This window comes from Vulpes vulpes, chromosome 14 (assembly GCF_048418805.1).
Source record: "Vulpes vulpes isolate BD-2025 chromosome 14, VulVul3, whole genome shotgun sequence".
Classification (NCBI taxonomy): Eukaryota; Metazoa; Chordata; class Mammalia; order Carnivora; family Canidae; genus Vulpes; species Vulpes vulpes.
Window position 1 is genome coordinate 25428272 of NC_132793.1, and position 124938 is coordinate 25553209.

General features: G+C 46.0%; 2 protein-coding genes and 1 pseudogene across 6 annotated transcripts; 1 reads left to right on the top strand and 2 right to left on the bottom strand.

The window, feature by feature from the left end:
- Window positions 1-11069: 11069 nt before the first annotated feature.
- On the bottom strand, window positions 11070-73447 carry EFCAB8 (EF-hand calcium binding domain 8). The gene is made up of 26 exons (XM_072735154.1): window positions 73397-73447; window positions 71079-71295; window positions 63227-63345; window positions 61724-61827; window positions 59277-59412; window positions 56041-56146; window positions 55735-55819; window positions 54674-54798; window positions 52173-52246; window positions 49633-49763; window positions 44782-44849; window positions 44279-44430; window positions 42793-42930; window positions 42213-42326; window positions 40833-41060; window positions 39976-40046; window positions 38826-39030; window positions 37784-38017; window positions 36493-36627; window positions 28342-28563; window positions 27670-27807; window positions 20796-20964; window positions 14406-14538; window positions 13013-13217; window positions 12829-12927; window positions 11070-11715 (listed from the first exon to the last, which is right to left on the bottom strand). Exons 1-26 carry the CDS (start codon window positions 73445-73447, stop codon window positions 11308-11310), a joined length of 3867 nt encoding a protein of 1288 aa, XP_072591255.1. The 3' UTR covers window positions 11070-11307.
- Window positions 73448-85210: 11763 nt separating this feature from the next.
- Window positions 85211-118453, bottom strand: MAPRE1 (microtubule associated protein RP/EB family member 1). Of its 5 annotated transcripts, none has more exons than XM_072736116.1 (7): window positions 118252-118453; window positions 113443-113566; window positions 101270-101415; window positions 98445-98652; window positions 94561-94682; window positions 88727-88879; window positions 85211-86947 (listed from the first exon to the last, which is right to left on the bottom strand). In XM_072736116.1, the coding sequence occupies exons 2-7, from the start codon at window positions 113561-113563 to the stop codon at window positions 86891-86893; spliced, it is 807 nt and encodes a 268-aa protein (XP_072592217.1). In that variant the 5' UTR covers window positions 113564-113566; window positions 118252-118453; the 3' UTR covers window positions 85211-86890. The 5 variants fall into 5 exon arrangements, with proteins under 5 accessions (XP_072592217.1, XP_072592218.1, XP_025865679.2 ...); XM_072736117.1 differs by lacking the exon at window positions 118252-118453 and adding an exon at window positions 117987-118056; XM_026009894.2 differs by lacking the exon at window positions 118252-118453 and adding an exon at window positions 117933-118056.
- LOC112928252 (copper transport protein ATOX1 pseudogene) lies at window positions 101521-101728 on the top strand (annotated as a pseudogene).
- Window positions 118454-124938: the final 6485 nt, after the last annotated feature.

Below are 124938 nucleotides of genomic sequence, written 5' to 3' on the forward strand. Positions count from 1 at the left end.
GCATCACCCTCCTGGACAGAACTGGGCCAGAGCAGGAGGTGGAAGTGGATGCCCCACGGAAGGACTTTTGAACAGTCCAACTCTGAAGGACTTAGCCCCCTGTCCCAGGAGGTGTGCAAGCCCAGGTGAGGTGGGTATACTCAGGAGCCCAGAACTCTGTGGATTCTCAAACCTGGTTTTAGATGGCTCCTTCCTCCTCCTTCCTGAAGGACCCTCAGCCCTGGACTGTCAAGTGCCACCCACTGGGATGTTGATGTTTCTTATTTGAATCACCAAGAGTGGCTGCCTCACTCTCCAGTTGAGGTTCAAAGAGATTTAGCCACTGGCCCATGGTGCCCTAACCAGCAGAACCAGGAAGGCACCCAGCAGGGCTATAGGAGTGGGGAGCCAGGTGTACAGGTTGGTCTGGCCTGGGTGCAAATCTTGCTCTGGCTTCTGTGTTGGGTGTCCTTGGCAAGTCACTTTCCCTCTCTGAGCCTCTATTTTCTTCTCTAAAATGGGGGAACAACCACCTACCTCTCAGAGTTCAGTGGGGTTTGCAGTGCACCAGGCCTCAAGACAAACACCAGGGATGTGAGTGAGATGCCTCCCTTCCCCACCCTTCACTCCCCAAAACAGGTACAACCCACCTCCAGCTCCTGCATACCCCCCACTCCCCTCCCGTCCGCACCTTCCCTTCTCCTAGTAGCCTCCTCCCTGGCTCTGCTCTAAACAGACCAGATCCAGCTCCAAACCCCTCCTACTTGGAGTGACCTCCTTTTCCTGATCTTTGGGGCCTTGCCTGCCCAGCTGACCTCCTCTCCCGGCCTGCCCCTCCCCCTCCCACTCACTCCGCATGAGCTGTGCCCCTGCCTGAAACTCTCTTCCCTGAAAGCCCACCCAGCTGGATCCTGGGGCCTGGAGGCTGCTGCTCAGCTGCTCCGAGAGGCCTTCCCTGATCACGCGTCCAAATGAACTCTACATCACCTCCACCTCACACTGTCTTTCCCACCCCTTGCTTTATTGGCTTCTACATTATTTGATCATTTTTACTGTTCTCCCTTGTTTGCTGCATCGGGGGGGGGGGGGGGGGGGGGTCCTGCTGGTCCTCTCCCCTCTGTGTCCCTGAGCTCAGCACAAAGCCTTGACGCAGTAGGTGCTCCAGAAGCAAAGCCTGGAGGAGTGAACCCTACACCACCCAGATTCTGGGAATCAGGGAGCAACCAGGACATTTACTTATAACAGGGCACTGATGTCTCATGGGCAGGGTTGGCACCTCCTGGCCGCCCCCAGGTCTCAAAGGCGCATCCTTGAGGGTCTTCACCAAGTCTAGGGGGAGGGTCAAGCCAGTAGCATTCCCTGCAGAACAGGGCACTCACTGCAAACGGACAAGGTCAGGAGAGTGAGAGGCCGGGGGTCCAGCCGTGTCCCTCTGGGGGCCTCAGTCCCCACACCTGCAGATGGGCATGCCTCTCCCTGCCCTTTGGCCTCCTCTGGTTGATGAGAGGTAGGCAGGGCCTTTGGAGACACAAAGTGCTACCATTTCTCACTCAGGAGGACCCAGGCACAGCAGACCAGGGCCCCAGGACAACCAGGGCCCCAGGACAGCTCCACGCAAGCAGGCCAGGAGTCGGGGGGTGCCCATGCCAAGGGGGCTCATTTGGATAATCTTCCGGGTGACACCACCAGCTCCATACCCAGGACATGGGCCAGAAGGATCCCTGGCATCAGGCAGCCTGCAAAGGTGGGGTGTTGGTGCTGGTGGAACCAGGCTCTTGACAATGCCCTGCCCAGCTCTTGACAATGAGTGGCTACCACTGTGACACGCCAAGCCTGTCACCTGCCTTAGCTCCCTCTCCAGGAGGTGGATACTTCTGCTTTTCTTCCCTTGACAGCTGAGGCCACTGAGGTCCATAGAAAGGCAGTAAGTTTCCCATGTCACACAGCAACTCAGGATTTGGACCTTGGTCATGCAGGCCCCAAAGCCTGTGTTCTTAAGCCACAGAAGGACCCAAAGCCAGCCACCCCCACCAAAACTTTGTGAGTGGCATCAGGATGGGATCCTGCATTCCTGAAGTGTTGATACCCTGCAGTGGATCCCCATTCTCAGCAGGTTTGGAAGGACACATGGCTCCTCCTAAGTCCCAGTTGCCTGGGACTCAGGCAGTGAGGGGGCAGGCAAGAGGCAGGTCTGGAAACGGACATGTCCCTGGTGACCATGAGTTTGTGCCCATAAACCGTACACATGACTTGGAGAACCAGGTCCTGCAGGAGAGGGCAGGGCCAGGCAGAGAGGCTCCACCGTGATGCCCCCACCCCCCAGGGCCCCTCCAGCCCCAGCCCCTGTGGGATTGCCTGTGATCTTCTGGGAAGTGCAGCTCCCTGTGCCTGCTCCGTGCTGCTCTCAGTACCTCACACCTCAGTGGGGAAGAGCCCAGCAGTACCTTTCCTAAGGGCCACTGAGGCAAGGATGGGGAGGGAAGGAGCAGGAGACAGGGTGCCCTGTGCAGCCCTCGCCACCTGGTGTCTGAGCAGTGGGAATGGCAAGCACTAGCACTCAGCAGTGGCTTCCCAAGGGCACATATCTTCACCATCAACCAGCTCTCCTCCTGTAGGATCCACCTCAGCAGCAAAGTCCCACAGTGGACATAAAGGGCACCGAGGGCCACCCACTGCCACCTTCAAGTTCTGTGAGAATCTAGAGGCTCTGTTGCCAGGCCATGTCCTCCGCCCTCCAGGGATTCAACCACCAAACATTTATCCCCATTTTATAAAGATGGAAAATGGAGGCTCTGAGAGGTTCAGACACTTGTCCAGAGTCACACCCAGAGTCTACAGGAATGGGTAGAGAAGCTAAGATCTGAACCCAAGTTGGGCCAGCTCTACAGCCCACATTCTGTGGAACACCAACTCAATCCTGAGACCCCACCTCCCTCTCCCTCGCCCTCAGCACCTCTAATGTGTTTGAGAGCCAGACAAAACTTATATAACCCCTCATAGTCTGTTTTCATCTGAAAAATAGGGAGCATAAAAACATCCATGAAAGTGTTCGAGAATGTGTTCGAGAGCCAGACAAAACTTATATAACCCCTCATAGTCTGTTTTCATCTGAAAAATAGGGAGCATAAAAACATCCATGAAAGTAGTGTGCTCAGTCAAGAATAACAGATGGGTTTTTCTCCCCTAATGATGTCCCTTCTTGGGATTCTCTCACACCTGGAACTACCTCTCCCACCATCACCTCACCCTCTAGACTCCCACAAACCTTTCACCTCTTCCCAACCCCTCAGGCAGGGGCCCAGTACCCACTTACCAAGGCAGAGAACATCCTGAAGATACTATTGGGGACAAGCTGATGTCACTGTCTTCAGGGCTCAGGGTCTCCTGGTGCAAACCCACATCCTGCCCTTTCCCAGGTGGGAGACAGGGTGCCCAGCTGCGATGACTCCTGGCTCTGGCTAGTAAGGCCATCTGACTTGTGGGCCCTACTGCAGCAATTCCTTGGGGCAAGTCTGTGAGCTCTCCTCTTGCTAACTTAGTAGGGTTTTTTTTATATTGAATGTTTCCCTTTTTTACTTAAATAAATTTATTTTTAAGGGAACTATAGCTGCCTACTATGAATGGAAAATTAGAATTCTCCAGAGACAAAACAACTGAAAAGTTAATAAACATTCCCAAAATGTAATCAAACTGTAGCTGGATGCTAAAGACCCTGACCTGCTTGCTTTCATTCTCTCCCTCCCTTGTTCACTCCCCCTTCCTCCCCTGCTCCCTCCCTCCCTCCATCTCTCCTTTAAAGGTAAGTAGTGAACATCAGAACTATTTTTAAGTATTGTCAGCACCAAACATAAACTATCTTTTCAATTTCATGAAAAGGATTAAAGGAAAATTGAAAATCAATAACTCTAACTCTTTTGATCAAGGGGAAAAAAGAAAATACAAATTACCAATATAAGAATTTCAATATTTAAATTTAAATCTTACACACATGAAAAGGAAAATAAGGGAATATCACGAACAATTTTATGATAATAAATTCAATAACTTAGATGAAATGGACAAATTTCAAGAGTATAAATGACCAAAACTGATTTAAGAAGAAATAGAAATTTTAAATGGTCATTTATCGAAGAAATTAAATTTCAAGTCCAAATGTTTTCACCGGTGAAATGTATCAAACATTTAAGGAAGAAATACCAATTCTAACAACATCCATTCATGATGAAAAACCCTCAACAAAGTAGGCTTAGAGGGAACATACCTCAACATAATAAAGGCCTTATATGAAAAACCCACAGCTAACATCATACTCAACGGTGAAAAACTGAGATCAGGAATGAGACAAGGATATCCACTCTCACCACTTTTATTCAACAGAGTACTGGAAGTCCCAGCCATGGCCATTAGACAAGAAAAAGAAATAAAGGGCATTCAAATTGGTAAGGAAGAAGTACAACTTTCACTATTTGCAGATGACATGATACCATATATAGAAAACTCTAAAGACCACCAAAAAACTACTAGAACTGATAAATGAATTCAGTAAAGTTATAGGATTCAAAATCAATGTACAGAAATCCACTGCATTTCTATACACTAATAATGAAGCAGCAGAAAGAGAAATTAAGAAAATAATCCCATTTACAATTGCACCAAAAACAATAAAATATCTAGGAATAAATAACTGAAGAGATGAAAGACCTGTACTCTGAAAACTATAAAATATTGATGAAAGATATTCGAGATGCAAAGAAATGGAAAGATACTCCATGGTCATGCTTTCAAAGAACAAAAATTGTTAAAATGTCCACACTACCTAAAGCAATCTTTAGATTTAATGCAATCCCTATCAATATACCAACAGCATTTTTCACAGAACTAGAACAAACAATCCTACAATTTGTATAGAACCACAAAAGACCCCGAATAGCCAAAACAATCTTGAAAAAGAAAAGCAAAACCAGAGATATCACAATTCCAGACTTCAAGTTGTGTTACAAAACTGTCATAATCAAAACAGTGTCACGTAAAAATAGACACATAGGTCAATGGAACAGAATAGAAAACTCAGAAATAAAGTCACGGTTATATGGTCAATCAGTCTTTGACAAAGGAGGCAAGTATATGCAATGAGAAAAAGTCTCTTCAATAAATGGTGTTGGGAAAACTGGACAGCTACATGCAAAAGATTGAAACTGGACGACCACTTTGTTTCACCAAAAACAAAAATAAACTCAAAATGGATTAAACAACCTAAATACAAGACGTGAAACTATAAAAATCCCGGAAGAGAGCACAGACAGTAATTTCTCTGATATTGGCTGTAGCAACATCTTTCTAGATATGTCTCCTGAGGCAAGGGAAACAGAGCAAAAATAAACTTTTTAAAAAAGATAATTTTTTTTAAAATGCAGTATCTATATAAATGAAATATTATTCAGCCAGAAAAAGAAGGAAATCTTGCCATTTGCACAACATAGATGGATGCAGAGAGTATAATGCTAAGTGAAATAAGTCAGCCAAGAAAGACAAATACCTTTTGATATCACTCATATGTGAAATTTAAGGAAACAAAGGCAAGCAAAGGGGAAAAAAAAGGAGATAGATAGACAAACCAAGAAACAAGCTCTTAACTCTAGAGAACAAATTGATGGTCACCAGAGTGGGGGGAGTGGGGGGCAGGTGAAGGGGATTAAGGGGGCACTTATCATGATGAGCACTGAGAAATGTATAGATGTGTAGAATCACTATATTATATACCTGCAACTAATAGAACACTATGTTATTATACTGGAATTAAAATAAAAACCTTTATAAGAAAAGACATACCAATTCTATGCAAATCTTTTAAATGAGAAAATTAAAAAGCAAAATATGTGTTCTAACTGTACATAGATGGTTCAAGGTCCTCCCTTTGAGAAACCGGAATCTAACCCAAGCCCCACGTGGTAAACTGAAGCGAAGAGAGGCACAGAGCATGTCTGAGGACACCCAGCATGTCTGGCAAACCTGGACATGAAGCCAGACCTCCTTGGGCCCTTTCTTCCTATGATTCTACCACGGGGATAAAGATTTAAGAAGTCCGGCAACTGACCGTGCAAGGCGCTGACAGCCAAACCCTGTCTGGGCCTCAAAACTAACTGGTTGCACCGGAGGCAATGACCCAGGCCCCTGCGTACCCCAGACCTGTGACATCGGAGTAACTGTACCCCACGTTGGGTATGTGAGCTTTCCATTCCAGCCTGAGGGTGGAGATCAGGGCAGGGAGCCAGAGTGTCACTGGACAAGTCAAATTCCTCTCTGAGCCTCAGTTTCCTAATCCATAAAATGGAGCAGTCACTTTTGCCTGGCATGCGCTGTTCTGAGGCTCAGACCAGACTGCGGCCCTGAGGCCGTGTGAGGAGGTACAGTGTTCTCAACAAACGTCAGAGGGGCGTTGGCAGGTGTCCCCCATGTCGATTTCCTCCCCTCGTGGGTCCAGCTCTGGCATGGGTCCAGTGCCACGTCCCTGTTTATTCTCCCTATCTTGATGGAATTCTTTCCAAAAAGGATGTGGCTCCTCCGCCAGCCACGTAGAGGAGCTGGTAAGTCCATCGGCCCTGAGTCGGGGACCATCTTCCGCCCAGGCACCCGATGCTGCTTTCACTGGGCAGGGGCCGTGGGGTCACTGCACCCCTCTCCCCTGGCCTCCAGCGTGGGCCTGTCCTAACAGCGACAGCAACAATAGCTCACCAGTCCTGGGCATCAAGTACCTCCAGAGACACTTGAGATAAAGTACTGATGAAAAACATGAGCTCTGTAAAAAGAAAAGGGAAAGGGGCGCCTGGAGGGCTCAGTCAGTTAAGCATCTGCCTTCGGCCTCAGGTCATGATCCCAGGGTCCTGGGATCGAGCCCCAGGTCAGGCTCCCTGCTCATCAGGGGAGCCTGCTTCTCCCTCTCCCTCTGTCCTTCCCTCCTGCTCGTGCTCCTTTGCTTGCTCTTTCTCTCTCTCAAATAAATAAAATCTTTAAAAATTTAAAAAAGAGAAAGAGAAGAGGAAAAACAAAGACAAAAAAACAGGCTCTGCAGCCAGGCTTCTTCCCAGGTTCAAAACCCAACCCCGCCATTAACCAGCAAGACACTTCTCTGTGTCTCTCTGGGCCTTGGTTTCCTTATCTAGCAGATTGGGTTAATATCAGCAGCCAGTTGTTTGAATTGTGGTGAGGATTAAAAGTAAACAGAACTGTCTTTTGAACAGTGCCTGGCACATGCTAAGTGCTCAATAAATGTCAGTCATTCCTGTTAAGGCGGAGGTGAGACGGAGGGCTGCTTAGGAATATAGCTACTTCCTGGCTGTGTGACCTTAGCCAGTTACTCAACTCCTCTGAGTCCCATCACCACAAGGATCATACGTGGTCATGCCTGGGGCAAAATAACTACTCAATAAAAAGTGGTTACTCTTCCAGGCCAGGCCCAGTGATCATCTCATTGAATTCCCTCGACAGAGGCACATTGTATCCCGCGCCAGCGGGGCTGAGTTCCAGCATCGTAGTGGTGATGTGCTCACTAAACTAGCGGGACTCAGAGCCCTGCTGCCCTTCCGCTAAGGGAAATGACTCATGGGACAGCGTCTCCAGCGACCAAGACTTCCCGTGACCCCACTCCCTACCAGCCCCGCACCCCAAGGTATGTGCCACAGCCTACAGGTGAGGAGGACAGACAAAATGCTCTCTCAGAGAAAGTGAGTGACTTGCTCGCCCAGCATGCTGGAAAGTTTGAACAGCGTGTCCAGGCAGCGGGACACTCCCTTTCCTGACTCTTGACCTTGCCTGCCACATGAGGTGGGGGTCTCCTGTCACAAGGAATCTTTCTACCACTTTTCTGTCTCCAGTGTTCAAGGGACAGCCCCCTCCCAAGTGCGGCACCCCCGAATCCTGAGCATTTTGGCCAGGAAGGGGCAGGAACACCTGAAATCCCCAATTGGAAACCTAGCTCTGATGTTTCCTGGCTGGGTGACCCTGGGCAACTCAGCCTCCTGTGTGAGCCTCTGTTTTCTCGTCTGTAAAATGGGGATAAATGCCCTGCTGCATAGGGACTTTGTAAGAACATGTAAAACATCTGGCAAATTGGAAAGTTTTTTAGCCCCGTTGTCACTTCTGCTCACCCGGCTGCAAGAACTAGACCCTGGCTCAGGGCTGTGACGGGATCTCATTCCACCAGGGGGCGCTCCATCCCCAGCAGGCGTGTCCTCACCGCCTTGTCCCTAAGGGTGGTGCCAACAGCTTTCCAAGGGGAAATAATCGTGCAATTTTGACACACATCCCCATCACTGAAACCTTTTTAAAACTGTTTAATACAATTTTTTAATTTTGTCTGAGAATGGAGGAAATATGATAGTTTTTAAAAGCTCCTGAAGAGGGGCACGTGGGCGGCTCAGTGGTTGAGCATCTGTCTTTGGCCCAGGACATGGTCCCAGGGTCCCAGGATCCAGTACCACATTGGCCTTCCTGCAGGGAGCCTGCTTCTCCCTCTGCTGTGTCTGCCTCTCTCTGTCTCTCATGAATAAATAAATAAAATCTTTAAAATAATAATAAAAATAAAAGCTCTTGAAGTAAAAAGGGGAAAAATAGGTTTTGAAGGAAAAGCAACCCCAAGCAGCCCAGAGCTCCTCTCCGGCCCACCTCAGACCTCCCACCGCCATCTCCCGGCTGTCGGGGTCCGCTGCCCTCTGCACCAGGCGTGGGAACTGGGAGCAAGATAGACATGGCCCTGCCCAGGGCGGGGGGCACAGTAGTAAATAGACACACAAAGAAATACTGCAGGGAGAATAGAGCAGGGCAGGGGTAGAGAGGGCCGGGGTATCAGGCACTGAAGGGATATATGAGGGGCGCCTGAAGGCAAGGTCTTTTGATCCAACAGAAGCCCTTCTCGGGCAGAGAAGACAGCAAACACAAAGGTCCTGGCTGGCTCTGGGCTAAAGGCCCCCTTGTCCAGGAAGCCACTTCAGATTGCTTCTCCTGGTCCACACTGCATCTGCACACTGTCCCATGAGCTCCACCTGCCTCCCCCTGGATGCCCGATGCTTGTGCTCAGTAAGATACGCTGTGGGATAAACCAGCGAGGAGATGCACTCACACTACGAGGAGCAGCCTGTGTCCCCAGTAGGCGAAGGCTGCGTGTTCCTCATTCTCACGTTCCCAGTGGCCAGGGCGGTGCCTGGCACGCAGTGGGCGCTCAGCAAGTGTTGAACAAGCGTGAAATAGGGAAGAGATGACAGAAACAAGGTCAGTGATGGCTCTTCTCTGAGAACAAGGCTGTCACCACTTCCCCGCCCCCGTGCCCTTGTGCCTCATCTCCTGGGGGGGGGGGGGGACATCCACCCTCAGTCTGCCGGGGGGGGGGGGGGGGGGGGGGGGCATGACTCCTCAGCCTCTTTCTGTGCCCTCCTGCTCCCGTCATCCTGCAGAAGGCGAACCAGGGAGGGGCTGGACGCAGCGATCACTGGGGGGGCCATGGGGAACAGCAGCAAGGGTCACTTGCCCATCACGTGAGGAAGGCTGCATTCAAAGCTCGGACGCCGAGGTCATGGGCTGTGTGGGTGTGAGAGTATGAGGAGTGAATGAGTGTGAGGGACTCGAGGGCGTGAGTGCATGTGTATGTGAGGTCAGCACATGTGTGTGCAAAGACAGGAAACCATCTAGAGGAAAATACACCAAACTGATCTCTGGGAGATGGAATCCAGATGGTTTTTATTGGCTTTTATGCTTTTCAGTATTTTCTTGATTTTTCTGTACTCGGCCTGTGCTACTTTTAGAATCAGAAGAGAGCTAAATATAAGTTGTTGTTTTTTTTTTTTTTTTAAGGCCATTGATGCAGAAGGCAGATAGCAGGCAGAGAAGAGACTGGGGTGGCTGTGCTGGCGCCTGGGCCTGGGGATGCTGTGGGGCTCAGGCAAGCCCAAGTGACCAGGAGACAGGACCCCAGGCCACCAACCCAGCTTACCCACTCACCAACTCTGTGTGACACTGACCTCCAGTTCCCCAGCTGGGTTCTAAGCTCCTTCTGACCTTGATGCTCCAGGATAATCAGTCCCATACCCCATCTAGGGCTCTGGCCAGGAGGGGCCAGTGTGAGCAGTAGGAGAGACAAAGGGTGGCTCACATCACCGTGGCGGTGCCTTCTGGGCCTGGGATTCTGCGCCAGGGGTGCCTGCCAGTCAGAGGGGCCGCCCGCAGGCTCCCCCGGCAGAGACAGATCCCCATGGTTAGCTGCTGCTGGAGTAGGAGGTAGGACTCAGACTTTCTTGGGTACCTACCATGCGCCTAAACCAAAATGTGTGGGCAGAGGCAGGAAAATGTTGCTGTAACGGGGCCAGGTCCTCGAGGGGAAGGGAGGCCTCACACAGAGTCAGAAGGAAGCTTCCCGAGGTTGACCTGTCCTGACCCCCAGTGTCCAGCCAGATGGCCCCGAATGCAGAATCTCAGGTCCTAAAGGGGACCTGAATCTCCCTCCAGGCAAGGGCTCCACAGAGGCCTTTAAGAAAATCCCCTGAGCCCTGGTAATTGCAACATCCCATCCCCACCCCTCTCTCTCCACCTCTGGGCCACTGCTTTTACCACTGCCCTCGTCATCCTGAGTTCTACACCCAAGACACTGCCCAGAGCAGCACAAAGTGGAAGGATCAAGAGGCTTTGGCTCTGGAGAACCCAGGTCCAGAGTGCCAGTGGCAGGGCCAAGCCAAAGTGCCCTCCACCATGGTTCTGAGCCTCCCTTGCATGAGGGGCAGAACAGTCTGTAAATTCTGGATTTCCTCTATTAAGTGCCTGATGGCAGAGGAGGACAGGCACACAGCAGGGCAGGAGACACACAGCCGCTACCAGCTCAGATGGCTGCTGGGCCTCACTCCAGCCATGAGGCTGAACCAAGTTTCAGAAGCAAACAGCTCATCCCAGCAGCACCACGCACCAGCCACATCCACATCACCAAGGAACCTTCGAGGCCCTGGGCCTGTGCTTCACTGCCAGACAGCTGCACCAGGTGTCCTGGGGGAGGGGACTCTCCCCTGCATCCAGCCGGGGCCCCATTGAGGGGAACATGGCTCAATCTCAGACACAGCCTGGTATCTAAGGGGGCAAGCGACACAAAACCCAACCTCCTGGCCTATGGGACTCAGATATCAGCAAATATTTATTTTCTTCTCTGGGGCTCTGGTGAAGAAGGAGGTCCATAGGAGAAAGGCTATGGGTCTATGCCTGTGGGTCTGGCAGCATTTGTAATAAGCCAGGGACAGACAGGACCCCCGTGGGCCTGGGCATGGTGCTGTAGGACTGGAGAGAGGCCAGGCCACCTCAGAACCTGACGCGGTGGCTCTTCTTCATGGAGGATGAAACGGCGGCCTTCAGAGGTCTTGAGAGCAGTTTGATAGATGAGGCAACAGGCATGGGGGGTGCCGACCTCTGCGTGACATACCTGGATGGCTGGGACAGGAGGGAGGGGGAGGGCTGGAGGTACGGGGAGGTGGACAAGGTGGACTCCAGGAACCTGGAGCCTGAGGCTTTCGGGGTGAGGGTGTCGCTGGGGGAGACAGAAGCAGTAGATGAGTTGGTCTCTTCGGGATTCAGGTCCTTTTGGCTATTGTGGGTCACCAGGTAGATGTGCTGGCCGTGATGCCCTAGGATATTGTGCACCAGGAAGTCAGGTGTGTGGGTGGGTGACAGCTGGTTGAAGTGCAGGCTTTGGTAGATCTGAGGTGAAATCTGCGGGGAATAGAGCAGGGGAGTTCAGGGGTTCACCCAGGACCAAGAGCAGGCTCACAGAAGGAGGAGCCCTGGGGTCTTCCTGTATAAAAGAAGTCTCCAGGGATCCCTGGGTGGCGCAGCGGTTTGGCGCCTGCCTTTGGCCCAGGGCGCGATCCTGGAGACCCGGGATCGAATCCCACGTCGGGCTCCCGGTGCATGGAGCCTGCTTATCCCTCTGCCTGTGTCTCTGCCTCTGTCTCTCTCTCTGTGACTATCATAAATAAATAAAAAAAAAACTAAAAAAAAAAAAAAAAAAAGAAGTCTCCAGAGTACCATGGTTTTCACCGATAACCACAGCCCACTGGAGCTGCAAGCCAGGCCTGGCATCTAGCCCCTCTCCAACAACACTTTGTGGTCAGCATGGGACTGCCCCTATCTCAGAGTGAGGTCTCAAGCTGGACCCGAGGGGGGGCCCCCATATCTCCCAGGAACTCACCAGGCTGCATTTTGAGGCCCATTTCTAAGAGGCGGGAGTGCTCCCATCCTTGGACAGAGGGGTGCTCTCACTTCAAGTGCTCTCCGCAGAGGGAGAAAGCTCTCATAAATGGCCCCTATGGCAGATGCCTCTGCAAGAGGCCAGAGTCTGCCCAAGCGAGAGGCAGGATTGGGCTCAAAGCTGTTCTGCACAATCCCCGGCTCCCTTTTTCTTTCCCCAAGCAGAGCCCCCTTCCATTCCCTCCATCTCTTACATGGCACCATGATACCCTGTGTCCACTCTGGAGCAGCCCACAGTATGAAGACAAACAGCCCAAGGAATAGCCGCAGACTCTGGGAAATTCTTTGAAGTCTATCAGAAGCACCAGGCCCACAGAGAACCTCCTCCCATGGCCCAATGAGGTGTGTCCTCAAAGACAAAACCTGTGTCCATGGCCTTAACCACGGCCATGCAAACAAACCAGCCAGACCAGCTTCATCCCAGAACTGCCTGGGGCCCCAGAATTCGGTCAAAGGACTGATGCTCCCTTGACCCCCGCCAGGGGGCCCTGAGGGCACAAGGGTGGCTGTTGATGGGGATGGGCTCCCCAGCCTCCAGCCCCAGCATCTCAGGGAGCAAGCACCACCCTGCCTCACCTGGTGCTTCATCCAGCCATACTGCACATTGGTGGACAGGACTCCGGGACTCCGAGACCGGTCCCTGGGCTTGTATGCTCCTCCCACAATTTTGCTCACCTGCAGGAGTCACAGCAAGCGTGAAGCCTTGGGCAGACAGCTGCGGGCCCCTCTATGCCCCTGGGCCCCCCCCCCACAGCCTCACCTGCTTGCCCTTGGACTCCCACTCGAGCCAGCTGTGCTCAACATCTTCTGAGTAGTGCTCTCCAGCCCATGGGGACGTCTGGGTTATCCTTTGCAGCTTACCCCAAGCCTCAGCCTCCGCGTCTGCCTTCCCATTCAGGAGAGCCATGAGTGCCACCTGCTCCCGCCGCTGGTACACCAGGGCCTCAGCAAGAGCCCGCTCCTCCCTGATGTGAGGGGCTTTCCTTCATAAGATGCCCTTGCACCACAAAATGGGGTGGCCTTCCCATGGAGCCCAAGAGGGTTTCTCCCTTCTGGGCCCAACCCTCTCTCAACTTTATCCCTCCCCTGAGGCCATGACCCACCATTAAACAAGTGTCCAGTGAATGTTAGCAAAGTCCAGATCAAACTGACCCCCAACAAGTCCTATGACCTTTCCTACCTCCCTCTGCTCTTCCCCATGGAGGCCTGACACCCCATCTTGATCTTACCTGGGCCTCCCCTTGTGGAATATTTTTTTCCCTTGTGGAATATTTAAACATCCTCTCCCTCCCAGGGAACCCCTGTCCCTGCCTCATTTGTGAACCCCACACAGGACTGTAAAGATGTATGCCTTGACAAGAGTGGAGCCACAAGGACCGTAGGTGCCCAGAAAACTCCTACTTGCATATCAAAACCCAACTCCAAAATCTCTTCTCCTATGAAGTTTTTTTTCACTTGATCCACCCAAAGAGGTGACTGTCCTTTAAGCCTTTCCTGCTTTTAATGGTCCCATCAGTTGTCACATAAAATGGCAGCCACGAGTTCACACATCCATCTCCGCAAGAGGGCCGTAAGTTCTGTGTCTGCATGCTTTGAATCTCTATAACCTAGCACAGAGTCTGGCAGTCAGCAGGACCTCAATAAAATTTTTTTTGGAATGACCTCAAATTATCTGAGACTTGGTCAGGAATAAGAGTGGAATGTGGGCAGAGAGGAACTTGTAGAGGAAAGAGGTAGTGAGCAGCCTGACTTCCCCATGAATCAGGAAAATGGACAAGCATCTGTTCGGGACCAGGACCCTGGGCACTCTCCTACCAGGGACCTCTAGCCACATAGAATGGCCTCCACAGGGAAGCCAGCCCTGGCTAATCTGAACCTGGCTCTGGGGCAGGGGATCATCTAAGGGTTTGCATTTGTATATTTTCTGCTGGTTTGTACCACTCAAACTTCCAGCTGAACTGGGCTCCACTAGGCCACCACTGCCACCTGTACAGTCAAGTTTCCTGCAGGTCCCAAGCCTCTGGCCTTCTGAAGGCCCTCCCCGAAGATGCCCAGCACTACCCAACCCAGATGAGGCTTCCCAGGACCTAGAGAGGCTTGCAACATCCCCCCTCCTTGAGCCAGCAAAGACCAGGTAGGCTGTGATAACTCACTGCAGCTCTGGACGGAAGGCCTTCTGGGCAGCATCTATAGAGTCAGCCTCCTCCTCTGAGCTTTTTCTCAGTGCAAGATCACCAACCATCTGAATATCCTGCAACCTTTTCCAAACACTCACGCCAAACGTCCCTGTGATTTAACCAGATCCAGCTCAGTAACAAGAACCAGTCTACCTCCCCTCCTCTGAACCTTCTGCCCTGTACCCTCCACCCTCAAGAGTCAGCTAACAACCCTTTACCCTTGGCCTGCACCTCATGATGCTTACCACATGCCAGGCATTATGCTGACTACTCTACAAATACCTGAAAGAACCAGACACTAGCTCTAGAAAAATGCTTGGAGCTCAGGCCAATGAATCCTGCCCCACATGTAGGCTGAGATGGAAAGAGAGCTGTGGTGATGACTAAGAGATCCTCAGGTGGGCTTATATAGCTCATGTATAAAGTAGCAATGACACAAAATGATCAGGTGTCCATCAGCTGTGAGGTTGGGGTGGCACTGGGGAGGAACGGGGCTGGAAGAGAAAGCAGGTAGGGTGAGTAGAGAAACATGAGTCCTGCTTTGGGGCAGGGCAGAGCAAGGAGTAGGCCATTCTCCTGATGCAGAATTTTTTTTAAAATTAAAAGATATATATATAGTAAAAAAAAAAAATCCCATTTTAAAAAGTAATTGGAGAGCTGTAGAAGCGAAAAAGGAGAAGATGAACTGAAATTACAGAAAGAAAAGATTCCTTCTTAGAAGAACTAAAATTGAGAGCTGCTTCCTTCTCTGGGAGCATTCTCTGACTCTGGGCACAGGCTGGGTGAGCATCAGGCTCTGCTTAGGCAGAGAGAAGCTACTGGAAGAAAAAGAAACCATAAGAGCTTCTGACAGCCATTCTGGCTGGCAGGATGGATCAAGCTAGTGGAGTTCCACATGCATAGCTGTGTTTTCCACAGGACATTTGCTAAGCCCTGGGAGAGCTGAGGGCCTGGAAGTTGAGCTAGACAGATAGAACGAGATTGTTGGGAGACAAAGAGGAAGAAGCCTTTAAAAAAAAAAAAAAAAGATTATTTATTTATTTATTTATTTATTTATTTATTTATTTATTTATTCATGAGAGACACAGAGAGAGAGAGAGACAGCCAGAGACACAGGCAGAGGGAGAAGCAGGCTCCATGCAGGGAGCCCAACGTGGGACTCAATCCCAGGACTCCAGGGTCACGCCCTGGGCGGAAGGCAGGTGCTAAACGGCTGAGCCACCTAGGGATCCCCCAAGGAAGAAGCCTTTCACAGACTTTGCCCTTGAGACAGATTTCACAATGGAAGACAGGAGCAAGCTGAGTCTCTCTACCTAATGCTTCAGTCTAGACTGAAGCAACCCAGTTCAGCTCTTGACTGCAATGAGATGAACAGCCCTATACACAGGAATGAGCACATAAACTGGAAGAAAATCAGACCAATTTTAGTCTCTGTAGTTCTTTTATACAAACTCTAGACAAGTCTTGGGTTTAGTTTTGGATTTGGTTTTAGTTTTGGTTTTGGTTTTGGTTGCGGGGGTTGTTTTTGTTTTGGGGGGGTTTGGAGGGGTGGATCTTTTATTTTAAAATTTTTAAAGATTTTATTTATTTGACAGAGAGAGAGAGAACACAAGCAGATGGAGCAGCAGGTAAAGGGAGAGGGAGAAGCAGACTCCTCACTGAGCAAGGAGCCCAACACAGGGCTCCAACCCAGGACCCTGGAATCATGACCTGAGCTGAAGGCAGACACTTAATTAACAGAGCCACCAGGCACCCCAGAGTGGATCTTTTTATGCATATGATATGTAAAAAGACAGGAAAATATAACCAATAATAAAAGGAAGAAATAAGCATTAGAATCAGACTATAGATAATTCTGACATTGGAAATGGTAGATAAATCTTAAAATAACTATTGTAAATAGTTTAATAAAATAAAGGAAAATATGAACAAAATGAAGGAAAAGAAGGAGAATTTCAACAATGAATTGGGTTCTATAGGAAAGAACCAAATGGGTAGTTGAGAACTAAAAAAAAAAAAAATACAAAATTAAGAATTAACTAAATGGATTTAATAGCCAGCTGCATAGAGAAGAAAACAAGATTAATGAATTGGAAGGCAGGTCAGCAGAAAATATCCAAACTGGAATGAAGAAATTGAAAAAAAAAATAACATGGAGAGAATAGAATAGAGAGATATAGGGGACAGAGTCAAATGATCTAACATACATGTAATTGGAACCTCACAATGGGAGGAGAGAGAGAATGAGCAAAAGCACTACTGAATAGATAATGTTTGACAACTTTTCAAAACTGATGAAAAATACCAACCCGCAGGTTAAAAAAGATCAGTGAACTCTAAGCAGGATGAACACAAATAAAGCCACACTAAGGCACATCATAGCCTAACTGCTGAAAACCAAAAGCAGTCAGAGAAAAAAGAAAAATTAAGTATCAACTTATGGGGTGTGTGGTGGCTCAGCTGGCTAAACCATAGACTCTTGATTTCAACTCAGGTCATGATCTCAGGAGATCAAGCACCGTGACGGGCTCTGCACTCAGAATGGAGTCTGCTTGAGATTCTCCTCTCTCCTCTCTCCCTCTGCCCCCCAACCCCACTCACACTCTCTCTTTAAAAAAAAAAAAAAGTATCATCTTACAATTGACTTTTCAAGAGAAAACACAGAAGTCAGAGATGATGTGAAAATCTTTTTTTTTTAAATACTGAAGGAAAATAAGCCTCAAGCTGATAATTCTATGCTCAATAAAATAATCTTAACATTATAGGGCAAAATAAAGATGTTTTCAGGTAAATAAAAGCTTAAAGAATTAATCACTATAAGGGATGCCTGGGTGGCTTAGTCAGTTAAGCAATTGACTTTTTTAAAAAAGATTTTATTTATTTATTTAAGAGAGAGAATGTGAGCAAGGGAAGGAGCAGAGGGGGAGGGGGAAGGACAAGCAGACTCTGCATGAGCACTGAGCCCCACATGGGGCTTGGTACCAGGACCCTGAGATAATAATCTGAGCCAAAACCAGGAGTTGATCACTCAATCAGCTGAGTCACCCAGGCACCTCAAGTGTCCAGCTCTTGATTTTGGCTCAAGTCATGATCTCAGGGTCATGGGATTGAGTCTCACATCGGGCTCCACACTCAGCAGGGAGTTTGCTCAAGATTCTCTCTCTACCTCTACCCTTATTCTCTCTCTCTTTCAAAATAAATATTTTTTTAAAGAATTAATCACTAGGGATCCCTGGGTGGCGCAGCGGTTTGGCGCCTGTCTTTGGCCCAGGGCGCGATCCTGGAAACCCGGGATCGAATCCCACGTCGGGCTCCCGGTGCATGGAGCCTGCTTCTCCCTCTGCCTGTGTCTCTGCCTCTCTCTCTCTCTCTCTCTCTCTCTCTCTCTCTCTCTCTCTCTGTGACTATCATAAATAAATAAAAAAAAAAAAAAAAGAATTAATCACTAGCAGACCCACTCTATAAGAAAAAATAAAGGAAGTTCTTCAGACTGAAGGAAAATGATTGCAGATAGAACCCTAGTATTTCAGGCAGCCTGGGTGGCTCGGTGGTTTAGTGCTGCCTTTGGTCCAGGGTGTGATCCTGGGGACCTGAGATCAAGTCCGACATCAGGCTCCCTGCATGGAGCCTGCTATTCCCTCTACCTGTGTCTCTGCACCTCTCTCTCTCTCTGTGTCTCTCATGAATAAATGAATAAAATCTTAAAAAAAAGAACCCTAGTATTTCAGGAAGGAATGAAGAGCATCAGAAAAATGGTAAATATGGGTAAATACAAAAAAGAAACAGGCTGCTTACAGTAACATTAACAAAAATGACTTGTGGGAATACATAACACATGTAGAAGTAAAATATATCCTAGCAATAGCATAAACAGTGGGAAGAAGAAAGTAAGATTCTTGCACAAGCATCAGATAAGGAGTGCATAGTACAATCTCTAGGATAACCACTAAAGAATAATATCAAAACATACAGTTAAAAAGCAAATAGAGGAATTAAACAAGATAATTGTTGTAAATATTTGACTAATCCAAAAGAAGGCAGAAAAGGAGGAATAAAGGAACAAAGAACAGAAAACAAATATCAAGATGACAGACTTCAACTGTATAAGTAATTTCATTAATATTTGAATGGACTAAATATCCAATTAAAAGGCAAAGATTGTCAAGATGGAAAAAATAAGACTCAATACAATGTCGTTCAAAAGAGGCACATTTAAATATAAGGATGGAGATAGGTTGAAAAGTCATGTTGGCAAAGGGTACAAACTTTCAATTATAAGATGAATTAAGTTCTGGGGAATCTAATGTACAGCATGGTGACTACAGTTAACAATACTATATTTCATACTTGAAATTTGCTGAGAGAGTAGATATTAAGCATTCTCACCACCAAAAAACAAACAAACCAGTGACTTACGTAAGGTGATAGACATATTAATTATCTTGATTGTGGTAATCATTTCACAATGTACACATATACCAAATCATCATGTCATATACTTAAAATGTCAGTGTACATGGTCTTTTTTTCTGTTTCTATTACTTTTTTTTTTAATTTTTTTTTAATTTTTTTTTTATTTATTTATGATAGTCACAGAGAGAGAGAGAGGGAGAGAAGCAGAGACATAGGCAGAGGGAGAAGCAGGCTCCATGCACCAGGAGCCCAACGTGGGATTCGATCCCAGGTCTCCAGGATCGTGCCCTGGGCCAAAGGCAGGCGCCAAACCGCTGCGCCACCCAGGGTTCCCTCTATTACTATGTCTTCATAGTCACTACTCTTTTCTTCTGTAGTATCTAATCTATTAATCCTATCTAGTGTATTTTTATCTCAGATATTATTGTTTTTAATTTCTAATTTATTTGGGTCTTTTTACATATATTCAGTTCTCTCTTTAACATGCTACATTTTCTTCTACCTTTTGTAACATATTATGAAATATAATCATAATATTTATATACATTATAGATTATATCTATTTCTACTATATTATATATAATTTATAATATTACAAATGTACTTATACACAGTATATAATATTGTATATAATTATATGTGTATGGTATATATAGAGTATATACTAATATATTATGTTGTAAATTATACCTCAGGGATTACTATTCTTTGCTGCCTAGTATCTGTTGTCTGGAAACTGTTACATATATTTTGTTAGTGCTTTTAGTTGTCTTAAGTGGGAACATAGGGGCACCTGGGTGGCTTAGTGGTTGAGCATCTGCCTTTGGCTCAAGTCGTGATCCCCGGGGCCCTGGATCAAGTCCCACATCGGACTCCCCACAGGGAGCCTGCTTCTCCCTCTTCCTATGTCTCTGCCTCTCTGTGTCTCTCATGAATAAATAAAATCTTTTTAAAAAATGGGAATGTAAATCCAGTCCTCGTTACTCTGTCATGTTTGGAACCAAAAGAAATGATAGGCAATAGAAACAGACCCAGAAGTGAACCAGATGTTAGAAATATCAAAATTTTAAAATAACTTTGATCAAAATGTTCAAGAACATAAAGTATAAAATGAGGAATTTCATCATAGAATAGGAATAAATTAAAAACGAGGAATTTCATCATAGAACAGGACTAATTTAAAAATAGTCAATAAGTTTTTGAAGAGCTGAAAATGCAAGGAAACCTAAGTGAAAATTCAGAAAGGAATAAGCCTTTGAGACAAGAGACCAAGGCTGCTTTCAACCCTGACAGAATAATGAGAGGAGTATGAACCCTCCATGAAGAGGAGAAACCAGATGAGTCCTTCATGAACTTTTAACCGCCTTATATGACATGACAGATTATAATACAGGATGTTCCAGCCACAGGGCAAGTCTGCAGCTACCCACCAATCCTTCCGTCAGGTCTCCACAGGGTACATGGTAGCAGTACAATGAAGGCTGCTGGCCGGCGGATTGCCAAGATAGGCCATGCAAGTACTAAGTGTAAGAACACATAAGATGCTTTTTATATGATGGCTATATGGGTATATGATTACTTTCTGAAAACTCACCAAGCTGAACCCTTTCGGTTTGTGTGCTTTTCTTTATGTATGTTATAACTCAACAAGCAAGTTTATTTTTGAAAAGAAAAAATGAGTGTGCCTCCCCAGATATAGGATTTGCAAAAATATACACAGGCAAATGATTTTGGGTGCGTGAGTGGGTGGAGAGACAGTTGATGGATAAATGGACAGACTACTGAATGGACAATTGGAAAGACTCACATCCTGTGATTCTATTTGAGCAAAGAAAGTAGCTGTGGCCTGAAACCCTACCCCACAGGATATAATGTTTATGCCAGCTTATGTTCTAACAGGGACAGGGCCATGATGGGCCATGTGGCATGGCTGAGCTTCAGCAGGACCCATACCAATGGTGTCACCGGAGAGTTTCCAAGCCTTGACGTCACAGTCGTGGCCAGCACTGATAATCAGCTGGAAGCTATCCACATACAGGATGTCTGCCACACTATCCAAATGGCCCTTCCAGGCATTCAGAAGCTTGGGGGGAACCAGGGAAATGGTCTGGCCAGCCACAACCTACAGGGGACAGCACAGGAGAACTACTTACACCAAGACACAGGTTCATCAGAGGGCACCCAGGACTGGAGGCAGCAGAGTCTTCTGGAAGGTTCTAGTTCTAGACATGTTCCCACATTAACTTAAGTAAGTCCTGGCACTTCTCTGGCACTCACTGGCTCCTTTGGTATAATCATTTTTTAAAAAGCATTTGTTTATTGCTATGTTGTTTACCAACTGCATCTATACAGATTATTCCATTTGAACATCATAACAACCTTACGGGATGTGTATGAGTCTCACCATTTCACAGACGAGAAAAGTGAGCCCAAAGCCACATAGCTAGAAAGTGGTGAGGCTAGGACAAGAACCAGGTCTTCTTCTAAAGTTATTCAGCTGGGCACTGGGAATAGAACAGGGTGAGCAAGGGAGTGATAGATCACATTACACTATGAAAGGATGAACTCAACTGGAAAATGAATAAAAATAACCAGGACTATTTTAAATAAAACAGTATTGAAGGGAGTTGTATTTTACCATACTCAAGTATGTTAAGAAACAATATAACAACTTTAAACAGAGCAATGGGAGATAATAGAAAAAAAGCTTGGAAACCAACAGACATTTATATAAAAAACATTGGTATGTAAGAGTGGCAGGAAAACCTGTGGTAATAGAGAGATGACTCATAAACAGTGCTGGAATATCTGATAAACTATCAAGAGAAACTTAAATCATTGTTGTGTTTCTTAAAAATAAAGAAACACTAGGGCGCCTGGCTGGCTCATTTGGCAGAACATGTGACTCTTGATTTCAGGGTCTGGAGTTCGAGCCCCATGTTGGGCATGGAGCCTCCTTTTATTAATTTTATTTATTTATTTATTTATTTATTTATTTATTTATTTATTTATTTATTTATTTATATATTGGAGTTCAATTTGCCAACATATACCATAACACCCAGTGGTCATCCCATCAAGTGCCCCCCTCAGTGCCCGTCACCCAGTCACCCACACCCCCTGCCCACCTCCCTTTCCACCACCCCTTGTTCATTTCCCAGAGTTAGGAGCCTCTCATGTTCTGTCTCCCTCTCTGATATTTCCCACTCATTTTCTCTCCTTTCCCCTTTATTCCCTTTCACTATTTTTTATATTCCCCAAATGAATGAGACCATATAATTTTTGTCCTTCTCTGATTGACTTATTTCATTCAGCATAATACCCTCCAGTATAAAAAAAAAATTTTACTTAAAAAAAACAACTAAAGAAACACTAAAAGGGTCAAAGAATTCTTTTTAACGAAATGTAAAACATCTAAAAGAAAATGTGAATGAACATTTAGCTTACCCCTTAATAAGAAAGTGAGAGAAATGGGAAATACCACAATGGGAAGAAAAATTGACACAAAATAAAGTTGCAATTTCAAAATAGTCATAAATAAAATTAAAAGGCAAATGACCTGTTGGGGGGCAATATCGGCAATACATATGATAATTTAAGTTAATATTTTAAATATGTTTTAAAGTGATCATACATTACTTACAAAAGATAGTTATGACAAAAGAAAAATAGGCAGAGGACATGAAGAGATCATTCACAAAACTATACATGGCCAATAAAATAAGATGTCAACATCACTAATAATCAAAGATATCTTCATTAAAATCAAAGGAAATAATTTGCATCTAAAAATCAGCCAAAAGTTTTTTTTCACTTCAAATCTTTATTTATTTAATGCCTTCTATAAGCAAGGCATTCTATCAACCCCAGGAACCCCCACTCAGATGAATACTGCTAATAATAAATATTTTATCCTGGCAAGGATAAAGCAAAATATTAGAAGTGCAAAACTCTATAAGCTTCCTGGAGTGCAGTTTTGCAGTACACATTAAAGGCCTTGGAAAGATTTATGTTGTTTTACATACTATTTCCATGAGACAAGTTACCAGACATGCAGATAAAGAACTATAAACAACAACAACAAAAAGATTTGTAGGGGGAAAAAGTGCTCTATCATTTTTACAGCTTTTAAACACAGCTTTATTGCAATATAAGTCACATACAATTTACCCACTTACAGTGCTCACTTCAGTGGTTTTTTAGTATATTCATAGAGTTTGCAACCACCACCATGATCAATTTTACACGATTTCATCACCCCACAGTTGGTGTAAATGGTATCAGACAATATGCGGTCTTTTGTGACTGGCTTCTTTCACTTAGCATGTTTTCAAGGTATATCATGTTGTAGCCTGTATCAGTACTTCATTACTTTATTCCATTCATCCATTGTGAACATGTGGTAGTTTTCACTTCTTGGCTATTCCAATGAATGCTGCTATAAGCATCTGTATATAAGATTTTGTGTGGACATATCTTCATTTCTCTTGGTTGTATGTTTAGAGGTGAAATTGCTGGGTCATGCGGTAACTCTATGTTTAACTTTAACTGTTAAACTGTTTTCCAAAGCAGCTGTAGCACCGTGTCCTTACCAGAAATTTACGAGAGTTCCAATTTACCCACATCTTAGCCAACATTTATTATCTACAAACACTCTAATGAGTTCACACTCATGGGATCTCATTATGGTTTTGATATGAATTTCCCTAATGGCTAGTGATGTTCAGCATCTTTTCATATACTTATTGGGATTTGCATATCTTCTTGAAGAAATGTCTATGTAGATCCTTTGCCCATTTTTTTAAAAAGATTTATTTATTTATTCATTCAGAGAGAGCGAGAAAGAGGCAGAGACACAGGCAGAGGGAGAAGCAGGCCCCATGCAGGAAGCCCGATGCGGGACTCGATCCTGGGTCTCCAGGATCACACCTCAGGCTGCAGGCGGCACTAAACCGCTGCGCCACCAGGGCTGCCCCTTTTGCCCATTTTTAATTGGGTAATTTGTCTTTTTATGGTCGATGTGTAAGAATTCTTTGAATAGGGATCCCTGGGTGGCGCAGCGGTTTGGCGCCTGCCTTTGGCCCAGGGCGCGATCCTGGAGACCCGGGATCGAATCCCACATCGGGCTCCCGGTGCATGGGGCCTGCTTCTCCCTCTGCCTGTGTCTCTGCCTCTCTCTCTCTGTGACTATCATAAATAAAAATTAAAAAAAAAAAAAATTCTTTGAATAGTCTGGATACTAGTCCCCTATCATACATATGATTTGCAAATGTTTTCTCCCATTCTATATGTCTTCTTTTCCCTTTCTTAATGGAATCTTTTGCAGGCTTAAGGTTTTTAAATTTGACAAAATTCAATTTATTTGTTCCTTTTGTTGCTTGTGGTTTTGGTGTCATACTTAAGAAATACTGCCTAACTCAGAGTCATGCAAATTTCTCCCTATGCTTTCTTCTAAGAGTTTTATAATTTTAACTCTTCCATTTAGGTCCATGACCACTGAAGTTAATTTTTGTGTATGCTCTAAGATATGTTTTTCTCTGTGTTATATGTTCATTCTTTTGATGTGGATATTCAGTTTTCCCAGCATCATTTGTTTAAAAAGACTATTCTTCCCTTCATTTGATTTGGCACCTTTGTCGAAAATCAATTGACCAGAAATGTGAGTTATTTTTCTACTCCTAATTGTATTTCATTGACCTAACAACAGTGTTTTGAAGTTTTCACAGTACAAGTTTTACATGACTTTTGTAAGTTCATTCCTAAATAATTTTTTTGATGTTATTGTAAGCTGGATGCCTTTTATTTCATTTTCTTGCCAAATTCACCTTCCAGTAAAACGTTAGTAATAGTGGCAAGGGCAGACATCCTTGTCTTGTTCCTGATCTTAGGAGGAAAGAGTTTAATCTTTCATCATTAAGTATGATAGTAGCTGTTTTTTGCAGGTGGAATTTGTCAAGTTGAGGAAGTTTCCTTCTACTCCTTGTTAATTGAATGTTTTTATCAGGAAAGGATGTTGGATTTTGTCAAGTGCTATTTCTGCATCTATCAAGATGATTGTGTCTTTTATTCTTTATTCATGTAATAAAATGTGTTACATTAATTGATTTGGGGTATTAAATCAACCTTGCATTCTTGGGAAGTCTCACTTGGTCAAGATGTGTAATCCTTTTCATATGTTGCTGGATTCAATTTGCTAGTATTTTATTGATGATATTTGCATCTATATTAATAAGAGATGTAGTTTTATTTTTTTGTGATGTCCTTGTCTTGTTAGAGAATCAAGAAAATATTGGCCTCTTGGAAAACTGTGGCAAGACTTCTTAAAGAATTGACATTGATTCCGCTTTAATTACTTGGTAGAATTCACCAATACAACCATCTGTACCTGGGCTTTTCTTTGTGGAAAGTTTTATTACTAATTCAATCTCTTTATTGACAATATTCAAATTTTCAATTTCTTTAGATTCTATTTCCCTTTGAGCACACTCTGGTAGTTCATATCTTTCTAAGAATTAATCCATTTTCTGACAACTTTTTTGCTAATAAAAAATTTTAAACTGTTCTAATGTCTGACAATAAGTTAAATAAACGATTGTACCTCTCTAAAGTGAAATATGACTTAACCATTAGAAAGTCTGATTTTAAGAATGTTTGATAATTCTAGAAGAATTATCTAGAATTAGAATTAGAATTAGAATTAGATTCTAGAATCTAGAATTAACTAGAAGAAATTCTAGTTACATACAATATAATCCAAATATGTTTAAAATATATTCTAACATGGTCAGGAGCACAAGTTCTTGAGTTTACTTGGGTTTACTCCCAGGTCCAGCACTGACAGTCATGTGAACTTACCCAGGTCTTCAGTTTTATCTTCCTTATCTGAAAAGTAACAACTCCCTCACAGAGCTATTATGGAGAGTCAGTGAGAGAATACATGAAAGTACTTATCACAATTCTTGAGACACAGTAAGCAATAAATAAATGACACTTCTTGCTGTTACTAAAATGATTGCATTAATATTACAGATGCCTCATATATTGAACCATGAGTGACTGGTTACCAACAGATTTGAATGCAGTGAAATTTCCTTCTTACTAAAACCAGACCAGTCATAATATCTTTGTGCAGAGATTCAAAAGGCACATAAAACTGTAAGATGGCTTTCAAAACTGCAAACACATACAACCCTTTGACCTAGAAATCTCACTTCCAGGAATTTATCCTTCAGACATATTTTTCACACATATGAAATAACATGCACAACTCACTTTCATTTAAGAACAAAAGATTGAAAACAACCTCAGTTTCCCTTCAAAGGGAATTATATAATTAATATATCCTATGGCTTATTACACAGCTATAGAGAATAGTGTAATCATATGCAAAGATTTCCAAGATACATTATGCAATAAGAAAAGCAAGATGAGTACCGGTGCATATGACCTGCTACCATTACATAAAAATAAGGAGGAAAGGACTTTCTGCACTTCTGTTTGCATAAATAAATACTGGAGAAATAACAAAAAATCAATAGAAGTGAAACAAGAACTGTTTTGGGGGGTCAGGCAGAAGCAAGAGTAAGTGTCCTCACTATAAGCCTTTTTGCATCTCCTGAGTTTTAAAATCTTCATCGATATATAATATACATACAGAAAAATGCCAGAGTAAATTTTTACAAACTGAACACAACTGCATGACCAGACCCAGATTATGCAACAGAGCATCGTCAGTCCACAAAGCCCCCCACCTGACTCCTTCCAACTACTCCATGCCCCACACAAAAATAATCATTTCTAATAGGGTACGTCTGTTTTATCTGTTTTTTGTATTTTATATAGATGGAACTATAAAACTTATGTCTTCTCTTGTGTCTTCTTTCACTTATATTGTTCAAATAATAACCCACTTTGTAATAAGTTGCAAATAATTCATTTCTAATGCTGGATATTGTTCCATACAGTATGTACAGTGCAATTTATTTTTTCAGTTTCCACTGATGGGCATGTGGGTTGTTGCAAATGGTAATTCTATCAAATGTTCTTATTCATTATCTTTCAGAGCAGAGGCTTCTCTTAGGTATAAACCTAAAAGTGGAATTGATGGATCATAGTGTAGACATATATTCAAGTCTAGCAGTTACTGCCCAACAGTTCCCCAAAAGGATTATGCCAATCTACATTCCTGCCAGCAGTGGAAATTCCAGTTGATCTTTGCCAACATTTGGTATTGCCTATGTTTTTAGTCTTAGTCATTCTGGTGGGTGTGTAGTGGTATCACACTGTGGTCTTAATTTGCATTTTCCTGATAACCAAGGAAAAGGTGCTCGACTTCACTCGTTATTAGGGAAATATTAAGTGATTTTTGGACTATGTAAATATATTACCTACTCAACAAAATACATACGTATTTTCATTATTTTTTAAAGGATTTTATTTTTTAAGTAATCTCTACACCTAATGTGAGGCTCAAACTCACCACCCTGAGATCAAGAGTCACATGCTGTACTGACTAAGCCAGCCAGGTATCCCAAATATTTTCTTTATTTTAAAAAGAATTCATGACCTCAGGACCCTCATTGGAAAAATTAAAGCCCACGGAAGGGGTGGCTAGGGATACATGGCTACATGTGTGTGTGTATTCATGTGGGTATATTTGGTGTGTGTATGCTTGTGTTTTACTGGTTAATGGTGACTTCTGGCTAAAAGCTTTTCTACATCAACCAGACTACCTTGAACAGGAAACATGAAAGACTCAGAACCTCAGGGAGAGAACCTTGGCCCCAGCTCAATAGTGTGGCTCCAATTCCCCTGGTAATCTTCCTACCTCCTTCTCCTTCAAGGGGATGTAGTGTGGCAGGTTGATCTGGACCTGCTCAGGAATTAAGAACTGGAACTTGTTTGTCCCTCTGGGTTGAAGTGGTGTCTTGTCGGTGAACGTGCAATAATCCTCGATGTCCCAAATCTAGGCATAAAATGGGGGTTAGTGGCCCAGCACCCCATGACCCCAACACCAACTCACACTGTGGGCCCCTCCCACTCTATTTCTCTTCACTCTGAGGTGTGAACATTCACACCTCTGAAAGACCCAGATGCTCAGGGTCAGAAGGGGCCCTGGGCATCTCCTAGGCCAGACCCCTTTGCGGGCATGAAGAGAGGATATGACAAGACACTCTAGCCTCACGTCTCACCACGACGCACGAAGTCAGCTCCTGAGACACCTAATTGCAGAGATGCACAGCTGGGGGTGAGGGGTTGCAGGAAGAGAACAATTTTGCAGGGGACCCACTGGGAGAGGCTTGTTGGAGGGCCCTTTGGAGCCATGTCCTCATTCATTTCCTGGGCTCACCAGAGCAAAAGAGGACTTCTACTGTCCACTGTTGTATGAATGAAACCAGTACCCAGGGGAGTAGGGACTAGGCTGGCGCCACATGCAGCAAAGATGTGGCCACAGTTTGGCTGGTGCCAGCCCCTCAATCTCAAACCAGTTCTTCCTCACCTTGATGTGTCCTTTACAATCTCCTGTGACAAGGATCAAGTCTTTCTCGTCCGTGGCCATGGCACCCACACCCACATCCCCCTGGTTTTTGAAGTCCACAGGGAACTTCCCCAACAGGCCTCCACTCCCGTGGATGGACCAGGCATAGATGTAGCCATCGATGCAGCTGCTCAGCAGGGCGGCTATGTGTGGCAGGCGAGGCCTGGTCTGCAGGAAGATTATCTGTGGGAAAGAGGCAGGCCCACTCAGCAGTGCTGTGAGCTGGGACTCGCCCTGGCCACTGTCATGTGGTGCCAAGGGCCCTGGGCAGGTCACCACCCCCTCCCAGTCCCGCACTTTCCTAGATGCCCGGTGAGAATGCTGACTATCTATCACTCTTCCTTCCTAGCTGAAACCAAGGAATGCTCTGGTGCACTATGAGCTTCATGAGCACAAGAATTTGTGTCTTTTTTTGTTCATTATTTTATCCTCAGTAACTGTAATGGTGCCTGACATGTAGTACATGATCAGTGAATGTTCATTGAAAAAAGACATACAAGGGGCACCTGGGTGGCTTAGTTGGTTAAGTGGCCTCATGATATTGGCTCAGGTCATGATCTCAGGATCTTGAGATTGAGCTCTGAGTCAGGCTCCATGATCAGCGGGGAATCCACTTGAGGCTCTCCCCTTCTGCCCCATTCCTGCTATGTCAGAAATTACAGTGTGGTTTGGGGTGCCTGGGTGGTGCAGCGGGCTAAGCAACCAATTCTTGGTTTCGGCTCAGGTTGTGATCTCACAGTGTAATAATCTCAATGTTGTAAAATCAAGACCCACTTTGGGCTCTGTGCTCAGCAAGGAGTCTGCTTCAGACTCTCTCTGTTCCTCTCTCCCTGCTTGCTCGTTCTCTCTTAAATAAATAAAGCTTTATAAAAATTACAGTGTGGTGGCTTATGTGTTCCAAAACACTTCACCTACAACAAAAACTCTTGATTATCCCTCTATCATCATACATGTCCAAAACAAAATTAACCTGCTTCCTGTTGGCTCAGGTGCCAGGGCCACAGAACCAGGAGTCTCTAAACCAAAGACAAAGGGCAGGCATTTCCCCACTTTATGCAAGTATACTTGCATGCAGTGCAAAATGTGGATAGCACAGACAGATGAGAAGAAATTAAAATCATCCACAGAATCCCAATACCCAGAAATAATCTCCATGAAGATTTTAATGCATTGTCTATAAAGACTTTTATCACTTTTAAATTATGAAATACACAGAAGGGGAAGTAGGTGAGAGGATAGGGTAACTAGGTGAAGGGCACTAAGGAGGGCACAAGATGAGATGAGCACTGGGTGTTATATGTTGGCAAATTGAATTTAAATAAAAATTTTTAAAAATTATGAAATACACATGCAAGAATAGGCAAAAATACTCATGGAAGAAGAGAGATCCCAGAAACAGATTATAGAAGACTCTAATACTATATAAGAATGATAGACTCTCAAGTCAGTGGAGACAAGAGAAACTATGCAATAAATGGCATTTGAAAAACTGGCTATTAGAAAAAAATTTTTGGATTCATACATCACACCATACACAAAACTACTCAGATGGGACAGAAAGATGACTCAATAGAGACACAATTATAAATGTCCAGGAGAGGGGGTACCTGGGTAGCTCAGTGGATGAGCATCTGCCTTTTGGCTCAGGCATGATCTCAGGACCCTGTGATCAAGTCCCATATCGGGTTCCCCGCAGGGAGCCTGCTTCTCCCTCTGCCTATGTCTGCTTCTCTGTGTCTCTCATGAGTAAATAAATAAAATATTTTTAAAAGTATCCAGGAGAGGGACGCCTGGGTGGCTCAGCGGTTAAGCACCTGCCTTCCGGCTCAGGGCGTGATGCTGGCTGGAGTCCTGGGGATCGAGTCCCACATCGGGCTCCCCGCGTGGAGCCTGCTTCTCCCTCTGCCTATGTCTCTGTTTCTCTGTGTGTGTGTGTCTCTCATGAATAAATAAATAAAATCTTTTTTTTTAAAAAGTATCCAGGAGAAAATATAACAAACTTTTCTGTGATCTTGAGATAAACAATGCCTTTTTCTAGTGTCACAAAGGAAAATAATAAAGAGAGCTAGATAAAAACTAAAACCTCAGTGTGACATCACAAAGGCAGATGAGGTAAAAGTATCTGCAAATATACAACAGGCAAAAAAAAAAAAAAAAAAAAAAATATATATATATATATATATATATATATATATATACACACACACACACGCAGACACACACAACAAGCAAAGGATTCATTTCCAAAGCATTTAAGGAGCTCTAAGAAATTAATGTGAAAAACAACGGACAAAGGATATGAGTGAATGTTTAATTTATTGAAAAAATACAAACGTCTAGGGGCACCTGGGTGGCTCAGTTGGTTAAATGTCCGACTCTTGATTTCAGCTCAGGTCATGATCTCAGGGTCATGGGATCAAGCCCCATGGTGGGCTCTCTGCTCGGCATGGAGTCTGCTTAAAACTCTTGGGACGCCTGGGTGGCTCAGCGGTTGGGCATCTGCCTTCAGCCCAGGGCGTGATCCTGGAGACCCAGGATCAAGTCCCACATCGGGATCCCTGCGTGGAGCCTGTTTCTCCCTCTGTCTGTCTCTGCCTCTGTGTGTGTGTGTGTGTGTGTGTGTGTGTGTGTGTGTCATGAATAAATAAATAAAATCTTTTTTAAAAAACACACTCTCTCTCTCTGCCTCCCCTTCTGCCCCTGCCCCCCACACTCATGCACATGCCCACACTCTCTGGAAGGAAGGAAGGAAGGAAGGAAGGAAGGAAGGAAGGAAGGAAAGAAAGAAAGAAGAAAGAAAGAAAGAAAGAAAGAAAGAAAGAAAGAAAGAAAGAAGAAAGAAAGAAAGAAAGAAAGAAAGAAAGAAAGAAAGAAAGAAAGATGTCTAACAAACATATAGAAAGCTCAGTATTACAAATAAAGAGATATTTTTTAGAAAAATTTCTACCTACCAGACTGGCAGAAATTAAGAAAAGGCTAGTATCCATTACTGACTTAGTGTAAGGACAAAGGTAGATGCACACACTATTGGAGGGAAGGCAGTTCATCACGGCCTTCTTAGAGACCAAATTGGCTTCATCCATCAAAATATTAATTGTGCTCATTTGGTGATCCATCAATCCCACTTCTGGAAAATCTAGCATAACTGCATAGACAAATCTATGAGGATCTCAGTTGCACCATTGTTTATAATAGCAAAAAACTAGGAACAAGTTAAATGTCTATCATTCGGGCATTCATTAAATAAGTCATGGCAAATCCAAAGAAAAGTACTGAAGCCAGGGGTAGGCTGCCAGTGAAGTTCATAAAGCTTAAGGCAAAACTCAAGCTCAAGTTCAAAGCCCTTCCAAGGGAGGGATTAGCAACATGTGATGACTGTTATAATTGTCAGCTATAAGTTTTAGAATTGTCATTTCTTTTCTCATTCTAAATAAATTTTCACCTTTGTATCGAGTTTTTTATTCATAATTTTGTGTTATTTTTCATAAGGTATGCCTACCAAGTTATGTAAGTTTTAGGTTCAAAAAAGCAAAGATTGGCCCTCTGTATAAAGCCATTAATAAGAATGGAGTAGATAGATTTATAAGTACAGAGAGGAAACATTGTCCGCTCTACACTGCTAGGTTTAAAAAAAAAAAAAAGCAAATAGCTGGACTATAGTCTCAAATGTTCTCAATCTTGTTTAAAAATCAAAACCACAGGCAGCCCGGGTGACTCAGAGGTTTAGCGCTGCCTTTGGCCCTGGGGTGTGATCCTGGAGACCAGGGATCGAGTCCCGCGTCGGGCTGCCAGCATGGAGCCTGCTTCTCCCTCTGCCTGTGTCTGTGCCTCTCTATCTCTCTGTGTCTCTCATGAATAAGTAAATAAAATCTTAAAAACACACACACACACACACACACACACACACCTGTGTGTATATATAGCAAATAAGCATATAAAAATAACTCTCAAACAGGCACACTTAATTTTTTATTGTAATCATTATTTATCATTTTTATTTTTATTTTTTTAAAGATTTATTTATTTATGATAGACATAGAGAGAGAGAGAGAGAGGCAGAGACACAGGAGGAGGGAGAAGCAGGCCCACGCCGGGAACCTGATGTGGGACTCGATCCCGGGACTCCAGGATCGCGCCCTAGGCCAAAGGCAGGCGCTAAACCGCTGAGCCACCCAGGGATCCCCTATTTATCATTTTTAAAGATAATTTTGTCATAAGCTGACTCCAGATCATTAAGTATTCTCATAAAATGTGATTCCTCATACCAACACAGGATTCACCAAAATGATGTGCCACCAAGATCTCCCATTTCTGAATTGGGGAAAGTTGAGGCTTCCTTCCCAATCCTTCCTGCACCACCCCTGGGACAGCTTGAATAGGCAGACTGAAGGTACATGATGGCCAGAGACTGCTGCAGGCTCAGAGAGGGCCATGGGTCTGCAGGAGGACATAGTCAGGGCTGTGGCCAGTGTCTGGAGTGGACACAGTAGGATGCCCTGCCCTGGGCAGGACTGAGCAGGATCCGTGGGTTTGGAAGGCAGGTAAGCAACACTATTCTTTTCGTGCTCTGCACGTGGCCCCTGAGACTTTGAAGAGAGTCTCCTGCCCAATTTGGAAAGAGCTTCTGGATTGAGGTTGGTGTTCCAGCCTCACTCATCCCAGGGGTCCCAGACAGCTCTCAATAGCAGGGCAACTAAAGGTCTGCCTGGGACCCCTGCAGAAGAAGCTCAAGCTACACCTGGGCTGGGCTTCATGCCTCTAGGAGGGGTTTGCTACTCCCCACCCATCTCGTCCCTCACTGCAAAGGAGAGGGTCAAGGACTGGGCCTTCATCTACAGACCATAAGAGACACAGCTGCACCTGGATCTATGTCCTTATCTCCCTCCAAGGGCCAGACAGAAATGGTTGCAGGAAGCCTGCCAGGTAAAACTCCCCATTTTACCCCATCCACCTGACTCTCATCCATTAGGGAAAAGCTTGGACCAAGGGGGACCCTCTCCAGGGCACCATCCTGAGACATTCCACTCTGTCTGCCACCCAGTTCCCCAGAGGGAAAGGACTTTGCTGTTTCAGGAACAGTGGAGGTACAAGACAGAGCACTTAGAAGCCAGGAAGCAAGGTCAACATCAGATGTGGACCAGCCTTGCACAGGACATGTGCACACACACAAACCACAGTGCCTGAAATTTCACCAATAGACATTCAGCCCTTTGCATGCAATCTCCAAAGATTCTTGTCAAGGTTCATGACACAAATCATATTACACACAGATTGGGGCACTAGGTGGCTCAGTGGTTGAGCATCTCCCTTTGGCTCAGGGTGTAATCCTGGGGTCCTGGGATCAAGTCCCACATCAGGCTTACCATGGGGAGCCTGCTTCTCCCTCTGCCTATGTCTCTGCCTCTCTCTCTTTCTCTCTCTCTGTGTCTCTCATGAATAAATAAATAAAATCTTTAGAAATATGTATATTACACACAGATCACCAGTCCAGATAAAAAGCCCAAGGAATTCCCAATGGTAGCAGGACAAAGAGTCAAGGACACAGACTTTGAAAACCAACAGATCTGGAATCAGGCCTTGGCTCAGTTATTTTCTGACAATGAGAATCTTGCACAAGTCACTTCACCTCATTGAGCCCCAGTCTCTATCTATAAAATGGGAATAGTAATAATACGTACCCACCAGGGCTGTTTGAGAAAGAAAAATAATTCATGTAAAAGTTTAAGCTCACATCTGGCAGATAGTAAGAGCCCAGTAAATATTAACTGCTGTTGCTATTATTATTAGGCTGGAATATAGCACAACATACCAAAAGCTTTCTAAGAGTGCATTTCTAATCCTGGAGTCTCTGAAATAGACAAGAGATCCAATGTTGCTATAAAGGCAGAGCCTGTAAATCTACCCCTCTAGCAGAAACAGTGGGCCAGCCTGGACAGGTCAGGTATAGCATATACCAAAATGCCATGCAGCTAGTAAAAGAGAGGCCAGGGCTCCACAGATACTACAGGAAGAGATGTCATGAGGTGTCGATGAAAAAGAGCAACCTGCAGAGTAGCGTATAAGTAAGAGGATACTATTTGGCTAAAAAATATTTATAGGAACACATATACTTTCATATATGTATGTACTTGTGTATGCACAGAAAGGCATCTATGAGGATACCACATGCCTTAAAACTAGTTACCCCTGGAGACTGAGGAAGAAGGCAAGTCATTCTTTTATTTTATACACTCTTGTAAGGCTTGAAGTTTTCAGTTTTAATGAAGGACATGTACCATATTCTAATTAGAGAGAGAGAGAGAGAAGTGCTCTTTATTGAACATTTCAAATAAGCTCTCTTCAGTGAGGCCTTTGCACCCGCTGCTCCCTCTGCCTGCTTCACCATCCTTCCAAATAACTAGAGCTTCAAACTCTGCAAATGCCACCTCCTCTGTGAAGCCCTCCCTGACCACCCTATGCAAACAGCCACACCTCTCCATCTCCCTTGCCATCCTCCCTACTCTAGCCTCAGTTTTCTGGATCTCCACTGTATTTACTCACCCATGACCTACCGCTTATTTTACTTGCTGGTTAATTGTCTCACCCCAACTAGAAGTCAGCTCCATGAGGGCACAGGTTTTTGTTTCTTTTATTCCCTGCTGCCACCCCTAGAGCCTGGCATGTGGTAAACACTCAATGAATAACTGTCTGTGCCCTGATGGGACTAGGTCACAGCCAAAGGTCAGACTTTGAGTCATCTACTTTGGTCAGACTCAGAGGCTGAAAGGGATAGGATCTTTTGAGCAATTGTTTCCAGGAATCCATCCTTTCAGTGCACTTACAAAAGTGCACAGAAGCATATGTACAAGGACATTCAATGCAGAGCTGCTCATCAAAGTTAATTGGAATTAACCTACATGTCTATCAAGAGAAGGCTGGCTTAATCGTTTGTGACACATTCAAACTACGGGCACTCTGCAATTATTACAAAGAATAAGACAAGTTAACAAAAGAATAAGATGAATCTAAATTACTGATATGAAAACATCTCCATGTCACATAGTTAAATTTTTAAAAAGTACATGGTAGGACATAACTATAATTTTATACCACTGGTCTAAAAATAAAAAGGATAAAGGCAAACCCAGTTCACCAATCCACTAGAAGTGACTGTGGCTGCTACTATTTTATTGGGTGGGGTGGGGTGAATGAGACATGTTTAGGACCTTTATATTTTGCTTTATACACATTTCTTTTATTTTCTTTTTTTAACCAACGAGTGTTACTACTTTGAAAATTTTTTTTCTTTTAAGGCTTTTTTTTTTTTAAGGTAATCTCTACATCTCATGTGAGACTCGAACTAACAACCCGAGATCAAAAATTGCATGCTCTACCAACTGAGCCAGGCAGGCACCCCAAGGCAGTTTCTAAAAGAGACAGAAGTGCATTCAGAATCTGGAGGACAGACAGTCCAACCACTCACAGCTCTCCACTCCACTACTGCAGGACCCAGCTCTGCAGGGCACTGTTCCCCTATTCCTAGGTCCCCAGTGTCCTAGAGCTGGGAAAGGGGGCAGTCCTGCCACACCCTGACACAACTATGATGTGTATTTTCACTAGGCCCCTGGTAGGGACTTAGGGAACCCAAGTAGTCTCTGAATTACTGTTATCTTTGCGGATCAAAACTAGAAGGGACCTTAGTGATGACTTCATCTAGTGGTGACAACAACACAGTGTGGGGCACCCAGGGTCAGCGAGGGGAAAGGTGCAAGAGGGAGAACAGAGATGACCCAATCCCTACTCACATGCTGTACAAAACACCCTACTAGAGCTCAGAAGGGCATTTTAATAGTGGGTTCTGGCAATGCTGCTTCTCCTACTTCCCAGTCCAGCCCACCAACCAGAAGTGGACTCTTGACAGCCCTCCATGCACACCCGAGGGGCTTCCCCACAACCCCCACCACAGCAGCCCTCAAGCCAGAATCCTGAATGGTACCTTCACCTCCACTACGCCTCTCCAGGTCCTGAGGAGAACCAGGCTGGCCCCCTAGGCTTGTCAGCCCTGCCCTTCCCAGCCCAACCCGACTGTTCATGCCCAGCTCACAGACCAGACCCTGCCTACACGTGGCCCACCTTCTCCACTGATGTGTTGGATTGCAGTAGTATCTTCTTCTGGAATTCCCCTCTTTTCCTTTGAGCGTCTCTGATGATGGACTGTTTGCCATGGGGCATTCTTAACAGCTTGGGGCTTTGTGAACTGACATGTTTCTGGAAAGAAAAATGGGCCTCCCAGATCATCATGGTAGGGGAGTGTCTCCTTACCCTGTGGGGGAACAGAGACCAGAGGCAGATGCTGGAAGTACAGCCAGCCCAGCCCTCCTCAATAGATCCACTGCCCTGCGAAAGGCCCAGCCAAGTATGTAAAGGATTCTGTAGTAAAGACACTCCAGCGCTGGGGAGTCTCCATTTTAAGTAACCAGAAGCTTCCATTCTCAGGGTAGAGACTTGAGTTTGCCTTTAGAGTACACCCCCACCCCAGCCTTGTCCTGGAAGAGACCGCTGGTCAAAGGAGAGGGTTAGGGAGTATATATACCCATTGCTCTAGAAGATGTTAGTGCAGTGGTGCAGCCCCGATACTCCAGAGGTGCTCCGAGCATCCTGTAGTAGTGCAGTGTGAGCGCCTTAGAATAGAACCTGCTGGAGCAGGCGACGTGGGCTCCAGGTCTACTCTGCCTACTCCTGACAAGTGTCATGTGTTAGTGGAAGGGTGTGGGGGGCAGGGGAGGGAACTCTCTTTCAAACCTCAGTTTCCAGGAATGGGAATCAGGCTTCAAGGGCTGAAGCAGTCTGATGGGCTCCCCTGGCTCCACACAAGAGATATTGTACTCACTGCAGAAGCCAAATCCCCCGCTCTATCTCCCTACCCCCTCACAATGGGATCATCAGTCAAGGCTGCCCCAGCGTTAATCCTGGGGCAGAGATGAGAGGTCAGAGGGAAAAGGAAATAGTTTGCCTCTACTTGGGCCTCAGACCCCTGAAGCCTGGTTTCCAGGGAGATGAGGCTCAGCAGCAGAAGTAGGCAGGCCCCAGTGGCTCATCTGTGCCAGGTCACACCTGCTGGGAGACTGAAAATGTAGCCCCAGCAACTAGCCTATGGTTGATTCCAGGTTCTTTGGGTGGTCTGCCCTCCAGGTCTGGCCCCTGAGCTTGTAGATGCTGCAGTCTGGTACTGGCCATGCTCTAGGAAAGGAACATGCCCAGGATTGAGGCAGCAGAGTGGGCTGCATATGGTGAATCTAACCAGGGAGGTGGCCTGCCTCACTGCAAGGCTCAAAGCAAATTGATGGACCCTCTATCAACTGCTCCATATAAGGACACAAACACACAATAGGCACACAGGTAGCTAGGAAATGAGGGTAATCACCTGACTCAGCTCCGCTCCCACCTGCGGGGACATGGGCTTTTCTGGCTCCTTGTCTCTGGGGCGCTTCATCACTGGGGGAGCTGACATCAGGTTCCGTTGCAGGTTGGCATTGGCTACAGCCCTGGCTCTGGGTCCCAGGGGCTGCGTTGATGGTTTGTATGCCCACTCCTTATGTTCCACACAAAGCTTGCTGGACTGGAGGCTCTCAGCCAGGGAGTTGTCCACTTCTTGGATCTATGCCAGGGAGACAACTGCCCCTGTGACACTGTAATGCCCCAAAGAGAAATGCAGGGCCTCCTCAGCCCAGTAAGGGCCCTCCAGGTGCCCCAGGGCTTGCTCCCTAGAAACCGAGTACCCTTACAGTCATCAAACAGGAGCTCATAACCCTGTCCCGGGGCCAACCATGAATGCCCTGAGTACCCACAGGCAGATACTACTCCCATGAGGGACTAGGTCTCTCCATCTGTAAAATGGACAATGGTTTCCAAATATTTGTGAGGTCACTTTTAATCTTAAGGGAAGTTCCGAAGTATAAAATAGGTAAAAAGCCCAACTACTCTAGGGGAAGCTGCTACAGTAGCCTCTGAGCATCTCTCCCCAACATGTTTGGAAAGTCACTGAATGAGGTGACCCTGAAGGCCCCTTCCAGCTTTCATCTGCAAAGATAGCATAATTCAGAGATAGTGTGGGTTTCCTAGATCCCTCCCATGAGCTCAGTGAGCCCGGATTAACAGTATGAGTAAGATAGGAACCGCCTTCAAGGAGAGACAGAGGAACACGACCAGCAGCACAGCCTCTGCAGTCAGACTGCCTGGGTCCGGACCTATCACTTCTTAGCTGTGCAACCTCAGGCAAGATGCTTAACCTCCCTGTGCCTCAGTTTCCTTGTCTGTCAAACAAGAATAATTATAGAAACTAGCACCCAACTATCTAGCTTCCAACTGCCTCCAAAGTTATCACGTGCCCTCCCCTTCCCAGGAATGCTTCCTGCCCGCCCTAGGCCCTCCAGCTGATTCTCACCCATAGCCGAGACAGACCATACCTTCTTGGGCAGCAAAGGCCAGGGGCTCTTAGAAGCATTGAAATTGAGGATGGGCTTGAACAGGTTGATGTTCCAGAAGAGAATATCTCCATTGTAGGAAGAGGTCCCAAGGAACTGGTTTTGGTACTTGGCCATGCTCAGAACATCTTCCTTGTGGAAGCTCTGCCATTGGTAGTACAGGAGGACTGGCTTGGTCTTATGGAGCCTACAGAGGGCCAGAATGGGGAGGGCAGGGAACTTGGCCTTCAGTGCTCCACAGGAAGGAAACACCAAGGCCTTTAGATTCTGGGAGGCAACTTGGGAGAAGACAGTCAGGTTGAAGCTCTGCCCCACTTACCTCATTTACTAAGTGCCTACTATGTGCCAACTACAAAGGCTCCGTCCCAGGGACTTTATATAAACTAATCTTCCAGAATTGCCCTGTTCAGACGTCTGAGTAAGGATTAAAGGACAGAAGTCATGGCCCTAACAAAGCCCTCTAAAAAGGAAGAGGCCTTGCACATTCTGTCCCCTCTGCCTAGAATGTCCCTCCTACCCCAAGCCCTTTGCTGCTTCACTGAGAAGATCCCACTCCACCCACTACATCCTCAGATGAGCCTTTCCGGACTGCCCCTGAGACTAAATCAGATTTCCATCCCCTCCCCATAGAAAGTTGTACGTTTTTTTCCCCACAGCACTCAAAAGACTTTATCATCGGGATGCACTGGTGGCTCAGTGGTTAAGCACATACCTTCAGCTCAGAGCATGATCCCAGGGTCCTGGGATCGAGTTCTGCATCAGGTCCCCACAGAGAGACTGCTTCTCCCCCTGCCTATATCTCTGCCTCTCTCTCACGGTCTCTCATGAATAAATAAATAAAATATTTTTAAAAAAAGACTTTATCATCATAAATGAAGTCATTTGATTAGCATCTGCCTCCCCCTAGGAGGATAGAAACCCCATCATTCTTGTTTATACCCATCTCCAGCACATAGCACAAAATCTAGAACATGGTAGCCTCACGGACTGATGAAGGAATGGATGGGTAAGCAGATGAAGCACTGAATGTTATTCACCATGAATTTCTTGCTTGGTCTTCCAACCACTAGGGGAGCTAGGAATGGAGGACCCCATGTGAAGTAGAGAACAGTCAGCTGCCCTTGCTACTCACATGAAACAGGTGATTCTCTTACTCCATCCAGTCACGTAGAACACTTTGTTCATATGGACAATCCCGCTAATCTAGTGAAGATGAAAGAAAACAGAGCCCTAAGGCACCTCAGAGGAAATGGCCCTGGGCCCCGCATGTCTTCCTAATCATACCAAGCAAGAAGTCAAACCTCTCCATGATGATAAGAGTTCCCTAAAAGCGATACCACCATATATTTTTTAGAATGTGCTCACAATATCCCATTTGATATACTTGGAGGAGGAAGAGAGGGTAGGTATCCATGTCCACTTAATATGTGGATACCTACTGACCTAGAAGGTCAAATAACTAAGTGATAGGACCTGGACAAGTACTCAGATCCCTAGCAACTTGGCCAAGGGCTCCTTTGGAGTTGGTTAAAGGACTTTCATAAGAGTTAGTAAGGGGCTTAGGTCCAAAGTGGAACTATAGGCTTTGCTTTGAGCCACCCCCACAGACACACATCCCTATGATGCTCTCAGACATTTCCCAAAAAGGAGTGAGTATGTGGTTCACCTGGCCCTACTGCTAGAAATGCCATTCAGGATGGCTCAATGGTTGAGCATCTGCCTTCAGTTCAGGGCATGGTCCCGGGGGTCCTCTCATACCCGGGGTAAGGCTTGCTAACAAACTGAAAGGACAAGAGTAGCTAGCACTCATCCTTAATAAAGCCAGGCACTGTTGGCTATCTTCACTTTACAGGGGAGAACACAAAGGCTCAGGAAAGCCTGAAGCCAAGCAGTGTATGGTCACAGCCTTCAAGGGAGGCCTAGAGCCTTGAGAGCTGTGCCTCACTTCTCACACAGCACCCCTGGCCCCGGCTGACAGACCAGACGGACCTCCAGCTGGTCCGGGTTGGGGAAGGTCAGCAGGCATTCACCCACAGTGTAGTTCCACATCTTTATGGTGCCGTCGCGCAAACCCGTGAGCAGGCACCGCTCAGATTCATCCAGGCACATGGTGGTCAGCTCCACTTGCTGGTCGCCAGTCACAGAGAACTCCATCATCCTCTTGCCTGTCTTGATCTCCCACACACTCACCAAGCTGCTCAGGCAGCCGCTTACCACCTGCGGGGGAGCACACAGCCAGAGCTCCTAGAGTGAGAGCATCCTCACTCCTGATAGTGGCGTCCACCTGTCGTGGCTGGGGCTGGCCCAGTCCCCCACCTCCCCGCCAAGCACTGTGAGGACAGGCATCCGGGGCCTTTCTGCTGCCAGAAGAGCCTCGAAGACAGGCCTTCCTTTAGCAGAGGCCAGTGCCAGCCGGCACAACTCTTTTAGAAGTAACCATATTGGTGAAATCCCCTTTAACTCAGAAATGGCATTTATCAGAATCTATCCAGAGAAAATAATCTCTACTTCAGAAAAGATATTTACTGAAGCATCATTAATACTGGGGTGGCGGTGACAATAGGAAAGCCACTCATTGTCCCCAAGAAAGGAACTTGAGAACAAGGGAAGGCCACTCCACGTCAGTGCAACAGGAACAGGTGGGCCTATTTTAGACCAACCCTCCTGAGAATAATCTAGAAAAGCTGGGGATTTTAAGTGTTTGAAAGCATCCCAGATCCCTAAGGTATGCAGGATGGTGGTGCCAGGAGCAGGCCTGAGAGAGGAGAGCAGAGAGGTAAATGGCCTCGTGCCACCCCGCAGCAGATACAGCCTGTCCTGCCCAGAGCCCAGGCCAGAAAAGGGGTCCCCATGGAAGTGGGAAGAGGGAAGGGGAGCCCCCACTGGGACCATACCATGTACTCGGTTGTTCCACCCCACCCAGAGATCTCTACTCAGGACCAGGGTGCCGATCTTCCCTGGACTGGGGCTTTCCCGTTTAATGACATCCAGAAACAGCACCCACACTGAGAATCTCACACCAGCCCTTACCCGGTGCTCCCTCTCACCCTCTGTGTACAGAAGACTGTGTGTCCAGCACTGAGCTGAGGCAGGGGCAGGAGCACACAGGCTCAGAGGAGTAAGGTGATCCTCTGGCCAAGTGGTGGAGCTCCCACCCCACCTCATGCCACTGACCCCTCTGCAGGGCTGCTTCTCATCCATAGGCCACTGCCCCACACCACCTTCAAAGCTATAAATCCTACCCCCACCCTGCCACTGTGCTGACTGCTCCTTAGATGCAGCTCTAGACACATTGGGAGGTCTGAGTCCTGCCCTATGTCACCTGGCACTCCTGTCAACCTGAGAGACCACCAGCCCCAGCCCACTCACCTGCTTAAAAATCTTGCTGTAGAGAACAGCACACAGGGGTGTGCTGTAAGTTGTGGTCCTCTCCCTTGTTTTCCCAGGCCCCTCGGTCTCCAAGTACCCTTTTAGGATCCCAATCTGTAGGTGAGGAGAGGGGCAGGCAGCTGGGCAGTTGGAAGAGCTTGCCCCCAATGACTGGCCCCAGGGGAAAAACTTCCAATAAATTGCAACATCAAGACATCCTGACTGCGCATGGACCTGACCCCAGCGAGGCCTCTTAGCTTGTCAGCCTGCCTACTGATACCTCTCAACCCTACGCCGTGGAAATCCAAGGTACCCTCATAACTTCTGGGAAGCTTACAGCCTCAATCTGGTGACCGCTCCTCCAGGGAGCCTTCTCTGACCAAGCCCTGCCTAAAGCTAGGCTAAGGATCTCTGTGCTCTGAGAAGCACCTGACATAATCTCCATCACAATATGGAGGATTTTCTTCTGACATTCTCTGTTCTCCTTCTACCTCCTAGGTTCCTTGAGGGATGAGGCAATGTCTAATTAATACACTCCTGGGCAGGAGCAGGGGCTTGCTCCCTCACACACAGCACTCACTGAAAAGGTGCTACAGATGAGACTGTCTTCATTCTTGTGGAAGTAGACACTGGTGATGGGGCAGTTTCCCAGGGCAAAAAGCTTCCCGGAAAAGGACTGGAGGCATATGTAGTCCTGCATGTCCCACACGCGGATATTCTAGGGAAGGTGGTGAGAAACAGGCAAAGAGGCTAAGAGTGGGCGCTCAGGGATGCAGAGGGCACCTGATGCCTTAGGATGTGAGTAGGGCCAGTGGCACCTGGCACAAGAACTTCAACATATGCCTACTGCACACATCCCAACCGTACAACAGAGATGCTCTTCTTATACTCAGATGAGGAAACTGAGGCATCCCCTATTCAGAGCCTTCCCGCAGGGCCTCCTCCTGGAGCAGCTGCCCCTCGATGCCTGAGGATGAAGACCAAGCAAGACAGCATGAGCCCCTGCAGACCCTCATAGGCTCCTCCTGCAGCCCACCTCAACTAAAGCCAGCCACAGCACACAGTGGCTACCAAGAGAGTTGCAGCCTCCTCGAGTTCAGCCCAAGTTGAAGTCCCTCCAGGATGCCCATTGCTTGGAAACATCAGCAGTAAGCAGGAAACGGCCTGGACTGGGATCGACCAGACTCTGATCCATACCCTGCCTCTGCCTATCATTAACTGTGAGGATTTGGGCCAGCCCATCCCGGTCCCCCACCCCTCCAGCCTCGGCTCCTGCAGCATAGGCCATAACGCCCAATTCTTGGGGCTACCAGGAAAGTTCCAGATAATAGCAAGTGTGTGCTGTGTCAGGGAACATGGCATCAGTGACCTAAGGGTCCTGACAACTTTCAACCTACTGAGTCCCAAAAGACACAAAAATGTGCCCTGAAGGAGGGAGCCTTGAGCTGTTGGCCTGCATCACCACGTTGGCCAGAACACTCGAGCAGCCCAGCAGATGGGGTGGTACCCTGAACCAATCAATGCCTATGAGCAAAGTGACAGGCCCTGAACTTGGGAGCCCCGGGCACTGAGAGAAGGTCTAGTCAGGCCCTGAGAGCCAGGGCAGCCGGAGAAGGTCACCAGGAAAGCTGAGGTGCGAGTTTAGGTCTGGGGGAAGGGGGAAGGCAGGGGAGTGCCTCACACGTATTGTATACCTCCTATGTGCCAGACGCGACACTGCTGCTTTACCGCCCAGTTCTCCTCTAAACCTCTCAACCCCCATCCTGTGGATGAAGGGACTGAGGCTCAGAAAAGGCCCACGCGGTAAGAAGCCAGTCTGGGTTCTATGGGAACCCAGCTCTGCTGGACCGCTCAGAGTAGGGTGCAGGACTCCACCTGGGGCAGTTCCCTCTGTGCCTAGGCCAAGACCTCCTGGGGCCAGGAGGTCACACCACCCGCCTGGGCTGCAGGCTGCTGCCAACACCAGCGCCTGGCCTGGCCAAACTGCATTATTACCCCGGGGCCAGCGCCTCTGCCGGGAACAGGAGCCAGTGGGAGTGGGAGAGCCCGGCTCCAGAGAGCAGCACCTTGTCCTTGGAGATGCTGAGGAGGATGCTGCTGTTCTTGCTGCTCACGAGGATGTGCGTCACGGAAGTCTGATGCCCCTTCATCATCCACACAGGCTTTTTTGAGAAGAAGGGGTTCCACAGGCGGATGAGGGGGTCATAGCCACCGGTCACTGAGGTCAAAAGATGGGTGTCAACCACTAGGGGGTGGGTGCTGGGACCTTCTCCTAGGACCGGGCCTTGAGCCCCAAGCAAGTGTGGCAGGTGAGGAGTTAGGGTTCTAACCTGCCCCTTTGCTGCTCCTTCCCCCACAGCCTACGCCATCATGCCAAGCAGAGCCCGTGTCACCACACTGCCCCAGGTACCTACCTACGGGCAGGGACCAGAGTGGCAGGAGCGGAGCCCGGACAGAGGCCGGATATTGCAGGGCCCCCTCCTCAGCTCTATTCATCCCCATGACCCTGGCAGCCTTCACCTCAGTCCTACCAGGCCAGCGGCTTCTGCAGAATACGAAGATCACTTACCCACTAAGTTCTTGTCTGGGCAGTAATCGAAGCAAAGAATCCCTTTTCTTAAGTTCAGCACTGAAAACCTACAACAACAAAGGGGTCGGGCTGGAGGCTGGGATAGAGGGCCACAGGGAAGCCTGCAAGGCTGGAGTGAGAGGAGCTGGAGTCAGGGCCACAGGGAGGCCAGGGAGAAGCCATTACGTTTCCACTCAAGGAGAGAAGCAGCACCCAAGCAGGGCAGCCGGAGAAGGGTCAGGGCTGAGCGCCAGAGGCAGGGCGGCCAAAACCAGCAGCTCATGGAGGAGATGCCCACCTCTCCCCTGTAGGTGAGAGCACCCCCAAAGCAGCAGCAACTCCTGACAACTATAATACATCTGGCTCATCCCAAGGGCGCTCTTAATCCTCAATTCAACCATACTGAGATATGCGTCCTCCTACCTATGATACGAACTTTTTAAAAAGAAGGGCCAGAGGAAGGGAAGTTCCCAGGTGCTGTGCCCCTGGCTGTTCTGTGCTGGTTTCTGTGCTGGGTGCTGTCTTGTGCATCACCTGGACTCCTCCCATAACCCTAGAGAGTGTCATCAGCCCTGTGCCACAGTGAGGACACGGAAAGCAGAAAGGCATGGGGCATCTAGATTCAGACCCAGGGTGGGCATGGCAGGAAGAGGCAGGGGGCTCAGTTACCAGTGGTCCAGGAAAGGAATAGGTGCATCCTTTCCATCTGGAAGGAATAGGTACATCCAAATGGGGCTCAGAAGGGCCAGGGTGACCCAGGCAGGGGTTTTAGGAAGGTAAGGCCTGAGAGTACTGGAAGCTCTGTGCCTTTGCACATGCTGTTCCCTCTTATCCATACATCCTGACCTGTCAGCTCCTTCTACTCAAATTTACCCTTCAAAACTCAACTCAGAGGCCCTCATTGTAGGGTTACCCAGCCCTCTAATGCAGTATGCCCTCCACTGAATTGCCCCTGAACTGGCTCCTCTGCCACTCCCTGGGGGCCTAACCTGGTTGCCTGGGGTCATCCTGGAGGCTCCCTCGCCAGCATTCCCATTATCCAGCTGGGCTCAACCCTCATTGCCCTTGTCCCACCAGGGCCCTGGCCTTTGCTCAGGTCAGGCCCCCTTCATGTCTGCATCAGCCTCCCAGCAGGTCTCTCAACCTCCAGTCACGCTCCCACTCCAAATCTGCTCTCCCTTCCACAGCAAGAAGGATTCCTCGAAAAACTGAAACTTCAAGAGGAACACATCAAACACATGTATTTCATTTATTGTCAAACTAGATACATCTCCTTCCATGCATCTATGCACAGAGAAATCTTCTGGAAGAATGGTCACCAAAATGTCACTAGGAATTACTTCAGGCTGATTTACTCACTCATGCAACAAAGATTTCCTGGCATCTACACCCTTCCAGATTACCAGGGGCATAAATGAGATGTCCCTGCCTTCATGGAGTTTTCCTTCCAGAGAGAAACAGCAGGAACAAGTAAATAAACAGAGAGAAAAGGAGACGGACATTTACAGATTGTGGCAGGTCCTGCAGGGAAATAAACAGGTTGCTTTGACAGGGTCGCTTTAGGGGACCAGTCTGCAGATGGCTGCTGTGCAGAGAAGGGACCAGAAGGTCAAAGCAAAGAAGGCCATGGTAAGCAGTTCAGGTGGCTTTGACTTGGTGGTGGGGGCAGAAGTAAGAGAAGAGGGGGAAAGCAGGGGACATGCTATAAGTCAGTCCACACACCCAGCACAGGTTCCCTCCAACTCCACCCTGCTCCTCTGCTCAGATTCACTGCTGGCTGCAAGTGCCTGAAAATTTAGCTTGGGCTGGCTGCCAGGGAGCTAAGCTCTCAGGCCCACAGTGCCTTGGAGGCTGAGTCTGACTCTAGAGGCAGAGTTTGGGGTGACAATGCCAGACTCCACCCATGGAGGCCGCGCTGAGAGGTCCTGGCCTGGCACTAAAGGGCAGCAAGCAGTCAGTGGTGCCACCTGCCAGCTGGCAGGTGTACTGCGTGCAGACAACCCCAAGGGCATGTGTGCTTGCATGTGTATAAATACATTCTCCCAAATGTATTTGCCCCCCAAATGCATCTCAAATCCCTCCATCTCCACCTCACTGGCTGATTCCAGGCCATCAGCATAGGTGGCCTGAATTGTTACAGTGGCGTCATCACTGGAGTCCCCCGTCTCAGCACCTGACCACTCCACTTGCAGCCGAACAGCCAGAAGGATGCTCCTGCACATCAGACCATGCCATTCCTGTACTCCAAACCTAAAGACTTGTGTATATCTCTTATAACATAATTATAAAAAAATATGTTTGAGTCAACCGGGGGAAGATTAACTTGGACTCAGTACTAGTGACATTAAAGTATTATAGTATTTTTTCTACTTCTCTGTGTTTAAAATTTTAGTAATGAGAATGTTTAAAAAGTAAAAACAAATAAGAGACAAGGGCATACCAGGCAGGAAGGAACAATTCAAAGGCCCTGGGGCAGGAGCGTGCCCAAACCACAAGGTGGCTGACCAGTGTGGCTGGAGTAGGAAGGTAGAAGAGGTGAGATGAGGAGAGCAGCAAGGACAGATAATGGAGACCCTCATGGCCAGGAGGAGGTGATCCTGTGATAACCACCTGCCACTGAGACCCAATACATAAATAAAACAAGAAGCTCAATGAAACACATATCACAGACATGAGGTATCAAAGTCAAAGACATGAGCCCTGCTGCAAATCAACTCCAAGTAAAATCGCAGCACACGGCCTCACCCAAGGCACAGAAGCCAAGGCTGAAGCTCCCTCACTGCATCAGGCCTTCGCTGGGGCCCCCTCCAACCAGCAACTGGTGCCAGGGCTTGGCAGGGGGATGTGTGCAGAGCACTCTGGGTAACCATGAGGCTCCCTGATTCAAACCTTTGCTCTAACACAGGCACTTCCTCCCCCCACCCCACCCCTGAGTCTCAAGTTTCCAATCTGTAAAACGAGGAGTTGGAATGAATTAGCCCTAATGTCCCAGGATTGAATTTCCCTCTGGAAAACAACCAGGGCAGGAAGGAACAGACAGAGACAGGGCCAAAATGGCCTCAGTCGTCCTGCTGTGTCTCATTCAGCTGCTACCCCAACACAGGCATCCAATCTCCTGCTGCTCTCCAGAGAAGACGGGGTGCAGCTCACGGTTCAACCTGCCCAGAAACAAAATGTCACAGACCCAAAGGGCCCAGGGGGTAAAGACCTGCCTCAGGAGGAAAACAGGAAAACAGCAAAGGCAAGGGGGTGGGGAATCCCTCAGGAGAAAATATCTACTGTGAAATGCACAGTGAAAGATACACATAAGAGGCACCTGGGTGGCTCAGTCCTTAAGCACCAGACTCTTGATTTCAGCTCAGATCATGATCTTGGGGTCATGAGATTGAGCCTTGCACTGATGTGGAACCTGCTTAAACTTCTCTCTCTCCCTTTCCCTCTGCCCTTGCCCATCCTCTCTCTAAAACAAATAAATAAATCAAAATAATTTTATGTTTTCTTTAAAGATTTTATTTGACAGAGAGAGAAGGGGTGGGGGGAGGGGAGAGAGAGACAGAGAGCATGCAAGAGACAGCAAGCACACCAGCAGGGTGGGCAACAGAGCAAGAGGGAGAAGCAGGCTCTCAGCTGAGCAGGGCTCCATCCCAAGACCCTGTGGATCATGATCCGAGCCAAAGGCAGATGCTTAACCGATGACAGAGCCACCCAGGTGACCCAAAAAATTTAAAAATAACTTTTAAAAAGGTACACATGAAAATGATAGAAGTAAGACACTTGAGAACAGAGTGAGACAGTGGGGATTGGGCAAGGGAAGGCTTGAGATTTATTTATGTTTTATTTTTTACAGAGTCAACCCATGTACATGGACTTACTAGTGTGACTAATCACTGACAAGTAAGGAAGGAGGGAGGGAGGGAGGACAGATGGAAGGAAGAAGGGAGGGAAGGAGGACAGATGGAAGGAAGGAAGGAGGAACGGAAGGAAGGGAGGGAGGGAGGAAGGAAGGAAGGAAAAAAATAGGGAGGCAAGGAAGGAAGGAGAGAGGGAAGGAGGGATGGAAGGAAAGGGAGGGAAGCAAGGAGGAAAGATGGAAAAAATCCACTTTGTGGTAGAGGAATTCGGAATAAAGGAAAGAGATTAGAACCATCTCCAAAGAGTAAATGCTGCCAATTATTGACCATATGCCACAAACAGCAGTCACTCAAGTAAGCCCTGGGATAAGGGAAAGAAACACTGCTATCACCCCCTTCTACAGACGAGGACACTGAGGGGCACAGACATAAAGCAAGTTACATCCATTCCTCCATCCAGAAAATACTTTTCTGACTGCCTGCTTTACACTATGTGCCAGCTTCTGTGCTGAGTTTTACGTATGTATTGGTAGATAAAAGAGGCTTGTTATATTTTTGCTGCTGGTAGTGATGATTAAAACCAGACTCTGTAAAAGTTCTTGTCATAGGAAAAGAAAATGTAACTGTGTGTGGGTGGTTGTTAACTATTATTGTGGTGATTATTTCCCAATGTATACAAATACCAACCAAATCATTACGTAGTACATCTGAAACTAATACAATGTTATATGTCAATTATGTCTTAATTTAAAAAAAGAAAAAGACTGCAGAGCCCAGGTGTGAACCACCATACCACACTGCTGGCCCACAGGACAACTTCTGCTTCCTCGGACCCACCGAGATCCACAGGATGCTGCTGTCCTGGAGGTGGGCCCACTCTCAGCAGGGGTGGCCACATGTGGCTCAGATGAAGCCAGAGCCTCCATCACTGTACCATCACATCCCCCCTCTCCTAAATGCTCCCCCTCCCAACTCCAGCCCAGAGAGAGGTGCTCCTTACTTGGGGCTCTCTGGGGCTTTAGATGGCAATGCTATTAGCACCAGAGAGGACTTCTCAATGGCCGAACAGGAGGCCACTGTGTTCAGCTGAGGAATGAACTTGACCTGTTGGCACCAGTTGGGATGGAGAGCCTAGAAAGAGAGTGGCAGCGGTAGAGGCTGGCAAAGCCAGGAGGTCAGCATGTCTAATGCTCTCTAGTGATCACAGTTCTAACACAGCAACATGCCCCCCCACCCCCGGTCCCAGCCCAGTCCTGACCCATCACTTGTCAGTGAGATAGGTGAAAAGCACCCAAGTCTGCTAGCATGTGAACTCTTGTTTATAAGTTAGAGGACAGGCAAGGTCAGGCCCATGTGACATCACTGCCTGTCACCCCATCCCACACAGGAGAAAGGATGGATTGGAGTCAGCCGGGGCCACAGTCCCTCTTATCCACAGGGAGCCCCACCATGGGGGAGCAGGTGCTTCCCTGCCCACTGCTGCCCACTGTGCTTCAGGACCTGATGTGTGAATGTGTTCTGGTACAACTTGAGCAACAAAAGGCTGAGGCCCAGCAGTAAAGGAGTGGCCTGACTGCATAGGCTCTCAATTCTCTAGCTCCGGCTCTGCGGTTTAGCCCTGTGCTTGGCCTCCCAATCCAGGAATTCTCCTCTTCAAGACAAGCGTGGAGGAGGTTGTTAGGCACTGAGCTAGATTTTGCATGCACTGCCTCACCGAGGGTCTATCACAGTGAAGGCACCGAATCCAGGACACCTAACAGAACATGGGACATGTACCTGGGGTGGAAAACCAAGCCCAAGATGAGATTCCTACCGAAGATGGAAAAGAAGGTACTCATACACTATGTGCCAGCTTCTATGCTTCTGTACCCGAGAGGGTCCCAGGGAGACCCTAAGTGCCTGTCCTTAGGAGCTGCCACTCCCATGAAGGTGACCGGACGAGGAAGCAATAGGTGGACGATACAAAGTTGGGAGGTTGGTAAGCTGTGATAGTGTGATTTACAGTAAGGAATATATATATTTGGTCTTCATGCCCATTTCTGGCACAGAGCTCCTAAAACCCTTGAAATTTCCTAGTGATGAGACAAAGGTATCTTAATATTCATAACAAACTCTTTTGAACCACACTTGAGTTGACATTAATGAGGTGACTTTTGGAAAGTCCCTGAGGATGGGTACTGGTTGCCAGGGGAACTGACCATGAGATTGGAGGGTTCAACCTTTCAGTCCCACCCTCCTGACCCGGGAGAGGAGAGGAGCTAGACATTGAATTGACTGCCAATGGACAACGATTTAATCAGCCATTCCTATGTAATGCCACTCCTAAAAACCCAAAAGGACAGAGTGCAGAGAGCCTCAGGCTGGTGAACATGTGGAGGGGCGAGCCCTGTACCTAGAGAGGGCAGGGAAGCTCTGCCCCCCCTTCCTCATACCTTGCCCTACACATCTCTTCCATCTGGCTGTTCTGAGTTGTTTCCTTTTATAATAAGCCGGCGATCTTGTGAGTAAAACATTTCCCTGAGTTCTGTGAGCCACTCTACCAAGTTAATCAAACCCAAAGAGAGGCTCATGCAAACCTCTGATCTATGACCAATGAGTCAGAAGCCCAGGTGACATCCTGAACGTGTGACTGGCCTGCGAGGCAGAAGGGCAGTCTTGTGGGACACCCCTCAACCTGTAGGCTCTGATGCTATCTCCAGGTAGACAGTGTCAGAACTGAGCTGAATTGGAGGTCACCCAGCTGAAGTCCAAGAACTGCATGGTGGTATGGGAAAAGCACTTGGGCATTGGTGTCAGAATCCTAGAAGCGCTGCTGCATGGAGGGACACAGGTCTGGTCCAGGCTGGCTGCTGAGGGCCCCGGAGGAAGCAGAGAAAGGGGGGTGCAGGGACCAGAGAAGAGCACAGCAGCCGAAGGATAGACTGTAACAAGGCCTTGAGGTGGGAAAGGTTTGGGGTGTTCAGAGAGACCAGCAAGGTCACTTGCATTCTGCGGTGGTGCAAATACGAAGAAGAGTAGAAAGAAAAATGGGCAACAGGCCAGGGGTCGGATCACTTCACATCCTGATGGTCACAGTAAGCACTTGAGATCCTGTTTGAACACAATGAGAAGCTACTGGGGCGGCAGTGGTGAGGGGTGGAGGGTGTGGTTGAGCAAAGGAGTAACAAGGCTGGTTCTAGCTCATGATTCCTCTGGCTGCTGAATGGAAGGAGAGAAGCACTGCATGGAAAAGGGAAGTGCAGAACCAGCCACAAGGGACAACCCACTGCAGCTATCCAGGAAACAGAGAGGTGGAGTCTGCCAGGATCAGGCTGGAGCAACCGAGGTGGGGAGAGAGACAAGCCATGCCAAGGATATCTATGTTCTCTGCAGAGAGAGCCACAGGATCCAACAGCTGCCTCCCTCCTGGTCACAGTGACCAAGCCCCATGTCCTAAGACTGAACCCAGGGGGCAAATCCTTTTTCTGTATTGATTTTTGAAGGGTGTGTGTATGTCCACATAACTACCATGGTAAGGGGCCAAGCAAAGATACAACTTACCTTCAGCCAATAACTCCTATACAAAGGAGACTTTTCATTTAGAAGCTTCCGTGTAGAAACTTTGGTCCAGTGATCTGACAGGAGAGAAGACCAAGGTCCACATCACCAGCTCCCTGCCTTTGCCAGGCAGCAAAAGCCCAGAGGACACCTTGAGTTGGTTTGCAGCTCCTGTATGTCTCAAAAGGCTTTTCCATTCAAATGCTCGTTCAAGCTTCACCGTGTTCTGGTGGGTTGAGTGGGGGGAACTTGACACCCAGAACACAGACCCAGGCAGATAAGCACTGCTGCCCAGAGCTCCTCTGCCAGTGTGCACAAAGCTGGTCCCATATCTCGGGCTCCTCACTCTCCCCTGTGTACTGTGATCTACACAAGTTGATTCTCATTTAAGGAGCTCCAACTCTACTAGAGTGGAGAACAAACTGAGACCCTAGGCTCTATCTGTTCTCAAAAGGATCATCTGGAAGTTTACTATCACACTTCAAAACATACGCCCCACCTTATCCAGCAAACACACGTTCCAAGAGAAGCATCCAGCAATCATGCCTGGAGCAACGGCCCTAAGCACCTAAGAAACCACTCATGGCCAACAGACAGGCCCAGGATCCTCCAAGGAAAGGCCCCCGGTGCAAGCAGGAAGGGTTGAAATGGACAGAGCCAGCAGTGACAGGGACAAGTATAGGTCAACCTGCAGAGCGGGCTTAAATAAGTTGATCAGAAGGACTGAGACAGTCTGGGCTGAAGTCTTAGAAACTCCCAGGTAAAATGGAATAAAGAAACAGGGGCCTGGGGGCTTGTGACAAGCATTTTACTGCTGCAAACTCACCAGCCCCACCTTGTAGGGGCAGGAAGAAGCTTGGAAAGGAAGCCCCAAGGGGTGGAATGTTGCTGAAGTGGGGCAGGCTCTGTGGGTGCAGGAGGGAGGAAGCTTAGCCGGGCTGCCTGCAGGCAGGTTTGCCTGTCTGCTTCTCCCATGAGGCTGATTGAGCCCCGGGAGGTCAGAGGAGGTAGTCACTGTGTCCTTACTGCATGCTTTACCCTGCAGGCTCTCCTTCCACCTTATAGAAAAGCCATGAATTGAGGATGCTCATCCTTGTTTAATAAGGGAACTGAGGTACAAAGAGGTTAAGCAACTGGCTTCAGGTCACACAGAGCTGGTCCGTCCAACTCCTCCTAAGTCAGCACACTAATGGCCCCCTTGGTGTGTATCGCAGCCTTCAGGCAGCATGTGGCATGGAAGGACTCCCATCCTACACTCCAGCTTCCTTTGTACCTGCTCCAATCTCCTAACACTCAGCTCCAAGACCACCACCACCTCCCATGCCAATTCCCAGGGCAGTGCAGCATGACCACAGCCAGGCAGCCAACCTGGTTGGGTCAGGGCAAGCACCAGGGGCAGAGGCTGATGAGGCAGGAATGTACCGGGTGCCAGCCCACTGCTGTGTCCGGGGCTGGATCCATATTCCATCTGGCCAGTTGGGGGGAATGTTGCCCTGTCAAGCTTGGCAGGAGGTATCACCAAGGCCTGGGAACCCCTGGAGAGTGTCCTGCTCAGAAACTCTGACTGGAAGTCAAAGGGGCTGCTCTGGCGTCCTGGATAGAAGGGGAGTCAGTGTTCCCATGGGCTGGGGCCCCTGGTAGCCCAGGGCCTCCTCGAGATGGATGTGATGCAACCTAGAGGCCTGACAGTATACACCAAAGTCTCGGTTCTAGATACGGTCCAGCTCAGCCAAGGCCCCAAGAGCCCCAGGCCCCAGAGATGGGATCTAGTGCCCTTGGCAGAGCAGCCCCGAACAGTACCCTGGGGTACAGCCCAGCGAGGGGCTAAGGTTCAGACTCTGGGGCAGACTGCCTGCTTCATCAGGCGGCTTACCCTGTGGGGCCTATGCAAGTGCTTCACCCCCTAAAGTACCCTTCCTCTCCTCTTAATGGGCTGTAACAGCAGCAGCTCCCTCCTGGCCATGGGTGGGGGTGATGTGCCCAAAGCACTCAGCACACAAGTGCTCGAGAAATGTCACTGTGCTTATGCATGTTTATATCCACGTTGAGCCAGCCTCTCCCTTGGGCCTCACGGAGCACTCCCACCCACGCACACAAAGGCAGTGCCCCCTCCCCACAAGGAGAGCAGAACCCTCCTCACCACCATGGAGATAGATAGTGCTGTCATCCCAAGACCCAGAGTGGGTGAGCGACTTCCCCAGGGTCACACAGCTGGCACAAATTCTTTCTTGCTGGGATGGAGTGGGCCCTGAAGCCTCTCCCCTCCTCACCCTCACCCTCAACCATGTCACCTCTCGCCTTCAGAGAGCTTGCCTTTTTCCTGAGCCCCCTCTGGCTCCTCTGTAACCTTACCACCCCCTGTCCCCCAGGCCACTCTGAGCTGAGCATATGGGTAAACTGCTGAAAAGGCCAGGGGCTCCTGCACTGAGAGGCAGGAGAAAGAAGTGCTCCTCGGCCCAGAGCCATCTCCTCCCCCTCCCCCAGTTCCCCAGCATCTTAGCTACCCCATTTGGAGGTCCTGGGAAGGATTCGAGGGTTGAACAGCCCGTGGGTCACATTGTCAGAGGTGAAGACAATGACATTGCCTTTGGTGTCCCCGTAGCAGAATACACCTCTGTGATAGTCGGACCTGAGGGAAGTGGAGACAGAGAGGCCAGCTTGGATGCACCAGCTACAACCCTCCACGCTCCCAGTCTCCAACAACCTTCCTCCACCCGGGAGCCAGAGCAGTTCCCGCACAACTTTCCAGCCTTGCCCTCGCCAGCTGGCAAACATGGGCCTAGACACCCTGATCCAGATCATCGGCGAACCAGGTCCAAAAGCAATCATGAATTTTTTTTAAACCAAAACATGGGCAGCCCCGGTGGCACAGCGGTTTAGCGCCGCCTGCAGCCCAGGGTATGATCCTAGAGACCCTGGATAGAGTCCCACGTCAGGCTCCCTGCATGGAGCCTGCTTCTCCCTCTGCCTGTGTCTCTGTCTCTGTCTCTCTCTCTGTGTCTATGAATAAATAAAATCTTTAAAAAAATTAAAAAATTAAAAAATAAATAAACCAAAACAAATGGAAGCAACTGGTGGCTCAGTGGTTGAGCTCTGCCTTAGGCTCAGGTTGTGACCTGGGGATCCTAGGATCGAGTCCTGCATCGGGCTCCCCATGGGGAGCCTGCTTCTCCCTTTGCCTATGTCTCTGCCTCTCTCTCTGTCATGAATAAATAAATAAAATCTTTTTAAAAATAAATAAGTAAATAAAACCAAAACAAATGAAACCCTGGTCTTCCAGATGCTCATTATCAACTCACCCTTACCGATGGATGTGCTATTCCCAGAGTCCTTGGCCCTGGAGGGACAAGTTTCTGCCAGGATTTGATGGCTGACTTGGTCAGGTCATGGGAGAGAGAGGGACCAATGACCAAGTGACCTCCTAGGAGGGCCAGTTTGGTGAAAAGGACATAGGCACACTGGGTGGGAACCCTTCCTGGGCTGTTTCCAAAGAGTCTTTCTGGAAGTCCCAACGCTGCTGGGTGATGTGGCTGCCAAGACTGTACCAATCTCCCCTGAGACTCACCAATAGTCCATGGTCAGGACACAGCTGTCCAGATCAATGAAGGTGAAGGCCCGGGCACAATTATGGTTGGTAATATCAAAGAACTCTGGGGAAGAGACAGAAAGGGAGGCATGCATGGAACCCAAGCCCATGTCCCAAGTCTTGGGGGTCTCTGGTGACAACATGCAGCATCTGCTTCCCAGCTGCAGTACCCCCAGAGGACTCTAACCCATGCCCATAGTTGGTTTGGTGACAGGTCTCTCTCCAAGTGCAAGTACGTGCCCTCCAATGGCCAAGAGCAGGCCTAGGGAGCTGTCAAGGACTCACCTATTTTCTGGTCAGTTGATGCAATCGCAATCAGGTTCATGTTATGGAGACACACCATATCAGTGACCCACATCTGCTGGTTATAGGGCTGATGGATCTGGTTAAGCTGGCCAGAGGAAAGGCAGAGGAGATCTGGGCCAGAGAGGCTTGGCAAGCAGAACACACCAGGAGTACAGGATCCCATGAACCCTCTCCTGCCACCCAAGGGCCTGGAGCCAGCCATAAATCTGGTATGGAGCCCAGCACCTCTTCCAACTACCAATGGGGCCTTGGGTAAGTTCCCTAACCTCTCTGAGTCTCAGTTTCCACATCTGTAAAATGGGCTTAAACAACACTCATCCTTACAAACCCTTTTTAGAGCCATATGACAAAGTTTTAAGTATTTTTTAACATTTATTTTTATTTTTTTTAAGATTTTATTTATTTATTCATAGAGAGAGAGAGAGAGAGAGAAAGAGGCAGAGGGAGAAGCAGGTTCCACGCAGGGAGCCCGACGTGGGACTCGATTCTGGGTCTCCAGGATCACACACCCCAGGCTGCAGGCAGCGCCAAACCACTGCGCCACCAGGGCTGCCCAGTTTTAAGTATTTTTTAAAAGATTTTAGTTACTTATTTGAGAGAGAGGGGACATGTGGGGGAGGGGGTTGCAGAGGGAGAAGCAGGCTCCCCTCTGGGTGTGGAGCCAACCCCAACATAGGGTTCAGTTCCAGGACCCTCAGATCATGACCTGAGCTGAAGTCAGGGGCCTAACCAACTAAACCACCTAGGTGCCCCACTCATCAAAGATTTAAATGTGCATGGCTTATGATCCCAGGATCTATTTCCAAGCCATATCTATGGATGTGTTCACATGTACTCACAAAGAAGTATGTGTGAGGGTGGGGCCTGCCACACTGCTAGAATAGCAACAGGCCATGGACTGACTGCAAAGGAGAGCTGATATAAATCCACACCACAGATCTCCACCCAGACATTACATATGAGGGAGGTGTGCACCTGCCATAGAGAATAGTCACCAGGATCTATCATTAAATAAAAAAACACAGCACTATCATGTGTATATTTTAAAATAGGGGGTGGGAGATGTACATACAGGCTAACCATGGGAAAGCACCCCAAAACTGGTCATAGCAGTTATCTCTCAGGATAGAATTAGGGTCTGGGCAATGGGCTTTCCATTGTCCCTCTGTGGGTCTGAATCTTTCCCCCACCCTAGTTTTATTGAGATATAAGGGACATATAACATTGTATTTGTTTTTGTTTTGTCTGAATCTTGTCTACCATCTGCAGGTGTCACCTGGTTCAAGTGGCTTAGTAACAAGAAATCGTCCCGCCAGGTTGTGAGGTGCCTTTCCGAGCTCACGTAACAGCCATGCAGACAGAATTGGAGCAGCACTCCAGGTGGGGGAGGCCACACAGAGACGCCTGTCAGCAGTAGCGGGGAAAGAGGAAGCCAAGGAAACAGGAGGCCAGCCCAACAGGCTCAGGGTCAGAGGACGATAGCTGAGGTAGGGGTGGCCAGCTAAGGAACTTGTAGTTTACTCCCCAAATTAGGCCACGGACTCCGAACTGAAGAAGCAGAGAAGAGTACAGTGTGACACAGAAGGGAAGGGGACCTTTAGGGCAGCTCCTCCAGATGGGTGTGCAGAGGCAGGAGCAGGAAGTGGATCTTTCCATCACAACTCAGAGACACCAAGAACATAGAGGCCTGTGCTGGTGGCTGCGCAGTGAAGACAACGGGCCTCTAACCCACACACAAGAGAGGGGATGGTAAGGCCACTGCCTCCATGTTCCTCTGAGAAGCCCAGAGCCCCAAGGAGTTCTAGTGATTTGTCCAAGGTCGCACAGCTGGGAAACGAAGCCCAGCCCCCAGATTCCAGGGTTTTCCATCTGCATGCAGTGGGTGCTCACGGAAGGTGCTTGCTAGATCACTCCTGCCAACATCCACTTGCCCAAGCAGCCCCTCAAGGAGGAATGCTGGGCCGTCCAGGAAGCCTCCCTCTGTCCTCAACTCTCTCAGACTTGGCCTCTGAGGGGCACCAACGTGACAGAGTAGCAGCCACAACCAGGAGTTCAGGCTATAACGTGCCCCCTCAATACCAAAAGAAACGCACAGAGAAAAAGAGGGTGGAGGATGCCAGAAACACTAGCCTCGGGACCTCAGGTGTGAGTCCCCCTTGGTCCTGGCTACCAAGTCCACCCACGAGAGTCACTGGGCCTCCACGGACCTGAGTTGTCTCCCCAGGCAACTGAAAAGGGACCAACCAGAGCCTTCCGGCCCCCTGGGATACAGATCCCCGCCCCACCCCCCCTCCAATGCATCTACAAAACACTACTGTTTCACAGGCTTATGAAAGCCTTCCTCCTGCTGGCAGCCTTCTCAGTAAGCCTTCCTTCTCGGGGGAGCTGTGCCTTCCTCATTTTTTGGACAATTCTGGACTAGCCTGGCAACATTAAGTACACAGCCAGCTTTCCTGAACATTTTCTCACTTACTGCTGCTCTTGGTCAGGAACTGACCGCACAAAGACAATGATGATGTCAGCTTGTATTTGTCTGGTACTTGCTGTGAGCCTTACCCTACTCTGACTGCCATATGGGCATTGTTATGTCATTAAATCCTCCCAACAGCCTGAGGGGGTTACATGACCCCATTTGATAGATGAGGAAACTGAGGCATGGAGGGCTATATGCTAACTATCCAAGGTCACAGAGCTGGAAGGTGGCACAGTCAGGTTCTAAGGTGGGCTCCAGAGCCCACACTCACAGTTGCTGTGATTTCCTGCCCGGTACCAGGGAAGGATTCAAATCAGTGGTGCTTGGTGATGGAGCCGTTGTGGCAGGGAAAGGTCAGGGAACTGATCTCTAACCCAGAAACCTCGGTGGGTGATGACCCCACTCACGGAGGTGGGGCCCAGGAGAGGGAAGCCTGGCGGCCAGGAAGGGCTCCAGTGACATTCTATTTGGACAAAATGGGTATAAGGTGTCTCTGTTAGACATCTAAGTAGAATGCAACTTTGAGATGTCATCCTGCTTACAGAAGAGAACTGTAAGAGTCTCCATCCCACAGTGAAGCCAGAATCCTGGCCTCAGGAGCAGTGACTGCACGTGTGGGGTGCTTAGACCAGGAACCCCAAGAATAAGCACACTCTGGATCCGGGTCACCTTCGCTAATGGGGTACAAAGGCAAAGGTTCTCCAACCACCCCATATGTGCTCCACAGATGGGCCCCCCTCACCCTAAAGGAGTTAAGCAGCGAGAAGGATTCAGACCAGATCTGCAAGATCCCGTCCTTGGTGACAGTCAGAAGGTGCCCCATCTTCTTGAACCGCTGAGTTAAGAACTGCACCTTCACAATCTCGCATCCATGGTTCCTGAGGAAGGGGACAGGAGAGAGAAGGATTCAAACGAATCCGGAATGAGGAGCACAGAGGAGGAAAGACAAAGCAAGCAAGGGGGGCTCCACTAGCACGCACACGATGCATGACTCTGCCAAGCAGTTTTCTACCATTAGCAGCTGTGGCCGAAAGAAAGAGCCCCCAGTAGGCCGCTGGTATGAGATAGGGTTCCACAAGCCATGGGCTTCTCCCATCACACAGCCAATACACTTCCTCGTGATGGGATGGGGTCAGAGGAGGCAGGGAATGGAGGTCTTTTGCAAACCTTCTTTTATGAGAAAAATGATCTACAGAAGGTGGTGACTGGAGGGGTGGCTTGCAACTGAAAACTTCATGATAACAGTTTCTGGCAACTCGGAGAAGGGAGTATAACGCAAGCATGAGATACAAGTGGACAAGGGGCAATGTATCCAACAGAGAGCCCCGTGTACCTGCCTCCTCATCAACAAGGCCATGCCCTGAGCAGAGCAAACGGCTCCTGTGGCCTTCCCAGCACGCTACAGTGATGCATTCCAGTGGTTTCTTTCCTGCTCCAAGTTGGCTAAGCTGGCTGGCTGGCTACTACAGGGCATCGCCATTTTGATTTCTGGACACAGCATGGCACATGCTCTCCCACCTGATGTTCCCACACCTTCAGGCCCCACCAGGGCCAGTAGTGTTACCTCACTTCACAGGGACCCAGGGAGAAGCATTTGCCTGGAGTTCTGTCCATAAACTAGAACCTAGGCACCTCCATCCCTACTCCAGCCACAACCTTTTCCAAATGTCACTGCGGACACTGTGTGACCTGTGGCTGAAGGCTAACCCACATCACTGTGAAATTCTACCTCGAAACAGCCTCAGCAGAAGAGACGGTGACAGTATGTCTGAACATGGCTCCTCTCTCTACCCTCCCTCCCCCCTCCCACTGCCACCTCTCAAGTCAGGGCCACAGGTCTCTGAGGGGTGAAAGGTGAAAGCCATGAAAAGTGAGAGGAGCCCTCCGGAGGTGTTATCCCAGAAGGCCAGCGCCTCCACCTGCTGGACTGCAGAAGATCCCAGAGAGGGTCGTTCAATGATCTTGGCCCAGGATCAGGAAAGGGAAGCCAACTTTTAAGATGACCCTTTCATGAAGGTAATTGAGTATTATTTGGCTATTTTCTCTGCCAAGCTGGAAATGCTCTCCAGGTTTGAAGGTTGAACAAATAAAAAGGACAAGAAAGGAACAGGCTTCTTGACATTTTTGGTTCTGGCTCTTTAAGCACCCTTGGAAATCTAAATGTTCCAAGGAAATAATAGAAATACTTGTGAGGGCTCAGCTATGTCAAGCGAAGTTTTTAGGTCAAAATGTATGGTTATAAAATCCTTCATCTTTCATATATATTGGCCTCAATTAAATATTGACCAAAATTGTTTTAGTTGCCCTTTCCTGGTTTTCATTACATCATCTCTCTGAATCTCCAGGTGCTCCAGGGCAGACTGCTTCAGGTTTACAGTCTTCCCCACAGCCTGCTCTGGGGCTGGTCCCAAGGACAGACCCAGCCACAGCCCCTCCTAACCAGGCCACAATTACAGGCCACCAAGCATTGGATCACAGGACCTGGCTTCCTGGCCTCAGCTGCCTGCACCTGGCAGGAGGTGTGCAAACCCCCAGTGATCTCTGGGAAATGAACTCTGGGAAGAGGCCTGGGCCACTGGCCAGAATCCACTGGAGGGCTGCTTTTTCTTAGGAAGTTCAGAGGGGTGGGGGTAGACAGAATCATGCACAGAAAGGAGACTACATGAAGGTCCAGAGGGCACAGTGGAAAAGAGCCATGAGGAGGAGCAAGCAGGCAGGGAGAGGAGGAAATCAAGGCAAGGGCAGAGCCACATGCTCCAGGAGGGACCAATAGCCCATTCCTGGGGCCTCTGCAGCCTCCAGGAGCAATTTCCTGTGATGGCTTTTACTCCTTGCCATGCGAGCCATCCGCACTCTGGATGAAACCCCCAGACCCACTTAGCACCAGCAATGGGAGGAAGCAAGCAGGGGGAGCAGAGTATGCTGCAGGGACGGGGAGAGTCAAACAGGGCAACCTCACCACTTTCATTTTGACCTCTCCAAACCTGTTTCCTTGTCTGTAAAGTGGGGACACGGTCACCTTAATGCTCAGGCTTGCCTACAGGGTTGAGCGGCTGAAGTGAGTGCCAGACCCCTGGTGGCCCCACAAGGAGTGACTCAGGGATTTAGGGAGGGGCACTCACTACAGAGTCTGTCCCCACCTTGTTCTTGTTTGTACACACCCCTTCAGTCCAGGGAGACACTCCTTACAGGGGAATGATCCTCATGGGAAGGTGGAAGTGCAGGCGGTACTGGCTTGTTCTCATCCTCTCCCTTCTCTGTAACTCCCGCATCGCGTAATCCACGTACTCCTGCTGCCTCGGGAAGTAACACAAGACAGGAAAGTGTTGGCTGAGCCATCAGAGCACTGGGCTTTGGGAACCCATGCCTGGCTTCCAGTTCTTCCCTCATCTTTCCTAGCCTCTTCTAAGGGGCTCTCTGGTTGCTGCTTCCTGGGGCTGGCCAAAGAGAGTAGCCAAGCAACTGAGCTGTTCTGGGATCTGGGACGTGTGAAGGGCCTAGCAACAAGTACATAGCAGCACCGCCCTCCTTAATGCGTTTCTGTAATGCTAAATACATGTCTGCATCATCACCACATCCAGCATCTTGTTTGAATCTCTTTATTCACCCACATTTTATGGATAATAGGACTGAACCCATAAAAATAGAGATGAGTTGTCCCAGCTCATATAACAAGTTAACAGCAGGGGAAGACCAGAAGCCAGGCAACTACGGCAACTCTAGAATCTACTGATGCCTCATGAAGGCCAAAACAGACCACCACGTGAACCTATAAAGAAAGAGGGAGTTATTAAGATCATTGTGTAGATAGCAAAGAATTCTGGAAACAGGTTTATTAAGAATAAAAAGAATATTAAGAGAAATGAAAGAAAAAAACAAAACAGCATGTTTGCCTGAGCCGAGGGGAGGAATGACAGAGTAGTTAATACACAGGCTTCCTGAAGCAAACTCCTCAGGTCTGAAGACTAGCTCAGCTGCTAACTAGCTCTATAACTCTGGGAAAGTTTCTTAACGTCTTCATGCCTCAGTTTCACAATCTATCAAATTAAGGCAAATACCAACACCCACCCTGTACAATTCCTGCAAAGTTTAAGTAAAATAATACATAAAGTTCTTAGCACGGTGCTTGGCATCAAGGCTAGTTATCATTGTCAGCATTCTTATGTCAATACGTCAGACTAATTTTTTGCACTTTTCTGTATCCTTCTGTATTTCATATTTTTAAATGGTACATCTACTCATCATAGAACATATAGAATCGAGGGGGGGAATGCTCTAGAACCCTGACATTTTGGGATTGAACAGCCACAGGTCTGTCTGTTGGCTGAGTGATCAGAAACCGTCTATTATGGTGGTTGTGGCATCTTCCAGAACTGAATGGGGGCTGGTGTGCAGGAGAGCCACCTGGCAGGTGAGTGGTACCCTTGCTGCTTCCCTGTGTGCTGGGAAGCCTCAGGCAAAAGTTGCTAACATTTGTCATACACCCTCCCATTCCCTAGGAGAAGAATGAGCTGCAAGTAGCCCCACTTACAGAAGTCTTAGAAAGGTTCCCTCTACCCAGCAAGCACCCCAGAATCCACCTGGCTTGACCACCTCCCCATCTTCAACCCTCCACATGTTCTACAGGTCAGCCACACCTGGATCCCTCAGGCTCCCTCCAGCTACCTGAGGCAGCAGAGGCACCCTCCTCACCCAGGTAATGGAGCCATTACAGTCTGTGTCCACCTTCAAAAACAGCGCCTCTAGCATCTCATCTGACGCATTGCTCAGAATCTTCTTTATGGCCTTAATGAAAGTCTTCATGTCCAGGGCTTTAAAAGAGAACAAAAAACATCATCCACTCCATGGCAAATCACTGGGCCTGTCAGCAGCCACGGTGCCCTTGGATGTCTGGGTGCTGAGGGAGAACACAGAGAATGTTTGCTGGGCTGTCCCTTGAATCTCCTCTATCTGTTCAGCATTCAATCAGCCCACCTGATTCAGTGCACACCTTTCACGCCAGAGGACTGTGTGGGCCCCACAGCACTGCTGGGTGAGGGGATACTAAAAAAAGATCAGATCCCATTTCTAAGACAGGCCAGGCACTGAGACAAAGAAAACTGATGAGGGATGCCTGAGTGGCTCAGTGGTTGAGCATCTGCCTTCAGATAATCCTGGGGTCCTAGGATCGAGTCCTGTATCAGGCTCCCCATGGGGAGCCTTCTTCTCCCTCTGCCTATGTCTCTACCTCTCTCTCTGTGTGTCTCTCATGAATAAATAAAATCTTAAAAAAAAAAAAAGAAAACTGGTGAAAACTCAAAAAAGAAAGAAAAAAGAAAAAGAAGGAAAGAGAAAACTAATGGCAAAAAAAAAAAAAGAGAGAGACAAATTAATTCAAATATACAAATAAAGAGGTGAAGTGTGTCTCTTAAAGGCAATTAAAATGCCAACTTTGGCTAGAGGCAAAGCTGGAGAGGAGAGGAACAGAGGGTAGGGATAAAATACTCTCTCCACGCTGGGTTTTGTGACTATAAGGGAATCTGTCTGCCAATGTGCCAATATCCCGTAGATTTTTTTTTTAATAATCATAGTCTATAAAAAGTGCTTCTAGAGTTCCCTCCAAGTATCTGGAACCCTCACCACAATCTGAAGGCTGTGCATTTTCTGGCTCCGCTCAGACCTCACCTCCCACTACCATCCCCTGCATTCCTGGCTCCAGCCATAATGTCCCCACGCTGTTTCTCACACCACCAAGCATACTCCCACCTCAAGGCCTTTGCACCATCTGGGCCCCTTCACGAGGAAGCCTTCCTGAGAACTATCTAGGGATGCCCTCTACTCCCAGCACCCAGCTCCACTGCCCCCCTCCTCAACTTTCCTCATCACTGCTCTAGCCCATGAGTTCCACGAGTACAGGATGATCCTGTGCCCTCTGTGACTGGTTTCTTTTTTTTTTTTTTTTTAATTTTTATTTATTTATGATAGTCACACAGAGAGAGAGAGAGAGGCAGAGATACAGGCAGAGGGAGAAGCAGGCTCCATGCACCGGGAGCCTAACGTGGGATTCGATCCCGGGTCTCCAGGATCGCGCCCTGGGCCAAAGGCAGGCGCCAAACCGCTGCGCCACCCAGGGATCCCCTGTGACTGGTTTCTTGGCACACTACACACACTCGTTCCCGAGTTTTGCTGTTGGCACTAGGATGTGGCCATGACGATATTGGGTGCTTCTCTGTGTTTATTCACACTGACCATTTAATGAGAGAGACTCATGAGAAAACTGTGGGACGCAGAGGTGAGGTCATGTGTCCAGGGTCATGGGGTGGTGCCTGAGGCTGACCCTCACAATCTGATCCTTCCATGTATGAGTTGGGTGTCAGTCAGATGGCCATCATGACACAGAGCCTTCCCTTGGGAGAGAGCCAGGAGCCAAAGAGCCTTTGTGTAGCGATGAATGAACAAATCCCTCTTGAGAGCACTACAGGGATCAACCAGCTCCTTTCTCACCCAAGAAAAGAGCTGGTTGTCTAAGAAGTCATATAGATTATTTGTCACCATGTTATTTTAATACATTTTTTATTAAGTTTACCAAACACTTTTTTGAAAATTGCAAGAGAATAGACACAAAGGTATTTTGGAAAGGAAACATACACTGTGGGGTCCAGGCAGGGCCCCTTTCCCCTCTAAAAAACAACTCTCACCCACCTCTAGCCAGATGGTTAATTACTCTTTTTTTTTTTTTTAATTTTTATTTATTTATGATAGTCAAAGAGAGAGAGAGAGGCAGAGACACAGGCAGAGGGAGAAGCAGGCTCCATGCACCGGGAGCCCGATGTGGGATTCGATCCCGGGTCTCCAGGATCGCGCCCTGGGCCAAAGGCAGGCGCCAAACCGCTGCGCCACCCAGGGATCCCTAGCCAGATGGTTAATTAACCACTCAAAGTGATATATCACTTCCTTGAGGGGGGAGGGGGGATCACAAGCAGGATCAGGCAGGAGGACACTTTCTTGGGGGGGCAGGAAATGTTTTATAACTTGATCTGGTAGTTACATGAATGTATGCATGTGATTCCTTGAGCTGGACCCCAACACCCATGCATTTTATGGGAGGTAAATTATGCCTCACTGTAAAAGTGCATATTTTACTTCTAAATTACACTCCAAGTGAACTCTCTAACCGCTTTTTCCTGCGCCTCTGAGCTTAGCCAGCTCTCTCACCTTTTTTTTTTTTAAGAGAGAGAGAGAGAACACAGGTCAGCAGGAGAGGGGAGTGTACAGTGGGAGAGGGAGAGATTCTTAGGCAGGCTCCACACCCAGTGTGGATCTTGATGTGGGACTCAATCTCATAACGCTTGATTGCCAGCCCTTCCAGCTCAGATGGTAAGAGGGGTGTTCTGACAGCCAACTCTCCCCTGCCTGGGTGGTCCTGGGCCCTTTCTTTCCTTGAGGGATGAAGGTCCATCCTCACCCCTGCCTTTCTTTCTTCTGCCTGCCCCACTGGCACGTTCCCTTCAGCACCCAGCATTGGACGCACCTCCACCCACCATTCCCTTACTTGTGCCCACCCACTCTCCTCAGCCACCAGAGACATCAGACCACATCTCATGGTGCCCTTCCTTGCCCTTGGGGTCTCCTGCCTTCAAGCAGTGACCCCACAGGTCACTCCGGTCTCCTCCAGGCTCCACTGTCTACCCTGCCCTGTCATTTGGCATTTGCCTCAGCTCTTCTCGTCATGGTCCCCTTGCTTTTCTGACACTCTGCTTGAATGACCTCACCTCTTCACCTATCTCTGCATCTCAGGAGAGAATACCTCTCCTGTGTCTCTGACTGTTCCCAAGTGTTCCCGTTCCCCTGGCTCCTTCAACTCAGCATGTTTAAAATCTGGTTTAGGGCAGCCCGGGTGGCTCAGCGGTTTAGTGCTGCCTTTGGCCCAGAGCCTGATCCTGGAGACCCGGGGTCGAGTCCCATGTCAGGCTCCTTGCATGGAGCCTGCTTCTCCCTCTGCTTGTGTTTACCCCCCCCACCCTCTCTCTCTCTCTGTCTCTCGTGAATAAATAAAATCTTTAAAATAATAATAAATAAAATAAAATCCAGTTTATTTTCTTTATTCCAATACATGCTGGCCTTTCCTGTGTTCACCATCTCTGCTAATAGCATCACCTCCAGCCAGTCATCCAGGCTGAAGACCTGAAGGGGGTTTCCAATGCCCTCCCTCCTGAATCCTCACAAGAACCCTGTGGTCCTAGAGGATGGGTACTGTCATTCTCCCCATCTTACAGATAAGGACAGAGAGGCACAGAGAGGCTTCGTGGTTTGCCCAAGAACACACAATGGCACCAGGAGGATTTGAAACCAGAAGACTTCCTTCATCTCCATTATAATGTTCACTACCCTCTGTAGGGTAACTGGTCATGTGAGGAGCCAATCCCCTCCTGGCCAAAACACTTCCCTTTCTTTAGCAGCTCTAGATGTGTCACCTCCCTGTCAGCCCCACTGCTGGGTCTCAGGGCATCCCATCCTCTGGGGTCACCTCCCCCCAAGCCTTGCCCCAGGACACCCCTTTGCTCCCCCAACGCAGCAAGACCCAGTATACCTCTCCTCTGCCATCCCCTGTTAAGAACTGCCCTCCCCCTTCTGGGAAACTCCCACTTTACCTTTCTCTTTCTTTGTAACACCAAGAGGTAGGATTATGGACTATTTACCTCTATTTTTTTTAAAGACTTATAAGTATGTTTTTTTAAGATTGTATTTATTCATGAGAGACACAGAAAGAGAGGCAGAGACAGAGGGAGAAGCAGGCTCCCTGTGGGTAGCCCGATGCAGGACTCGATCCCATGACCCCCAGATCATGACCTGAGCCAAAGGCAGTTGCTCAACCACTGAGACACCCAGGCATCCCCAAAGACTTATAAGTATTTTTTAAATAAATGCAATATTTAAAATATTTATGAAGAAAATGTTTCCTAGCCTCCCCTCTGCCATTTAGGGGTAGGGGTATGTGTGTGCCCTACAGTGCTTGCCTTCCTAGAGCAAAGGCTTGATCAAGCATGAGCACTGCATACTGCATAGTCATGCCCCCGGCTCACCCAGAAAGGGCCTTCTTTAATTTACTTTGCATCTGAAGTGCTACACTTGGTGTGGGGTGCCCACAGAAGTACAGTTTCCATGTCGGGACACCTGATTACTGCATTTGGGCCTGTTGTTAGTGTCTGTGTAAAGTCACACGGAAAGTCACAGGGCTTCATAACAACTGAATCAAATCTGACAGAGGGCTTGGTAACACATGAAGCTCTGTACCAATACTGATTCTTACCATGCCCGGCAGCGCCGGATGAAATGTCAGTTGGCAAAAGTGGGGGCACACTTGGTATGTGAGCCCCTCATGTCGCCTCAGGAGCACCTGCATAGAAGGTCAGTGCTACAATGGCTCGCAGGCTTGAGGCTACAGGGCCTCCAGCTCAGTGGCTCTCTCTTGATCCCCACACCCCAGTCCTCCACAAGCTCCCACACACAGGCCCCAGAGGTGGGGACTAGGGCACATGGACACTTTTAAGTCCTCGCAGGAGATGCATGGGCACTCCCCTTTAAGAACCAGAGACCCATCCCTTCAAAAAAAAAAAAAAAAAAAACACAGACCCAGGGGCATCTGGGTGACATAGTCAATTGCGCATCCAACTCTTGCTTTCAGCTTAAGGCATGATCTCAGGTTGGGAGGTGGAGCCCTGCATCCAGGTCCACACTCAGCACAGAGTCTGCTTAGTACTCTTTCCTCTTGTCCCTCTGCCTCTGCAGAAGGGCAGGGCAGGGCAGAAAGAAAGAAAAGAAAGAAAAGAAAGAAAGACTGACCAACCCTCAGGGCACCTGGCTGGCTCAGCTGGTAGAGCATGCAACGCTTGATCTCAGGGTTGTGAGTTAAAGCCCCACTTTAGGTGTGGAGATTACTTAAAAATAAAATCTAAAAAAACAAAACCCAACAACATGGACCTTCCTCAAATAATAATAATAATAATAATAATAATAATAATAATAATACAACTAAGGCCCTGAAAGAGAACTTGTAGAACAGAGAGAACTGTGGTATCTCCCCTCTTCCCTCTGAGACAGGCACTGATGATCAGTCAGGTCAAGGTTCCCAAGAAATGCTATAGAGCCCATGTTCATGATCCACCTCTTTTTTAAAAAGACTGATTGATTTGAGAGAGAAAGAAAGAGAAAGAGCATAAACAGGAGGAGCAGACAGAGAGGGAGTTATCTCAAGCAGAGTCCTCACTGAGTGTGGAACCCAATGCAGAGCTCAATCCCATAACCCTGAGATCAACAACCTGAAAACCACGAGCTAGATGCTTAACCGACTGAGCCACCCAGATACCCCCATGATCCACATCTTCAAAAGATTTTTGAGAAAGTACCAATGTACCAAAAATACATAGTAAATTTTCCTTTCCTCCATTTAAAATCTGGCTTGTTGTTTGTTTGTTTTAATGAGGAAGCTCTTTTTACATTGATCTGAAAAGGTTTCAGGACAAATTAGGTAAAAAATCAAAAGGGGAAACTTGATAAAAATTATTTTTCTTAAAAGCAGGAGTAGACAATTGTGGGGATCCATTCTAAATGTATACAGATATCGAATCAGCATGGTTACACATTTACTTGTCAACTATAGCTCAATAAAGCTGAGGAAAAGAAAGCAAGGCACAGAACAGTGTGGATGGCAGGCTGCCACTGCATACAAAAGGGAAGTGACCACATGTGTGTCTGTGTTTCTCCAGATCACAGATGACTAAAAGCAGTAAGTAACTACTTGAGGAATGGAACTGGGCAGCTCGGGTTGGGCTGAAGGAGACATTTGTTCTCTCAAAAAAGTATCATGGGAAAAGTACCTTTTGACTTTTGAACTGCCTGAATACACTGCCTACTCAAAACATAAACACAATAAAAATTGTGGCCACAACTGGCACATCTGGGTCCTCCAAGACTCCCAGGTGTCAAACACCAATACCAAATAACTTTAGTTAGGAGCCATCTCATCTTCAGACACACACCATCCCTTCCTGCTCTCACTTTGTTCATCTGTGAACTGAGGATTTGTTATCCTTTCCAGCCCACATCACAGTATGGTTGTAAAACTCAAATTAATGTGACAAGGAGCTATGCCCCAGAGCTGGTACTCAGTCTGGTGGATATAAACAAAGATGCCTTTACCTATTATTTGGCTTTATGTGTACCATCCCCAAGAAAAAAATTAAGCTCTAAAAGACAGAAAAGTCTGGTACAAAGGATATTCTTCATCATGTTATTTAAAGCAGTAAAACCTGGATGCCTGGGTGGCTCAGCGGTTGAGCGTCTGTTTTCGGCTCAGGGCGTGATCCTGGAGTTCTGGGATAGAGTCCCAATCAGGCTCCCTGCATGAAGCCTGCTTCTCCCTCTGCCTATGTCTCTGCCTCTCTCTTTCTATGTAATAAATAAATAAATAGATATTTAGATAGATAAATGAATGAATGAATGAATAAATAAATAAATAAATAAATAAATAAATAAATAAATAAAATCTTTTAAAAAAAATAAACGCAGTAAAACCTAAATATCCAACTATAGGGGAATGGCTCAGTCCCCAAGTAGAATACTTGCATTCATTAGTAATGATGGTTTGGAAGATAACACAGCAATATGTAGAAGCCCTTAAGGTATTATACATTAAGAAGAGAAGGATCTGAAGTTACCTGTGTAAGGCAATTACAAACATGTGAAAACACACAGCCACCTGTGGCAGACATACTTAAGGTGGTGTCCGCCTCCTGCTGTTCATGCCCTCCTGTGATCTCCACCTCCTGACTGGAGAACCCGTGACTCGCTTCTAACCAAGAGAATATGGCAAAGGTGACAGGATGAATGGGGTTATGTGTACATAACTACATACTTACAAGATTGTAGCACACATCTTGCTGGAGCTGCTATCTCATGGCTACTCTGAGCCTTGAAATCCACCATGTTGGTGAGTCCCATGTGGCCAGGAACAGTGGGCAGCTGTAGGAGCTGAAAGCAGTCGCCAGCCAAAGGCCAGGAAGAAATAGAAGCCTCAGTCCTGCAGCTGCAAAGAACTGAATCTTGCTGACAACCTGAGTGGACTTGGGAGCAATCCTTTCCCTGGCAAGCCGCAGATGATACCACAGACTGAGCCTAGTGAGACCCTTAAGCAGAGGAACCAGCTAAACCTTGTCCAGATGCCTGGCCCACCGAAACTATGAGATAATCAATGTGTGGTTTAAGCCACTAAGTGTACAATAATATTGTCACACAGCAATAGATAACCATACATATGAAGTTGTTTGGAAGAAAATATACCGAAATGCTAACAGTGGTTACATCTGGGTGCTTAGATTAGGGGTATTGTTTCTCTAGATATGAAATAGCTTCTGATATGCTTACAATATACATAATGACAGAAAGTCTTAAAATTTTAAAGATACCGGATGAAAAACTGGTTGCCAAATCTGAACCCTCCACACACCCAGGTTTTGGTTCCTACCCTGTGCCAAAACCAGAAACTAAGCCTGCAAGGCAGCTTTACCTCCAGTCGAGTCAACATCATCCTCAAACATTTTCTCCATCTTGACCATGTGTAGCTGGGTAAACAGTTGAGACTCATGATGGCTAAGAGTGACAGTTGATGCTGGGGAACTAAGAACCTCCTCATTCTTCTGGAATCCACCTGGGGTGGATGCCTGAAACAAAGAAGACTTCAAAAACTGGGGAGGGAGAGGGTTGATTTCCTGAGCTAAACACTTCTAAGCACATCTTATTGAAATAAAGACTCTTTGGGGGAGGACAGGGTATGCAGGGTTACAGTGAGGCAAACAAATAAATCTTAACCACTTTTAGACCTAGGAAGACCAAGAAAGCTCTCCTGACTTTGGGGAGCTACTGTTCCCCTTTTGCAGATGCCATGACTGAGGCTCAGCGAGATTAGCAGACACAGCCAAGGTCTCATCTCACACAGACCAGGACTCCAATTTATAAGGTGCTTCCATTTATAACTATATTGTTTCAGTCTTCAGTGCTGATAATTCAAGACCCTAAGGAATCCAGCTCCATCTTCTCCAGCCAGTTTGATTTGGTCAGGAGCATCCCAGACCCCTACCTAAGTCAGGGTCAGATCAGATCATCTGCACACATATCAAAGCTCCTGACAGGGACATTCTGCTTCCTCTTCCCACTTGTCTCCCTACACCCCCCACATAGCCTATCCCAACCTCAACAATGAATGCCTCCTCTCAGTAGCCCTACGTACACTTAGCACAATGCTTCTTCAGATCACCAAAAGCTCAGGTCATCAAAAGCTGCTTTCCTCAAAAGGAGTGGACCATGGGATAACCATTGAGTGTTTGTTGCTCACTGAAACGTGCTGCACTGAGTCTTAGGCATTCAAAAAGACTAGTTCAAAAAGCCAAAACCAAGGTGGAAGTTGGGTGGCTCACTCTCCCAGTCCAACCCCACTAAATGAGCAAACGTGCTCATCCTCATGTGAGTGAATTCTATTCATTCTCTCATGGTCTGCACACATTTGTTGAGTGCCACAGACTGTGGATACATGAGTGAATATAGTGAAGACTGGCCTTCCTGGAGCCCAGTGTATGAGCTAGTCTGTACTCCTGCAGCCACGCAGGCCCCAGGTTAGACATCTCAGTACCATCTTTGGCTCTTCCCTTCTCCTATGCACTCTTACTGTCCCTCCAGCTGATTCTTACTGTGATACTTCTCCTACACATAAGCCGTGCTCCCCTACATTCCTGGTCCACCCCAAACACTGGCCTTGTGCTGGAACAAGTACAAGGATGTTCCCAAACTGGGACTAGAGTTTGGCGTTCTTTTCCACTCCCCCTCCCCACATTGAGATCAATCACCCTCTGGGAGGCAAATCTGATTATACCTTTACCCCACCTCTTGACACTTTTCAGGCAACTACCGCCACACCCTACTCTTGAGTGTGGCATTCAAAACCCTTTGCATCGTAACCCTGATCTTTCTAGTTTCACTGCACACACCATGGTCTGGGCACACCAAATGCTCTCCACCCTCCCCAAACACAGCAAGCATTCCACTCTTACTCACATGTTCCCTCTATGCAGTGCAGATCACTTCCCCTTGATGTGAACTCCTACCCACTCTTCAAAGCCTGGCTCAAATGACACTTCCTCTAAGGAGTTTTTCCAGAACTTTCAGGGGACCATCATCCTTGCCAACTCCATGCTCCTAAACTCTGTTCACATCTGCCATACATGCATGAATGTCAGTCTGTACGTGTAGACAGAACAGTGTGATGGGAAACACATGGCTGTAAAGAGTTCTGGGTTAGAATTCTGCCTGGCTCCCTACTTCCAAGCTAATTTACCTTGGGCATATCACATCACTTCTCTGAGTCGCATTTCTCATCTGCAAAACAGAGACCCGTAGTGCCCACCTTGCAGGGTTGCAGTGGTATCTAAATGACCCCCAAATATACTGGCAGGCTCCACAGGCTGTAGTTACAGACTAAATGATGGCTCTTGTGTTTACTCTGGTCTCCTAGTAAGCTCTTTGAAGGCAAGGGCATTATTTAGTTTATCTGAATTTAATCTTAATTTGTATTAATAATCCCTCTATTCCCAGCCCCAAGCATACAACAAACACTAAATACTTATCTCAGGCATGATGGTAATTTGTACAGCCTATCCCACCACTGCCACAACTTAGCTGGACAAAATTAAGGATAGTCCCTATAGAGACTGCAAATTGGTAGCCTCAGATTTGTTGTATCTGGCCAATATACTGCTTTAAAAGGGAAAACCTGCCTGCTGCCATGCACAGGTAAGTTACCTACGTGGCCTTGTGAATATCTGAGTTTGTTACCCTGGCGCAGAGACTGATAACTGATAAGACTTCTGAGCTGATGAGCGACATCTGGGCAGCTCTGGAACGCCCCTCCCCTTCACCAACCTCTAATGGTTTTCTTACCTCTTGAGACTGAGGGCTCTCTCTTAAGTCCTCAGAAGACGATGGTTTTGACCTAGAATAGGGAATCATGATCACTTTACTCCAACCTTCTACGAACATATGAGAGGCTGAGCTAGCTAGGTTCCTCCCAAGAGGGTGGAAAAGAAGTTAGGGTCGGGTAGGGGGGTGCTGCCTTGACCCACAGATACCCCCAGCACGCATTTGATGAGCAACCCTTTTCCCCTAGGAGCTCCTCCCCAGGAAGGTTTCCCAAGCCAGTCCCTGTGAGCCTTCATTTCCCTGATGAGGAGGAGTTGTCCTACTGAAGCCCTGAGGCCTCTCAAGTGAATGCCAGAGGCTTCCTAAAGCAGGCCACACTTTGTACAAAATTCGGAGGGGCTTAGGTGGCCATGCAGTTAGAAGATCTACTACAGTTCACATATCGGGCAGGCACACGTCCACGGAGTCAGACACAAGGTCCAGAGGTGGGGAAGGCTGGCCCCACTTGGCACTGCATACACCCCCGACCTGCCCTCCAGTGTGCCTGGAGGGAGGACAGAACCCTCCTCACTGCAATATGGCATCACATGAGAGTGTGGGACAGGTCTGGCCCACGGAGGCCTCCTCTGAGGTTAGAAAGGGCGGATTTCTGCTGGGTCAGTGGCTCCTCCATGTAAGATGGAAGCTAGCACTTTGTTAGGATTACTGGAGTGCCAAATTGTCTAGCCAGCAAGAACCCAAAGAGCACTTTAGGATGGCAGGGGAATGACCAGGATAGAGTCAAGCCCCAAAAGGCTCAGTTCATCAGCCAATGAACCAGCTTGGCTTGACAAAGGGCTCCTAGAGGTGCGTGGAGGAGAGGAATAGTGGGAGAGAAGAGATGAAAGAAAAACGGAAGCAAAATGTACAATCTCAGGGCGCCTGGGTGCGTCAGTAGTTTGAACATCTGCCTTCAGCTTGGGTCATGATCCCAGGATGCTGAGATGGAGCCCCGTGTCAGGATCCCTGCTCAGCGGGGAGTCTGCTTCTCCCTCTCCCTCCATCCTTCTCCCTGCTTGTACTCTCTGTGTGTCAAATGAATAAATAAAATCTAAAAAAAAAAAGAAAGAAAAAAAAAAAAAGAATGTAGAATCTCCAGTATTTCGCCAGGGAGTCTGAGCAGGATGAAGGGCAATTATGGAAATTTATCGCATAAGTGGAGGGAAGATTGAAGACTGGCCAACAGTGTCCCAACCTAAGTTGTCTTGGCAACAGCTCAGATATAAAAAGCAAAGGAGAGAAAAGAGCCAAAGGAAAGGAGATTTGAAAGCCAAAAACCAGGGTAACTAAGGGAAATGCCAAGAACATTTCCAGGAAAGGCAGCAAGGAGAGAAAGTGGCTTCATGCATGTGATGCTGGGCTGTCCAATTAAAAAGGAGAAACAAATACCAGGAAATATGGGGGTCTGAAACTGACAATTGGCTACATTTAGGGAATAGAAAGGGGAAACATACAAAAGACAGGAGGAAGAGATGCCTCAGTGGACCAAGATGGTAAGAAAAATACAAGGTCCCTAAACATGGCCATTAAAGGTCACAGAGGAAAAAGGCTGCAGGAATGGACTGATAGGTCTGCTTCTGTTAAGAATATTATGTATGTATATGTTGGCACAGACATAGAAAGATGTCTGGAAAAATGCACTCCAAATTTAATGGTGGATATCTCGAGTAGGTGAGATTATGGGGGATTTTTATAGTCTAAATTATGCATTTCTCCAATTTTTTAAAAGATATTTATTTATTTTATGTATTTTACATGGAGAGAGAGAGAGAGAGAGAGAGAGAGAGAGAAAGAGGGAGAGGCAGACCCCTGCTATGCAAGGAGCCTGATGCAGGGCTCTATCCCCAAACCCTGGGATCATGACCTGAGCCAAAGGCAGACACTTAACTGACTGAGCCACCCAAGTGCCCCACATTGCCTTTTTTTTTTTTTTTTTTTTTTTTTTTACTTATTTATTCATGAGAGACACAGAGAGGGAGAGAGAGAGAGAGAGAGAGGCAGAGACACAAGCAGAGCGATAAGCAGGCCTCACGCAGGTAGCCTGACGTGGGACTCGATCCCGGGTCTCCAGGATCACACCCTGGGCTGAGGGCGGCGCTAAACCACTGAGCCTGGGCTGCCCCGTTGCTCCGTTTTTAATTAAGAAAACACTCATGGCAATCCTTAGGATTTATTTTGGTGGAGTAGATCAAGTGGTGGTTAGCGATTTACATCACTCTTCTGTGAAAGACCACGGGGCAGGAGTGGTTGCTGCAGCAGCATTCATAGCAGAAAAAAAAAAATAAGGTAAATGGCTATGGAAGAGGAATGGATGAGTGCATCAATACACCTACACTCAGAACATCCCCCCAAGCACCCTAAAGGATGAATCTTGCCTTTAGCAGATGACTAGCAGGGATTTCCATAAGGTGCTAATAAATACTAATAAGACGCAAAAAAGAGTGCACAGTATAACAATTTTTATGAACAAATGACAGATAGGTATGTATTTACACACACAAGAACATGTGTGAATGTATACACACATACATACACATAATTGTAAACAGGACTACATTTAACGATTATGGGGCTGAGAATAAGAGAATAAAAAAAAAAGAGAAAGAGAGAATATAGGTCCACACAGCAAGTCTTTTTAAGTACTTAGAAATCAATATACTATTAAATAAAACACACTCTATTCTGCTACCTTGACAAATACATTCCATAACAACCTGGAAAACCAGGTTCAGATTTAGAATTCCTTAACTTCTCAGCTAAGTGCCAGAATTTGACAGTGCGGAGAGAGCCAGCCCCCAAGTCCTCTGCCCGCCCAGCACACCTGATTCACCCTGATTAAGTGGCTTGTGGCTGGTGGCAAGTCAACAAGACACCTTACCTCCACTGTTCCATGGCCACCTCAAACCTAGTGGGCTGCCCTCAAAAATGATGCACTGGGCAACAGGCCACAGAGAATCAGATTCAAAGCACTTTGGGCAGGAGAACTCCAGGATTTAGAGCTGTGGGAGCTAGGAGGTGAAGAGGGGGCTCTAAGGACTATTAGAAGGACCACTGGTGAAATATGAACATGGACTCTATATTCTTAGTTAATAATTGGATTAATGTTGTTTCCTGCTTTTGACTACTGTACTGTGGTTTTAAGAGAGAAGGTCCTTGTTTTTGTTTTGTTTTGTTTTTAAGATTTTACCATTTATTCATGAGAGGCAGAGAGAGAGAGGCAGAGACATCAGCAGAGGGAGAAGGCGGCTCCCCATGGGGGGCGCCTGATGCAGGACTGGATCCGGGAACCCCAGGATCATGACCTGAGCCAAAGGCAGATCCAACCACTGAGCCACCCAGGAGTCCCATGAGAAAGTCCTTGTTCTTAGGAAATACACACGAGTATTTCAGGGCAAAGAGGCACGACATAATTTATTCTCAGATGTTCAACACACATATAGAATGATAAAGCAAAGTGTTTACAATTAGTCAATCTGGACAAAGGGGAGTTCTTTATAATTATTCCTAAAACTACTTAAATATTTTTAATTATTTCCAATTACTAAGTTTCCTAAGTGATAAGTATGTATCTCATCAAAACACACTTCTCTGTGTATGTCTATGGACTGAAACAAGTTTAAAAATACTGGTTGAGGACAAGAGACATCCAAGAAAGAGCCAAGAGTAAGAATAAGAAGCAGAGAGACGTATTAGCCCTCTACTCCTGAAGGGGGTGGGGGGGAACTGAGATGTAGAATTAAATTTCTAGGGGCACCTGGGTGGCTCAGATGGTTAACTATCTGCCTTCAGCTAAAACCATGATCTCAGGGTGTTGGGATCGAGTCTCACATCGGGCTCCCTGTCTGGTGGGGAGTCTGCTTCTCCCTCTGCCGTTCCCCCCTGCTCGTGCTCGCTCATGAATAAATAAAATCTTAGAAAAAAATTACATTTCTATTTAGCATTAGAGAACAGGTTAAGATGGGGAGACATCATCCCCATTGGCCTTTATCTACTCCCTCACATTTACTGGTTCTGGGAGAAGTGGAGGCGTGGGGCAGGACACAAACCTGGAAACAGGCGAAGGTTGATGGGACAGCCACTAGGGGAGCATGCTAGGGATGGGAAGAGAGTCACTGGTTTGAGGAATTAGTTTGTAAGAAATCATGGGCAGATGACTTAAGACCAAACGCATTCCAGCTGTCCTGGAAACAGTTACTAGATGCCCTCTTGTTCAGCCTTTGGTTGCAGGCAAACGTATCTCAGGACCCACATGTCCAATCTTGGGGAGACAACTTTAACCCAAAACCCTCACTCACCCTGACCCAAGCTGTTCTTCCCAAGTAACCTTGCTGGCTATTTTTGACAGAAATATATTGGTTTTCGACTTCCATCTCAACTGAGACATCTTGGCAGGTGTCCCTGAGTCCAAACTAGCTCCTCTGTGAAGTCATTGTGGAACTCCAAGGGCTTCCACCTGACTAGTCAGTTGGCCAAGTTTAGAATGAGGAAAATGAGATAATTCCATGTGCAGAACACAAAACAGAACATCGGAATCCATCCCACAAACCATACCACACAGCCATCTTTCATCCAATTTGAGACATTCTCTTTATTGACAAAGTTGAACTTACAGCGATGACATGAGCTACAGCACACACAGCCAGGACAAGTATGAGTACAAAATGGCCCATAAGACATATATAGCACAGTGCCCATCTCTCACACAAACTGTAGAAAATGCCAGGGAGCTTTATGAAAAAGCAGGATTCACCAAAACCAAAAAAGGGTGTCAGCACCAACAAAAAAACCAAAAGGCCAACTGGCCCCCAGAGTTGGGAAATAGGAAGGCACAGCAGCTCTCTACCCTGTCCTCCATGTAAACTCCAATTCTGTGATAAGAGAAAGGCTCTAAGAGCATTGTGGATGGGGGTCCTTCAATCTAACCTAAGAAAGGCCTGGACTAGATGCAGCACTGTTCATCTTGGTCCATGGCAAAACACAACAGGCTGACCTGGTCAAAGGTAAATCTCTTAGGAAGATTTCAACCAGGGATATAGATTCCAGCTTTAAAGATACCCAAACTAAATCATATTTCGTGACCTAGAGGTTACTAAAATATTACCACCAAATAAGACATTCTCCCCAGATCTGTACCACAAAGACAACATACAAAAAAGTCTGCTCCCATTTCATCAGTAATGGAGACACACTTTTGTCACAACATTAAAAGTGGTTCAATGAAATGTCATAAAAGGTGCAGATCTTTAAAATCAGTTTTATTAAACTAGGTATTTTTTAAACTAGGTATTAATACTAGAAGGATTTACTGGAAAAAGAAAACAAGGCTAATGACCCCTCATCTGTTTCCCACTCATTTTTTGACTTTCATTTTCCAAACCAATGTTACCATTTCTACATATAGCAGTTCCTATACTTGTCAGTTTTCCAATATGGGCCTAAAATATGCTAAATTCTGTCATAATAAATATATTTCTCCTTCCCCGGGAAGAAACATGAGAAAAGGAGGGAAATATTAAGATGCAATCCACTCTTTTGGTAAAGAAGATTCAGAAAACTCCCACCTGAAAAAAGTGAAAATATGACCATCTACTCAACCAAGACAAAACAAAACAAACCCAAAAAACTAAAAACAGAAGTGGGAGAGATGTTCCAAAGTAAAATATCCTAGGGGTGTGCCTGGGTGACTCATTCAGTGAAGCATCTGCCTTCGGCTCAGGTCATGATCCCAGGACCCTGGGATCCAGCCCCCAAGTAGAGCTCCCACTCAGCAGGGAGTCTGGTCCTCCCTCTCCCTCTGCCCCTCCCCACTCTGCTCATGCTTGCACGAGCTCATGCGTGCTCTAATAAAATCTAAAAAAAAAAAAAAAAAAAAAATTAAAGAAGTAAAATCTTAGACCAACTTCTTTACAAATACATGGAAAAAAGCTCAAGTCCTCCTACCTGAGACTAGTTCAGCACGCCCTGTCAATCCTAAGGAGTTTCTGGTCCCTAACAGCAAGAGATGCCAGGGATGCTGCCAGAAGGAGCCAGGGCTGCAATGACAGATCAAGAAAACTGCTCCAGGGATGGCACCTCCATTCCACTCAGCAGCGAGGTCAACAGTGTCCTCTCTAGTTCTACCATTGTGGGTTTTAAAACATTAAAACTTCTATTCTATGTGTCAATTATTCCTCAATAAAGAAAAACCACAACTCGTATCCTTCTCAGCTTTATATAATTTGTCAACAATTTTCAGATGCAAATTGACAGCCAAGAGAGGCTTTTCCTTTTCAAACATGAATTAAAAAGAGGGAAGTCAGTGAATGCTGGAACTGGAGAGGACCCTAAAGATTAGTATCAAGATCATACTTTCAGTTGAGGTCAACTACTCCTCCCACTCATGTGACATTGCAAACAATGCTCTTCCTGGGGTGCCTGGGTGGCTCAGTTAAGTATCCAACTCTTTGATTCAGCTCTGGTCATGATCTCATGGGTCTTGAGATCAAAGCCCCCGTTGAGCCCTGTGGTGAGTCCCGAGGCGATCTTAGCAAGGGGTCAGCTTAGAGTTCTCTCCTTCTGACTCCTCTCCACCCTCTCACACTCTAAAATAAATAAATCTTTTTTTTAAAGATTTATTTATTCATGAGAGAGACAGACAGACAGACAGACATAGGCAGAGGGAGAAGCAGGCTCCCCACAAGACAGCCTAGGGGGGGACTTGATCCCGGATCATGCCCTGAGCCGAAGGCAGATGGTCAACCAACCACAGACCACCCAGGTATCCCTAAAATAAATAAATCTTTTTAAAAGTTTAAAAATAAATAAAACAATGCTCTTCCTATCCATACCACACTAAGAAAAAGCAGGTTCAAATGCCAAAGACTTCACAGAATACCTTGTTTCAAGAAAAAAGACAGATTCTCAATGTGGTCAGTTACTACTTACCCACCTCCTCCCTCGAAACAGAAATACGTCTTAAAAACTAGGGGGGAGGGCAGCCCGGGTGGCTCGGCGGTTTAGCGCCACTTTCAGCCCAGGGCGTGATCCCACGTCGAGCTCCCTGCATGGAGCCTGCTTCTCCCTCTGCCTGCGTCTCTGACTCTCTCCTCTCTGTGTATTCTCATAAATAAATAAAATCTAAAAAACAAAACAAAACAAAACTAGGGGGGGAAATATTAAATCACAGAATTAGAAATCCTGAGGAAATTTTAAAAATTTTTTATTTCATTCAACATTGAATCATTTCTTCTCTCAGCCTTTAAAATTAATAGGGAGGGAGGTGCACATAGAGGAAGCTAGGATAGCCCACAGCTACTTGTAAAAAACACAAATAGTTCATTCAACCATGCAGAATTTAAATTTTAAGCTAAAAACAGCAGTCTATATATATAATTACATGTTTAACTCACATCATTTTGTAGAAAAACGTAAAATGCCCCCCAAAAGGCAGTATTGGATTATAAACCTTTAGAATGCTAAAATCCAAATAACCATAAAGTATGACAGACCTTAAAATCACTGGAACTACTTCAAAATCTACCAATGGGGCCCCACTATGAGAACTATGAATTATAGGAACATGATAAAACTACTGGCAAGCAAGCAAGGGCAGAAAGGAACCCACAGGTCACTCAAGCCCCAATAGGGTAAGCCACGGATGATCCCAGTGCGGCGTGTCAAGTCTTGTCTACATGGCTACAGCAGGCCCCCTTCCCTGGGATTCACTCTGCAGTCTCTGCGGCCCAGAAGCAGATGCTCCACCTCCTTATGTATGTGCAGAAGGTCAACAGGAGCCTAACACTAGGTCACAGTGCCCACATCATTCATCTGACTTCACCTCCACATGTAGGCATTTCATCATCACATCAAGAGGAGGAGGAATATCGTACATTAAGATACTGAGAGACCACATTCATTTAACTTTTAGGATTTATACTGTTCTAATTATTCTGTTTTCAGTTGTTGCTAATTTCTTGCTATGCCTAATTACAAATTATTTTATTTTAAGTATGTCTGTATAGGAAAAAACGTAGTATATCTAGGGATCGGTACGAGCCACTGTTTCAGGCATCCACTGTGGGCCCTGGAAATGTATCATCTGCAGGTAAAGGGGGACTACTCTATTACCAAAGCTCTCCTTGCAGCTTGCAGCCAGACACAGGTTGAACCACTTGGTCTTCTGTCAAAGCTCCTTCTTTTAGAGCCAAAAAAAATTTTTTTCAAGATTTTATTTATTCATGAGAGACACAGAGAGAGAGAGAGGCAGAGACACAGGCAGAGGGAGAAGCAGGCTCCATGCAGGGAGCCCAATGTGGGACTCGATCCCAGGTCTCCAGGATCAGGCCCTGGGCTGAAGGCAGCGCTAAACTGCTGAGCCACCCGGGCTGCCCAAGAGTCAAAATTTTTTAAGTAGGCAACCTTGAGATCAATACCTGAGCTGAGGGGCACCTGGGTGACTCAGTCAGTTAGGTCCAACTCTTGGTTTTGGTTCAGGTCATGATCTCAGGGTTGTGAGATGGAGCCCCATGTTGGGCTCCACAATGGGCTCCACACTGGGCATGGAGCCTGCTTGGGATTCTCTCCCTCTCCCTCCACCCCCTCCCCATAGTTCTCTCTCTCCCTCTCTTAAAAAAAAAAGAAAAAGACCTGAGCTGAAGTCAGAGGTTGGATGCTTAACCAACTCAGCCACCCTGGCACCTCAAGAGTCAAAAATTCTCTTAGAGCACAGAAGTTGTACACTTTACAATTTCATCATTATTGAGAATTTTTTCAAACTTTCACATGCAAAATGTATGTCGCTGATGCTGAGAAACACTGTGCTTCTCCCTGAATCAAAGCTATCCCTGTCCTGATGAAAACTGGCCCCAGGGGTAATATTTGCCAGAAAGAGGCATTCCTACATTCTTTTCAGATCCAGTATATCAGCTTTTCACAGACCTAAGTAACTCTCTCTGGTCCAGAAGAGATCTTGGAGAAACCATCCCTGCTCCACTCCCCAATGAGCCAAAGAAAAACTACTCTGCAAACCCAGGACACAGGGCATGGAGGAGGACGGTGGTCTCGACTCCTGGTCCCTGGCCTCCTGACCACAGCACTAATTCCTTCATTCATTTTGGTAAAGGTCAGAGAAGGACTCTAGCCACACACCCCCTTCATACATTCAGTCTACCCACTTGTATGCTTGACCCTGGACTTAATAGTCTACACTGCAATGAGTCATGCATTAAGACTGAATCTTAGAACCTCATCTCTGCCCCCTCTAGAAGCTAGAACCATAAAGCCAGCTCTGTTAAGACTTACCCAGATGGGCTAAATCGCACTTCCCAAATCTCATTCTACAACCAGAACTGAAAGTTGAAGACCTCAGTAAATAAATTCCTCTTCCTCCTCTTCCTCCTGCCTGCACGCAGCTTACCCTTACTTACCAACAATGCCTGTAGACTAAGGAAAGTAACTCCAATAAATCAGCATAAGGGGGGAATTTTTAAAAAATTTTAAGGTAAGACATCTGACAGACCTGCAAGCTGCTGACAGATCACTATGCAGTTCTAAATCTCTCTCGATACCATCTACAAAGTTCTAGGCTTTGATGGCTAATCTGCACTGTGTGAAAGTATGTCAAAAGTATGACATCATCCTAAATTTTACATCAATACTGACCACAGGCTCAGGGTCAGTGTGGTTCAGAGTGATTACCTCGAGTTCCACTCTCTGTTGACATCAGCCAGATTTGGATCACCTGCACTAATCTCATTAGGTTCATCAGGCTTAAAGACTAGGCTGTGTTTGTGTACTGTGGTGAACTGTGGTAAACATCACAAAAGGAGCTCCTCATATCAAACCTTGTAAAATACTACTTAAAGAAAAACTCTATAGAGTCACTCTGTTATAACAAAGCTGCTTCCTGCCCAACACCGTATTATTTTCTAGAGAGTACACCTTGAAGAAAATACAAGTTTTTAAATCAATGAATTTGAGTTACTGAATCACTGAATTTTCATTTCAAAGAAAATGGTGAAATGTGCATTTATACTTCAATTTCCCTCAGGAAACTGGATGAAAATCATAGTCTGAAAACCTCAAAGAGCTAGATTCAATACCACCACCAAGCTGAAAAAGAAACAATAAAAGAACTTGTTACTTATTTTACAAAGTACTGGAAGCCTATCTTATGCATACCCTCCTGCATGGTGGACAGCAGGCACCAAGAACACCCAGCCTTGCAGATCCTAAGGTAGTGATGGCCTTCACTGGTCACTCTCTTTGCCAGAGGTCCATACAAAAACTGTTCTAAACTCTTCTGATCTAGAAATTCTAGAGAATGTCCGCTGGATCTGAAGAACTTATGCTCGGCTTCCTAACATTGTGGCTGCTTTTTCTATCAGCTCACTCTGATCACAAGTACCCAGTGAGGGAGGCACTTCAGGCAGCATCCATCCCCATTTGGCAGCTCAGAACAAGAGAGATCACATAGCTTGGAAGTCAAAGTTAGGATGGACCTGCAAGAACTCAAATCTGATGTTTCCCCATCAGAATTAGACTTGAACATGCAGGCATGTATGTTATACAACATACAAGTATGAGGGTTACATTAAGCCCAGGTCACCTGAGCTACAAAGTAAAATGCAGATTTTCAATCCCCTGACTCAATTTCTAGAGATGGACTTTAGAAATAGATTATGTCAGTCAAGTTCCCCAGGTGATTCTAAAGCCCAATAGCTTGAGGAACACCAGCCTGACTGAACCATAAATCCCAATCCAGCCAGAAGACCCATGTTTACCACTCCTCAAGCAACAGAGAACTTGCCAAGCAAACCAAGCAGCTTCCTCAAGTTAAGTGCACCAGTGACCTACCCTGAACTAGTCTTATCAAGACTTTATAGGGCTCAGCCTAAAGAACAAGGTCAATAGACTTAGAAGTACACACAGGATCAGCTTCACTCCTTCCAAGGTAATTTTTCAGGTGACATTACCCCATGGTATCTTCACCAACTCCAAGCACGCCTGGAGGTGTATCCTCTGTAGATCACCAACACATGGGGTGTCAAATTCCTTCTGAAGGTGCACAACACTTCACGGAAGGTATAGTACCATTAATTTCTAGAGGAAGTTTTGTGGATTTAACCCTAGGCAAAAATCAAGTTGGGTTTACAGAGTATCCATAATTGTAATAAGAACCCTAAAAATTATATAGAAAACCAATTCCTACCCATTTAACTTCTTTTCATACTGAAAATGGCAGCAAGTCTCCTTTTGAACTCATTTCTTACGGCATAGAATTTTAAAAGGGAGGGGAAGATGGTAATTTCAGGTTATTTCATAGTGTCAGACTATTAACTGCCTTTGAAACATACTTTCGGGGGGGGGGGGGGACTATCTCCCCATGGTATCCAGCAAGCACTGTCCTGCTGTAGTTCTCAGGAGGAAGCCACCTGAAAAGGCTTCAAGGCAGCGGGGCCAAGCCTTAGACTTCTCAAAGACCTCTCACAGTAACATGAGAACGTCTAACAGCAGGAGGCTGAGAAATGAAATATGAAGAACAGAGAAAAAAGGAATGGGCTTAGAAATAAGTACATTAAAAAAAAAAAAAAAAAAAAACAGTGAAAGACTGAAAAGATCAGTCTGAATTTAAGAGAGAAGAATCAGTACCTTACCATTTGAACCTAAAAGAATATACCCAGGGCAAGACAAATTTCAGAAGACATGACACTCTTGAAATACAGAATTTTATTTAGAAACTGTTTAAAGTAGAAAAAAACCCTGTCAAGAAAGACCAGGTGGAAAATGGGTTCCCAATAAAATGGTATTTTAGGGCAACAAAAGTCTAAAAGGCCACAAAAGAGAAATAGCACCACTGTTATTTGAACAATGGCTAGTTACTTGCATTTTTTTGGCATTGTTAATCACTGAATCTGGGTTTTCCTCTGAATTCCACACAGAGCATGCACTACACAACAATTTTATCATAAAATATCTGCTTTCTACACACATTTTAGGACAAGCTACCACCAGGAACAAATCAATACAAATACATCAGGGGCTGAACAATCTCAGTAGTGGGTGACACACATTTTGCAGAATTCTGCCAAACAAAGGAACTGAATAGGCTAGGGGCAAAGCAATGAGGAAGAGTTAAGGAATGAAATATTTTAAATATTAATAATTAATTCAGACACGGTACTGTATCTTCTGCAAAAGAAAATTAACATTTAGTAACACGCTAACGAATTTTATCTCCAAAGAGATTAGTGCACTGGCAAAGTATTCCGATAACAGTGGAGGGTGGTGGACAGCAGGTACCGAGAACACCCAGCCTTGCAGATCCTAAGGTAGCGATGGCCTTCACTGGTCACTCCCTTTGCCAGAGGTCCAGAAAGACTTGCAGCGTGACCACCTGCCTGCTGAACTTACACTCTAAGCAGCAAACTTTAAGGAGCCAAAGAGGAGTCCCCAGTGGGCACAGGGAGCAGAGAAGAGAAACATGTTCAATGTAAACTTAAAAGACAGTAAAATGGGACATGACCCCCATTCAAATCCCAGAGATGTGGGCAAGTCCCCAAAAGTAGTTGTTAGATTTAGAAACTGGACACACCTCATTTCCCAAAAACACAATACATAGAAATTTCAGGGATAACTGGAAAAATCGTCAGAGAAATGTTCAATGAAATTCAAGCTCTTCAACATCTCAGGGCTGAAACGTGCCCTCTATTCATCCAGGCAACAATGCCTCTTGCTTCTTAGAGGAGGGATACGATTGGTCAAGGACACCAAATGGCTTTACAGAGCAACTTTTTAAACTTCCCTTTTGAGCCAAGGTCTAGGTCTTTGAGGATTCAAGCAGCCCTGCAAGGCCTGTGAACAGCAGATTCCAAAGGTCCAGAGGTCTGGCCCTTCCTTCCCAGACACCTTGTCAAACATGTAACATCTCCTGTCATGGTACATTTTATATTTTGAAATATGGAAGCATATTTTAAATACTCTTAAGGCATTTATTTATTAAAACGTTCTCTGCCAAGATTTCACATTAGCTTAAAATTCAAATCAGTCTTTACATTTCTCTACTGAGGACTCCACCTCAGTGTATGACATAAAAGCACCTTCTCCAGCAGTGAGTGTTACCAGCATCCACACAGTGAGCCCCCATGGTCAGCCTCTCTGTTCCCCAGGTGACCCAACTAGATGTTAATACTGCTCTGCTACAGGGTAAAAGCTCCTAACTCAAACTCATTGGAAAAGGGGTGAAACTTCTGCAAAGTGCACTTTAAGAAGAGGTACTGTTTGCTCATGAAAAGAAACCAGTGAGTCCTCTAAGAATAATAAAAGGGGATATTTTACAGTTAAGCACATGATTTGGAGTGAAGAATTCGGATGTTGCTTTGCTGGTCCAGGCTGTTAATACTCTTCTTGGTCCTCCTGTGGGCCCCCTTCATCAGGTATCACAAAGCCTTCCTAAAATGGGAAAACGAGAGGGGAAAGCTATTACTCAGCACCAAATGAAGGATTAGTTACTGTGATGTCACTTGTCTCATATTAACAGTCTCTTCAAGTCAGTGACTCTTCCCATCTCTACCACACCCTTATCGTTTAATACTACAAGGCCACATGACCACTACTTTATTAGGCATGGAAACACATCTCACAACAGTCAAAAACTGAGCACAAGGGCAGCCCCGGTGGTGCAGTGGTTTAGCGCTGCCTGCAGCCCAGGGCATGATCCTGGAGACCTGGGATCGAGTCCCATGTCAGGCTCTCTGTATGATGCCTGCTTCTCCCTCTGCCTGTGTCTCTGCCTCTCTCTCTCTCTGTCTCTATGAATAAATAAATAAAATATTAAAAAAAAAGAAACTGAGCACAAGCTGATTTCTTAATTATGTCTTCATTATGGTGATGATATCACATATTATATTGTACTTAAATGTGTACAGTCCATTATGTCAATTCTATCTCAGTAAGTTTGTTTAAAAAAAAGAAAATGTACCCTCAAAAACCTCTGATGTCACCATGAAAGTTCAGTACCATATCATCTCTTCTCAATAAGCTGTCTATGCAGCCAACTTTTCTTTTATGCATTTCTTTGACAGCACTTCAGGACCATGCATGCCACTGTGGGTGTTGTGGGTTTACCTAAAATACTCACAATACTTATAGTAACCTCCAAGACTGACCCAACATTAGTGGCATGGAAATACAGCAGATTTGAGGTTACCACTAATGCTCACTCCAGGGCATTCTTGCATAATAATGGCTATATCACCATAAAAATCAGACCTCTCCTTCAATCACCATCTTATTTTTAACTAAATCTCCACAGCTGAATTTACTTAAGACTCCATTAAGATAATACTCAGACCAGACCAAGGGCCTCTGCATCTTCATCATCTTTGTTTTCACTGAAGCTAGCATAGAGCAAGCCCAGAATAAGAATTTATGGACCAAAGTATCATCTTTTCAGTCATCTGTCTTCATCCCCTGAAATTTACTTGGTAGACTTAGAGAACAGTGTTAATGCCAATATTAGTATTACCTTGTATTTGTATACTGCTATACACACTATAAAACAGACATACACTGCAACTTGATGGTACAGACCTTATTAGGTATGCAGATTTATAAATAAGTAAAGCCATTAAATATTGGACATAGAAAGATACCAAATCCTAAATGTAGGAAAAAAATTAGTCTTCCCTGATCAGCTAGCATGTCATGATTAGTATCACCAGATTCTGCTGTGTAATAACATACATGGATCCCAAGAAACTTGACCATAAAGTACTATGAAGAAATGGGAACCAGGCACACTCCTGAGGAGGAGGAACAGAGATACAGCCATGGGCAGGGGACATCCGAAAGGGGCCATATCATGCCTGGGGCCCTGATAAAATGGGAGACAGCACATCAGGATGAGAGGTCCAAGTTGCAGGGGTAGAGGGATGGTGGGGTTAAGAGCATTTGGTGGCACTCATCACTTATCAGTGGCCATAAACCACAGAAGCAGTGCAAGCCAGCCACCTCCTTGTCCTATTCCTGCCTCAAAGGCTCACAGGCCTCAAGGCAGAGGCTGAGGCTGAGCAGAGGTGCCTTCTGGCTGACTTTCAGAAGTCAAAGTCTTTTGATGAATGCTATCCTAGAACATGAGGAGCACCAGCACTGAGTGCTGAAACCAACCAGATAAAATTTACTGTTTTAGATGGCAAAATGGCAAGAAAATATCCTCGCGTCAACACATACATCTGTGGCATAGAGAATGTCCACGATCCTCTGCAATACAGGGTTGTTTTCCCCTTCGTTCTCCTGGCAAATCAATTCAATGTTTCTTAGCTTTCCAAAGTAGAAATCTCTCTCTTTCTCCAAGTCTTCGACGGTAAGTTTCAATACATTGACCTGCGTAAGACATTAAAAAGGATAAGATACTAAGCATTCATGTACCAACAACATATCAGACAAACTGCTAAGCTGAAAGGAGACATGGTCTTCCATCACACTCACTAACATGGACCAAAACCCACTTTAGTTTAATACCAGTTTTCTTTCACTCCAGATAAAATAACGTGGCCACCTTGACTACAATATCTCCCAGGAAGAGGCAGGTTACACCAGAAATCATGAGGAACTAAGAATAGATCAAGGAAAGAAAACTTTGGGATCCTGAGACAAATACAAAAGCAGAATCCACAACCTGCCCAACAAAGTGGCTGACAAGCATCAACTGAGTTCTCACCAGGGCACTGGTCAGTGAAATCCAGGTCTTTCTACACGTGGAGGTCAATGGAAAAAAAGGGTCTGGTCCAGAGAAGCGGGGCAGAAATGGCAAGGCAGAAGAAGACTACTGACTAAAAATGACTACGCTAGTCAAAAACAACTAGAAGTGACAGTGGCCCAGGCATGGAGAACTCAATGATTCTCCAGAGGCTACCATATCCTAGGGATGGGAGGAGCAATTCATTATTCAAAAGGAGAGGAAAGAGTCCTGGCACCTGTCTCTCTCCCAAGAGAGTTTCAAAAGGGAGAGAAGACACAGAAGCAGGGAGCAGACCCAGCACAGCCCGTTCCACTGCTAGCTCCAGCAAGCATTTCGCCAGCTCACCACATGTGCTGCAGGATTCTCCAGGCATCCAGCTGAGGGGCTCTAATTCTCACAAAAGGCCAACAAGGAAATAAATCTCAGTGCTTAGGCCGGGTCTCTATCTAGCCAAGATTAATAAATGTCCTAAGACTTCTCATGGCCATTTTAAGCATAGTGCACATCTTCATGCCAAGACATTCAACTCTATGACATGTGAATTTGATTTAACTCTCAATTACAAATGCAAATTACATGGCATACCACGCAGCATAAAATAGTTATGGGACACACAGGCTGGGGCCACAGGCAAGGCCAAGCAAGGAAATCAAAAGTGCAGCTACTGAGAACAATTCAGGCAGCAGGGAATTCTGAGTGCCTGAGAGGCACCACAGACATGTAAGTCCAGCCGTCTGAACTAAAGGCAAAAACTGAGACAAATAGCTTCTTTAGTTCCCCCACAGCCTCGCAAAGAAGCCAGATATACCCAAAGGGATCAAGTCCTGTCCCAAGGTGGAAAACTCCCCCTTCATAAGTTGTAGTCGAGAAGCATCCAGCAATGAGAAAAGGTGTCCAGAACCACAAGGGCCATTCTGTCAATTACTTAATTTCAATGTTCATCATCAAAGGCCTGATGAAAACAGTCTTTCAATTATTCCTTTATCAACCACAGAAATCACTTTTTTTTTTTTTTTTAAGATTTTATTTACGGGAGACAGAGGCAGAGACACTGGCAGAGGGAGAACCAGGTTCCCTATGGGGAGCCTGATGCAGGACTCGATCCCGGGATCACAACCTGAGCCAAAGGCAGACGCTCAACCACTGAACCACCCAAGCATCCCCCACAGAAATCACTTTTAAAAATAACTGAGAATTTCAATGAAATACTAGCATCACCTAGTAGCCAGCAAAGCTAAATCATCTATTGCCTCTCCTTCTCCCCAAACCTGATTTTACTGCTGCTGTTGCTTCTTTAAACTCTCGGCACCAAAGTGGACGAGGGGATGGAAAGGTAAAACCTGGGGCACCTAGGTGGTTCAATTAAGTGTTTGACTCTTGATTTCAGCTCAGGTCATGGTTTCAGGGACATGAGATCGAGTCACCCCCAGTCAGGTTCCACACTTAGCAGCTCACATTCTCTCTCTCACTAAAACAAGTAACTCTTTAAAAAAAGGGGAAGGGGGGGCAGCCCCCGTGGCGCAGCAGTTTAGCACCGCCTGCAGCCTGGGGTGTGATCCTGGAGACCCGGGATTGAGTCCCACGTCGGGCTTCCTGTATGGAGCCTGCTTCTCCGTCTGTCTGTCTGCCTGTCTCTGTGTGTGTGTGTGTGTGTGTGTGTGTGTGTGTGTGTGTGTTTCTACGAATAAATAAAATCTTTAAAAAAAATAAAATAAAAAAATTTTTAAAAAGGGGAGGGGGGGATGGACAAGAGCTGACTGACCCCAGCAGTAGGAAGTTGCCTTAAATCTTCAGTTCTAAGATCTAAGAGCTAGGGAAGAGGCCTTCTAATCACATTAGTGACTCAGGAGGGAAAGGAAGTCAAAAGACCTTCAAAAGGTATGCTACACCTTGGAGTCCATCACCCATGGCTCACTAGTGCCTCCCTCATAAACCCAGTCAAACTTTCTTGGACCTACACATCATCAAGGGCACCAGAACCCAGCCTTTTGGGCATCCCTGTGAGGCCAAAGCAGCATTCCTCCATGACATAACTCATTAAGTAGGTATCCACAGGAAATAATTAGTACACACTAAGAAGTCACTGGCTTTCACTCCCGGCTTGTTTACCCTTTGAGGTTATTAAAACTCTGTGGCTAGTAATCAATGTCACTCTTAAAACTTCTCTTGCAGTAAAGTAATAGCTATAACTTAGGAAACCCAAGAAGAATGCTTTGGACCTGCACTGGCCCATACAAATGGCTATTTGAGTACTTGAAAAGTGGCCAATGCAATTGAGACAGGCAGTAAATATTAAATATACACAGGATTTCAATGACCTAGTACGGTCTTCAAACATAAAATATCTCATTGATGATGATTTGTATTGATAACATGTTAAAATGGTAACACTTTGGATACATGTAATGGGTTATTAGAAGAAATTTCATGTATTTCTTTTCACTGTTTTAACATCCCTAGTAAAAAAATTTAAATTATGTATGTGCCTCACATCTCTGGTTTACGTTCTCTTTTGAACTGCTCTGGACCAAATCAACTAAAAGTAAACTTCTCCAGGATGTCTTAGGAATGCAGAATTGTTGCAGATCTCCTAAGGAAATGGATACCAGTAGGTAATCTATGAGAATACACTGCTGTCCTCTTGCCCCAAGAAGCCTGTCTGGCTCTATTTCCCACATTGCAGTCATGTTCCCTAGACTTCCACACCTTTGCTAAGGGCCACAAATTCAAATACTTCCAAGGGGCCAGACAGATCAGTAAATGAGCCAAGGAAGTTAGTAACAGGGTGTTACAGGTAAGAATTCTGGCAACCTGGAGAGGTCCTAAAAAATCCTTCATATTAAAGAGAAAACAAAATGGAAACCCTGCACAAGCCCAAGTACTCCAGAGAGCAGGATGGGGGCAGCTGACTCAACTCTCAGGGCAGGTCATTTAACCTCCCCCACCACACTGTAACTATCTGTGAGACCTCACAGACTAATGCAAAAGTGAAATTGAAGTACTCACTAAAGCTATGGCAAACCACCACTCTAAAAATGTCAATTATTTTTGTTTTTATTAACATTTGTCAAGACAATCTGACACCTGTGAGCTTTTAAAAAGACACTTCAGAATCTATTTTGTTCTATTAAGACCATGGACAAGAACTATAATAATCACAACTGTCTTATCCATTGCTATTTTCACCATTTATCCTAGACACCACTCCAGGGACCCAAATAATAGCTCATATAATCTGCTCAACTTCACACAACACAGTTAAGTTTAGAGAGGTTAACTGACTTGCCCCAAGTAGAAGTGGCAGAGCTAGGAAAGTCCCCAAATCTCTACAACCCAAAGCCTGTGCCCCATCACACAGGACACTACCTGTGCCAAGAGCAGCAGTCCCACAGAACCTGCCACATCTTTTCCCAGAGATTCCAAGATCAACCCTGGGCTAGCCACCCAGCCCAGGCATTGGCAACACTGTTTTTCCCTGAGACTGCTTCCTGTGTACATCCTTGCCTAGAAACCAACAGTTAGCAGGGAAGTCTCCTTATTCTCCAGGACTTCTGTACTTCACAGTGACAGTTCTAAGAGGGTACGCAAAGCAGCCACACTAATAGGGATGATGACCCAGTCACCTGACATCCCCACGGCACCTAGAAGCACAGGGCACACACAAATCAAAAATTGGGAAAAACAAAAACAAAAAAACGTGATCTCTGGCAAGGCTCTTATATCCTGATCTCTGAGGAGTAGGGCTTGGGTTGTTATGAGAGGTTCCAGGTTCAAGTGAGGCCTCTGCCCCCAGGTTTTAGGACTTGGCTTTCAAGAAAGTGAAAGGAGGGATCCCTGGGTGGCGCAGCGGTTTGGCGCCTGCCTTTGGCCCAGGGCACGATCCTGGAGACCCGGGATCGAATCCCACATCGGGCTCCTGGTGCATGGAGCCTGCTTCTCCCTCTGCCTGTGTCTCTGCCTCTCTCTCTCTCTCTCTCTCTTTGACTATCATAAATAAATAAAAATTAAAAAAAAAAAAAAAAAAGAAAAAAGAAAGTGAAAGGATTCAAACCCAAACACACAGAAATCATAGAGCATCCCCCGATTTTAAAACTGGAATTAGGGGCAGCCCAGGTAGCTCAGAGGTTTAGTGCTGCCTTAAGCCCAGACTGTGACCCTGGAGATCCGGGATCAAGTCCCATGTCTGGCTCCCCATATGGAGCCTGCTTCTCCCTCTGCCTGTGTCTCTGCCTCTCTCTGTCTCCCATGAATAAATAAATAAAATCTTAAAAAAAAAAAAAAAGAACTGGAATTAGGGGCACCCCAGGCTGTTTAGTGGTTTAGGGCCGCCTTCAGCCTAAGGCATGATCCTGGAGACCCGGGATTGAGTCCCACATCAGGCTTCCTGCATGGAGCCTGCTTCTCCCTCTGCCTGTGTCTCTGCCTCTCTCTGTGTCTCTCATGATTAAAATCTTAAAAAACAAAAACAAAAACAAAAAAAACTGGTATTAATCAAGAGAATCACCTAAAAACAAAAGAACAAAACTATAAGGACTGGTGCAAAAATGTCTAAATTTTGGGTGCCTGGGTGGCTCAGTCAGTTGTGTGTCTACCTTCAGCCGAGGTCATGATCCCAGCGTCCTGGGATTAAGCCCCACATCAGGCACCATGCTATGCAGATAGCCTGCTTCTCCCTCTCCCTCTGCCTGCCACTTCCCTCTGCTTGTGCTCTGTCAAATAAATAAAATCTTTAAGAAAAAAATAAAGTCTAAATTTTGTTCAGATCCATAGAAACCTCTGATGTGTACCATCAGGATATTTAACTAATTCTAAAGAGTATGTTTCAAATGACTGAACTAGTAAGAACAGAAGATCAATAACAGGCTTTCCATGCCAGTTCCACTCTAACTTGCATCTCCAATGACCCACAATTTCAGTACAGAAACTATGGAATCTTCTTTTTTCCTTACTATTTAGAAAGGAACTTTTCTTTATCTTTCGTCAGAGACAAACGTCAAGAGACACTCTCTGAATCCCAGAGAACCCTGACAGTGTTTCAGAGACCTTCAACAGGGTTCTACTATGGGTGGGTTTCCAAAGACATTGGTTTCTGTCACACTAATAGATCTTAGAAACACCTGATCCCTCTCTTCCACCTGCACTTCCACATTCCCACTCCCCACACAGCACTCAAAGTGCTCACACATAATGAGGACCGCTTCAGCAGAGGGACAAGGCAGGCCTTCCTACAAAGACAGGCAGGCCTTCCCTGCAACAGTGTTGCCAAGCATTCTTTCTCCTGAAGAAACTTCAGTCTTTGATCTTAGACAGAGGAGGTGCCTACCTGCTGCATCAATTCAGCTGCTTCATCATCCCCGTTGCCCACACCAGGATTCTTTCGCACCACACCCGGGCCAGCCTTAGGGGTTGCAGTAGTTCTGTGTGTTGCAATGGGCCTCTGTGGAGCTGAGAGAGGAGCAGAGCTTTCTTTAAGAGGAGAAATTTCAAGACAAAAAAAAACCCACCAGACAAGAGGAGGCTGTGACCAACTGCCCTCCACAGCTATGCAGTGAAGAGACCTCCTGTAGAGAGCCCAGCATGCAAGACAACATTCCCATGTTTGCCCAAAGTGGTTTTTAACCTGGCAGCAGAGTTAAGTACCAATTTTAGCCACCATCTTTTGTGCTGGAAAGGACTCCCTCTGTGAGGTCTTTTTTCCGCTGGGGTAAAAAAGACTACCATCTGAAAGAGACGCAGTCATTCTGGCGAAGACTATCTTAACCTAGCTCCAACCAAATCCACAAACAGGGCAACTTCGTGAAGCAAAGGCAAACTTCATGCCAGGAGCGAGCTCATGGTCCCAGATGCTGCCAGATACCCAAGGTTTCCCATCTGGAAAGTAAGATGCCCCCCATCTTAGAACCTCAAACTCCTTGGCTTGGGAAGAAAAGGGTGGTAGAGACTGCTCTTACCACTAATGACCTCAAAACCCGCATATTGCTCACCTTTTAGAAGGTGTTTAGGAGGGTTAGGAGAGGAAAGCAGCGCCCTGACTAGGACTTACAGACTTCTCTGTGAGCAGAGCCAAAAGCTGACAAAGTTAAGGAAAAAGGAGTAAAGTTAAAACAATCAAGAATAATTGAGAATGGGCTATCTTGAGGTAAATTTATCGTTCATGATTTTAATCATTTATTTAGCAATTATTTTGTAAAGCCATATATTATGCCAAGTTTAGAAATATCTGATCTTTCTGACACCCCAAACAGTTCAATAACCATAAGGCCTTTCACCCCCAAGTACAGGCACTTCTCCTGGATGATCTCTAGTATACGTTCATCCCCAAAACCAAATGCTTAGTGCAAGTCTCCACTTGCCTGTTACCAACATCTGAAATATGAAATACATAGGGTTATCTACACAGATCCCCATTCTAGGAAGCTAAGCACTCAATAATTGGTGAAATCAGAACTCTCATACATGCTGCTGATGGGAATGTGTTACGGTGCAGCCACTTTAGAAAACAGTCCGGTGGTTCTGCAAAAGGTTAAAGAGAGGAACCATATACAACCCAAGAATTGTGCTCTACAGCATATACCCTTTAGATTTATGCCCAAGAGAAATGAAAACATAGGCCCACACAAACACTTGTATAGGAATGTTCAAAGTAGCATTATTCGTAACAGCTCAGGAGGGGAAACAACCCAAATGATCATCATCAACTGATGAATAAATACAATATAGGGATGCCTGGGTGACTCAGCCAATTAAGTGTCCAGCTCTTAATTTCAGTTCAGATCATGATCTCAGGGTTGTGAGATCAATCCCCACATCAGGCTCTGCACTGGGCATGGAGGCTGCTTAAGATTCTTTCCCTCTTTCTCTCCCTCTCCCTCTGTCCCCACCCCCCCATTAAAAATTAAAATAAAAAAATAAAACATGGTATAGCTGTACAATGGAGTATTATTTGGCCATTAAAAAAATGAAGTACTGACATGTACTACAACATGGATGAACCTTAAAAACATTATGCTAGGGCAGCCCGGGTGGCTCAGCGGTTTAGCACCACCTTCAGCCCAGGGCCCGATCCTGGAGACCCAGGATCCAGTCCCATGTTGGGCTCCCTGCACAGAGCCTGCTTCTCCCTCTGCCTGTGTCTTTGCCTCTCTCTGTGTCTCTCATAAATAAATAAAATCTTAAAAAAAAAAAAATTACACTAAATAAAAGAAGCCAGATACAAAGACCACATATTCTATGATTTCATTTGTGTGAAATGTTCAGAATAGGTAAATCCCCAAATAAAGTGGATTAGTGGTTGCCCAGTGTTGGGGGATAGGGGGAGCTGAGGGAAAATGGGAAGTGACCACTTTGGGGCACATACAAAGTTTCTTTTAGGAACTAATAAAAACATTCTAAAATTGGTCATGGTGAGGTGCCTGGGTGGTTCAGTGGTTAAGCATCTGCCTTTGGCTCAGGGTGTGATCTCAGGATCCTGGGATCAAGTCCTGCATCAAGCTCCCTGCAGGGAGCCTGCTTCTCCTTCTGCCTATGTTTCTGCTTCTCTGAGTCTCTCGGGAATAAATAAATAAAATCTTTTAAAAATTTAAAAATTTAGGGCAGCCCGGGTGGCTCAGCAGTTTAGAGCCGCCTTCAGCCCAGGGCCCAATCCTGGAGACCCAGGATCGAGTCCCATGTCAGGCTCCCTGCATGGAACCTGCCTCTCTCTCTCTGCCTGTGTCTCTGCCTCTCTCTCTCTATGAATAAATAAAATCTTTAAAAAAAATTTTTTTAATTTAAAAATTAATTTGGAAAAAATAAAAAATAAATAAATAAATAAAAATTAATTTGGTTGTGGTGATAGTTGAACATATCTGTGAATATATTAAAAAGAATCAACTGTACATTTTAAATGAATGAATTATACAGCAAGTGAATCATACCTCAACTCCTTGGCTTGGGAAGGAGCCACATCTCAATAAAGTTATGAAAATTAAAAACTATGCAGGGCAGCCCTGGTGGCTCAGCGGTTTAGCGCCGCCTACAGCCTAGGGCGTGATCCTAGAGACCCAGGATCGAGTCCCACGTCGGGCTCCCTGCGTGGAGCCTGTTTCTCCCTCTGCCTGTGTCGCTGCCTGTCTCTCTGTGTCTCTCATGAATAAATAAATAAAATCTTAAAAAAAAAAAACGAAAAAAAGAAAACTAGAAACTATGCAATGTCTCTCTCTACCCAGCAGACTACTATGGGATCTTAACTATATTCTTTGCAACTTCTGGAAAAGGAGGAGTTAACATCTGCAGAACATCTGCCCTGCCCCTAGGTATACATACGTTCTATGAATACACAACTGCAAAAGAGGTTTTGGGAAATGTACGAGGCCAAAACCTTTTTTTTTTTTTTTTTAAGATTTTATTTATTTATACATGAGAGATACAGAGAGAGAGAGAGGCAGAGACACAGGCAGAGGGAGAAACAGGCTCCATGCAGGGAGCCCAATATGGGACTCGATCCCAGATCTCCAGGATCATGCCGTGGGCTGAAGGCAGGCACTAAACCGCTGAGCCACCCAGGTATCCCAAAGCCAAAACCTTTTAGAGACGGTCTCTAAAAACTGCCTCCCAGATTCTGCTGGCATCACAGCAAGCCAAAGCCACTTCTAAGCATCTCAAATTCTAGGGAGGGCAGAGAAGCCATAGTAAGCACAAGAAGCTGGTCTGCAGACAGGATGATGATGCAGAGGGCCAAGCATAGTCCCTAAGAGACCTAGAAAGCTCCTTCAGTTCCTGGGGGTTCAGGTCTGGTTGTAACTTCCCATCTCAGGGCCCTGTGAAAAGTCTTTGCGTTCAAACTAAAGCTCTCTTTTGCAAGCTAACTGAGGAATTTCTATCCCATACAACTAAAGAGTACTGGCAAAATTAAATTACATAAGTAATTCATTCAGGTCTCAAGAACCTCCCCACTCTGGGGAAAGTACTGAAATTCCCATTTTACAGAGGAAGAAACTGGAGAAGAGATGAAGTACTTACACAGGGCTACAAAGACCTAAGAACAAACACAGGTCTGCCTGATGCCACAATCCATGCTCCTGCCACATGGCTGGGATTGTACTCCTTCATCTCCCTAAGCCTATGGCTGCTCAAAAAACCTCCAGATGAAGGCTGAATGCACAAATGACTGAATGAATACTCAGAATACTATTATTTGGAAATGGTGTTTTTGTTTTGTTGTTTTACCTGCACTGCTAGAGCTGAGAGGTTTCTTCGGTTTGTTCAGAGCTGGAGCAACAAGGGAGGGAGCCACTGCAGTTTCTTGACCTTGTCTGGCAGCTACAGGGTCATAGTCTTTTCCATCATAGTTTGCATCAAAAAACTTCTTGAACCACTGAACAAATTCAAAATTGTCCTGAAACTTTCCTTTTACTAATTTGTCCACAGGAATTATCTGCAGAAAAATATCAAGACTATTTAGCCCAAAGCAAGAGGTTGTGGCAAGCATCATACGTGTCCATGCATCAAATCAGTATAAAGCTCTGCCAAAAGGAGAAAAAAAAATTTTAGAGGCAAGAACTTAGTGCTAAGTAAGTAAGCCCCTGAAAGTTTATAGAGCAAGTTTCATTCATTTGCTTTCCACACAGTACTCAGACCTGTCAACCCCCCTCCCAGTCCATCAAAAGGAATCAGAAATGTAAAAGAACAAGTATCATATATTAGTCACATACACACATCCAAACACATGGTAAGACATGTCATTCCACTATAAAGAGGAAATCTCACATGCAACCTACACTGCCATAGTGCCTGTCACAAAGAATGAAGCCCAGGGCACAAACCAATCCCAGATATCTGTCTTGTCAATCACATTCCAATAAAGCTGGAGGAAAAAATTCATCCAGAAAAAAAAAGGGGGGGGGGGGGGAATTCTGTCTTAAAAATAGGTCAAGGGACACCTGGGTGGCTCAGTGGTTGAGCGTCTGCCTTCTGACTCAGGGCATGATCCTAGAGTCCCAGAATTGAGTCCCATATTGGCCTCCTTGCATGTAGCCTGCTTCTCCCTCTGCCTGTGTCTCTGCCTCTCTCTGTCTCTCATGAATAATCTTAAAAAAAAAAAAAAAAAAAAAACAGGTAAACAGGTCAAGATACATAAACCTGTCCCAGAACAGATTTCTACAAAATGGTATGTTTTTCAAGTACTTCCAATCCCATTAAAATACAACCCTGTCAACTTTTTTATTGTACAAGGATACCTGTTATCAGGTATTACCTCAAATTATTGGACTGTTCACCAGAATTTAACTATCTTTAACTCTTCTAGGATTCTAACTGCAATGGTATTTTTATAAAAAAGAATATATGTGGGGCAGCCCCGGTGGCACAGTGGTTTAGCGCCGCCTGCAGCCCGAGGTGTGATCCTGGAGACCCGGGATCGAGTCTCACATCGGGCTCCTTGCATGGAGCCTGCTTCTCCCTCTGCCTGTGTTTCTGCCTGTGTCTCTCTCTGTGTGTCTTTCACAAATAAATAAATAAAATCTTAAAAAAAAAAGAAAATATAGTCATGAATGCTTTAAAAAAAAGAATATATGTAATATTCTGAACTATATCTACCCCTTGGAGCAAATAAATACAATTTTAAGAAATTATTTTGTATGATACTGAAATGCTTATTAACAAAATGTTATCTGGAACTCACTTCTCAATAATCTGGGAGTACAACAGATAAGGTTAAGGGAAATGGAAAAAAACTGGTCATGCTTTCATAATCCTTGCGGTACATAAAGGATCACCACACTATTCGCTCTTGTATGCTTTATAAATTTTCCTTGTTCTTAAAATAAAATACAACTCTATAAAAAGAAAAAGTACTGCACATAAACTATATCTAGTTTAAACTATGACTGGTGCCTAAATGATATTCGTTCAATACAAAAGCATATTTCATATATTATACAGAGACTAAAATAAAAGACTGATTTCAAAGTAAATACAGACCAGATACACTAGCAAGATAATTTAGGGGTGATTACAAGCTTTACTAAAAAAACGTTTTCCCTAAAAAATGGCTTAAAAGAATAAACCATTTTGGGGGCACCCAGGTGGCTTACTCAGTTAAGTGTCTTGCTTTTGGCTCAGGTCATAATCCTAGGGTCCTAGGATTCAGCCCTGCATCGAGCTCTCTGCTCAGCCAGGAGCCTGCTTCTCCCTCTCCCCCACCCCCTGCGCTCATGCTTTCTCTCAAATAAAATCTAAAAAAAAAAAAAAAAAAAAAAGAATAAACTATTCTGGGGCACTTGGCTGGTTCAATCAGCTAAGCATCCAACTCTTGATTCTGACTCAGGTCATGATCTCAGGGTCATGAGCAAGAGATTGAGCCCCACATCATGCTCTTACACTCGGCATGGAATTGGCTTGAGATTCTCTGTTCCTCCTCCCTTTCATACACTTCTCACTCTTAATAAATAAATAAAATCTTTTAAAAAAAAAAAAAGAAAGAAACCATTCTAATAGGGTAGGGAAGTACTTAATTTTGCATAATACATTATTTACTAAAACAAAGATAATATTTGTCCTAATGAAGCTTGGTAGACTATGTTTCTGGTATTTTCAAATATCTTTAGTGGCAAAAGGGAATCTGCCAGCACACATAAGGGATCTTCCTTGAACCCTACTATAAAATCAAGTATTTAGAATCTTCTCTATTAGAACTACTTATTCTACCATATGGTATGCTTTACAGAAGTAAATCCAGAGATAAGAAGGATTGGATCTCAAATTAATAAACATTAAACATTATTTTTAAAAGAAAAATTGTGAGATAGATTTACAGGCTGATTCCTCCAGATACTAATAACTTCAAAATAAAGGAAGAAGACAGCAAGGGAACTGGGGGTAGGAGGGTACAGGGAAATGCTGCTCCCAATAAATTCTATTTTACCTGGAGAAAAGATGATATAACTTGGCGAGGCAGGGGGTAGAAAATGTCCAAAATTATAAGCCAGCATCTACATCCTTATTAACAGTTACTAATTAAGAAACAACCAAAGGAAAGAATAAAATTTACTTACTTTGTCAACACCCATTCTCTTAAAACCTGCTTGTAGTATTTTGAAGTTCTGGATGTATTCATGCTCTAGTTTAGCCTGGAATTTCACTTTCTTCAAGGCAATGGAGCCAGGGAATAGCATGTCCATAAACTGACAATAGGCAGCCCCTGAATGAACAAGATAAGAATAATACACACACTTAGGACATTAAAAACTATTATTAGAAGCGTCGCCGCTGTTGCCACTACCACCACCACCAGCCATCCACAGTCATGCTGAAGCACAAGTTCTCTGTGGACATGTGAAGGATGCTCTAACGCAGTCAGTCGGGTGCTCAACAAGCTGGGAGGAGTTGGGTTTGACATTGACCTGTCCAACAAAAAGGTCTGCATCAACTCTGAGCACAGCATGGACATTCTGCTGGAAACCCTGGAGAAAACAGGAAAGGCCGTTTCCTACCTTGGCCCCAAGTAGTGAGGGCCTGGACCCCTGGGCCCATGATGGACCAAAGGAAGCAGGACGCTGATCCTCTCCTGACTTCAAGACAGACCTGGGGTCTGGCAGTCCTGCTCAGGATGGCAGTTCCTAACAGAGACCCTCACTTGCCCTGCTCCTCCCTAGCTTCCCTGTAATAAAGTTGAGCCACTTTTGCTGGAAATAAATACATACATACATACATACATACTATTATTAAAAAAGCAGGATGAACTGGGGTGCCTGGGTGGCTCTGAGCATCTCACTCATGATTTCAGCTCAGGTCATGATCTGAGGGTCATGAGACAGAGCTAACCTCAGTCAGGCCCCACACTCAGCACAGAGTTGGCTTGAGATTCTTTCTATCCCTCTCCCTGCTTCTCCCCAGCCCTGCACTCTCTCTCCAAAGTAAATAAATATCTTTAAAATAAATAAAGCAGGATGAACTTCTACCCAAACCTACTTAACCCACATAGAATATAAAATGTTGTAAAGTGGACCTATACTGGGACACCTGGCTGGCTCAAGCAGTAGAGCATGGGACTCTTTTTTTTTGTTTTTTTAAAGATTTTATTTTTTTATTCATGAGAGACAGAGAAAGAGAGAGAGAGAGAGAGAGAGAGAGATGCACAAAAACATAGGCAGAGGGAGAAGCAGGCTCCCCACGAGGAGCCTGATTCGGGACTCTATCCCGGTACCACGGGATCATGACCTAAGCCAAAGGCAAATGCTCAACCGCTGAGCCACCCAGGCCTCCCAAGCCACCCAGGCCTCCCAAGCCAAGATTCTTGATCTTTGTCTCATGAGTTTCAGCCCCATGTTGGGGGCAGAGTTTACTTAAAACAACAACAAATTAAAAATAATAATAATGTGGACCTATAAAACCCAAAGCTTCATTACCACTTAATGTCAAAATAATTTCTCAAAATCTATAATGAGACTGGTTTCACCTAAGTCTAACATACCTCCAATTTGGAAGCCTGTGATGAGGAGAGAAGAAATGTTTCTAGGAAATTTTAAAACTTTGTAAGAAACTAGCATGACAATAAAATCACTAAGAAGAAAAACCCCTAGAAGAGAAAAAAGGGAAACAAGTGACTTCGTCTGATTTTTTGCAAGGACACATCCTCTTGCCCACTGGCAGTAGGGATTTCCCAAGTATTTCAAAGATCTATCCTCTGACCAAGGTTAAATAAATGTTTTTCTAAGATGTCTGTCTCCCTGAGGTTTTACACATCTAAATAAACTTAACCTATCAGTTTATAAACAAAGTTAAACAGAAGAAATTTTTGTGTTCCTCTATTTAATTTTATTTTAAAGGCAACTATAGAAAATTATCACATATATCTCATCCCATTTGCTTTCCAATTCCATTCCCTCCCCGCACTAGCCCATTTTTTCCCCATCTCCGTTCCTAAGAAGTATTTTCTTGGTATTTAAAATTTCCATGAATGTTATTTCTCTAATGCCTACTGAACTACAGTCTCCTAATACAGGGCAGGCTTCACTGCACTTACTGCCCTTGCAGGGCTAATGTGCCAAAGGAAACAGCCAGGGAAGGAGGCAAGAAATCCAGTGACTAAGCAAAAGGTGTTCTGCAGAATGAGACTGCCATCATATGCATATTCAATTTAATTTAAATCAAACCAATCTGGCTCCCTGCCAGTTCTAGCATAAACAGTGCCATTATCATTATTTTTGGAAAGATGCAAAGAGCAGAAGCACTTCAATGATCAAAAACATTCTGAGTAGAAAGAAGCATCAGAAAGTAGAAGCCTGGTTTTTGAGGTGCCTGATTTACTTCCTCACCCAACAAAAATATACTGAAAAAATTCTAGGTACCAGGCACTGAATTAGCAATATTTATATTTTTAAAATAGGGACACTGGGATGCCTGAGTGGCTCAGCGGTTGAGCATCTGCCTTTGGCTCAGGGCATTTTCCCGGGGTCCTGGAATCGAGTCTCACTTCGGGCTCCCTGCGTGGAGCCTGCTTCTCCCTCTGCCTGTCTCTCTGCCTCTCTCTCCGTGTCTCTCATGAATAACTAAAACCTTTAAAATAAATTAAATAAATGAATGAATGAATGAATGAATGAATGAATGAATGAATAAAGATAGGGACACTAATAGCTTCCTAAATTCTAGAGGACAATGACCCAGTTTCTCTAACAAACTAATAGGGATTGAGCCCTGCATCAGGGCTCCCTGCTCAGCGGGGAGTCCGCTTCTCCCTCTCCCCATCCCCCAACTCATTCTCTCTCTCTCTAATATATAAAATATCTTTTTAAAGGGTAGTTTGTGGGACACCTGGGTGGCTCAGCAGTTGAGCTTCTAACTTTGGTCTGGGGCGTGATCCTGAGGTTCCAGGATCAAGTCCCATGTCGGGCTCCCTGCATGGAGCCTGTTTTTTGTCTTTAAAGATTTTATTTATTTATCCATGAGAGCCACGGGGGGGCTAAAGGCAGCACTAAACCGCTGAGCCACCAGGGCTGCCCTGTGTTCTGATTATAAAAGTAATATTTATTGAGGTGCCTGGCTGGCTTAGTCAGTGGAGCATATGACTCTTGATCTCAGAGTTGTGAATTCAAGCCCCATGTTGGGTGTAGAGTTTACTTAAAAATAAAATATAAAGTTAAACAAGAAAATAATATTTACCGTAGTACGTGTTTGAATATTTAAAAAATAGAACGCATTTAGTACCACCACCCAGAATTGGCCATTACTGAGTCATTTTTAATATACAAAACAGTAATTTCATACGGTTTAACCTGATACATTATGTTTTTTTCTAGTTATCTGTGCTATATAGATAGTAAAATGGCGGGATCCCTGGGTGGCGCAGCAGTTTAGCGCCTGCCTTTGGCCCAGGGCGCGATCCTGGAGCCCCGGGATCGAATCCCACGTCGGGCTCCCGGTGCATGGAGCCTGCTTCTCCCTCTGCCTGTGTCTCTGCCTCTCTCTCTCTCTGTGACTATCATAAATAAATAAATTTTAAAAAAAAATTTTTAATAAAAAATAAAAAATTAAAAAAAAGATAGTAAAATGGCTATTTTTATATGAAGATATTTAATTAATTAATTTTTTAAAACTTTGACAGATGTCCGTTTCTTTTTTTTTTTTAAGATTTTATTTATTTATTCATGCGAGAAAGAGAGAGGCAGAGACATAGGCAGAGGGAGAAGCAGGTTCCATGTAGGGAGCCTGATGCAGGGCTCGATTCCGGGACTCTAGGATCATGCCCTGAGCCAAAGGCAGATGCTCAACCGCTGAGCCACCCAGGTGTCCCAAGAACTGTGGTGATTCTTAAAGCAAGCTTTTTTCTGAGAAGCAGATGACTGCTGTTTTTAAGTGGCTTTGATTGACTTTTGCTGGAATTCAATGGATGGCTTGAGAATAGCGTGTATTTAGTAAATGCACATTATTTTGCTGTTCCAGAAAAACATCCTTCATGTGTAAAGCAGTGCTGTGGGTATAGATGCCTAACAGATTATCTTCTGTGTATGCACGTACACATGTTTTGAATTGATTTGTACACATCAGGATCCAAACAAGAGCTATACATTACAATTAATAAATTATGACTTTAAAATCTCTTTTAAAATATAACAGGGGGGATGCCTGGGTGGTTCAGCAGTTGAGTGTCTGTCTTTGGCTCAATGTGCGATCCTGGGGTTCCGGAATTGAGTTCTGCATCAAGTTCCCTGTGAGGAGCCTGCTTCTCCCTCTGACTGTGTCTCTGCCTCTCTCTCTCTCTCACTACATCTCTCATGAATAAATAAATAAAATCTTTAAAAAAAAAAATCAGAACACAGAAAAGGGACACCTGGGTGGCTCAGCAGTTGAGCATCTGCCTTTGGCTCAGGATGTGATCCTGGAGTCCCAGGATCTAGTCCCACATCGGGCTCCTTGCATGGAGCCTGCTTCTCCTCCTTCTGCCTACGTCTCTGCTCCTCTCTCTCTCTCCGTGTCTCTCATGAATAAATAAATAAAATCTTTAAAAAAAAAAATCAGAACACTCACCAAAAAAAAAAGCAAATATTGAAAAGAGAAAAATCTGGGGCACCTGGGTGGCTCAGTCAGTTAAGCATCTACCTTCAGCTCAGGTCATGATCTCAGGGTCTGGAATTGAACCCCACACATCAGGCTCCCTGCTCAGCAAGGAGTCGGCTTCTCCCTCTCCCCTCCACGTGCGTGTGTGCTCTCTTTCTCTCTCGTGTTCTCTCTCCCTCTCTCTCTCTTTTTTTTTTCCCTCTCTCTCTCTTTCTCACACACACACACACACACACACACAATCTCAAATAAAATCCTTAAAAGAAAAAAAGAAATGAAAAAAATCTATCAGCTGCTTTTCACAAAAGGGCTGAAAACTCCTATAAATGTCCCAACTAGTTACAGAATAGGTTAAAAAGGGGCCTGCCTTCCAGTCTGCCTTAATAACAAAGGCTGACAACACAAGCAGGGTTCCTCTCCGATGGCTGCTGACCCAATAATCTGTGGCAGAATAGGCCCACATAATCCGTGGCCTGAGGATGCAGACAGATGCAGGGCAGGACCAGTTGTATGTTACTGATCACCTACCAAGCCTCACTGACTGCTGTGGCCCCGCCTTACCAAATTCTGTGCTGCAAGGGCATAATGCAACCCCTGCTCCAAAAGCTTACAATACCCCAAGTGCCCTGGCACTCAACTCTTTCAGGTAGAGAGACCCCTGAGAATTAGATGAAAGCTGTAGCCAACATTCTACACATAAGAGACACTTCCCCATCAGAAGACTCCAGGTGTAGAGCTCCCGAAGTTCTAACACAACACACAGGAAACACATTGACTATTAAATGTGAGCATGTTCAGACTTTAGGGAATAGGTGAGGCTTGAGTCATCTTAAAAGATGAATAAAATTTGGAAATAGAGAGCTATGAGGAATCACTAATGCAGTCATTAAAAATCAGCCTCAAGGGTTGCCTGAGTAGCTCAGTTGGCTGGGTGTCTGCCTTCTGCTCAGGTAGTGATCCCAGAGTCCTGGGATTGAGTCGCCACACCCAGTTCCCTGCTCAGCAGGGAATCTGCTACTCCCCCTACCACTCCCCCTACTCATGCTCTCTCTCTCTTTCAAAAAATAAATTAAAATCAGCCTCAAGATGTTTTAACATGGGAAAAATAATCCCTACTCTTTTTTTTTTTTTTTTTAAGATTTTTTTATTCATGAGAGACAGGCAGAGACAGAAGCAGATTTCCTGCAGGGAGCCCAACACGCTTGATCCCCAGATCTCAAGATCATAACCTGAGCTAAAGGCAGATGCTCAACCACTGAGCCACCTAGGTGCCCCCATTCCAATTTTTTAAAAGCAGGAAACAGGGATGCCTGGGTGGCTCAATGGTTGAGCATTTGCCCTCGGCTCAAGGTGTGATCCCGGAGTCCCAGAACTGAGTCTCTCATTGGGATTCCCAAGAAGCCTGCCTCTCTCTCTCTCTCTCTCTCTCTCTCTCATAAAATTTTTTTTTTTTCTCATAAAATTTTTTAAAAAAGCAAGAAACAAAACTGCCAGGCACATACACGTGCTTGTTACTTAACGTAACAATCTATAAGAGCAACAAACTGGAAAGAAATCAAATGTCCACATAGGGGACTGCTCTCCAAGGAAATCAGAATCTACATAGCCTAAAAAAAAGAAAGGAAAGTGGCATCTGATACACGATACACAATATGAAACACCCACTGGCATATTAAAAATGCTACTATCTATGTAAAAAAGGGGAAAAGAGAACACGAAATATGGATGGATGTTTTTGCTTATACATACACTCTCTCTGGAGCAGGAAACTGGGTGGCTGGCTGACAGGGTTAAGGAGGAAATTTTTCACTGTTTATCTTTTTATTCCTTTTGAATTTTAAACCATTTTCAGACCTTCAGTTATTTCAATATATTCAAAAATAAGACTTGTATATACAGTATATGTCAATTATATCTAACAATTATAGCTAAATACTCAAAGTACAGCTGAAAGAAATGACCTTGGTCAAGTTGTTTAACCTCCCTATGCCTCAGTTTCTCCATCTATAAAATGGAAATGACAGTCCTTACCTTCCAGGTTATATATGTAAAGCACTTTGGAAAGCAACTGGCCTATGATAAATGCTCAAAAAAAAAAAAAGGCTGCATACTGGGATCCCTGGGTGGCACAGTGGTTTAGCGCCTGCCTTTGGCCCAGGGCGCGATCCTGGAGACCCAGGATCGAATCCCACGTTGGGCTCCCAGTGCATGGAGCCTGCTTCTCCCTCTGCCTATGTCTCTGCCCCTCTCTCTCTCTCTCTCTCTCTCTCTCTATCATAAATAAATAAAAATTAAAAAAACATTAAAAAAAAAAGAAAGGCTGCATACTACTGTGGTGCCAGAGAGTGGGGACAGGGGAACCCGTGCCTGGTGAGGCAACTGCTGTGCCAGCAGTGAGCAAACGGAGAAAGGGCTAGATCCAAAACACCCATCAGAAGACATATAGAGCTTGGTGAATTAGTCTCTTTGGAAGCCTGCAACACTGAAAGAATGGTGGAATCATGGCCCAAAATGGAGTATCTGGAAAAGGGAGGTAACAACCTGAGGAGAAAATGAAGCAGAGGAGGCCTGGCTAGCGATGTGGCCACACTCAGAACAACACGAGCCAAGACTGACTCAAGGGCTCCTACAACAAGCTGAGGAAAGAGGAAATCTAGCATTTGCCAGGGAAGTGTCTGCACACTACACACCTCTCTTATTCTGTGCAGCACAGGAACTATGAAGGCCAGGCTGGAGGGGAGAAGACAAGAAGAGAAGGGAGAGCTGAGAACACACAGTGAGGGCCACTCTACAGGTTCAAAGTACCATGCTGGGCCCTTGGAAACACACAGAGGGCCTGAATATGAAATGGAACTGAGGGAATAGAGACTGGTCAACAAAAAGCAACCACATCCCTTTTCTGATACAAGCAATCTATCATCCAAATGAGAGGGTTTTTTCCTTCAGACTACCGTTCCAAAATACTCAATGACTAGCTCTCAAAAACAGGGAGACTATGGAATGGAAATGAATCTTGAAACAAACTGCCAACTTGTCACTGAAAGTTATCCTCACCTTACCTCACAAAAGCCAAGCAAAGGCTTGTTTTACTTTTGGGGCATGCAGACTTGGGCGGGACTGGGCAGGTTCACAATGCTGACAAAACTCAGCCGTTTCATGGGCAACCAGCACATTAATAGTGTAGGACCTCAGAGCTTCACTCTTACAAGTGAAAAACCTATTCCTATCCTTCAAGACTCATGTATCATAGAAAATTCTAGTCAGCTTGATCCTCTGCTCATCAGAGGTAAGACCGGGAGGAACCAGGCACCAGTGTTAAAGGCTACTGGGATGCTGCTTAGGCCTCAGAAAATGCAAGGATCTGAGGAACCTCACCTTCTCTAGGACTCCAACCCCTGGCAGCAGGCCTTCTCCAGGGACATAGTGTCTGTAGCTCATCCTGTTTGGTCTCATACAGAAAATGGAGACCTAGTTTTCTAAACATCAATGTGACACATAACGCAACCATCTACATACCTGGAGAGAAGTCACGTACAACTCTCAGAGGAAAACTAGCTATGAATGAATAAAAGTTTGCTTACAAATCACAGTTAAGTGTCCTGCAGGAGAAAAGCACTTTATCCAAGATAAGAAAAATGGCAGGCAGCTTGCAAGGCTGAAATTCTTCACAGGGATTTTTAATGAGACAATATCATTGTATTTAATTGTATGTAATTTACATCTGTTTAACTCTCTTCCAAATGCTTCTTTTAAAAAGACATGATATGGGCAGCCCGGGTGGCTCAGCAGTTTAGCACCGCCATCAGCCCAGGGCGTAATCCTGGAGTCCAGAGATGGAGTCCCACATCGGGCTCCCTGCATGGAGCCTGCTTCTCCCTCTGCCTATGTCTCTGCCCCTCTCTCTCTCTCTCTCTCTCTCTCTGTGTCTCTCATGAATAAATAAATAAAAATCTTTAAATAAAAAATAAATAAAAAGATATGACATGAGAAAAAAAGAGCATGTATGCAGCAGAAAAAGTGTAGGTTCTGTTGTCAGAAAGATCTGGGTTCAAAACCAGGCTCTGTAATGCATAAGCTGTGCCCCACAAGCAGTCTCCCCATCTGTAAAATGAGCATTTGCACACTCCCCTGAGAGATCTATACTCATTTCCAGGGTCTAGCACAGAATCAGTATCTGAGAGTTTTTTTTTTTTTTTTTTTTTTTAAACAGGTAGGTTTAGTCCTACTACCCCAGTTTACAGAAGAGAAACTAGAACATTAAGGGACTCATCTAAAATCACATGGCTCAGAGCAGACTGAAGCCTCTCCATGCCCAGTCCTGACTATCCACAATAGCTCCCTGTCTGAGATAAATCTGGAGCCAGATCATACACATTACCACTTATCTACACTTGAAGAGATTTAGGGGAACCTCGATGGCTCAGTCAGCACCCAATGCTTGATTTTAGCTCCGGTCATGATCTCAAGAGATGAAGCCTGGTGGGGAGTCTACTGGAGATTGTCTTTCTCTCTCTCCCTCTCCTCTGCCCCTCCCCCACCTACCCCCAACAAGCTCTTTCCCTTTCTCTCTAAAAATAAATAAATCTTAAAAAAAAAAAGTCTAATTTTGCAATTAAGTAAAATATATTTCAGAGTATATTTATGGAAGAGGTAAATTTTAGGGAGAAAACTGGTGAAAAGGCTAGCTCCAATGAAAAGTGAGATGACCTCATCCCGGTATTAGTCACAAATCACAGGGCAAACAAGTGCTTTAAGAGCCTCAAACAAATGGGGATGTAGTGATGGGACTGAGGAAACAAACTGGGGGAAGGCAGCACAAATCTAAGGCTAACAACCTGTGCCTACAACTAACCTGTGCCCTGCTACAATTAAACTAATGAGAAACTAGCATGACACATGGGCACCATAGTTTCACTATACAACTTCGCATGGAGCCTCCCCATCACCATCTGCAAGTGGAGATTAAACCTCACAGGGGATATAACAAGATGACCAAATGAAACGAAGAGCAAGACTAGGACCCAGCTATAAAATAAGGAAGTTAAAAAAAAAAAAAAGGGAAGTATGGGGGCCTGGGTAGCTCAGTCAGTTAGCTGTCTGCCTTCAGTTCAGGTCATGATCCCATGGTCCTGGGATTGAGCCCTGCATCAGGCTCCTTGCTCAGTAGAGACTGCTTCTCCCTCTGCCCACTCCCCCAAGCTGATGTTGTCTCTCTCTTACTCGCCCTATCTTAAATAAATAAATAAATAAAATAAAAAAATAAAATAGGGGCGCCTGGTTGAGCAGTTGAGCATCTGCCTTTGGCTCAGGGCATGATCCCAGGGTACTGGGATTGAATCCCACATCGGGCTCCCTGTGTGGAGCCTGCTTCTCCCTCTGCCTGTCTCTGCCTCTCTCTTTCTGTGTCTCTCATGAATAAATAAATAAATCTTTAAAAATAAACAAATAAAATAAGACAAAATAAAATCATAGGGGCACCTGGGTAGACCTGGGTAGCTCAGTTAAGTGTCTGCCTTTGGCTCCAGTCATGATCCCAGGGTCCTGGGATGAAGCTTCATTGTCTGGCTCTCCACTCAGCAGAGAGTCTTTCTCTCTTTCTCTTTCTCTCCCCTCCTCTCCCTCTGCCCCTCCCCCTTGCTCCTCCCCTCTCTCTCTCAAATAAATCTTTCAAAATAAATAAATAAAATCATTAGTAAATAAATAAATAAATCCAAATGGCACCAGTAAAGGAATAGCCTGGAGAGCGAGTAAGGCATGGGAACTGAAGAACATCAGCTGCTGATCTGTACAAAGGTTCAAGTCTCAATTCTGTTCTTGGTTGTATAGCCCGGAACTTGTTACTCAATTTCTCTAAGCCCGTTTCCTCATCTGTAAAGTAGGATTAATAAACATCTCTACCTCATGTAGGTATATAGTAAGAATTGCATGGAGCCATATTGGAAAAGTATTTACACGACCCTGGCACCTAAGTGTTCAATTAAATGACCATTATTGTTACACCCAGGAACAATTCTAATTCTCTCCCACAGACAAGAGAAGAACTGAAGTAGCAACAGGATACATATCTCATCCTTCTGGTATATTCTTGACCCCAACTCTATCTGTGGTAGACCCAGTTTTGGTAATCCCAACACAATCCTTATTATGTTAGGCCAGTCAGCAGAACCCGCAAAAGGCGAGACAAGAAGTCTTTAGAGGAAACAGAAACCAGTAACATCTTTATGAAAAATAATTATCAAGAACCTAAAATTCATACTCCTTGACTTAGTAACTCCGTTTCTATTCTAGAAATCACTATGGAAAAATTAGAAACCACATAAATGTCCCCAAATCAGGAAGATTAATAAACAACTCCAGCATATCCACAGAAATAGCACATAGCCATTAAAAATAAGTTATTTTTATGATAGTGAATGACACTAGAGAATATTCACAATATAGTTAAGTGAAAAAAGCTGGGATATACAGAAATATATGTGCACAGAAAAGTGAAAGAAAATATCCCAACAGCAGCTTTCTCTGAATACTAGAACTACCAACAATTCTTATTTTCTTCTTCCTAACTTTTTAAATGTCAATTCATATACACAGAAAAAAAAAGTTTGTTTTTGTTATAAGTCATTACCTCTCTTTAAATTCTTATTAAACAAGAGTTCAGGGCAGCCCCAGTGACTCAGTGGTTTGGTGCCGCCTTCAGCCCAGGGCATGATCCTGGAGACCCAGGATCGAGTCCCACGTCAGGCTCCCTGTGTGGAGCCTGCTTCTCCTTCTGCCTGTGTCTCTGCCTCTCTCTCTGTGTCTCTCATGAATAAATAAAATCTTTAAAAAAAAAAAAAAAAAAAAAGGGATCCCTGGGTGGCGCAGCGGTTTGGCGCCTGCCTTTGGCCCAGGGCGCGATCCTGGAGACCCGGGATCGAATCCCACATCAGGCTCCCGGTGCATGGAGCCTGCTTCTCCCTCCACCTGTGCCTCTGCCTCTCTCTCTCTCTCTGTGACTATCATAAATAAATAAAAATTAAAAAAAAAAAAAAAAAAAACAGTTCAATAAAATTGTGGCTGAAATGGCATTTGCCTGACTTTGGTCTTGTCCTACTTGGGAATAAAACATGCCACTGATAAAACTAATATAAAACTAGAACAGAAAATAAATAAATAAATAAATAAATAAATAAATAAATAAATAAATAAATCTAGAATAGTTACAACTGTCATCCTCAAATAAAACATTTCAAATCTGGATGCACTCCCGATCCCTGGGTGGCTCAGCAGTTGAGCGCCTGCCTTCAGCCCAGGGCGTGATTCTGGAGTCCCGGGATCAAGTCCCGCATCAGGCTCCCTGCATGGAGCCTGCTTTCTCCCTCTGCGTGTCTCTCATGAATAAATAAATAAAATCTTTAAAAAAAAGAAAAATCTGGATGCACAAGAGTGCAGATGGAGAAACTGGGCTAAGCGGCAGGCCTCAGAATTTAAAGATGGTGGTATGTGGGCCAGAAGCACACTCTCTTAGCATAGTTCCTTCCAGAAGAGGAACTGGTGCGAGGCTGAAAGAAGGAAATGAGGCAGCCCTGACACAGAACCTGAACCAGTGGCCTCTGCAGTCAGATACAGGCCTGTGCATTCCTGAAAGACCTACAGGCTTTCCTGGAAAAATGATCTAGTGGATTTCTCTTACCTGAGCACAACTGTTCAATCTTTGTCAGATTCAGCTGCAGAGACTCATTGATCCAGGCCAGCATATCATGTCGACTTAGGTTATCACTGGTGACGGACGTTGAGTATACGTTCACTGCCATCTTCTACAGCATGTGAGGAAAAGAGAAGGGCTCACATTATTAGGCATGCAAGGGAGAGGAAACATTTCCTGGAGTCAGTAACCCAGAACAAACCTGTAGTAGGCTCAATTTTTAAGCGCTTACTTTCTACCCCCAAGAGGCCAAATCACTAGGATTCCAGTCATGAGCTTGGATTGCCACACATAAGCATGACCCTAACTGAATGGCCCAACCCCTGCCAGCCTAAAAATTAGCGCCATTCTAATATGATTAGTATTAAATTTTAAGGTATCAGAGACACTATGTAAAGAGATAACTCAATGCTCTATGAAGGAGGCCAACACACAAACATGTTCTCTGTTCAGAAAACTTATCCATTGACATGTCAAAATGTTCACAAGAATTTCCTTCAGATGGTGGGCTTTTATTAATTCCTCTTTATAGTTTCCACTATTTTCCAATTTTTTTTTTTAAAGACTATATCCACTTTTAAAATCAAAATAGTAAATAAGCTTTCAAAAACCTAAGTACGAACATGGTGGGAAATGACCTTACAATGAAGGGTCCTTGGTACTAATAATGGTCTCCTGAACCACCTGGGAACAGGAAGACATCCGAGGAGCTTTACAGACACTTGTCATTTACCCTGACAACTCCCCACAAGGTTCACCTCATTCTCCTCATTTTACAGGTGAGGAAAGAGAAGCTCAACCTAGAAGCCCTGGGACTGGCATCCAAACCTGCTCAGCCTCGCCAGCCACTTTTTTTCCCTGCCACTAGAAAATGCTGCCCCTCGCTGTTCTGCTAGGCTTGCAAATTCAAAACACAGAGAAACACAGTAGCTTAAAATGCTATTAAATGTGGATGCCATCATCATCCTCATTCAGTCAATAAATGTTTATCAAGCACTGTTCTAGGGCCAAGGAAATGGTTAAGCAAAAGAGACAAGCTGCCTGTCCACAGGTAGCTCATGTTCTAGTAATGGAAGACTGACATGGGTCAAATAAACAAACAAATATCATTTCATATCAACCATTTAGGAAATGGGGCGGTGGGGAATGTCGTAGGGTAAAGTTTGGGTTGACATCTGACCTTAACAATCAGAAGGAAGCAGCCACATGAAGATGTGAAAGGTAGTTGTAAGCCCAATAAGAGGAGAGCAGGAACAGAAGTGGGGAAAGAAGCCACCAGATCATGTTAGGATTTGGAACCATCATGAGATGGCACTCTTGTGGCACTTCCTTCCATCCACCTAGTGTCTAGTACATGAATTGGTCTTCCCACCCATCTCCTGCAAGCCTCATGAGTCATACAGAATGTGAGGGCTGGAAGAGACAGATCTACCCAACCAATCTTTTTATAAGTGGGATGACTGAGGGCTGGCAAGATAAATAACTTATCAGGTCTATGCCCTCACATCCCACATTCACCCATCCCTCCCACAGCACGTGGCACAGTGCCTTGCACATAGTGGGTAAAAGCTATTTGTTTTCCAATTGGCAGGACACTGTCAAAGACAGAAAAACTATATCTATATAAGCGTTTTTCAGAAAGCAAACCATCAACACTCTTACATTTTTAAACTCAGATGATAAAGCCATTTCATACAAGAAGCCAACACAATTTAGTTCCTGACTCCACTGGGAAATTAATTGTTCCCACAGCACTTCATTCAAACCTCTAGATAGGCATTATCACACTGGATTGTCATTATCTCTCCTTTCTGAATCATTCCCAGACCAGTTTTGTGCCAGGAGGCAATTTGCTCTATGAAAAAAGCTGAGGATTTCAAGCCAAGACAACCCGGTTTGAGTGTGAGGCTGTCACTCTTTCACTGTATGACCCTGGGCAAGTTACTTGAGTAGACCTCAGTCATCTTATGAGTTAATGCTACCTATTAAAAATTATTAGGTGAGGGATCCCTGGGTGGCGCAGCCGTTTGGCGCCTGCCTTTGGCCCAGGGCGCGATCCTGGAGACCCAGGATCGAATCCCATGTCGCGCTCCCGGTGCATGGAGCCTGCTTCTCCCTCTGCCTGTGTCTCTGCCTCTCTCTCTCTCTCTCTCTGTGTATGTGTGTCTCTCTCATGAATGAATAAATAAAACCTAAAAAAAAATTATTAGGTGAGGTTTAAATGAGATAAGGCACATGAAATACCTGGTGTGGTATCTGACACATAACAGGTATTCAACAAACAAGATCCAGGGCAGGGAGGGACCTAGTACCACTCATCCTTCTATCTCCGGTACCAAAAACAGTGCCCAAGACCTGCTACCACTATCATCTGGACCCACTGCAGCAGCCTTCAAATTAATCTCGCTGCTTCAAACTATCCTTACACAGCAACCACAAGAATTTTCTGAATCACAAATCAGATCAAGTCTCCCTTGCTTAAAACCCCTCAATGAATAAATGAAATGCATATTGTGTATAAAACACTATTACAAAAAAAAAAAAAAAAACACTATTACCAGGTACCAAGGAGAGACGTATCCAAACAAAAAACACGCTCCAGGCTCAGCTCTTGTAATCTATTTTGGTGACATTCGTACATACACTGGGTATTGTATGGGTCATACTACCATAAAATTTAAGCAGCTGGTTAAGCCACGTGTGTCTCCTGACCACACCCCAGCTCAGAAAACGTTAATGGCCTTTCATCATCATATAATTTAAAACTCTTTCATTAGCAGTACATTAATACCTGGTCCCTCGTGCTCCGCAAACTCTGCAGCCACTGAAGACATGGGGTTAGACACCCTGTGGATATGCAATAAACATCCACTGACTCAACCAATTAACTGGCTCTTCCAGGCAGTCAAAACAGTCTAGTTCTCAAAGCTACAGCAAGCTACAGCTTACTCCTCCTCCATAAAGATTCCATTGCTTGACCTCAATGGAAGACCCATGCCAACTATGCAAGCACACATTTGTGTGCATAAAAGGCTCTGTGATCCAGGTTTCAATTGCCTTTAAAAAAGCTCTCTTACCTACCTCCCCAGGTATCTCTCCTCCTTCAGCAGTTCTCCTAGCATGTTCTCAAACCCACTCTGATTGGATGCTGGCTGAGAGGCACCCTATTACTTTCTAGGCACCATACTGATACCTATGGAAAAATAGGGAAGGAGATACCACCAAAAAAAAAGCCATGTGACCCTGAGTAAACACCTCACCTTTCTGGATCATAAATAGCTCACCTGTAAAAGGTGAACAATATACTCCACACAAGGCGGTGGTGAGGATTAAATGAGAATCTAAGCGAAAACACTTCAGTGAAAAGCACATCATGTCTGAAGCCTCTCTATGTGCAAGAAACTGTGCTAAGCACTTTGACACACCACCACCAAAGGCACATTGGTATGAAACACACTAGCTCTCAAGAAAGGCAGCATAATACAGACGTTAATAGCCTGGACTCAGAGGCAGCCTGGGTGCTCAGTGGTTTAGCGCCACCTTCAGCCCAGGGTAATCCTGGAGTCCTGGGATTGAGTCGCACTCCCTGCATGGAGCCTGCTTCTCCCTCTGCCTGTGTCTTTGCCTCTGTCTGTGTCTCTCATGAATAAATAAATAAATTCTTTAAAAAAAAAAAAAGCCTGGACTCAGATCACAGATGTGGCTTCAGCCAAATGCTGAACAGCATGAAGCAAATCACATAACTTCTCAGAGTCTCAGTGCCTCAATTGTAAAATGAGGATAGGATCTCCTAGAGATAGTGTAGTATTAAATGATACAATGCCACATCAAGCACTTAACACAGTGCCTGGCACAGAGCAAGTGCCCAATTAGCAAAGAGCTGCTATTATTATCTTACAGCGCCCCAACAGGGAAGTGAATGCCAGGCCTGGTGTACCTTCCCTTCAAAGGGCCTCAGGATCCTCATCCTTAAAATGGGGGAGAGACCAAACTCTGCCCTGAAGCACCTCAGGGGAGCTGGAAGCAGGGATGGGAAAAGCACTGTTCATATCACCCTATTATATTGTCTTCATAGTAATTATACGAAATTATCTTGCCCATGTATTCATTGTCTTAGTTCCTATCTGTCTCCTCACCACAATGCAGATGCATGGAGAGCAGGCCTTTGCTCAGCACAGCGCCCAGCATTTATGCGCTCAACGAATACCCAGCGAAGAAAGGAAGCAGTCCCCTGAGCCGGCTTACTTTCTTGCCACGTGCTGCGATAAGAGCTTCCTGCAGTCTTATCACTGTCCCCGTTCTACAGATGAAGAAACAGAGGCCGAGAGGTTCAAGCACCTGCCCAAGGTCGCACAGCATGGAATGGAACACAGGCCTGAATTCAAAACCACAAACTCTTGACCATCAGGCGACACCGCCTCCTACACTGGGGATCCCCAGAGCTCTCGGCAGCACTCACTTCAACCACACACACCCACCTCCCGGGCCCGACCAACCCGGAACCTCCAGCCACCGCCGTCGGAGCCCCGCACCTAGGCCGCGGCCCTGAAGCCCCACGCCGCCCAGGGGCAGCCCCCACTTCCGGCCCCAAGCCCCGCCCCCGGCAGGACTGAGCGCGCGCCCCCAGCCTAGCCCGCGCGCGCCGGGTCACGGCCCCGCCCTTCCCCCACCCGGCCCGATCTGCACGGCCGTGGGAAGCGGCCCGGGCACGGCCCGCGAGGCCCGCCGGCGCCTGCCCGGCCCGAGGCCCACCCGGCCGTCCCCCGGCCGCCGCCCCGTGCCCGCTGGCCGGCTTACCGGCTCTCGGCGGGACCGCGTCCACTGCCTGTGCCCGGCTTCGATTCCGTCTTCGTCTCGTTCAAACCGCCCGACCCCGCCCGCCCGCCCGCGCGATGACCTCACACGCACCCCCCCCCGTTACGCGCCGACGTACGGGCTCGTCATTCCGCGCCGGCTCCTTTTATAGAGAGGGACTCGCCGCGCGCCGGGGGCGGGGCCCGGCCAATGATCGACGGCTGAGGAGCCCAACCACGTGGCCTGCGGAAGCCAACGAGATCCCGCCCCAGGCCGGCTGTGACTCCTCCTACAGGGCGGGGTCCAGCTGCAAAATCTCCACCTCAGCAGCCGGAAAAATGAACTTCTGCAAAAATGGGTTTATTGGATAATAAAGATACTTGATAAGCGCTCTGAGGAAAGACTTAAAAGTCACCTTAGAGGCACATTCTGTGACCACGCTGTAATGACCTCGTCATCTGTTTATTTTCCTCTTAGTACCTGTGAAGTCATCTTGTTTATCCGTCTATGGCTTTATTGTCGGCCTGAAGTCCCGCAGAAGCGAGAATCTTTTCTCAGTCCTGTGTCCCACTGCCCGACTTGCTGAAAGAATGGTTACACCCACTTTTCAGAAAAGGAAGCTGAGGCTCAGAGAGGTCAACTGACTTGCCCAGCATCACAGCAGACCAAGGTCTTGGGCGGGGTCTTTGTCTAGATATCATTTATTCATGTGTTCCACAAAGATTTATTTCCCCTGGTCAATCAGAATCTAGGGATTTGATAGTGAGCAAAAATCAGACATAGCCTCTAGCTTGTGTGTGTGTGTCCTAAGTAAGCTCTACAACGCCCAACGTGGGTCTCCCCAGCCGACAACAAAGTCACATGCTGTACCCTCTGAGCCAGCCAGGCGCCCAGGGCCTCTCAGCTTTTAAAATTTCCAGTATAGGGGGTGCCTGGCTGGCTTATTGATAGGGCCTGCAACTGTTGATCTCAGGGTTATTAAGTTCAAGCCCCATATTAGCATAGGGGATTACTTAGTAAAAATCCTAAAAAATAATCAGTTAAAAATAAATAAGGGCACCTGGGTAGCTCAGTCGACTAAGCAACTGCCTTCAGCTCGGGTCATGATTCCAGAGTCCTGGGAAGGAGACCCGAATCTGGCTCCCCGCTCAGTAGAGAGCCTGCTTCTCCCTCTCCCTCTTGCTGCTCTCCCTGCTTGTGCTCCCTCTCTTTCTCTCTACAAAATAAATAAAATCTTCTTTAAAGAGTAAATAAAAATAAACAAATGTTTCCAGTCTGGCAGGGGAGGCAGAGGACAAAAACCAATGGCTCCAATTACAGTTTAATTATGAATCAGACTGGGATCCCTGGGTGGCTCAGTGGTTGAGCGTCTGCCTTCAGCTCAGTATGTGATCCCAGAGTCTGGGGATGGAGTCCCACATCGGGCTCCCTGCATGGAGCCTACTTGTGTCTCTGGCTCTCTCTATGTGTCTCTCATAAATAAATAAAATATTAAAAGGAAAGTTATGAGTCAGATTTAGTGCTAGGCAGGAGCAATGTGTGGCAGGGGTGACAGCACCTACATTGAATGAAATAGGGTCCTGGAGGCCCCCTTCCAGATGGAAGTCTTACCCAATTGGTTGTCAAAGTCCACGGGGAGCTGGGGCAGGAGTTGTTTATCAATCAGTCTGGTGGCATTTCAATATTTTAACCACCAGAATGCTACTTGTCTCCAATGTAGTGCTCTAAGAGTACATCATAAGGAACCCTGAGCAGTGTGAGAAGGCTTCCCAAAGATGAAACTTGCCTGGGATGCCTGGGTGGCTCAGCGGTTGAGCAATCTGCCTTTGGCTCAGGGCATGATCCTGGAGTCTCGGAATCAAGTCCCACATCGGGCTCCCTGCATGGAGCCTGCTTATGTCTCTGCCTCTCTGTCTCTCATGAATAAATATATAAAATCTTAAAAAAAAAAAAAAAGAAAGAAAGAAAGAAAGAAAGAAACCTGCCCTAAAAGGTGAAATGTTAACCCAACTAACTCTGTTTAGAGTAGGAAAGGGCAAACAAGAGGATACAGCAAAGAACCCAATAGCCTAATGGTTACAGCAATAATAGTAGTATCAGCATCAGAGGGAATTGATAGGAAGCATGGGTAACTGAGTAAAAATATTCACCAGTGCTTTGTGGCAACGTAAACTACCCCCATTTTATATAGGAGGACATGAAATTTTCAACAGGCTAGGTGAATTTCATTACTAACAAAGCCAGCAAGTCTGGGTTCAAATCCTGACCCTGCTAGGAGTTAGAATCACATGAGATGTAAAGTTCTTAGACCACTCCTAGCACATAGTAGGTGCTCAATAAATATTAGTGGTTTCTGAATCTCTTTCGATTAAGGTCAATATTTCAATAATGTCAGTTAGTTGACAGCACTATCTAAAGGCCATTTTGGTTGGGGGGCGGGGGGCCTTAGTGTGGGGGGATGAGACAAATAAAGAAAGCCAAGCCAAGAAGAGTCTCAAGTGCCAGACTAGAGTTTGGACCTGATTCTGGGAATATAGGGTGTCACCTAAGTTTTCTGAGTAAAAGCCTCCAAAATAAAATTCATTTCCCTCCCAGGATCTGCTACCAAAGAGATTGACCAGGGGAAATAAATCTTTGTGGAACACATGAATAAATGATATCTAGACAAAGAGATGGGAAAGGGGCATGTGATCTGCTTAGAGTCTACTTTCCTCCTTCAGGAGGGGGCTAGCCAAAGTTACCTAGCAAAAGGCCTTGACTGCAAAAGGCCAGAGAGTAGTAAGTTTCTACCCAGCAGGAGAAATAGCTGTGAAGACTTTATTTTTTTTTTAAGATTATATTTTTTTTATCCATAAGGGACACAAAGAGAGAGGCAGAGACATACGCAGAGGGAGAAGCAGGTACCCCATGAAGAGCCTAATGTGGGACTTGATCCCAGGACCCCGGGGATCACAACCTGAGCCAAAGGCAGATGCTCAACCACTGAGCCACCCAGGTGCCCCTCGCAATTAAGTTTTAAAAATTAAATATAAAAAAATTAAAAATAATAATTAAAATTAAATGTAACCAAGTGCAATGTGTGGTTCTGGAATGGAAACTAGACTAGAAAACATAGATCTTTGGGATCCCTGGGTGGCGCAGTGGTTTGGTGCCTGCCTTTGGCCCAGGGCGCGATCCTGGAGACCCGGGATCGAGTCCCACATCGGGCTCCCGGTGCATGGAGCCTGCTTCTCCTTCTGCCTATGTCTCTGCCTCTCTCTCTCTCTCTCTCTCTCTCTCTCTCTGTGACTATCATAAATAAAAAATAAAAAAAAGAAAAAAAAAAGAAAACATAGATCTTTATTTCTCTTCCTCAATAAGGACATCTTGAACTGGCAAAAATCTAACTAAGGTCTACAGGGACACCTGGGTGACTCGGTGGTTGAGTGTCAGCCTTTGGCTCCAGCCATGATCCTGGAGTCCCTGGATCAAGTCCCCACATCGGGGTCCCTGCATGGAGCCTGCTTCTCCCTTGCCTGTGTCTCTGCCATTCTCTCTGTGTCTCTCATGAATAAATAAAATATTAAAAAAAAACTTATAGTCTACAGATTAGGTAAGTAAATGAATGTTCATTCCCTGTTGTGATACATGTACTGTAGTCATGTAAAAGAATGCTTTGGTTTTTAGGAAATACACACTGAAGGATTTATTTTTTTTTTTTAAGATTTTATTTATTTATTCATGAGAGACACAGGGAGAGAGGTGGAGACACAGGCAGAGGGAGAAGCAGGCCCGGGCGATTGGGGCCGAAGGCAGGCACCAAACCCCTGAGTCACCCAGGGATCCCACACTGAAGGATTTAAAGGCAAAAGAGACATCATCTCCGTAACCTGCTATCAAATGATTCAGAAAAAAAAAAAAAGAAGAAGATGACAAAATACATGTGGCAAAATGTTAGCATTTGAGGAATTTGGGTGATGGGTATTTAGGAATTCTTTGTACTATCCTTGCAATTTTTTGGTAAATCTGAAATTTTACACTAAAAAATGTCAGAAAGGAGAAAAAAGGAGAAAAGGCAGAAAGGAAGGAAGGAGATGGGGGGTAGGCTGGAAGAAGGTAATTAGGGAGAGCAAGTAAGGTAGGCAAATTGTACCCCAGGCCGCAAAGGGCAGCAGATAATTTCAAGCTCTAGCAGAACAAAAACAAACTCCAGCAGAACACACACACACATACACACCAAAATAAATAGGTGCAGCTGGGACCAAGAAGAAATAGCAGACTACTTCGGATTCACAGAACAGATTCTGACTTACAGCTCCTTTACCACTGACTGGGTGGCCTTGGATAACTTATGGGACCTCTCAGAGTCTTAGTTCCCTTCCTAGGAATCAGGGTAATCAGGGCTTCACTTCGGGGTTGCTAGGAAGCTTCTCCACCAGTAACAACAGAGCAGCTACCATTTACTCAAGACTTGCTACCTACCTACAAGCACTTTTCCACATGCTTCACATGCCTTGAATCATTTGATCCACAGGTCAGCCTTAGGAGGTTGATATTATCATCCTCATTTCACACTTGGCAAACTGAGGCACCGAGTGGATATGGAGCACCCCCAAGGTCACAAGTTAGTGGGCAGACCCCCCAGCAGGGGTGCAAAGAGTCATCAAGGACCAGGTACAGGCCTTGAACACAGGATCATTCAAGAAGCAATTGGCTGGGATGCCTGGTGGCTCAGCGGTTGAGCGTCTGCCTTTGGCTCAGGGCGTGATCCCAGGATCCTGGGATCAAGTCCTGCATTGGGCTCCCTGCATGGAGCCTGCTTCTCCCTCTGCCTGTGTCTCTGCTTCTCTGTGTCTCTCATGAATAAATAAAATCTTAAAAAAAATTAGCTGGAAAACTAGAGGGACAAAGGTAGGGTAGGAGACCCTGTCCAGCTAACACTGACTGCCCAACCCACCCTGCCCCCCACTCCCGCCCGCCAAACAGCTGTGGACCAGTCCAGCAAGATGCCTTCTACAGGCCTCTGGGGGTGGCAAATGCCAAAGCCACACCCACCTAGTCTCCCTAACAAGGACCAAGGAGACCCCAACATGACATGGGGTGCGATCAACACATCAGATGCTGTTACTACAGTTGGCATCAGCCCAGCTACAGGGAGACACCTGAGAGATTATTGTGCTGCCCTTCAAGATGTTATTAAACATGAATAAACATTGGATGCCACCACCACTACCAGCACCCAAGCATTAACACAGCATTGACTAATGGCTTTTGTTAGCACAATGCCATAAGACATGAGGGTTTGTGGCATGCCATGCACCAGGCAAAGCTCTTTACCCACTTCATGCCCTGAACCTTCACAGCAGCCCTAGGAAACAGGCAGGACCTGAAGTCATTACCTGTTAGAGATGCAAATCTCCCCGACTACAGCCCCAGGCTACTAGAAGACTGCTTTAGAAAAGGCCTATCTAACCTCATCCACAAGATAATAGGGAGGATTCACGTCCTCCCTATTGCATTGTACCTGGGATCATGTAGATCCATCCAAACATTAACTCCCATCTTGCAAAAACAAAGAGCTGCCCTGACAGCCCCTCCAAAGTCAACCCTGGGCCTGCCTCACAGACTGGGACACCCAAGATCCCCTCACCTGGAGAGATAGTCCACCTCCTCTCTTGGGGTTTCGAGGCCAGGGCTGTTTATTTTGCTTCATCTTGTCCTGGTATTTGGTGAGCCACTGTACCCAAGATGGCTTAATAGGACAGTTGAGGTCCCTGGGGCCCAAACACCTCACAGGAGTGCCAACCCACTTGCTAATTGCCAAAGGTCTCACCATGGCGACTGGAACGCGAAGAGTTTCTCATCCTCCACTCCAGTATCTAATAAAGCACACAACTATGGTCATGGAGGTGGCCAGTGTTAGAGCCTTTCTTAACAGTTTGAAAGAACTGAGGCACATGTAGTTGCTATATCTATTTTAACTCCAAGCAACCCACCACATGTGCATACTTTTTCCCACAACCTTTTCCCTCTGTCTGCATCAGCTGACCAGTATGAACCTCTGGAGAGGCATGGACATCTTCATTGCCTGCTTGTCCCTGACCAAATGCTAGACCTAGCGACAGAACTATGGCAGGATGGGTTGGGGCAGGGGGATTGGGCACCTGCCTAGCTGGTGCCAAGTTAACTGCACAGCAATGGGTATATGCCCTACCCAAAGAGCTGTGCCCACAGGGAGCTAGATTAGAATCATGGGGCCATGCCTTTGGCCCAGGGCGTGATCCTGGAGACTGGGGATCGAGTCCCAGGTCCGACTCCCTGCATGGAGCCTGCTTCTCCCTCTGCCTGTGTCTTTGCCTCTCTCTCTCTCATGAATAAATAAATAAAATATTAAAAAAAAAAAAAAGAATCATGGGGTCATTCCCAACCAGTCCCAACTTAATTGAGACAGGACAACTGGGGGCAGTGGAACCAGGTGCAAGGGAATCCAAAGGTGTGGAGAACTGGGAGAAGCAGCCCTGGCATTCTGGAGTCAGCCATCTTGATCAACTCCCCAAGAGCTTCAGGTGGCTGTTTCAGACCTCAAGCCTTAAGTGAACTCAAAGGCTCCAGTCCCTTGATTTGAGACCCAAGGCTTAGAAACTCATTCACTAGCCCAGTCCCTGGACCAGCAGCATAGAATTCTTGGACTCTACTCCAGACAACGAAATC

What these genes read in the sequence shown, in the direction of transcription:
- EFCAB8 (XM_072735154.1), bottom strand. Translation starts at nt 73,447, where the DNA reads ATGTCGCTCATCAGCTCAGAAGTCTTATCAGTTATCAGTCTCTGCGCC. An exon ending in GTCCTGACCATGGACTATTG is followed by an intron (nt 54,799 to 55,734) that starts GTGAGTCTCAGG and finishes CACTTCCCTCAG; the next exon opens with GTCCGACTATCACAGAGGTG. An exon ending in TCAGCATCTCCAAGGACAAG is followed by an intron (nt 42,931 to 44,278) that starts GTGCTGCTCTCT and finishes CACCTTCCCTAG; the next exon opens with AATATCCGCGTGTGGGACAT.
- MAPRE1 (XM_072736115.1), bottom strand. Translation starts at nt 117,813, where the DNA reads ATGCTGTGCGACCTTGGGCAGGTGCTTGAACCTCTCGGCCTCTGTTTC. An exon ending in GATTGAACAGTTGTGCTCAG is followed by an intron (nt 101,416 to 113,442) that starts GTAAGAGAAATC and finishes TTGTTCATTCAG; the next exon opens with GGGCTGCCTATTGTCAGTTT. An exon ending in TCTCAGCTCTAGCAGTGCAG is followed by an intron (nt 94,683 to 98,444) that starts GTAAAACAACAA and finishes CTCCTCTCTCAG; the next exon opens with CTCCACAGAGGCCCATTGCA.